Below are 115396 nucleotides of genomic sequence, written 5' to 3' on the forward strand. Positions count from 1 at the left end.
GTCCAGAGCATTGTGGATAACAGGTCCCATACCTGTATAATGAGTTCCATAACCTGCAACTGTCAACTTGTAGTCTGGTATGTAAATAACCAGGTACATAATGTGAATATATAGCATATAGACTAGTTCTTCACTATATTTGCCCCTTCTAACAACAATATACCTAACATAGTTTAGTGTGCAAATCAAATATTTCAATTATGAGCAGTAAAAATATGATTTTAATAACTATGTAACATACATGCTCAGATTAAATATCCAATATTCACACACCAGTGCACTTATAACAAACATTAATAGCACTGCTATACTGCTGCATTGGTTGGGGCATGCTATACAGAACACAATGATAAAATCAACAGTATATTCATGATAATGGCACTTTAGATATAATTTATATAGAGAATATTAGGGTGACCCCAGATAAGGTAAGCTAGCTTCACCTCTTTTTATAATGCAGACATATAGAGACTTCTTCGTAATCAATATTTACTGTCTGCCTATGAGAGATAAATGGAGGGTTAACTAGTGCTGTTTCAGCAGAAACCAGCATTGAAATTTGTTTTTAAAAAGAGCAAACAGATTTTTTTATATTTAATTTTTTACAGTTAATGTGGGGCTAGACATATTCTTCATTTCCCAGGTGCCCTCAGTCATGTGACTTGTGCTGTGATAAACTTCACTCACACTTTACTGCTAAGCTGCAAGTTGGAGTGATACCACCCCCCTCCCTTTCCCCCCAGCAGCCAATCAGCAGAACAATGGGAAGGTAGCAAGATAGCAGCTCCCTGACACCCAAATTGCTAAAAATGCTTCCATGTTCCCCACCTAGTGGAAGATATGAGAATAGCACTCAATAGTAAAAATCCAAGTCTGGCTTGCGACTCCTCCAGTTACATGGGAGTAAGAGAAACAAAGAAGTTTTAATGTGTAGCACTGGCTCTATCTGAAAGCTCAGAATCAGGCACAATGCACTGAGTTGGCTGCCTACACACCAATATTACAACTAAAAAAATACATTTGTTGGTTCAAGAATAAAACTTTAAATGGTAGAGTTAACTATTTGCTATTTAAACAGTGTCATTAAGAAATAGAAATTATACCAATAAAATCATGACAGAATCCCTTTAAGGTACAGGTGGTAGACAATAGTTGAAGCACAAACTGGCTTCAGTATACCTAGTCCTAGGGGCTGATTTACTAATCCACGAATTCGAATGGGAAAAATTCGGATTGGAAACAAACATTTTGCGACTTTTTCGTATTTTTTGCGATTTTTTCGACGCTGTTACGACTTTATCGTAAATTGTCGCGACTTTTTCGTAACCGTTACGACTTGTGCGAAAAGTCGCGACTTTTTCGTAGCCGTTACAATTTGCTTGTACATTGTCGCGACTTTTTCGTATTGAGCGCTCGTAAACGGCGGGCAAACCTTTGCGACTTTGCATGATTTTGGAAGCCTCCCATAGGACTCAATGGCACTCTGCAGCTCCAACCTGGCCCAAGAAAAGTCACGATACTGAAGCTTGAATGAATCCGAAACTTTTGTACTCGGCGCGAAGGCTACGAAAAAGTTGCGACAATTTGCGCAAGTCGTAACGCTACGAAAAAGTCGCAACATTTTGCAAAAGTCGTAACGGCTACGAAAAAGTCGCAACAATTTACGAAAAAATCGCAAAATACCGATCATTACGAAAAAAACACATTTGGACGCCTTCGGACCGTTCGTGGATTAGAAAATCAGCCCCCTAGTGTATCTCTGCCCACATTAGTGGCATTTGGAATCATGAAAGAGTTAAAGAGTAATAAAGTAAGCAAGCCAAAAATATCACAGTGGTGGTTAGAACTGTTTGTGTTGTACAAAGTACATTAATCACGGGAGGAAAACAGCTATAACAGGCCCAAGGTTTTTGTAGATGTGAAATGTTACGTGCTGGAAGAGTGCACAGATCCTTCTCAAAACACACACAGCTTGGTATCTAATTGATGTAAAATAAATGTAAATAAAACAAAATATGCCTTTGGTAGCTTTTAGTACTGGAGTTTATGCTTTTTCCAGGCGATTAGTCACAATAACATGACTGAAATTGTTATCCCCCAGGGAGGCCTTCATTTGTAAAATAAGCAGTCAAAAGCTTGGGAACGGAGGGACATAAAATGATGAGAAATGGATTTGATTCAGACATTCCCTTCAGTGGCTTTCTTGGTAGAACTGGAGAATTCCTTTGTGTGCTTCTCCCACAGCCTCTCTTTCCCCTTCCATTTACATTTAAAGCCACAAAGTATAATGGACCACAGTATGGGAAGTGCCTCCAGTCTCTCCTTTAAACCACTGCCTGGTTGCTAAGGTAAACAAAAACCTAGCAACTTAGGAGCTTCTAAACGAAAAGCTGAAAAACCACAAAAAATGAATTGCAAACTGTCTTATACTATAAATGTAAATTGTCTCATAATATCAGTGCCAACACCATACTAAAAGTTTTTTAAAGGTAAACAACCCCTTTAACTTTAAAAATGGTGGACCCTTACTGAGCATTCCATGGACACACCTAGGCCGTGGTATCTGAGGGGGTTCCATGGTCACAAAGAATTATATAGAAAAAATATGATATGGTTAATGTACAACTTTACATTTGACCTATAGCCCTCCTACTGTTTAATAAGCACCTTACATTAGGGACTGTGACCTACTGAATCCATAGTTGTAGCTTTTGTGAACCAGTAACAGGTAAACAGGTTGAAGGGAGATATATTTCCCCTAGATTCATCTCCTACTCCCTCATGTATAGCGGTTCTGAGTGGGATAATTCCCCAAGGGAGTCTCACCTGGGGAATAATTAGCAGGATAGATCTGCCTGCAGTCAGAGAGTGAGGGGCTGAGACTGGGAACTGAAGTCAGCGTGAGAGGGTCGGTGCCTGCGTGGAACAGCTGAGTGGAAGTGCTGCTGGGATTTTTTTTCCCCCTCTCCCAAAACAAAAATGGAGGAGGTATTAAAGGTGCTGCTGCAAACACAGCAACAGAACAATGCTAATCAGCAGCAAGCTAATACAAATCACCAGGAATCGTTAAGGGTCCAGCAGCAGAGTAATGCTAAGCAGCAACAAACTAATCAGCTGCTGATTGCACAAATTAATGCACAAGCGGAAGCCAGTAAAGTTACTTTAGAACAACAGCAGCAGGTGAACTTGCATTTACAGCAGTGCATCCAAGTGCTGGCTGAGAAGTTACAGGGTAGTACCGCCCTGGTGCAAGCACCAATAATATTCGCAAAGCTGTGCAAAGATCTCTGCAAAAGATGACGCCAGCGGATGATGTGGAGGCCTACCTGGCTGTGTTTGAGAGAGTCGCAGCAAGGGAAAAGTTACCGCCAGAGGAATGGGCAGAGGTGGTAGCCCCGTACTTGGCCAGGCAGACCCCCAAGATATGACCCAGATGGCGGAGCTCATGGAGTGTTTTGTGGCTACGGAGGGTTACCTCAGAAAAGGAGCTTCCCCACAGCGCCCTGGCAAGGCTCAGAGACTGCAGGAGAATCCTGGTAAGACTGTTCCAATTCTTAAAGGGGTGGTTTCCCAAAGTAACAGGGACAGAAACTCCGGTATGGCCGCTGGACTTAATACAGGCGCCAAACCTAGAGTGGTGCCCAGTCAGGGGCCTGTTAGGCATAAAAGGACAGCGGGTATTGGCTCTCCTGGACTCAGGGAGTTTGATAACATTAGTTCGTGCCAGTTTGGTGGACACAACTGACTCTCTGAACTCTCGGGTTGGGGTTATGTGCATACACGGGGACACAAAGGACTACCCAACTGCTGTGGTTATGATCGAAACCCAATGCGGAAATGTTAAGTATCAGGTTGGGGTGGTTAAAAACCTAATGCATGCTGTGATACTGGGAAGAGATTTTCCGTTGTTTTGGTAGCTGTGGAGTGGAGGGAGTAACTCTGGAAAAGGGTCTCCAAGGGAGGCGGAGGAGCCTGACTTGTCCCCAGAACCCTTTACATCCGGTAATAGTGCTGGAGAGGTTGGGGTAACCCCTGATATTTCCTCACCCCTAGAAGTGTTTGCTGGCCTGGAAGAGGAAGTACAGGAGGGTGACATGGTACCTGATTTAGAGGTGTCCCAAGACAATTTTGGTACTGCCCAAATGAGGGACCCAACTCTGTGCAAAGCCCAAGAGGGTGTAAAAGAAATAAATGGGGAACCCCAATTCCCTGGGGCAGAAACAGTGTTCTCATGCATGGTCCTGAACCTGGATCTGTTATATCAAGTGAGCAAGATAAGGGGTGAGATTATAGAGCAACTGGTGGTGCCTCAGCAATATAGGAGGGCGGTGTTAGATATGGCACACCGACATGTGCTTGGGGGACACCTGGGAGTTGATAAAACTGCAGACAGAGTCCTCCAGAGGTTCTTTTGGCCTGGGGTAGCGGGGGATGTTAAGCGATACTGTAACTCCTGCCCTGACTGTCAGATAAATGCAAATGAATCAATTACTCAATGCACACCTACTAACCACAAAAAGGCAGCAAATGGTATGTTTAACATATAATGCTCTTTATATAGTAAATATTCACAAAACAGTAAAACCAATTACAATGCATAATATACATACCACCAGTTGGACAAAATGTAATATACAGAAAAAGCAGACACGTGTGGATTGAGAAAACCCTGACGTTTCGGAACACAGTCCTTTGTCAAGGGGATTCTATGTCAGATAGAATGCACCCAAGCCTCATTACAGAGGTCTGTTGGTTCCCTTTCTCATCATTGAGGTTCCCTTTGAGAGGGTTGCCATGGATTTGGTAGGTCCCCTGCCAAAATCCGCTAGAGGGCACCAACACATACTGGTAATTCTGGATTACGCCACCCAATATCCTGAAGCAGTCCCCCTAAGAAATACTTCATCAAAATGTATTGCCAAGGAGTTGGTTCATTTGTTTTCCTGGGTGGGGATACCAAAAGAGATCCTGACAGATCAGGGTACCCCATTTATGTCCAAGGTAACCAAAGAATTGTGTCGCCTCTTAGGTATTAAACATTTACGCACGTCAGTTTACCACCCGCAAACTGAGGGGCTAGTTGAACGGTTTAATAAAACCCTGAAGGCCATGCTGAAAAAGGCTGTAGACAAAGACAGGAAAAACTGGGACTGTCTGTTGAGGTACCTCAAGCCTCAACGGGGTTCTTGCCCTTTTAGCTACTATATGGGAGACACCCAAGGGGGCCGCTAGATATAGCCAAGGAAACTTGGGAACAGGAGGCTACCCCCTATAAGACTGTGGTAGAACACATTGCTCAAATGCAGGAGCGTATTGCAGCTGTGTTACCCATAGTAAGGGAACACATGGCACAGGCTCAGGAGGCCCTAAGGAGGGTTTACAACAGGTCTGCGACAGTAAGGACCTTTAATCCTGGGGACAGAGTGTTGGTACTTGTTCCCACCGTTGAGAGTAAGTTCCTGGCCAAATGGCAGGGGCCATATGAAATAATTGAAAAGGTTGATGAGGTGAACTATAAAGTAAGACAACCTGATAAAAGGAAACAAATTCAACTTTATCACGTGAATTTGTTAAAGCCATGGAGGCAGCAAGAGGTCCTTGCATCAGAGCCAGTACCTTTGCCTCATGGAGATAATCTGATTCCTTAAGTAAAAATCGCAGAAACCCTGTCAGTTTCACAAAAACAGGAGGTAAAAGATTTTTTGATGAGAAATAGGGATGTCTTTTCTGACCTTCCTGGGTGAACCAATCTCATTAAACATGACCCCAGGTAAAGGTAAACCTGAAGCCCTACCGGATCCCTGAGGCACGGAGACAGGCAGTCTCCGAAGAGGTGAGGAAAATGTTGGATCTGGGGGTAATTGAGGAGTCCCACAGTGATTGGTCTAGCCGCATTGTTTTGATTCCCAAGCCAGAAGGGAGTCTACGGTTCTGTAATGACTTCCGTAAATTGAATGAGATCTCAAAATTTGATGCCTACCCCATGCCCAGGGTAGATGAACTTAAAGAGAGGCTGGGCCCTGCTAGGTACCTCACCACTTTAGATCTCACTAAAGGTTATTGCCAGGTACCTTTAACTGAACGGGCTAAGGAAAAGACAGCCTTCTCTACCCCAGAGGGTCTTTTCTAGTACAATGTGTTACCCTTTGGTTTACATGGGGCCCCTGAAACTTTCCAAAGGTCAATGTACCGTGTCCTTAAGCCACATAGACCCTACGCCTCAGCCTATTCAGATGATGTAGTCATCTTTAGCACCTATTGGGAGTCTCACTTAGCAAAAGTGCAGGTGGTACTAGACTAGATACAAGAAGCTGGACTTACTGCCAACCCTAAAAAGTGTGCAATAGGGATGGACGAGGCCAAGTACTTAGGCTATGTGATTGGAAGAGGGGTAGTGCAACCTCAAATAAAGTAGAGGCAATACAAAAGTGGCCCCAACCAGTGACTAAGAAGCAAGTTTGTGCCTTCCTGGGGATAGTGGGCTACTATCGCAGATTTGTGCATAACTTTGCTTCCATTGCAGCTCCTCTAACAGACCTTACAAAAGGGAAGAACTCAGTGATGATCAAGTTGTCTGCAGAGGCTGAGAAAGCTTTTATAGAGCTTAAAAATTCCCTGTGTAGATAGACAGCCGGTACTGATAACGCCCGATTTTAAGAAAGAATTTGTGGTACAGACTGACGCCTCAGATGTAGGACTGGGAACTGTCCTCTCCCAAGTGGTAAATGGTGAGGAACACCCAGTAGTCTATTTAAGCAGAAAGCTTACACCGGCTGAGAGCAGGTACTCGCGAGTCTTTTTCGGCGATTTCCGGAAATCGCCCCGCCACGTCTGCCATCCCGCCGGCGACTTACATGTTCGCCGGTGGGATGGCAGGGGTAGGCAACTCGGGGAGATTAGTCGCCCGCGAACAGGGAGTTTTATCGCGGGCGACTAATCTCCCCCGTGTGCCAGAGCCCTTATGTTGTAACAAAATAAATTCTATTAACATTGTGTTATTTCCCTTAATATCCTGGAATCTTAATAAAAATAATGAAGGCAAATTACTAAAGTGGTTAAAATGGCACTCAAAATAGGCCCTGGCATTTCAAGTACACAGAGGTAAACACATTTTTTTATTCTGTGCCAGAAAGTGTTATAGATATAGCTGACCAATAGAAACACTGCTTGCATAAAAGACATCTAACAAGTTTTTTTGTGAGCAAATCAGTACTTCCCTTCAACGCCAAATAGAATGTGGAATATATGTTCACTCTTGTGCTGTTTGAGATACTCCAGGAATTGTCCAAGGTCCATATGATAATCATTCCTGAGTCCATAATCTCCATGCGCAGTAAGCGCCAGCTCTTCAAAGGAATTAAACAGCCGCAGGTCGTCTATTTTTCCAGTCACTTCCTTGCTCTCGCTGTGTTTGCACGATATATGTTTCCAGTTTGGATAGCGGATATCACGCCAGAATTCCTCACATTGCTCCTTCACACCTTCTATACAAATGACACCAGGCTTTCCTGTCAAGCAGAATCCTGTCAAGTTTAGTCTCTTGGCATACTCTAAGATTTTCTTCCGTAACTCCTGGCGGTATATGTGGTGGCTATAGATCCACATACGGTGAAAAGTGTATGTGGCTTCCTTGATTTCACATTCAGGTTCATCATTCTGCTTAGAGTTCTGTATGTAAGTGGAGATGTTGTCCTGCAGCCACTGAGCAGCAATTGAGATGCATAGTTCCCCTCGATCTAAGGAATGGATATAGGACACTAGCTCTTTGTTTAGAAAGTTCTGCTGTTGTCTGTCTAGTGCCACTGACCTGACAAATACCTGGGGTTCTTCTTGAGGGTAACTGTGAGGAAGTGACACGTGCATCTCTGCTTTCACCTATAAAGATGATAACAAAAAGGTATTAATATTATGTCATATAAGCACCAAAATATTGGGTTATTTTCTGGTGACAGTGGTCACTGACTCCGGTAGGCAAAGAAACTATTGCTCTGTGAGGCTTTTTTTATAACTTATCCTTCTATTCAGTTCCTCTACTATTCATATTCCTGCCTGTTATTCAAACTACAGCCTGGCTGCTGGGAAAAATAAGACACTGGCAAACAGTTGAATAAAAAGCTAAATAACTAAAACAAAAACTAAATAAATATATATATATACCACATATATCAATAAATATATCAATATACCAGATAAGACTCCATAAAATGTAAGCCGATCCTCCCCAGGAAGCCAAATCAGCGAATGGGAGTTTAGCATGAAAACTAGGTTAAAACTTTGGTTCATGGATAGTTTAGGAGCCATAGAAGGGTGACCTTACAGCAAAGTTTTCTATTTTTGTAACAACGCTATAAACTGTTAGGGGTCTAATAGCTGGACCAAAAAGAAGGAGGAAGTCTTAAATCCATTTAAGTTTTACGCGAGCGTATGAATGTGCAATAATAAATGCACTAACCTGATTTACCATTTAGTTTTGACTGCTTTCAAATCTTTCTGATTACTGAAATTGCTCCCCTTTAAAGAGACTGTTCACTGTTGTGTAAACTTTAAGTATTATTTGTAGTAAGTTAAAAGTTGTGTTCAGCAGCTCTCAAGTTTGAAGTTTCGGCACCAATTTGGTTGCTAGGGTCCAAATTACCAGGGAGAGTTTGAATGAAAGACTGAAAAATAAATTGTAAAAAGTAACAATAACAATAAAACTGTAGCCTCTCAGAGCAATAGATTTTTGGCTGCCGGGGTCAGTGAGTCCTATTTGAAAGCTTCAAAGAGTTAAAAGAAGGCAAATAATTAAAAAACTGTATAACAAAACAATGGAAATCTATTGAAATAGAAATACAAAGGTTTTGGCCAATGGAAATTCTTTAATGTTTCTATATATAGACAAGATGTTAAGGGGGCTTACTCACCTCTGATTTCTGAACATTAACGAAAATTAAAAATTCTATAATAGAAGGTAATGATTCACGAATCCCTTCTAGATATCTACGTGTATGTAAAATAGAATTTGGATTTTCAAGAACAAGTTCTTTGTTAGGAAACATTGACAAAAGCATCTCCATCTCTAACAGTTGAAGTTCCAGACACTCTCTTGTTGTAGCGGCCATGGTCGATAATGAACACTAGTCCACAACAGACCTTATGCCTTCCAGTGCTCCTGTAATGAAAACAAGTATTCATATATGTTTATTGCATTTATAAATACTGTAGATCTCCTGCTATCTCAGCAAAGGCTTCAACAGCAAAGGTTGGAGATTCACTGAGCATCATAACTTGAATGTGTTTTCTATGAGGTAACACTTTAGTATTGAATAGGATAAAGGTCCTCAATGTTTGTTTTTACAAAAATGTTGATTTAATAAACTAGCCTTTTTAGATATCACATGCCCAGAGCTGCAGTACATTCAGAATATTAGCCATAGAGCCAAAGAACCATAGGGATATTTCATTTAAAATAAGTGTGGTTGTGCAAGTAATAATTTTGTGTTTTTAAGGTTAATATGTCAGTTGTACATTTATGCCCAGTTTATATCTCCCCTACTGGGTATCTGCATGTACTTTATGGTCCCTGAATTATACAGATGTGGTAGGTACGTTATTGGTCCAAGAGTAAGAGTCTGATTTTTCAAAAATCAAGTTGATGTTTTTTTCTCAGTACAAAAAAAACACGGACACAAAAAATAAGTCTTTTCTAAAACCTTAAAGGAACAGTAACACCAAAAAATGAAAGTGTATAAAACTAACTAAAATATAATGTGCTGCTGCCCTGCACTGGTAAAAGTTGTGTGTTTACTTCAGAAAGTCTACTATAATTTATATAAATAAGCTGCTATGTAGCCATGGAGGCAGCCATTCAAAGGAGAAAAGGCACAGGCACATAGCAGATAACAGATAAAACACTATTGTATTCTACAGAACTTATCTGTTATCTGCTATGTAACCTGTGCCTTTTCTCCTTTTTTCCAGCTTGAATGGCTGCCCCCGTGGCTACACAGCAGCTTATTATATAAATTATAGTAGTGTTACTGTAGCAAACACACCAGTTTTACCAGTGCAGGGCAACAGTGCATTATATTTTTATTACTTTAAAGCTCTTTTATTTTTTGGTGTTACTGTTGCTTTAAATAGTCAGGATTTATTTGAAAAAAAAAAACTGCAAAAAGTCTTGAGAAAAAACTTGGCAATAGGGATGAACAATGAATGCGTCTCACCATTGGAGAGTTTTTCAGGAAACTGCGGCAAAGTTTTTGCCGAGAAATTTGCAGAGAAAACTCAAGAAAAATGGCACAAAAAAGACTCAGTGCATTTGGGGTGAGGAAAAAAGTTTTGCAAAAAAAAATGCACTTTCTGAATTTTTCAGCTATTTTGTACATTTTTCAGTAAAGCGAAACCGGGACGGATTCCCTCATCACTACTCACTAATAGGAATATTCTTTAGCAACTTTATTTTCCCAGTTTCTTAAAACATTTCAGTTTTTCAGCCTCATTGAAAATTAATGGAACAATGTAAAAAATGCATCCAAGAATATTCTACTTTTTTTCTTAAATAAGTCATTGCTCAAAAACAAGGAAAACAAAAAAAGTTGGTTGCATGTGTTTTTTTTTCTGGGAGCTCAAATTCTGATAAATCAGCACCTTAGTGGGTGAAATAATCAACAAATCAGCAGACTGTATGGTGTATGTGACCTAAATTGCCTGGATATCTTCATAGATAGGAGAACAATCATGAAAAATGTTTTTATAATATTGAAAATATAAAGTCTAGACAAACATTTTGACAATGTAAATCGCTGGTGGGATGGCATACGCGATTTGCTGAAGTTGCCTTGAGAGGAAACTTCAGCAAATTGTGGCGCCGCATATACCGCCCCACCCGCGATTTACATTTTAGCCAGTGGGGTGGCATTGCGGGAAGATTTGTCGCAGCGCGACTAATCTCCCCCTGTGTTATGGCCCTAAAGGTTCAAAGTCAGAGAGTTTTTTGCACCGTTTACAATCGTTTGGATACGAAAAATTTCAGAACTTTCGGATCATATCACAATATTTTCCTATGACCACGATCCAAAATTTTCATGCTATTAGTGCACATCAGAAATTATCGGATTTAATACAAATTTTTCCTATCGTGCTTTTCAATGTCCAAAATTCGGACTTTGATAAATGGGCCCCATAGAGTGACTGCAATTGTACAAACAGTAGCACAAGTTATTGTTCTACAAAATGCAAATTGTAGTTTTATGGTAATGTGCAAGTGGATGCCCTAAAGTTATTGTTTAACTACAACTCCCACATCACCTGCCAGCTCACTTGTATGTATGTTTCAAAGTGTTGGGTCTTTGTGTCAAATAACTTGATTGCTGCTGCTCAGCAAAGAAAAGGCAAGTGATATGTGGCTAGAAGGGGGAGCTCCTTAAAGGAAACGGCAAGCTGAATCTTCCCAGTTTATGATGTAGTCCTTTTGACAGACTGAGAAGCTACAGTCGGGTTGCCAGACAGTCAGGTTCAGGATCTTCAGTAGGATTTATGTAGAGAAACAGGACTTTAAGGAAAAACAGTCAACATGACCTATTGGTAGGTTTGGAAGTAGGTTCATATTTTTAAAAGAAATTTTTTGGTGTCAGTATCACTTTAAAGCACATCCAGAGAAGTTGCTGATCAGATACCAACAACAGGCTTTTTTGGGACGCATTAATGAAGTGCAAGGATTTTTGATAAGCATATGTAGAGCCAGGAAAGTGGATCATGACAAGCATTATAAGTGAACAGACCCTCTCCTCTAGTGATGTGCAGGCCAGCCCGTCCACACACCGCACTCTTGCCCACACACTAAAGATTTGCAGGTCACAGATGGGTTAGGTCTGTGCTTTCCCCCATCCTTCCCACGACTTTATTATGCCCCGTTTTCACCTCCAGCAGCCTCTTTGGATCGCTGGGTCGGGTTGGGCGCAGGTTGACTTTTTGTCAACCTGCACAACCTGCTCTGCAAAGCAGATAAAATCCTGGGAAGGAAACCCAGCTTCTCACCCACAAAGTAGGTAGCTAGGTAGGGCATTTGCTCATCACATCCACACTACAGGCTGGAAAAGATACATAAATTAGCTGAAAGCCCCTATTAGAGAAATAAAGAATATGGTTATTGCACAAAACTGAAAATGCTCTTTATTGTGGGGTGGCAGTCACAAGCCCTCCTGTCACACATGGACTCTAAAACCTATTGTACCCCATATACTTCTTCTATGAATATATTTTAAAACCAACAAAAAGTTTTAAAAAATCTTTTTATTGATATCAGTCTAAAAGTGTGATATTAGAGCTCACTACAAAAAAAATTACCCACTCTCTATTCATTGCAGTGAGATTTTTACAAGCGTATTTATCAATGGGTTAAAGTTAGATTCACCGATAAGTACACTTCAAAAAATCTCATAGGAATGACTAGAAAGTGGGTGAATTTTTCTGTGGTAAATCTGTGGTAATCTCGCACTTTATTGAATCTGCCCCTAAAGGTGTACGAGAGGTTTGTAATTATTCACCGCTTACTGAAAATGTTGCATTGCTGTAAAGCTCTGTGAGCTGCGTTTGTAGGAAAGTGCCCTAGAAGTATTTTTGTTATTAATTGTGAGCCGCAGAGCGGTGCTTAATAGCCCACAGGAAGCTATTCAGTTGATTGGTCCCAAGTCTCAGCAGGTACACCACTTTTCTGGTTTGAGTCCAAATTTTGCAGGCGTTTAATTAGTTCTCTGAAAAGCATGGTAGAAAGGAGAATATGGCCTTTCACATGACAATGTGCTGCTGAATGCTAGACTAACACCTTTCACCTCCAAACTAATAACACATTTGGTGCAGACGCCATTGATTACACTGTGCGTTTGACCAGCAATTTCTTTGAAGTCATAAGCAAGTTAATCAGAGTTTAAGTGTTTATTTGCACAAATGCCAGAAGAGCTGCTGCTTTGGGCCTGACATGCTGTTTATTTTCAACTTGCCTTGGCTAATTTCTGCTCTCTACCTTTCACTGAACAAATCAACCAGCAACTTGTTCAGTCAAAAATAGATTTATGTGCTGCAAACAGACCAAGACGTCTAAATGATAGTCACAGCTTATACATAGTACTGATAATATGCTGCACTCCATGGTAATGAGTTTGAATCCTAGTGAATTACAGTTACATTTTTGGTACAGAATAACATTTTCAGGGGCACAGCATTCTGCTCCAGTGAGCTACAGAAAACTGATTTATCAAAACGGGGCCGATTTATCAAAATGTGAGATAAGAACTCACGACAGAAAAATTCACCCACGTTCTATTTATCCCTGTGGGATTTCTAGAAGTGTATTTATCAAATGGTGAACTCTAACTTCCACCTATTGATAAATATGCCTCTAAAAATCCCATAGGAACGAATAGAAAGTGGGTAAATTTTTTTGTGGTGAGTTCTTATCTCACATTTTGATAAATTTGCCCCTTAGAGTTATCTCACCAAAAAATAATATACTCAATTTATCTAGAGTACAAGAATGACAGAGCAGCCACTTTTGCATCTCAATATCTACATCATCTTCTCCATGCTAATATGCAACATACGTCCTTATAGCATACATTCTCCAGCAAGTTTCCCCCACTACCATTGTATGTGAAAAAAGGGGATTTATTACTTACCGTTACATCCTTTTCTCTTTAGTCCTATGGGGGACACAGGCACCATGGGGTTAATCTCCTCCCATCAGGAGGCAGGACACTTTTAATTATAACTTTTCTCCACCCTCTATAACCCTCTGCCCACTCCCAGACAACTCAGTTATTTACCAAGGAACCGAGCAAACTCGAACTGAATAACTACAACACTGCTGAGTGAGAAGGGATGACTGACTCCCCAGTTTCCAGGGAGGGTTGGCCTGTGTCCCCCATAGGACTAAAGAGAAAAGGATGTAACGGTAAGTAATAAATCCCCTTTTCTCTTACGTCCTGGGGGACACAGGCACCATGGGGACATACCAAAGCCGTCCCCAACTGGGAGGGAGGAAACAGAACTATTAACTTGTGTATGTGTGTGCAGTCTAAGTTTTAACTACCGACTGCAAAACTTTTCGCCCAAATGCTGCCTCGGCTGAGGCAAAGGTGTCAAAGCGATAAAATTTTGCGAAAGTATGAGCAGAAGACCAGGTTGCTGCTTTGCACAGTTGTTCCGCTGAGGCTAAGTTCCTGCACGCCCATGACGCACCCAGTGCTCTAGTGGAATGAGCTTTGATCACAAAGGGGGGCGCTTTACCGAGGGAAATGTATGCCTGGCGAACAGTTTCCCTTATCCAGCGAGCAATTGTGGCCTTAGAAGCTGCATTACCCTTTCGGCTGCCTGACGGAACTACAAAGAGTGTTCTAGCTTTCCGAAAATGAGCTGTTCTCTCCACGTAAGCTTTTAAGGATCTAACTACATCTAGCTTGTGTAGTTTGGACTCTTTTGGATTTTTGGGCGAGCTGCAAAATGATGGGAGCACTATCTCTTCGTTTAGATGGAAGGATGATACCACCTTTGGGAGAAAGGACGGCACTGTGCGTAGTACCGCTTTTTCCTCGTGGAAGATCAGATAAGGAGTGTCACAAGACAGTGCACTTAGTTCCGATACTCGTCGTATTGAGGAGATGGCCGTGAGAAATACTACCTTCCAGGTCAGCCAGGGAAGCTCGATGGTTTGGATAGGCTCAAAGGGAGCCTCCGAAAGTGCTGACAGAACAAGATTAAGGTCCCATGGTGGGACTGGGGGCCGCCAGGGTGGTGAAACATGAGCTACGCCCCGTAGCTCCTGCAGGGCTAGTTTTTTCTGTAAGAGAATGGACAAGGCCGATACCTGGACCTTGAGAGATCCCAGACTCAGGCCCTTATCCAGGCCATCCTGAAGGAATTGGAGAATAAGAGGCATTCCTGCATCCTCATAGGGTATGTTCCTTTCGGAACACCAAAGTATGAAGATCTTCCAGATTCTGTGATATACCTTGGAGGATATTGTCTTCCTAGCGCAGAGCATGGTCCTGGCTACTACTGTCGAGAACCCTTTTCGGGTCAAGATATTGGTTTCAAGCGCCACGTCATCAAATTGAACATTTTGGGATTGTGGTGAAATATTGGTCCCTGACGAAGTAGATCTGCCCGTATGGGAAGCGGTATTGGAGGATCGATTGAGAGGTTCACCAGGTCTGTGAACCAAGACCTCCGAGGCCAGTTTGGGGCCACTACTATGAAGGTGCCTCGTTCTTTTCGCATCCTCTTGAGAAGACGTGGAAGCATGGCAATGGGAGGAAAGGCGTAGGCTAGTGGAACTCCCCAGGGAGCTGTCATGGCATCTACCCCTATGGCAAGATGGTCTCTGACCTTGGAGATGAAACGTGATGTCTTCCGATTGTGGCGGGACGCCATGAGGTCGAGATCTGGGTTGCCCCACTGGTCTGCTATGAGGTTGAAGACTTCGGTATTCAGCTCCCACTCCGTGGGGTCTATTTGGTGGCGGCTGAGATAGTCCGCTTCCCAGTTCAGGAGTCCAGGGATGTGGACTGCGGAAATCTGTGGGACGTTGTTCTCCGCCCAGCGTAGGATTTTGCTAATTTCGCTCGCCGCGGCCACACTCTTGGTTCCCCCTTGGCGGTTGAGGTACGCCACAGCTGTGGCGTTGTCTGACTGAATCCTTATGGGTAGTCCTGTCAGTTGGTGTTCCCAGTGAGTCAGTGCCCTGTAGATGGCTCTGATTTCCAATATGTTTATTGGGAGCTTTGTCTCTGTCGCTGTCCATAGGCCCTGGGCCGACAGATTTTGGAGGGTGGCGCCCCATCCCGATAAGCTGGCGTCTGTTGTGAGGATCTGCCATTCTGGGTCCACGAAGGATTTTCCCTCCGTTAGGTGAGATGGTGTTAACCACCAGTTCAGTGATTCGACTGTCTGGATCGGCAGAGAGATCCTTTGGTTGAGTGATTGATGTCGTCGCCAGGTTGAGAGAATGGTTCGTTGAAGGGGGCGAAGGTGGAACTGTGCGAAGGGTACTGCCTCCGTGGAGGCGACCATGACCCCCAGAACCTTCATGCAAAATCTGATGGATGGTTTCGGGATAGATTTGAGTTGACGGACCAGCAAGCGAATCTTGTGGATCTTTTCCTCCGGAAGGAGAACCTTCCCTTGATGAGTGTCGAGAAGTAGCCCGAGGAATTGTAGCCTCTGAGACGGTGAAAGGCATGATTTGTTCATGTTGATTGTCCAGCCGAAACTCTGCAGGGTTCGAATGGATAGGTCCAAGTTCTCCCGCGCTTGGTGTAATGAGCGTGCCTTGATCAGAAGGTCGTCTAAATATGGAGTGATATACACTCCATGGGCTCGGAGAAGGGCCGCCATGGTGGCCATGATCTTCGTAAAGATACGCGGGGCCGAGGAGAGGCCAAAGGGGAGAGCCACAAATTGGTAGTGGTGGTTGTGATAGGCAAACCGCAGAAACTTTTGGTGCGGAGGGTAGATCGGGACATGAAGGTAGGCGTCCTTCATGTCCAGGGACGTCAGGAATTCCTGGGGTTCCAACGCTCTTATGACTGATCTTAACGATTCCATTTTGAAGCGTCGGTAATGTACCCATTTGTTGAGGAGTTTTAGGTCCAATATCGGGCGGTAGGAGCCGTCCTTCTTGGGGACCACGAATAGGTTTGAGTAAAACCCCCGGAATTTTTGAGCTGGAGGAACTGGGATGATGACTCCGGCTCGGACAAGATCGTCTATAATAGATAGGAAGGCTACTTGTTTTTGAGGTTCCTTTGGGACTCGAGATAGGAAGAATCTCTGTGGAGGTGTTCGGTAGAATTCTATCCTGTAGCCGAAAGTGATTGTGTCTGTGACCCAGGAATCCTCTACGTGGTTGGCCCATGTAGTGGCGAAGTGTCTCAATCTTCCCCCGAACCTGCAGGCTTGTCTGCGTGGCATGCGGCCAGTCATGCGGAAGAGTTTTTCTCGTTGGAATTCTTAGGGAAGGTCTTGCGAGACTGCCATGAGGTTCTTCCTCGGGATGTGGAGCCACCTCTGGAGGGAAAGGAGGATCTGGGTGGTGAAGATCCTTTCGAGAAGCGGGACCCTTGTCCGCGAAAAAAGCGTTGCCTCTTGAAGGAGGAGGAGGAGGAAGAAGACGAGGACGGTCTGCCCTTGGGCTTGTTCTGTGGTAACAGTGTACTTTTACCACCGGTGGCTTGTGAAATAATCTTTTCAAGTTCTTCCCCAAAAAGGCGTGAGCCCTTGAAGGGAAGGGAAGTGAGAGACTTCTTTGAGCTAAGGTCTGCGGACCACAGGCGAAGCCACAGGGATCGGCGAGCTGCTACCGAAAGAGCGGATGTGCGAGCTAGGACCTTAAGGGCATCCAGGGAGGCCTCACAGAGGAAAGAGCTGGCCTCTTGGATGTGAAGGGCGATTGATTCAATCTCCTCCACTGAGTCCTCTCTCTGGATACCTGTGATGATAGTGTCGGACCAGGTTTCCAGGGCTCGGCTTACCCATGCCATTGCGAGGATGGGTCTAAAGGCTGTGCCTGCTGAGGTAAAGATAGCCTTGAGAAAACCTTCAAGCTTTTTATCGGTAGCATCCTTGAAGGCAGATGCATCTGGGACGGGCAGGGCGGTGGTTTTAGAGAGGCGCGATACTGGGGCGTCCACCAGAGGTGGGTTGCTCCACTTTCCCAGTGCCTCCTTGGGGAAGGGGTAAAGTTTGGCAAATTTTCTAGTGACCTGGAACTTGTGTTCCGGGAGGTTCCATTCCTCCTGGATAATGGCCTGGAGTTGGTCATGAGCTGGAAAGTTAACCTCGTGTGAGGTAGCTCTGCCAAATAGCCCTTTGGAGGATTTGGGTCCCGTTCCGGGGTCCTCAATCTTGAGGGCCTGGAGTACTGCTGTGATGAGGTCATTAGGTGACCTAACAGTGTCTGGGGTCGTTGCGGAGGACTCCCCATCTGATGCCGAGGGGGATAGTTCCCCTTCGCTGAGGCCTTCCTGGTCGGAGTGGGACTCCGGTGAGGAAAGTGCAGTGGTGTCATTGGGTATGGGGCACTTGCGCTTGTTCGTGCCCTTAGAGGTGGAGGGTGCTGCTAGCTTCTCTAATATTTTGTCTAGAGAGGAGGCTAGGAGGGGAATTCCCTGTAGGCTAGACAGTGAGTTAGATAATGATACTGCCCAGGCTGGAGCCTCTGGAGCTCCTGAGGCCACATTGCCCGAGGGTAAGGGTAGTGTTGCCTGTGCCTTCTCCCCCAACCCTGATCCGGATGTTCCCGGGGGCCCTTGGGGTGTGGTGTGCTCAGCCTCTGTGGCTGCAGCTGTGCAGGTTTTGCAAACCGGTTCTTTCTGAGCCGACTTAAATTTGGCTTTGCACTGGGCACAGGCAAAGAAGGATATTTTGGGCGTCTGTTTCCCCCCCCTGAGGAATAGAGCATCGCCCGATCCCTCAGCCATATTGATCTGTGAGCCTTAGTCCCCACCCGTTACCGTGACTCTGTCTGGTGGTGGGAAGAGGAGCTCAGAGAGGCGAGAGAGAGTGCGGATCGTTAGGTAGGTGTCCTGCCTGGCGCCGATGTGAGTAGCGTGGTGCTCCGCTGTACGCGGTATTCTGCGCACTTGCCGACTGCCGGAAGGGGAGTGCCAAGTGAAAGGCGCGAAGGAAGGTGATGACCTGCGGCGGAAGCACTCCGCTCCCGCCGGAAGTGCCCGTGTGTTGCGCAATGCGCCGCCAACAGTCGCGCGGTTGATTCTCGCGCCAAACCCCCTTACCGCCTTGTGCCGAGTATCGGCCGAGGGAGCAGGTTTGGGACCGTGGAGGGTTCTGCTTACCCCTTCCGTCGGTCATCTCTCCCCGTTGCCTCTTAGGTGAGGGGGGGGGGGGGCACCGGCACCATGTGGTGGCGTTACAGCGGGTGTGCCGGTCGGTAGGAGGAGGCTAGGGGAGACCCCACGCTCCTAGGTATGTGCCATAGCCTCACCTGTGACCCTGCCTGGAGGAATATACCTCTTGGTAGGGATGTTAGGCTCTTTGAAATGTCCAGCGATGGGGGCTGACTCAACGAGTACAGACTAGCTGTCTCAGGTACCACCCCTGGTGTTAGGGCTAGGCCCCAACCGAAGAAATCTTGAAACTGTCTCCTAGAGACCTTTTGTCCAACCTCCTGTTTGCGAGGACACTTAAACAACTGGGTTGTCTGGGAGTGGGCAGAGGGTTATAGAGGGTGGAGAAAAGTTATAATTAAAAGTGTCCTGCCTCCTGATAGGAGGAGATTAACCCCATGGTGCCTGTGTCCCCCAGGACGTAAGAGAAAACAGAATCTTTGCAGAGAACTCATGCCAGCAATATTTAAACACAGGACACTGGTATGACCCAATTGCAATTTTAATAAATATGAGATGTTATGAAAACATGACTGCAGAACTAAGGAAAACCTTGAAAAGGGTCAATTCACTATAAAGTAAATATGCAGGAAGTGCAGTAAATGCAGAGGAAAACACAGCAATTTCTTTCAATACTGTGGTATGGTGACAAAAAGGTCCCCGGTTTCCTGGGGAAAAGTGATTGACAACATGTATGTTGGGCCACGGATTCTCAGACATTTTTACTGAGGTGAGACCAACAGTGTTTTGGGGCATAGAAACACTTTGTTTCTCTGCAGTTTTTTTAAATTGTTGATCCGGGGCTGGTCTTACTGGGAATCCGCAAGAGCAGGGTGGGTGGATTCCCAAATCCATAGGCCAGGTTTTTCAGGAGGCCCTAGGCCTATTTGTAGTACACCTGAAGCTGTGCAGGGGAGCTGATGAGCCTGTGTGTGTGAGAGAGAGAGACACGCTGCTGGATTTGCTCAGCTTCAGGAGAAAGAGAAGCATTTATTTTTTGTTAGCCAGGAGGCTTGATATTTCTGTTCAAACTATTGTTTTATACCCCCTGCGAGGGGAAACTTCTGCAGCCGCTGAAAAATAAACGCGGGCAGGAAGCCCTTACACCGGTCTTGGTGTGTGAAGTTGCCTCATTTGCAGCCTACCAGCGAGTGAACCCCCACAATACATAGATTCGCCCAAATCCAAATTCTGCCAAAAAAAAATGATTGTGTTAAAGGAGAAGGAAAGGCTAAGTAACTTAGGGGTGGCAAAATGTTAGGCACCCCCAAGTGACTTTAATCACTTACCTTTTACCCCGGGCTAGTGCCCCTCTTAGAAGAAAACCGCACCAGCCTGGGGTAGCTGCAGCAAGTGTTTCCTCTTCCTTCTTTCTTCGGAATCCCTGGGCTGGCGCATGCGCAGTAGATGAAAAAGCAGACTTTTTTGTTTAAGTCTGGAAGGAACAGGAAACAGTCGCTGCAGCTACCCCGGGCTGGTGCGGTTTTCTCCTAACAGGGGCACCAGCCCGGGGTAAAAGGTAAGCGATTTAAATCACTGTTGGGTGCCTAACATTTTGGCCCTCAAGTGACTTAGCCTTTCCTTCTCCTTTAAGCCAAATCCCAAACTAAATATGGGATTTGGTAGATCCATACTTAAGGCTGCAGGGGAACTTGTTCCACATGTACCCCCACTAAGCACACTTGCTTTTTTTGAATTCTCTAATTTTCTAGGGTCATTTAGGTTTACAAGTTCAGTTGCAGTCACTGGTGTGAAAAATCCTATTCATGAAATTTACCTGTGTTCACTCAGTCCTTCCTGCCTCCTGGTAAAAATACAGCAAAGTTGCATCTATTGACGCAGGTGAGCCCTGAACTACCACCACCTCCAAACTAGGCAGTAGCTTCAGCATTCCCACAGTGGCCTGTATCAATCGCCACATCTCAGTTGCACTGGAAGAACAGAGTGCACACACCTTGCAATGTTAGCCAGACTTGTGCTAATTTAAACACAAGGACCAAAACTGCACATCCCCCAGTGACTGCAACAAACATTGTGGGGAAACACAGCTGCCAATTTTTACATCCCATAATCCATATACTGTATATAGTATGAGAGAATCCAGGCATAACAGCAGCAAGACAAACATTTATGTTTGCTCACAACATATAAAGACAGAGACATGCCACAAAACAACATCAGTACAGATTCTATCCTGTAGTAAGCACGGGTAAGTCTGTTAAATTTAGGGCACAGTGGCTTTAGTCCTCTCTGTGTATATTTCTTTTCTTTCCATAATCTGTGCCAGAAGGCAACATAATAATTGTAGTGCTTTGCACCAGTCCTGACATGCTTTATTGCTCAGATTATAGCTATAATTATAACAAACCATTTGTCACAAACCATTTATATCTTTAAAATCATAATAAACCTGTCACTTACATGGTTTTTCCATTGCATCTCAACATTATTCATGGACCAATTTCTTGGTAAAAAACTCCTATTATCTGTACAAATTTTGAATTTGCTATCTTTATTTAAGCAAGCAAACTTTAACTCCGGAGGAACACAGGAGGTGATTTATCAAGGGTCAGTAAATGTTATTGAGACTTTCACATTCAACATTTTATTTTTTACTTCATGAATTTAGATTTATTTTTGATTTAATGATGTGTTCTATAATGTAAAATAATTGTCTGAATCCCTTTTCTATGGATGTAATACATATCAGGGAGAAAGGGTTTGGATGAGTGATCAGTTACAGAATCATGAAGCACCCCATATAGCAGAATGTATTTAACTCAATGCAGTCGAACACATTCTGACAAATTAAAAACAGGTATTAGCTTTAATATATGTCAGTTTTCCGAAGATAACCTACAGACCTAGATAAACTGAATTTTTGATAGGCCATTGCCATAGTGTTATTTTCTTTAGTTACTATTTAAAACCAAAGCAAAGGCATGTGTCAGTTGCACAGCAAGGTCTCCCGCCTACCAGTTTATCCAGAAAACCTCCATTTTTTAAATAACCTTGGAAATGTCAAACAACCTGCTGACTGCAAGATATTTATTATATAAAAACATGCCATACACTATCCAATATGTAGTGGACACAAGCCTTAATATTTACGTTCTCTTTTGTAACCATCCATATGAGATTCTGACAGCATAAGTATGCAGCATTTTAATTAATTACAGACATGTATTGTACATACAAAACTTTATACATTCATTAAGTGGCTTGAAGGGAGCTCTCCCAAGCCGCAAAGTGGATGTACAATATGAACTGCCCTATAGCTGCTGTCCATTAAAATTAGATAGGAAATTTTGTTGACAGTTTTATCTGTGCTACTTAATAAGACCAACACCACCATCTAGTGTGTAAATGAATGCACTACAACCTTGATGTACTGTTTAAAAATGTTTACAACTAAGTGGTTCCACTCACATGCTCTACCAATAGAATACTAAGGGGCTGATTCACTAAAGGTCATTAACGTTTAATGCATAGTTTTATGCATTAAAAAGTGTTCGATAATTAAGTACCGATTCATCAAAGTCATTTTGCGTTATTTCCATCGCATTGAGGTAATTATCAAATACAAATAATACGAACGCATAATTCACAGACAGTGTTAAAAGCATAAAATGTGGCGATAATTACTGTGAAACTTAACACCTCCCAGAAGTAGGTGTTACTAAACAAAACTGCAGCTGGTGATTGTCTCTGTGGTGACAAGATGGAGTTTGCAGTCGGATTTTTTCATGTATGTGACATCCTAGAGTGATTCATCCTCCAGTTTTCAGGGAAATGGTAATTTTCAGAACGGTAGCGTGCACGAATATCGCATGCCACGAAATAACACATAAATATATTGCATGCTTTAAAATAACGCTTAAAAATGTCATTGCCAGATAAATAACATTGCTTCTTAATTCAGACAAGTGTCCTTTCAGTGAATTGATCGTTAATTCTCAAAATATTAGAAGTGATAATATTTTTAATGCATGCTATAAATATCACTCGTTTTTTCGGTCTTTAGTGAATCGGCCCCTAAAGCTGCTAATAATTACAAGTTACATCAGTACCATTTTTTTCCATATCCTAATAACACATACAGAACAGCCTATCAGAGCTTTGCACTGCCACCAAGCCCAGTGGTTTAATAAGAGACTGCAACCAGAACAGGAGAGGGCCTAAACGGAAAGGCAAGTAATAAAAAACAATGAAGACCAATAAGCTACCCCGTTAAGGCTGTGTCTAGCTATGGTGCAGCCCACAGTTTGAAAATCAACAAGTAAATGATAAATGCTTTGCCCTCAGCCACCTGCACAATAAATCCAAACATTATATGCAATTGAGATGGATAGTGCCTGGTTTCATTGTGGGTGATTCCATTATTTAGGCAACCTTGTCCTTTTGGTGTCGTTTACGACCACAGGTGCAAGTGAGCCAGAGTTTACATGGACAAAAGGCTGCGTGTGTATTGACACTACTTATTAACTCTTTTACTGCCAAGCACGTATGGCATACGTGCTGGCAGTAAAAGGGCTTAAACGCCAACGACGTGTCTCATACGTCGTTGGCGTTTAAGCGCTGCCCTCTGCAGCGGCGGCATGTGCCGCCGCTGCAGAGGGCTTCTAACAATGACAGCCCCCCTGGGCAATGTGCCAGGGGGGCTGTCATCAGGGTCCTGCGAACCGATCGCTCGCAGGACCCTCCAGGAAGCAGCAGATGCGATCGCATCGCATCTGCTGCTTCCTGCTTCCTCCCTCTCCCCCAGCGCCGGCCCAAATGACGAAGGAGGCGATCGGTCTTCAGGAACAGGTAAGGACTTTTTTTTTTTTATTGCATTTACACACTTTTACACACTTATACACACATTTACATACATTTATACACACTTACATACATTTACACACACTTACAGCACACATTTTAGCATTTTTTTATTTTATTTTTTTTTTTTTTTTTTTTTCATTTTTCACACTTTTATACACTTATTTACACTCATATACACACTTACACACTATCACACAACTTTTACACATGTACACACATGTATACACAAACACTTTGGTTTTTTTTTGTTTTGCTTTTTTTTTTTTTTTTTTTTCATATTACCACTTTGTTTTTATTTTCTTTTACCTAAAAACTGTTTATTTTGACAGCGTAACTATTGGATCAGATATTCTGGCCACTAATTACACTGTCATGTAACTTATTTTGTTGTTTCACTGATTTGCACAATTTTTGTGGTTTTATCACATTTTATCCCTATATAAGTGTTCCTGATCTGTTTTTAGCGTAGCTTTGCCAGGTGTAACTTTGGTGTACAAAAATAACTTTACCTATTTTGAATTCATCAGAATGTGTACTTTCCAAAAATATATGGTTTTCTGGGGGTCACTGTATAGTTAGGGGGGGGTTACTGCACATAATACACTGACGGGGCTCTGTGTGCAAAAGCTGAGCTGGCAGGCGAGAAATCCTTATGCGCTATTTTCATTTAGGGTTCAGTACATACCGCAGACTTTGGTATATCTATGCATATTGGGCATCAAACTGTTCAGTAGGCCTCTGGTGTTCCTATTTGGGGTGACTTGCCTTTGTACGCAAGAAATTGTGTGAGATAAATGCGGCAAATTGCAACATTTTTAGGCGATTTTCTGAAATCTCATAAAAACCGATAACTTTAGGAAAGCTTTGCGGCTTGGTACTTTGGTGTAGAAAGGACTCTTTACCCTTGTTGGATTTGTCAGAATGTGTACTTTCCAAAAATATATGGTTTTGTGGGGGTCTCTGTATAGTTAGGGGAAGTTTTGGCACATAATACACTGACAGGGGGCTCTGTGTGCAAAAGCTGAGCTGGCAGGCGAGAAATCCTTATGCGCTATTTTCATTTAGGGTTCAGTACATACTGCAGACTTTGGTATATCTATGCATATTGGGCATCAAACTGTTCAGTAGGCCTCTGGTGTTCCTATTTGGGGTGACTTGCCTTTGTACGCAAGAAATTGTGTGAGATAAATACGACAAATTGCAACATTTTTAGGCAATTTTCTGAAATGTCATAAAAACCAATAACTTTAGGAAAGCTCTGCAGATTGGTACTTTGGTGTAGAAAGGACTCTTTACCCTTGTTGGATTTGTCAGAATGTGTACTTTCCAAAAATATATGGTTTTGTGGGGGATCTGTATAGTTAGGGGAAGTTTTGGCACATAATACACTGACAGGGGGCTCTGTGTGCAAAAGCTGAGCTGGCAGGCGAGAAATCCTTATGCGCTATTTTCATTTAGGGTTCAGTACATACCGCAGACTTTGGTATATCTATGCATATTGGGCATCAAACTGTTCAGTAGGCCTCTGGTGTTCCTATTGGGGGTGATTTGCCTTTGTACGCAAGAAATTGTGTGAGATAAATGTGACAAATTGCAACATTTTTAGGCAATTTTCTGAAATGTCATAAAAACCAATAACTTTAGGAAAGCTCTGCAGATTGGTACTTTGGTGTAGAAAGGACTCTTTACCCTTGTTGGATTTGTCAGAATGTGTACTTTCCAAAAATATATGGTTTTGTGGGGGATCTGTATAGTTAGGGGAAGTTTTGGCACATAATACACTGACAGGGGGCTCTGTGTGCAAAAGCTGAGCTGGCAGGCGAGAAATCCTTATGCGCTATTTTCATTTAGGGTTCAGTACATACCGCAGACTTTGGTATATCTATGCATATTGGGCATCAAACTGTTCAGTAGGCCTCTGGTGTTCCTATTTGGGGTGACTTGCCTTTGTACGCAAGAAATTGTGTGAGATAAATGCGGCAAATTGCAACATTTTTAGGCGATTTTCTGAAATGTCATAAAAACCGATAACTTTAGGAAAGCTTTGCGGCTTGGTACTTTGGTGTAGAAAGGACTCTTTACCTTTGTTGGATTTGTCAGAATGTGTACTTTCCAAAAATATATGGTTTTGTGGGGGTCTCTGTATAGTTAGGGGAAGTTTTGGCACATAATACACTGACAGGGGGCTCTGTGTGCAAAAGCTGAGCTGGCAGGCGAGAAATCCTTATGCGCTATTTTCATTTAGGGTTCAGTACATACCGCAGACTTTGGTATATCTATGCATATTGGGCATCAAACTGTTCAGTAGGCCTCTGGTGTTCCTATTTGGGGTGACTTGCCTTTGTACGCAAGAAATTGTGTGAGATAAATGCGACAAATTGCAACATTTTTAGGCGATTTTCTGAAATGTCATAAAAACCAATAACTTTAGGAAAGCTCTGCAGATTGGTACTTTGGTGTAGAAAGGACTCTTTACCCTTGTTGGATTTGTCAGAATGTGTACTTTCCAAAAATATATGGTTTTGTGGGGGTCACTGTATGGTTAGGGGAAGTTTTGGCACATAATACACTGACAGGGGGCTCTGTGTGCAAAAGCTGAGCTGGCAGGCGAGAAATCCTTATGCGCTATTTTCATTTTGGGTTCAGTACATACCGCAGACTTTGGTATATCTATGCATATTGGGCATCAAACTGTTCAGTAGACCTCCGGTGTTCCTTTTTGGGGTGATTTGTCTTTATCTGATCTTTATCAAGAAATTGTGAGAGATAAATGCGGCAAATTGCAACATTTTTATGCGATTTTCGAAAATGTCATATAAATCTGCAAACTTAGGAAAGCTTTACAGCTTGGTACTTTGTAGCAATAAGAAATATTTACCCATTATAGATTCGGGGGGATGTGTATTTTCCAAAAATATATGGCTTTCTGGGGTGAATGTACTTTTTTTGTAGCATTATCCCACATAAAGGATGTAAATGTGTTGATTTTGCAGGAGCTGAAATGATAGATCATATGGGGGTATGTTCCCATTGGGGCCCCTACATGCCACATACTTAGGTAAACCTATACATATTGGGCATCAAACTGTTCAGTGGACCCCTGGCGTTCAAATTTAGGGTGTTTTATCTTGGTACCTAACACTATGTGGGAGATAAGATGCTGCAAAGTGGAAGCTTTGAGGGGATTTTTGGAAATGTCATCAAAATTGCTAACTTTAGAAAAGCTGTGCGGCTTGGTACTTTGGAGTAGAAAGACATGGGTACCCATTTTAGATTCGGGGGAATGTGTACTTTCCAAAAATATATGACTTTCTGGGGTGAGCGTACTTTTTTGTAGCTTTATCCCACATATAATGATGTAAATGTGTTGATTTTGCATGAGCTGAAATGACAGAAATGACAGTATATATGGGGGTATGTTCACATTGGGGCCCCTACATGCCACATACTTAGGTAAACCTATACATATTGGGCATCAAACTGTTCAGTGGACCCCTGGCGTTCAAATTCAGGGTGTTTTATCTTGGTACCTAATGCTATGTGGGAGATAAGATGCTTCAAAATGGAAGCTTTGAGGGGATTTTTGGAAATGTCATCAAAATTGCTAACTTTAGAAAAGCTGTGCGGCTTGGTACTTTGGAGTAGAAAGACATGGGTACCCATTTTAGATTCGGGGGAATGTGTACTTTCCAAAAATATATGGCTTTCTGGGGTGAGCGTACTTTTTTGTAGCTTTATCTCACATATAATGATGTAAATGTGTTGATTTTGCAGGAGCTGAAATGACAGAAATGACAGTATATATGGGGGTATGTTCACATTCGGGCCCCTACATGCCACATACTTGGGTAAACCTATACATATTGGGCATCAAACTGTTCAGTGGACCCCTGGTGTTCAAATTCAGGGTGTTTTATCTTGGTACCTAATGCTATGTGGGAGATAAGATGCTGCAAAGTGGAAGCTTTGAGGGGATTTTTGGAAATGTCATCAAAATTGCTAACTTTAGAAAAGCTGTGCGGCTTGGTACTTTGGAGTAGAAAGACATGGGTACCCATTTTAGATTCGGGGGAATGTGTACTTTCCAAAAATATATGACTTTCTGGGGTGAGCGTACTTTTTTGTAGCTTTATCCCACATATAATGATGTAAATGTGTTGATTTTGCAGGAGCTGAAATGACAGAAATGACAGTATATATGGGGGTATGTTCACATTGGGGCCCCTACATGCCACATACTTAGGTAAACCTATACATATTGGGCATCAAACTGTTCAGTGGACCCCTGGCGTTCAAATTCAGGGTGTTTTATCTTGGTACCTAATGCTATGTGGGAGATAAGATGCTTCAAAATGGAAGCTTTGAGGGGATTTTTGGAAATGTCATCAAAATTGCTAACTTTAGAAAAGCTGTGCGGCTTGGTACTTTGGAGTAGAAAGACATGGGTACCCATTTTAGATTCGGGGGAATGTGTACTTTCCAAAAATATATGGCTTTCTGGGGTGAGCGTACTTTTTTGTAGCTTTATCTCACATATAATGATGTAAATGTGTTGATTTTGCAGGAGCTGAAATGACAGAAATGACAGTATATATGGGGGTATGTTCACATTCGGGCCCCTACATGCCACATACTTGGGTAAACCTATACATATTGGGCATCAAACTGTTCAGTGGACCCCTGGTGTTCAAATTCAGGGTGTTTTATCTTGGTACCTAATGCTATGTGGGAGATAAGATGCTTCAAAGTGGAAGCTTTGAGGGGATTTTTGGAAATGTCATCAAAATTGCTAACTTTAGAAAAGCTGTGCGGCTTGGTACTTTGGAGTAGAAAGACATAGGTACCCATTTTAGATTCGGGGGAATGTGTACTTTCCAAAAATATATGACTTTCTGGGGTGAGCATACTTTTTACTAGCTTTATCCCACATATAATGATGTAAATGTGTTGATTTTGCAGAAGCTGAAATGACAGAAATGACAGTATATATGGGGGTATGTTCACATTCGGGCCCCTACATGCCACATACTTGGGTAAACCTATACATATTGGGCATCAAACTGTTCAGTGGACCCCTGGTGTTCAAATTCAGGGTGTTTTATCTTGGTACCTAATGCTATGTGGGAGATAAGATGCTTCAAATTGGAAGCTTTGAGGGGATTTTTGGAAATGTCATCAAAATTGCTAACTTTAGAAAAGCTGTGCGGCTTGGTACTTTGGAGTAGAAAGACATGGGTACCCATTTTAGATTCGGGGGAATGTGTACTTTCCAAAAATATATGACTTTCTGGGGTGAGCGTACTTTTTTGTAGCTTTATCCCACATATAATAATGTAAATGTGTTGATTTTGCAGGAGCTGAAATGACAGAAATGACAGTTCATATGGGGGTATGTTCACATTGGGGCCCCTACATGCCACATACTTAGGTAAACCTATACATATTGGGCATCAAACTGTTCAGTGGACCCCTGGCGTTCAAATTCAGGGTGTTTTATCTTGGTACCTAATGCTATGTGGGAGATAAGATGCTTCAAAGTGGAAGCTTTGAGGGGATTTTTGGAAATGTCATCAAAATTGCTAACTTTAGAAAAGCTGTGCGGCTTGGTACTTTGGAGTAGAAAGACATGGGTACCCATTTTAGATTCGGGGGAATGTGTACTTTCCAAAAATATATGACTTTCTGGGGTGAGCGTACTTTTTACTAGCTTCATCCCACATATAATGATGTAAATGTGTTGATTTTGCAGAAGCTGAAATGACAGAAATGACAGTTCATATGGGGTATGTTCACATTGGGGCCCCTACATGCCACATACTTAGGTAAACCTATACATATTGGGCATCAAACTGTTCAGTGGACCCCAGGCATTCATATTTAGGGTGTTTTATTTGGTTACTTTATGACCTGTAGGAGATAAGATACTATAGACTAGAAGCTTTGAAGCGATTTTTAAAAAAAATCACAAATTTTGATAAAAACCAATAACTTTAGGAAAGCATTGCGACTTGATAGTTTGGAGTAGACAGACAGTTGTGCCTATTCTGTATTCCCCAGAATCTGTTCTTTCCAAAAATGTACAATTTTCTGGGATAAACCTTCTGTTAGTGGAATTTTGGCCTTGAAATCCAAAGTATGCAGTTTTTTTGGAGCAGTGCTTTGGGAATTTGGTAGTGTACTGCTGGGAGTTTTTGACCTATACAAGTGAGAAATCTCCATAAAACTATATATATTTGGTATTGGCACGTTCAGGAGACACGGGACTTTCCAAATCAGTTGTATATTCGTGCATGAAATAATTTTTGTTTCTAGTATGTGTGATTATATTATGGAAAATTTGATTTTTTTTGCATTTTTAGACATTTAGAAGCCTATATCTTGTTACAGAATTGGAATTACACAAAAATTCTACCATATTTTGAAAGCTTAGGTTGTTCTGAAAAAAACGATATATTGTTTTCCTTGGTAAACTAAAAGTCCCCCCGAGGAAAGGCCCCTAAAGTGAAACAGTGCAAAATGTTCAAAAACTGTCTGGCAATACAAGTTCCGCTTTGACCAAAATGGCTGGCAGTAAAAGGGTTAATAGTACTTGCATCCAAACACAGTCTTTACACTTGAGCATTGTTGTGCTGAATGCCTTCATTCCTTCCGAAAATTGTTGGCCCTGAATGTGGCAGTAATCTCAGGGGTTCCTACAGTGGGCTGTGTCAATATGTGCAATAGACTTCTGTCCAAAGAATCACATACTGATGCGGCTGTAACATGAAACACCAGAAGTGACAAATCCAGAGGGGCAGGCATGTAAGTTGGTGGCCAGGGGGAGGCCCATTAGTGTGGTAGGGATTCTAGGTGCAAAGCCTGCATATGTGGGTCAGTCTAACTCTAGTGCTGGAAATGTGGGAACAATGCTGCACTTTGGGTAAAGACATGAAGATACTAGCACCTTCTTCTTCTTGCTTGTCTGCTTTTTCTGCATCTTATGTCATCTCAGTAGAATAATAATATAAGAATATATATAAGCTTAATAAAAAAACAGTTTTTTTTCTTGGTACACTTTTTTTAGACAACATTCTACTCCGGCTGACGGATCCTCCGGGCTCCTTACACAATAACCCACCTCCTACTAACCTCCAGTAAAGCTGGCCATATACACGTTAAGATGTTTAAAAGATCTGTTTATCATAGGACCAAGCTTATCCTGAAACCAGCCTTTAAAAGTACAATTTGTCCATCAACAAAAACAAAGCAATATTGTCTAGTTGAAACAAGGAAAACCACCTGCTTAGTCCTGCTAACAACTGGACAATGGATACATTTCATTGTTAACAAAGAAAATTTTCAAACATGCTGATGATTTTCTGACCTATGCTGCTATATGTAAGATCGTTCAGTGCCCAATAACCTTATGATAAATTGACGGATTTGTCAGATTTCACTGAAATTGGTCGTCAAGGAAAAGCCTACTCTGGGTTACATGGGAGTAGGAGAAACAACAGGTTACCTGAAAGCAGTTCTAATGTGTAGTGCTGGCTCCTTCTGAAAGCTCAGAATCAGGTGGCTCAGATGGCTGCCTACACACCAGTATTACAGCTAAAAAATACATTTGTTGGTTCAAGAATACAATTTTAAATGGTAGAATGAATTATTTGCTTTGTAAACAGTGTAATTTAGAAATAAGAAGTATACCATAAAAATCAGGATAGTATCCCTTTAAACCTCTGTTGGACAAAACGGAGGACCTGGAGAACAGGCTCAAGACCCTTTCTACTCAAGCAACTCAACTTTCAAGACCAGGATACTGGATTGAGAGCTGCCAGACAGGGTTCAATACACAATACAGAAAAAGAGAGCATCCTTCACTATCTTCTACCTTACCAAGCTTTAAGTTTAGGATGGAGACACAACCCTGTTTTTCAATACCCCAGCAGTAGCTGATGACTGGCTCATCAGAAGGGGGCACCTCCATGTCCCCCTCTAAAAGCTTAGAGAACACCACCTAATGGTCCTTGATTCAACACCAGGGTCACAGTAAGGGCCTTGCCAGCCATTACTTTACTTTTTGCCATTGACAAGTACCTCTGGAGCGATTAAAATGCTACATTATCCTGGTCACACTCTCTTACTTGACTCTGGGTGGCTTAGTGTTCTGACATGGCTCCTAACCCCTACACCTATGATATCACGACTCATCAACAGCCATCATGCCTGATATCCCATAGCCCATGGTGAAGATGCTCCAATACCTACCCTGGGAGCATTGCAGTTATCTTTTGTGGGCTCTTTGTTCACATTGTTGAAGACTCTGGAATGATACCACTGTGGTTTGGCTGCACTTCTTTTTGTCCCATGGGCATGGACTTTGTCCCTGCAATACTCCAAATGACACACTGCATGCTAGGGGGTGTAGCCGCTACTGCCCTGATGTAACCCCCCCAGTCCATGGTCAGACAGGACAGGACTGCCATTGCCATTCCTTGCTCGGACAGCTGGTAAGTGGCATTAAACCAGTCAGCCCCTGCACTTGTGGAGTGAGGCTACTAGTAAACACTGCTCTCCCTCTTCACATTTGAAACCCAGGGTGCTCATGGGAAATTTGACAAAACATGGGGCCCTTGGTGTGAGTCACCAACAGAGAAGTGAATAAAATAGCTTACATTCATTTCACTGGGGACCCTTATGGCTACCGGAATGCTTTCTAGTGTATTATGCTGATATGTAGGGTAGGGAGTGACAGTGGAAGAAATATTTTATATTTTGTTTGGTTTTGAAAATCGATAAAAATGTACTTTAAAAAGAATAAAACAAAGGGAGAAAGGGGAATGAGCGCACCAATGGGGGGGGAGTGCCATAAAATAGACATTGCAAACGTGGCTTTAGGCAGCATATTATGAATTTATCACTAAGCAACGCACACTGCCAGTACGGTGTCCATTTTAGGACATTCTTGTACAAAATGCATCCTCCTCCCTCCCCGGTCCTAAAATCTCGGTTTTGTAATTGTTTGGCCTGCAGCATATTTTCTTCGTCCTGTTCCCTATCTCTACTCCCCTTCAGCCTTCTCCCTACCCTCTTCACCCACCTTCTTCCGTCCTCCAGCACTGAGGAATCAGAGAGCTGGAAGGAAGGAGCAGAACGAAGAGGTGGGAGGATGGCGTAGAAGGATTACTGCGAATTTATAGACTAGAGAGGGAGCAGGAAAGCATTCTCATTTACACATAAATGTCCTCAAATGGACACCGTAGAATGCTAGACTGCTGCTGGTCTGTACTCACCTAGGTGCCACGGCTGCCCAGTTCTGATTGGTCTATACGGGCACACGCCTTTCGTAACATGTGAGCGGTTTCAGGAAATGTTTGTATGTGCCTGCTAGCCAGACACGTCACCAGCGCTCACACCCAACGTCACTGTCGCTTGTTCCGCTGGGTAACATTAGCCGGGGCGCCGGGTACATCACAGGTACGCACTGTGGGGGATATGATGTGCCGGTATGCTCTTCTGTATCTGTCCCTCTTTGCTCTCTGCCCTGGCGACCTTTAAAACAATGTAAATGAAGTCAGCTGATTAACAGATCTGTCTGCAGGAGAACTGATTTTTTTTCTACATTGTTTCAAGAGTTAGAACTGTGAGCGCAGAACTGCTTTCAACTGCAATTAGGTTTATCAATAACTTTAAAATCACTCTAAAAATGAGTTTAAATCCTGTCTAAACAGATAATTATCAGAATTGCTCTGCTATTAACACCTTCTGATACCCCACCCAATACAGTAAAGTTATACTGAGAGTTGTAGGGACAAGGGGTCAATAATTGCTTATAATATAATAATTACGTACAAACTTGCTTAGTGCATAAGTATAAATGGCAAATTTGGGCTGTTAGATCTACATACTAGCAAACTACTGTATTTTTACTGTCCATAAGGTGTTTGTATTAAGGTATAATGATGTTTGGCCTACACTCTCCAGCTCTCTGAACTGCAGCTTTCACCATTGTGCTTGTTGGCTGAGCAGTAATCGGGATATTCCAATGCTGTTGCATTTTATAGTACAGTTTGAGTCCACACATATACACTATTTGTTTCATTGTTTGCCATTCAAAGACTTGGTTTTTAAAGGGGTCCTCTATCCACCCAAAAACTGTTACATTCATAATGAAAGAATATATAATGCTAAGCAATATACTATATATTAATTACACATTTTTAGTGACTTTAAAACTACAAATACAGTTGAAAGCTGTATCTTTCCTTCTCTATTAAGTACAATGCTGGTTCTGTCTCCTAATTCAATGTAGCAGAAGGGAAAATTATCTTCTGCCACATTGTTTTAAGAGTCAGAACTACTTTTAATTGTATTTACATATAACCTTAAACCATTTAAAGTGGCTAATTAAATACAGGTAAGGGTAAAACAGCATGTAAATAGTATAACTGACAGTGTCACTTTAAATTGGCAAATTTTATAACATAGAGCTGCTGTACTGATTCACAAGCACAGCCGTAATATGCAGACAAATCTGTGTCTATGCTCTCTTCCTACAAATTTCATCCAGGTGATGTATGGGGTTTGTAGGATTGTTCTCCTTGATTCTGCACAGAGTGAAAAACTTGCACTTTATGTTATCTAGGGCTATAGGTCTGGGTGTGCATGTCCTAATATACACATCACCAGCAAGGAAGAGGGGTTACTAGAAAAGTCAGCACCCTGCGTGGGGGTTCTGTGTAGTACCTTTATGTAATTAAACTATAGGGGCCAGTTGTTCTGCTTAGTAATAGTTCAGTAAGTTTGGTAGAAATATATTATTCATGAAAGTAGGCTTACGGATTGGATTGCATTAAAGGGGGCCTGTCACCCTAAGAAATAATTCCAAATTCTTTTCTATTGTGTCTGTCAAGCAAAACAAACTTCACTTACACTATATAAATAATATAAATCTCGTTTCCTTTAGTCTATAAATTCACAATCACGGCAAGCAGACAGGTGCCATTTTGTGGACATTAAGGGGCACATTCATGAAAACGTGAGTACGATAATTTCTGAAGATCAGAAATATGCCTACGGAAAAATCGTATTAGTCACGATAATTTCGTATTGGCGATCCGAAAGTCATGAAAGATTCGTACCGAACGATTGTAAACAGTGGGAAAACCTTTCCAATTTTTTACGCAAGCGTACGGAAAAGTCACTCTGGCGTCGAAAAAGTCGCACAAGCAACTAAAAATTAGGCGAAAATACGCTCTGATCGTTCGTGTCTTAGTAAATCTGCCCCTTAGTGTAAGCGCCAAAATGGGGGGCTTGATGCACATTCCCATGCACAGGATACATGATTAGATGGTGAGAAGGGAAGGGGGTATGTGAGTTCTCAGTGGAAAGTGAAAGTAATTTTCTGCTCCGCCTCTATGCTTAAGGTATAGAGGCGGAACAGGCAATATATAATTGACAGCTGGGATTTTTAAGTGTGAATTTATAATTTTATAATGTGAATTGATATGTTAATAAAAAAATGAATTTAGGTTTCATATTTAATTTGAAAAGGGCTTTCATTATACAGCTTTTTATGTCTGGGTGACAGGTCCTCTTTAATGCGATCAAACTAGGGCAAGTCAGACCTTCTCCAATTAGTGAGAAGCTTTGTATATCTATAGCAGGTTCATGCTATAATACTGCATTTATTCTCTGATGGTTTTTGTTGAATGTTGTGAAAGTTCTTCACTATGGCTGTAATGAAAGCAGATGCTATAGTGCTGATAAATGTGCAGGCTTCTGTATTCAAGGAATTTATCTTATTCCTCTAGGTCAAAAAAATTAGCTCTATGGAAACGTAAAACATTTTGAATCCTCTCTCTGATGCTATATACTTAGTAACTAGAATTGGCACTATTGCCTGATTCTGTGTGTATGTGTGTGTAAATATGTCTGATAATAGCGTGCTTGTATGTACCATGTAGGATGAAGATGGAAGCAGTGCTAAATTGTTCTCAGCATGAAAAGCCGTGTGGGCTCCTCCTTCAGTATGGCACAGCTGGCTTTCGGACCAAAGCAGAGCATCTAGACCATGTCATGTATCGGATGGGCTTGCTGGCTGTGCTAAGGTCAAAAAAGACAAAATCTGTTATTGGCGTTATGGTAACTGCGTCCCACAATCCTGAGGTATAGCAACACCACGGAGCAACTAAGACGCAAATTAATGTTATTTTTCTCACAAAAAAATGGATCCTTGCTTTTTTTTGTGCAGGAAGATAATGGTGTAAAACTTGTGGATCCCATGGGAGAAATGCTGGCTCAGGAATGGGAAGTGTATGCCACCAACCTTGCAAATGCAGAACAACATGAATTGCAAGCAGTTCTCAATGACATTATCCAAAAAGAGTCTATCAGCTTGCAGCAAGAAGCCTCTGTAGCCATTGGAAGAGATACCAGGTAAGAGAGAATTACTCAGAATGCTTGAATGAGTTTATACTCTTAACAGCTAGCTAAATGTAGAGATGTGATAAATACATAGTTTTTGGTTCCAGCTGAAATCATTAATATTTATTATCTAGGGCCCACACCAAACATAAGGGCATTTGGATCAAAGAAACAAAAGTCACTTTAAGCTATTTAAATTAGTAATTTTAATTCTTTGGCATTAGTAGTCCTTTTATAACATGAATTAGAATTGTTAATGTTCATCTCTTCTCATTTTGGCTGTATCAACATGTTTTCATGTGTTTCTTTTCTTTTGCCATTTGTAGGCCAAGCAGTGAAAATCTTGCCTATGCAGTTATAGATGGAGTTACTGCATTAAACTCCAAATACCATGGTATGTAATGGGCTTAGCATTCCTGCAGTCTTTTTTAAATGATGCTGCTGTTATTGTATACTGCTGTAAAGCAAGAGCCAGGATACACTGTATCTTCTAATGCATTCATTGTCCAGTGTGGATGAAAACTACTTCAGGTATGGGATCTTTATCCAGAATGCTTAGGACCTGGAGTTTGCCCAGGGCCGCTCCTGCCTTGTGACAAATTGAGAACCTTGCCTCAGGTGCCAGTGAGCAGCCAGTTACAAAAAGGCACAAAAGGAAATTCATCTCTTCTAGTGCCACAAGTGCAGTACCACTGTCTATACTAGCAATGAGCACCCCGCTGACCCACTCTGATGCTATGAGGTAAGAGCAGAGCGGGTGAGATGGGTGGCATCGGGGCAGCTTCCTGTCTGAGACAGAGACACCCATTATTGGTTTTGCCAATAAGGGGTTTTGATCTAGTAATTGAAATCGCCCTATTGTGGTTTAATCATACCATAAATCTAAAAAATGTGAAAACTGCAATTTAATTATTGGGGGCATTCTTACTATAGAGCATATGTATTGGAACTAAGGAGAGAATATTTGAAGTATTTATGTAATATACAGTAGATTCTGTATACTAGATTTCATGTCTGTGTGAGAAATAGTAAAGCATTCTTTATGGCCGGATGGTGGTGTTATGCACAAAATAGGTCTAGCTCATTAAAGCTTCTAGGCCAGGGGTGGCCTTTATTTTGGCAATCCATTTTTAAGCAATTAAATATCAGGTTTAACTTTCTTTAAGATCCCAAGCACTTTTTGGATTCACCTTCTTTGCACTGCACCAAGCTTTTAGAAAGGGGCAGCAGGGGGTATGTATGTATGTATATCTTTATTTATAAAGCGCTACTTATGTACGCAGTGCTGTACAGTAGAATACATTTATACAAACGGGGTTATTAAGATAATTGATAAATACAAAGTATTACAATAAACACAAATAAATAAAAGATATAGTTGCAATAAGATAAGAGTCAAAGACACAAGAGGATGGAGGTCCCTGCCCCGTAGAGCTTACAATCTAAATAGGTATATGTTTAACACTATATATCTACCTGAGTATACATTGCTATAGTGACTTGTAGAGTGTTCGAAAATAGACATATCTGCACTGTTTTCTTTACTTTAAGATTATGGTCTAGTCACCACTCCACAGCTGCACTACATTGTTTGTTGCTGCAATACTGAAGGAGGATATGGAACGCCAACGTTGGAAGGATACTACAATAAACTCTCTAGTGCATTTAATAGTTTGGTCAAGCAGGTAATTAATTGCAGTGGCTGTGATGAAAAAGCATACATTCAGGATTTGTGTATTAAACTGTCACATGGAGACCCCCCACTTGATGGCACAGTAGGCTTTACTTAATAGCTATTATTATTCCATTAATATTTTTATTATGCTATACAAAATATATAAGATGATATTTTTATGGTATGCTATATAGATGGGCCTATTCAAAACAACATTTTGTGTATACAATTTATTTTGTATTATTATTTTTTTTTTAATTATTATGCTACTATTCTGCCTGTAACTGAAAAGCCTGTCTAGTTGTCAGGTGTTTATGCCCCGTCTACTACCCCACCCTCTCCTATATACTTTCCATTCTGATTTGCAAACTTTCAGCTGATACTCCAAGCCTAACCATTGCGGAACAAAAAAAAAAACTTTATTGCAAATTGTCAAAGAATACTACCGTATACACCATAGAGAGTTAAAAGAGTTAAAACCCATAAAACCAAATTCCGACAAACTGATAGATTCTGCTGTTTTGATAAATCTGTCCATTTGTTAATATTCTACTGATCTAAATGACTAATCAGTTAACAAATGTGATCTCATTTGAACTGCTGGGAATCCTATCAGGAAAGATTAATTACGTCCTTACATGGAAACATATTTCTGGATCATTAATTATAATTCACTAGTGTACTAAGATATAGAATATAAATACATTTGATAGTTTTGCAAATTCATGAACTTCAATGTTTATTTACTGATATGATGTAACCTCTCTTGTCCTCTTGTCTGCAGGCTCATGACCAAGGGGATAAAAATAAATGTTTGAGTGTAGATGGAGCAAACGGAATTGGTGCCTTAAAGCTAAAAGAAATGGAGAAGTATCTTCAGTCGACATTCTCCATACAGCTGTATAATGATGGCTCAGGGGGAAAACTCAACCATTTATGTGGTGCTGATTATGTAAAGGTACAGCAGAAGCCACCCAAGGGTAAGGGCCCTGCTCCTACTCCCAGTACCACATTTACTGTAACCATATCCTGCAAATTGTTTTACCGTTGTTGACCTTCTCTTGGCTTTTAGAAAATAATCTACGTATTGATTAGATTATTTTAGCATGGTTTATTTAACATTTTGAAATCTTGATTTATTCTCAATTGACACACACAGGCAGCATAGGGCAGGCAGAGTGCTGCCTGTGTGTGCCATACTCTGCCTGCCCTATGCTGCCTGTGTGTGCCATACTCTGCCTGCACTACCTTGTCTGTGTGTGCCATACTCTGGCTGCCCCATGCTGCCTGTGTGTGCCATACTCTGCCTGTACTATGCTGTCTGTGTGTGCCATACTCTGCCTGCGCTATGCTGCCTGTGTGTGTCATACTTTCCCTTCTCTACCCTGCCTGTATGTGCCATGTGAGAATAAATTTTAGTGGCCTTTTAACTTTCCAACCATTGTCTTTCCAGGTGTGGAAATTAAATCGGGGGAGCGTTGCTGCTCATTTGATGGAGATGCTGACCGTATAGTTTACTACTACAATGATAGTGTTGGCTGCTTTCATCTGCTTGATGGGGATAAAATAGCTACTTTAATAAGCACCTTTATTAAAGAGCTTTTAGTAAAGGTAAGATCCTTTGAAATAGAATAATAATATTACAAAACTTGACTGGTCCTTGTGTTGAAGCTGTAGTGTATTTTCCAAACATAATTGTTTTGTTATTTAAAAAGAACATTTTTTAAAGGGTGATTATATATAAACTACGGTAAACAATAAATACATGTATTGCACTATAAATTGAAATATACCATCTGTACTAAACTGAGTTTTTATTATGCAGGTTGATTTAAGTTTAAAAATGGCAGTGGTGCAAACGGCTTATGCAAACGGGAGTTCTACCAGGTACCTGGAGGAGGTTATGAAGGTAGGAGAGATTCCCTCCTGTGAATCATTAACTGTTAGTATGTCTGACACTGAACAGCAAATTCAAAGGGATACAGCTTGAAGGTATCCAACTAATAAATAAAATATGTAGATTGATATTCCAGGACAATTTGCATTTGGTCTTCATTTTATTATTGTTTTTTAAATTTTTGATCAACAGATCCCCAGTTTGAAATTTTAACATATATCTAGTTGCTAGGGTCCAATTTACCCTAAAAACCAGGCACTAGTTTGAATGAGTGACTGAGGAATAAACATTGTAGCCTTAGAGAGCAATTGTTTTTTTGGCTGCCAGGGTCACTAAACCCCATTTGATAGCTGAATTGAGGCAGAAGATGAAGGCACATATAAAATAAAAAATTAAGACCAATTGAAAAGTTTCTAAGTAGGGATGCACCAGATCCACTATTTTCGGATTAGGCCAAACCCTGAAGCCTTCATAAAAGATTTGGCCGAATACCAAACCAAATCCTTATATGCATATGCAAATTAGGATAAGGAAGGACTAAAGAGAACCGCATGCGCAGTGAGGTGAAAGATTTTCACCTTCTATGTTTATGTAACAAAAAGTCACATGATTTTAAGGATTCGGAATCCTATGGAAAAGATTCGCCCAAATACCGAACCAAATCCAAATTTGCATATGCAAGTTAGGATAAGGAAGGGTTAAAGAGAACCACGCACACAGCACAGTGAAAGTTTTCTAGTGTAATGTCTGAAATAATTCCAGTTTTGTTAAATGGCCTTTCCAATTTTGTTTGCAGATTTGATTGGATTTCCTCTAAATTTGTGTACATTTTTTTTTTCTTAAGAAGAAATCTACATCTAAAAGCTAAACTACACAGGAGATTTGAATCAGATTTTTTGGGTAAAATTTTTCTGACCTGCAAAATCTTGTTACACAACACCGTGCAACAGCATGAGACTTTGTAGGATCCTGTAGAATTTAATCCTCAAAGCTGTCCGATCAGATAAAGTTGCATGGAGTGTTTTGTTTATGCGTCTACATCTGACAGAGTATTTCAGTGAGAAAAAAGTCTTGCAGTCCCCATCATGATTTAATGTTATCAGATGCAGATGCAGCATTCCCTTCCGACACCATCCTACAAAATCTCCCAATTAGTTTAGTCCTAAGGCCCATGTCCGATGAGTAGCCACTTCACAAGAATGCTAAAATGAGCATTTCCATTTGTGAACGTATGCATTTGACCACATTGTTTTCAAGTATAGATTCATTATATACTACTACTATACTGCAGTCATCTCTAATCTGATTGATTACAGGTCCCTGTGTACTGTACAAAAACAGGTGTAAAACACTTACACCATAAAGCTCAGGAGTTTGATATTGGTGTTTATTTTGAGGCGAATGGCCATGGAACAGTAAGTAAACTTACACTCATTTTTATAATTTGTAATGCTTACAGAAGTTTAAATCCATTGGCACCTCCTATATAGTATAATAAAGATTCACACAGGCACACAAGGGCATTTTTAGCAGGATGAACCCTTGCAAGTTTAATGCGGAAGTGCATTAAATGTATGTATGCACTCGTAGGCACTGCATCGTAGTGTATTTCAGCAAAAATATGTATACCGATACAAATATACTTAGTGCCGTGCACAGCAAGTGGAGGCCTGTGATTTGGCTTGCTGATTCTAGGCTTCAGTTTATATGCAGGCTGAAAATCAGCCCCTTGTACCCTGTAATGACACAATATTGACTGTTCATCATACACTTTTTTTGTGTGTTGGCAAAACCCTAGCTCAGTGGAAACACCTTATCGTTTTATTCTTCACAAAAATCATGGTACTGCCGTTTTCTCATTGTTTTTTATATCACAAGATCTGGTCTGTATATGGCCAAATATGATTTCTAATTAATACAGGCACCCAAACTGTATGTCTCCTTGCATATTTCAGGTATTGTTCAGCAAAACAGCTGGGGAGCAGATAAGACATCTGGCAAACATGGAGCAGAATGATGAGAAAAAGACAGCTGCAAATATGCTTCTGAATACGGTCGATTTGATTAACCAGGTAGGAGGAAAAATTATGATGCTTGTTAGGCTGCCAGGCACACACTACATAAAAATGTTTGGTATTAAAAAAACCTTTAGGTGCTAGCAAAGGTAGAATCTATGGTACTGACATCCATTGTACGGGTGCAGAAGTTTTACATTTCCTCATTGCCTTCTCATCTGTGCTGCCCAGCTTGTTTACTAGTAATTCACATTAAGATCAGATGGTGCTGGAAAGGGACAGAATGAAAAGGACAGCCCCTATGCCAGCTGTATATAGAGGAGAAACAAAGTTAAATAATTCATTTCTGTGTTAAAAAACACACAGACAGTTCAACAGATAACTTTGACATTCTTTGTTGGAATTTAGTCATATTGTTTGTTATGCACAGCAGTTATCTAGACCAGTACTGTCCAACTTCTGTGGTGCCGAGGGCCGGAATTTCTCTAGCATATATAGTGGAGGGCCGCTAATGGAAGCCTATTTTGACCACTCCCCCTTTTAAACCACACCCATGTTATCACAAGGCCATGCTCACATTAATGGTGGTTGAGAACCAACCATTTGGGTTTTTGCTGCACTCTGTGGGGATATCAACCACCATTCATATGTGAAAGAATATTATGTCATATTAAGACTCAACCTTAAATACATATGTCTCCTCCTCCCCTGTGGATAGCACAGCAACCCCCAGAATATAATTACACACCAATAGTTGGACCATACTCTGCCAGGTTCACCTCCTACAGACAGCATAGGACAAGCAGAGTATGCAGGGGGCCAGTTAATCTCAGTATTCATACCATTTAAATCTTACACAAAGGTAAGACATCAAAGCAGCCACACAGGTGAGGGGCCAGCCCGCGGGCCGCCAGTTGGACAGCACTGTTCTAGACTGAGTATGAGTTTGTCCATATATTCTCATGGAAGGTAAAGTGAGCCAAAACAATTCAATAGGGTGTTACAACTCAATTTATGCAAATGAAAACTAGACCAATTAACTCTACTAAATATGAAGGCACACTTATCTTGTTCCTCTTTATACGGCAGACAGTGGGGGATGCCATCTCAGACATGCTGGTAATTGAAGCCATCCTGTCCATCAAGGGTTTTACAGTGCAAAAGTGGGATGAAATTTATACTGATCTGCCAAATCGTCAGCTGAAAGTGAAGGTAAGCCCTTTTGAATTCTAGGGCACTAAGCAGGATTGTAAGGTACACAACATTAATAGCCGAGTGCATACCTTTATTTACTTTGCATGCAGTTATATTAAAAAGGCCCATTACAACAACAAAAACTAAACAGAAGCTGTTATATAAATACCTTCTGTGTAGCCATGGAGGCTGCCATATAATTTCCAGTGGTACTGTAGGGTGCTTACTAATACGGTTTTTAGAATATAAAGGTTTATAGGGGAATGTACTATAGGTTGATAACGGGGAAAAATGTTTGCAAAGTGAATAAATATTCACATTGTGATTAATTTTTGAGAATGTGATATACCATTTGTGAACCCTTTGCCCCTTGTGCGGTAGTAGGAGATTGCTAATTTTTTAACTTGCGCTAGTGTGCGTTATGTGTAATAAGACTTCTTAATAAAAAAGTTATTTTGACACTAACAATTACACCATCTTCAAGCACGTCTTAAACATTCACAATGTGCATTTAAAATTTACAATTAAATAACAGTCTAATGAAAAATATTACAATGTGAAGTGCAAATTTTTATTATTTGTGTGCAGGTTTTTTCTGTTTATGAATTTTATTGCATTCCCCCATTAGTCTTTTAGTAGCTATAAAGAGGGCAATCAAATGTCATGTCAGGTGAAGGGTTAAACTTAAAAAATACATATATTTTTATTCTAAAAAAGCACTAGCCAAGGTGATTTTACAAACAAAAAAACCTTTGCAAATGTAAAGATAATGTCCACATTATGCTGTTACTGGAAAGTTTGATTGAAGATCCAGACAGTAAGAAGCTTAAAGTAGACTAAATCTTAAAAATGAATATGACTAAAAATCTTATAAACTGACCTTACTGCACCAGCCTAAAGCTTTAGTATCTCAATAGCAGCAATGATCCAGGATGTCAAACTTGTCACAGGGGCTCCCGTTCTTGTAAAGTGTCTGCAACACTCACATGCTCAATGGGCTCTGGGCAGCAGTTGAGAAGCTAAACTTAGGGGTTTTAGCAAATTATTAAGCAGAAAATGAGGTTGGCTTATTATATAAGCTGATTCTACAGGGCTGATTATTATGTTCTGCAGCTAATTGCACTGGTTACTGAGCTGCCATGTAGTAATTATCTGTATTAATTACTAATTAGCCTTATATTGTGACATTTGTATTTTATATACACACTATATTGTGCATCAGCCCCTAAACTCAGTAACTGAAAGCAGGACAGAGCATGTAGTGAAAGTTCAAATGCAATTGCTGATTGGTTGCTAAGGGCAACATCATCGGTGATGTTGGCTTACACTCTAATAAATATGCCCCTTTGTGTAAAGTATACCTCTTTTAGTTGGGCTTTAGTTCTCCTTTAATGTAGTATACCCTTGATTAGCATGAGTACAATAAATATGGCTTGTGCTGAACATACTTTTTGCCTGTTGTTTAAATAACAATTACATTTTTTGTTATTTTCTTGATCTAAACAGGGAAATGTACTCCATGTTTTATCATTAGATCATAAGAATACAAGCAAACAGATAATCCCCCTGCATAATGGTCTCCTGCTAACAAAACGTCACTAGTTAGAAAACTGAGATACATCCAACCTTTCTTATTAGAGCTCAGTGCTTAGTGGGATCGGCACTGACCTAAAATACTAAAAAAAAAAAAACAAAAACAAAAAAAAACATAACTGGCACATGTAATTGCTCTTCCACATGGTGATCTGTGTTTATTGTCTCAAACAGGCATCACACAACTATTCGGGGACACACCTGACAACATTGTGTACAGCCTGTTTGACACAATAAACACAGGAGATCATAGCAATCAATTATTTGGTTGCTAGGGTCTAAGTTACCTTAGCAAACAGGGAGTGGTTTGGATGAGAGACTGATATATATGAATAGGAGAACACCTGAATAAAAAAGAAAGTTACAAAAAGTAACAGTAAAACTGTAGCCTCTCAGAGCAATAGTTTTTCACTGTTGGGGTCATTGACCCCCATTTAAAAAAAGCAAAGAGTTTCAGGAAGAAGACAAATAATTTAAAAACTATAACAAAGAAAAAATTACCATTCTATAACATATTAAAACTTAATGTAAAGGAGAACTACTCCCCCAGGCTATATAAGCCCCCTTAAAGGAGAAGGAAAGGCAAAGTCACTTGAGGGTGCTAAAATGTTAGGCACCCCCAAGTGACTTGAATTGCTTACCTTGTACCTCGGGCTGGTGCCCCTGTACAGAGAGAACAGCACCAGCCCGGGGTACCTGCAGCGCCTGGTTCGCGAGCATGCACATGCGCAGTAGAGTGAAAAGATGAAGTTTAACAGAGAAGTCGGCTTTTCACTCTACTGCGCATGCGCCTATTGTGTTAGTCTTAGCAAAACTAAGGCGGAAGGAGGAAGCGCATCACTCCAGGTACCCCAGGCTGGTGCTGTTCTCTCCTAACAGGGGCACCAGCCCAGGGTACGGGGTAAGCAATTAAAGTCACTTGGGGTTGCTTACCATTTTAGCACCCCCAAGTGACTTAGCCTTTCCTTCTCCTTTAACTGGCCTGCCTCAGCCTCCCTCACCTCTCCCTTATCGCATAGTTTCTAACTTTTAAACCTGTCTCTATCGCTAACCCCAACCTAAAAGAGCAGATTAGTGCAGATGCTTACCTAGCTGACATCTTCCCTGCAAGTGAACACATTCTTTGGGTCTCTACACCAATACAAATCCTGCTTGTGCATTTGCAGTTGGTGGTAGCAGGAAATCTGCTTGGACTGCACATGCGCAAGCAGGGTCCTTATCGGCGGAGAGACACGAAGACTGTTAAGTTGCAAGGAAGATGTCGGCCAGGTATGCAGCTGGGCTACTCTGCTCTTTTAGGTTGGGGTTAGCGAAAGGGACAATTTTTTAAGTTAGTGACTATGTGATAAGGGAGAGTTGAGGGGGGTCAAGGCAGTGCTAGTTAAGGGGACTTTTATAGCCCAGGGTGTAGTTTTCCTTTAAAGGTGAACCACACCTTTAAGTGCTGTGCTTTGTGCCCTGCACCAGAGTTTCAAACAACAAGGAACAAACTGCAGCTTGCATTGTGCAAAGGCTAGGCACAAATTGTTTATTTATATGGTGATCTAAGGGCTGCAGTTTACAGTCCTTGGAAGGGCTGGAACTAGGTGTAGAAGTGACAAGTGCCTAGGGTGCAATGGTGAGGTGGCACTTGGCACGTCCCTTTTTCTTTTTTCGCTTGCATGTCATTTACCTCCCACAACCATCCCCCCCCCCTCCATGAATGCACAAGCTTGTTCATACATGGGCACTCGTTCATACATGGGCCAGCTGGGTTGCCTAGGGTGCTCAGCTGGCTTGGCTCTGTGCTGCTTCTTGCTATTTTAATGTTTGCATCTCACCTGTATTAAGCCCTTTTGTCTTCACAAACTAAACTGCTAACCATGAATCTCTTTTTCTTGAAATGTGTGCCTAGTTGTTGTGGATTGGTGATATTGTGTGTTCCTATATTATTCTAACAATAAGAACATGTAATGTGTTGCAATGCAATATGTCTCTTGTACTTTGTAGGTTGCAGACAGGAGAGTAATAGACACCACTGACGCTGAGAGGCGGACGGTAAAACCACCAGGGCTCCAAGATAAAATTGATGACCTTGTCAAGAAGTACAGTATGTCCAGATCATTTGTACGCCCCTCAGGAACAGAGGATGTTGTGCGTGTGTATGCTGAAGCAGACACTCAGGTGGGAATTTCCACTAAATATTATAATTTTAGTTTGTTCTGTTGCTTATATATAGAGAGTAAGTGTAACTGTTTGGCATTTGTTTTTAGGAACATTACTTTTGCCTGCAAATGAATACCCCTATGTATACCAAACTGGTTTTCTGCCACTGCTCAAAGCCCCAGAAATTGGGAACTGAATTAGGATTCAAAAGGACCTTGAGTTACCCCATCTTATTTTACATTCACAGGAGAATGCTGATCGCCTGGCACATGAAGTATCTCTAGCAGTTTTCCATATTGCCGGAGGAGTAGGAGAAGAACCCAAGCCTTTATGATGAAGGCTCCAACCAATTTTTCTGCCAAATTAACTTTTTTATTTAAAAAAAAAACAAAACAAAAAAACACTTGATACTTGCACAATTATTTACCCGCAATTAGATATTATAAAACTGAAATCATTCCTATTTAACATAATGTTATACTCCATGGATGATATTGCTGCTTTGTCTTGTATGAGGCTATGGAGCAGTTATATGGCCTTGATTGATTTTTTTTTTTATGGAGCGAGGGCAAAAAATATGAAGGAAAAACATTTGATTAAATACAGAAATATTCATTGAAAATGCCAAATATGTAATTTGGGCAAATTAAATGTAATTCATGAAAGGTGAAGTTTATACATTAAATATATAAAGATGATGCAAATATTTTGATGACTGTGTTTGCCAGATGCATTTTATAAACCAAAGTCCTGGTTGTGACTGTTGGGAAAGTAGGGAGAAATTAATGATAGGACCTGATCATATTCCCATACATATAGCATTGAGACTGGATCTCACTCGACTGAACCCGCAAATTTAAAAAGAAGAAATGTTTCCTAATTTATTAAAAACTGCTAAATTAAAAAAAACCAACATAATGGACGGGGGGGGGAAAGGCGTGAATACCTTGAATCATGAACTTTACATAACCTAAATAGCATAAATAGCTCCCCTAAAAAATACAAAATAATTAAATTCTCTGAAGTGAAAGGACCGCAAAAAAATTGCCTAGGGCAGCTCCCATTGACTTCTACATGAGAGCTTTTAGATGCCGATTTTTTAGTATTTTCGGGTAATAAGTGTAATCCACAATTTTTTGTATTAAAAATACGATTCATGAAAACAAACAAAATACGAGCATTAGTAAATGGGCCCCACAGGGTGTGTTCCCTCTTAGCTTACAGTCAGAAAGAGAGTTAGACTAAGTACAAGGAAATACAGAGCAGAATAAAGGCTCTCAGAATAAAGCCTCTTTTAGCATAGTTAATTTTATTTACAAATTAAAAATGTTTCATTAAATATGATGAAATGAGAAGTAGGAAGCATGTTTCATACAATACATACAAGGTGGCCTTAGATCTGCTTCTCAAAACCCCCTTCAAGTAAATCTCTCTCAGGCATCTGCTCAATCTTTTGTCTTATTCTGTTAAAAAACAGTTTCTGGTTTTCCATTTTATATTGTGTTGTTTGTAACCTTTACAGTTAACTGATCTCACTGTAAGCTATACTCTTTGTGAATGCCCACGTGCTTCATAAATAGCTTGACCAGTGCTGAAGCTTTGTTTGTGAGGTTGTTTTTGGTTTCTTCTCTCTTTTTGGGATGTTTTTGTTAGAGTGAATTTGCTTTATCATCATGAAGGACCACTACCCAACAAAAAAACCCAACCTGGACCAGCAGCCTAGTGGTTAAGGTAGCTGCCTTGCCAACAGTAAGTTCAATTCCAACCTCAGACACATTGAGATGCTTCACATTGTGAAGGGCTGTCTACCTGAACAAGGCCTATGGCCTTGCTTCAGAGAACAACCCCCGATTCCTCACTCTTTTTGGGATGCTTCTGTTAGTGTGGCTTTGCTTTTGGCAAGAAATTTGCTGAGGTTGGAACTGAACTCAGAAATTTGCTGAGGTGGGAGCTGAGCTAGGGGTGGTTGCCTTAGCCAAGGCTCTATTCGTAAGAAGCTTCTTATTTGGAAAGGATGGTGCCCTTTCTACCTAATTTGCCCAGTGACTGTATGGCTTCAGCAACTTTTCTTTTGGAAAGAAATTTGCTGAGGTAGGAATTGATCTCAGGACCTTATGCACTGTAAGCAGTTGCCGTAACCATTGCTCTGTTTGCTGGGGGCTTCTTACTTGGAAAGGATGGTGTCCTTTCTACACTACACAGCACCTAGAGTTCAAAGTCGCACAGATGTGAGCCGCACACTTGTTAACAAGGCTGTCTGTGTCGCGCAGAGCAGGCTATGGGTGCTCACATTTGTATTTGTTGACTTAATGCTGGCCTTGTTCTTTAATCTCTGACTTGCTGGGGAATATTTTCATAGCTTTTCGCCACTTAGTTGAAGGAATTATTACTTGGCTACTTTTAATTATATGCGCTAAGTGCATCTGATGAAAAACAGCTTTTGCAATTAAAAAAACTTCATACGTCCCTCTTAAGTTGCACATAATTTGATTAATTTGTACTGCCACTAAAATGATATTTACACCCAGAATCAGTATTGTATCTATTGAACCTAATAAATTGTTAAAGCTTATTTATAAATGAGCAGTGCCGGATTTAACTGTAGGGCGCCCATAGGCAGGCCCCCTTCTCCGCAAATAGCTACAGGCCTTTGCACCTGGGACTTGGCCCTAAATGAAGTGCCAGGCATTGGGCTTATTGTGACCAAGGAAGGACACACTGCTGCTACCCTCGATAGAAGCAGTGTGAGTTGAGGGAGGAGAGGGAGCAATAATAAGCAGGTTGGGGAAGGAACAGCTGTGTTGGTGAGGAACAACAAAGGGGTTGAAACCCTGGGTAGGCAGACTGAAGAGGTAGGTGCCTAGTGCCCTTCCCCACCACTGCACCCTAGACATATGCGTCTTCTGCCTACTCCTAGTTCCATCCCTGCCTGACTGGAATGCTGCCTGCATTAGGTCCTTACCACCTGCTTTGGGAACAAGATGGCTGTGGCTATTTGCAAATTGCCCCATGCAGTGGGCAAAGTGCAAAAAAAGGCAGATTGCACAGATTGGAGACTTTGCAGACTGCATGTGGCAATCTAAAAAAGGCCTATGTCAAGCTTATGGAGGAATGTGAGAGACTAGGGTGGGAGCAACCTGGAGGGAAATGGAATAGTGTGAAGCAGCCAGGGAGCAACTGACAGCAGCTGGAGTAGGTAAGACTGACTGGCAGATAGAAAGGTGAATCTACACATGGGTTTTTTAACATTTTATCAACTTTCCCAATTTTTTTTTAAAAACAAAATAAAATATTTTTCTTATTTATTAATATAAATGAATCCAGAATGACTTTCCTGTTTTTGTTGTCCAGTGAATCATTTTGTATGTTTTCCTACTATTTAATAAGTCATTTTCCAGTTTTTTTTGAGGTTGTGTCACAGTGCCATTGCTTTCCTACATACAGATAAGGTGCTCCTAACATTGTGGTGGCTCCCCTTTGCCTGTCCTTGTGTATTAATTCTCAACTCTTGTGTTTGACTTTTACTCTCCACTCCTAAACTCTGCCTACCCTGACCTCTGCTTGGACTATCCAAAATGCTAGTTCATTTGTTTAAGCATATTTAAGACCTTTATATGATGCTTTATTTCCAACATTATTGCACATGAGCAAAATACATTCCCTTTATTAAGTACCCACTTGGGCCTTCAAGTGTGATTGAAATGTTGGCTACATAAGAGCCATTAATATCCTGTAAATTATATCCTTATAAACAGTGCTAGTAATGTCATCAGTTAGAATTGGTGCTTAGTGATAAATTTTTTTTTGACATGACTCATGTATAATAAAGTACCCCTGTTGTAAAATATGAGGATATTAGAAGTAACCTCTGAGTTTCTTAACTTTTATGTAAGCACTCATTCTTTGGCCTCATGCCTCATGAAATTTCTCAGTGGCATATAATATCCTTATATTTTACAATACATTAATATACCTTATTACATATACGATACACGTCTATCGTAATGTACTTTTCGCTACGCATTGTTTTGCGTGGTGGAGGTATATCGATGACGTGTTCCTCCTATGGCGGGGTGACCTGGAGTCCCTGTCCGTCTTCCGTGATCAGATAAATAGAGCCCATCCAGACATTAAATTTACAATGACAGCAGATACCCACAAAATAGTCTTTTTGGATGTTGAGGTTAGTAAAAGTGAACAAAAATTCCTCACACGAATTTATACAAAACCCACTGATCGGAATCAGTTGTTGAGGTTTGATAGCTTTCATCCTATATCGGTTAAAAAATCTATTCCCATTAGCCAATTATCACGGGTCTGTAGAATAGCTAATGACCCAGTTATTGTTAAAGAGGATCTGAACAAAATGGATAAGAAATTAACAAGCAGGGGTTATCCTAAACATGTCCTTCAGGAAGGTTTTTCTAAAGTGAATAGAAATAAAGGGATTAGTCAACCTAATAAAGGCAAAACTACACAACGGATGACGTTTGTTTCTCAATATCATGCGCAAAGTGGTCGGATTCAATCTATCCTTCAGAAACACTGGTATTTGTTAAGGGAATCATATCCTACAATTGAAACATTCCAACAGGCTCCTATGATGTTATATCGTAGGGGCCATACAATAGGTGGTAAATTAGTAAGAGCTGAGGTCTCCCCTGTACCGAGAAAATTCACTTTCTTAGGTCCACCTAGAGAAGGTATGTACAAATGCAAGGGTTGTACCCAATGCCGTTTTGTTTTGGTGGGCCCACGATTTACTGACCCCCATACAGGGAGATCATATAAAATACGGGGGCATCATACATGTGACACCAATTTTGTGGTATATATGCTCGTCTGTCCATGCAATTTAATTTATATCGGAGAGACTATTCAGAAAGTTAAGGACAGGTTTTCACAGCATAGATCAACAGTGAATACTGGTAATAGAATTCTCCCAGTATCTAGACATTGTTTAGAACTGGGACATACAGCTGATGATCTTAGATATCGGGTAATACAACATGTCCCTGCCCCTGGAAGGGGTGGAGACCGTGTTAAAATCCTCAAGAAAACTGAGGTAGAATGGATTCATCGTTTAAATTCTTTAGCTCCATATGGGTTAAATAGGGATTTTGATTTACATCTATTTTTGTAAAATAACCTGTTTCTGTACTGTTATTCTTTATTTATTTTTGCTTTAAAAATGTTCTATTTTTGTTTTCATTTATACAATGAATGTTTATGCTGAATAATTAGGGCTGTTCTGATTCTAGGCCCCGTTTTTGACATGACTGTAATGTGCCAAGTACTGTTTCAATATTATGTATGCACAGGTGCCTCTATATAATAGACTGATAGCTCCTTACTAATATATACTGAATTGATGTGCCGGCTTCTGTGTATACTGATTACGCTGACCGTGTGATCCGTTTCCACGGTGACCCGCTACGTCACTTCCGGTTTTCGGTTATACAAGGAAGTAACAAGTTATGCGGATTACTGACTGTGCTTAGCCACGAGGTGCGCTTGAGAAAGGGGGTGAGATGCCCCCGAAACGTTGCGCGGATGTGGCATAATGGACTGATAAGTATAGTTGTTATACTGCCTTGAACGATTATATATACAGTGGAGGAAATAATTATTTGACCCCTCACTGATTTTGTAAGTTTGTCCAATGACAAAGAAATGAAAAGTCTCAGAACAGTATCATTTCAATGGTAGGTTTATTTTAACAGTGGCAGATAGCACATCAAAAGGAAAATCGAAAAAATAACTTTAAATAAAAGATAGCAACTGATTTGCATTTCATTGAGTGAAATAAGTTTTTGAACCCCTACCAACCATTAAGAGTTCTGGCTCCCACAGAGTGGTTAGACACTTCTACTCAATTAGTCAACCTCATTAAGGACACCTGTCTTAACTAGTCACCTGTATAAAAGACACCTGTCCACAGAATCAATCAATCAAGCAGACTCCAAACTCTCCAACATGGGAAAGACCAAAGAGCTGTCCAAGGATGTCAGAGACAAAATTGTAGACCTGCACAAGGCTGGAATGGGCTACAAAACCATTAGCAAGAAGCTGGGAGAGAAGGTGACAACTGTTGGTGCGATTGTTCGAAAATGGAAGGAGCACAAAATGACCATCAATCGACCTCGCTCTGGGGCTCCACGCAAGATCTCACCTCGTGGGGTGTCAATGATTCTGAGAAAGGTGAAAAAGCATCCTAGAACTACACGGGAGGAGTTAGTTAATGACCTCAAATTAGCAGGGACCACAGTCACCAAGAAAACCATTGGAAACACATTACACCGCAATGGATTAAAATCCTGCAGGGCTCGCAAGGTCCCCCTGCTCAAGAAGGCACATGTGCAGGCCCGTCTGAAGTTTGCCAATGAACACCTGAATGATTCTGTGAGTGACTGGGAGAAGGTGCTGTGGTCTGATGAGACCAAAATAGAGCTCTTTGGCATTAACTCAACTCGCTGTGTTTGGAGGAAGAAAAATGCTGCCTATGACCCCCAAAACACCGTCCCCACCGTCAAGCATGGGGGTGGAAACATTTTGCTTTGGGGGTGTTTTTCTGCTAAGGGCACAGGACAACTTATTCACATTAACGGGAAAATGGACGGAGCCATGTATCGTGAAATCCTGAACGACAACCTCCTTCCCTCTGCCAGGAAACTGAAAATGGGTCGTGGATGGGTGTTCCAGCACGACAATGACCCAAAACATACAGCAAAGGCAACAAAGGAGTGGCTCAAGAAGAAGCACATTAAGGTCATGGAGTGGCCTAGTCAGTCTCCGGACCTTAATCCAATAGAAAACCTATGGAGGGAGCTCAAGCTCAGAGTTGCACAGAGACAGCCTCGAAACCTTAGGGATTTAGAGATGATCTGCAAAGAGGAGTGGACCAACATTCCTCCTAAAATGTGCGCAAACTTGGTCATCAATTACAAGAAACGTTTGACCTCTGTGCTTGCAAACAAGGGTTTTTCCACTAAGTATTAAGTCTTTTTTTGTTAGAGGGTTCAAAAACTTATTTCACTCAATGAAATGCAAATCAGTTGCTATCTTTTATTTAAAGTTATTTTTTCGATTTTCCTTTTGATGTGCTATCTGCCACTGTTAAAATAAACCTACCATTGAAATGATACTGTTCTGAGACTTTTCATTTCTTTGTCATTGGACAAACTTACAAAACCAGTGAGGGGTCAAATAATTATTTCCTCCACTGTATGACTGACATATTTATAACAGGTACAGAGGTTCAAAAAATGTTTAATTTGAAAGGTAAAGCAGCAGCTGAAGCAGCTTTTGCCACTCCCTGAAAAGCTTTTCCACCAGCAATAAAGGGAATCACAGGTTGAAAGGCCTATGCATTGCTTTAGTTTTGCAAAGTCGCCTGCAGGAGGAAACCTTGTGCGACTTTGAAGGGGCAAAGACACATGAGGCGATTAGTCGTGGCGACTAATCCACACAACGAAAATGTGCGCGCGATTTGTCACAACGATGCAGTTATACTCTAAGGGCAAAAAGTCACCATGGCTGGGTTAATAAAAAGTCGAATAATCACCCCATGTGTCTTCGCCCAAAAAGCATTCCACTGAGAAGCCCCTGATGAGCTGCTGCTTAGATAAAGGGGTTTGTTTGGTTAAATGTAGATAGGAAGCTCTAGTTATAAAATAAGTGGGGGGGCAGTGAATAGCCCAAATTAGTGATTTATAAAAAAAAAAAAAGACAACTGGATTTTTTTTTTAATTAAAACAATAGGCAGAATGTAAATTTAACATGAGTACAATTTATTGTGCTCAGTCTTAGCAAAGGTATTTTTTATGTGAATAAAGTTTATTTTTTCTTCTTTCAACTGCAGCCAGGACATGCAACATGTCAAATTTCTCCTGTTTTCACTTGCATATTCCAACATGAAGAAGCAGTTAGCAATACACTACTGACAGACAGCATAGTTGAGTTCCTTGCAGCAGGGAAACAAATGTTGTGTTGAGGAAGCACAATAATGATTACTATGAATAATTACTATGATAACTAGAATAAAAAACAATAAGCATTTACTACAGTTTAATGGACATGTATTCTCTACATTTTTCTTCCATGTATAGTTGGGCACATCTCCCTCACCCAAACCACACCATTTACACTACAAACTGTATATCACCTCTGTTCAAAACAAAAAGTAGCTTTCACCCGGCACCATTTTCCTTCTTATACATCAGCAATGGCATTTACATCTGCAAACAGCACATGTCTGCTGTAAAGTTCATGCAACCAAGAATGCAGGCTTACACAGACAGAACTTACATTGGCAAAAAGTCCTGCTTTGATTGTGTCCTGTAACGGTTAAACTGAGCTCAGGAGAGGTGGTCAGGAGAAAAAACATGTTTTTTTTTTCTGCAGAGTGCACAGCTAGAGCAGAGTTTCCATTGAAACCAGCAGTGTCATCTCTTCATTGGCTGCTAGACAGGTGTGTGTTTGGTAACCTGAGCAGAGAACTGTGCATGCTCAATAGTCAAAAGTCAAAGTGAATTCTTAATGGAGGGGGCCGAGTGAGTTACAGAAGCACTCCTGTGAGGAAGTGATTAAGGGATGCTGCAGCCCTACTTATAACATTTAAACAACAGGCTGTTTACTGATTTTGTGGGGGGTTTACATTTCCTTTAATAGATCCCTATTTAGTACAATGCAGTAAGCAATAAACATTTCCTAAATTCGATCAACATTTAACTCTTAAGCATTCAAATCTCATCTTTTAGATCCCTACAAAAGACTGTCAATACTTTATCACCCACTACGTAAAGGCATTTTATATTCATTTTACTGAGGCCTCAGGCACATGGAGTGTTAGCTTCCTTGTGTGGAGGTCAGCCTGTGTTTTTATTTAGGTTGAGAGAAGTGGATCTGTTGCCTTCCCCCTGCTTTCAAACTTGTTGGCTGACCTCCACAGTCTACTTCTCTCCGTCTACAAAAAAAACACAGACTAAGAGCAGTGTAGCCAGAGCTCCATGTGCCCTGGCCCTGACTATTTGGGTAATCACTGTCATTCTGTTCCCTAATCCTTTAGTTTTTCCTCAGCTTTAGACCAGTGGTTTCCATTCTGTGGGGCTCACTCCTGGCAGGCTTGGTGTAGTGGCAGGGGTGGTTCAGCCTTAATGCGAGTTGGTAAGATTTGGGTAAAATGGATATTTGTTCTCCTAGATACACTTGCAAGGCCAGCTTGAAAGTCAGTTAGGGTAAGAGTCTTGGCAACGGCTTCTTTGTTAGAATATACATGATAAGAAATATACTGTATTATGAATAATAAAATACATTGTGAATGATGTACATGAAATGGTTCCACATATTGAATGCAGCAATCTGAACACATCTGAGCAAAGACTTTAATGTAAGAAATCACACATATGAAGGGTTAAAGAAAATAAAATACCCATCAGATAAACAAAGTTCTAAAAATATTTATAAATAATTGCCCGTTATTCTTGCAAATTTTAGATAAATCAAACAAGGTCTTTCAGTTGACAATTGCTGTACAGTTTTCTAGGTGTCTGTAATTTGCTTCTTGTCTTTGGGAGGAATGATTTTCACATTGAAAGGTATAAAATATTCTAGTAGTGACTGGGTATTCTTTAAGTCTAGGTGGTAGTCTTCTGATATCTTTTCAGCGGTCCATGTTTCTGGAGAATTTTTATGGTTGTTGAGAAGTGTAAGTGCCTCAAGCACAGAAATATTCCCTTTAGGAATACTTTCGACATCCACACCCATAAGGGACTCTCGATTCATAGCAAATTTAGGAAGTCTGTGCTCTTTTTGAGCAGATCTGCTCACTTTGGTTTGTACCTATTTAAACGGTGAGAGAAAAATAATATGAGTCACTTTTTTAATTAAATGTCGCAATCTTGCTTTTGCTTATGTGTTTTCATAGGCAAATACACTAAAGTTCCAGTGTTTCTCTAAACATTTAAAGCATGAGCTTGTGTTCTGAACTCAAAACAGGTATATCATCAAGAGATCTTCTTTTCTGCTTTTTCATAGCACATTCTGTTATTTAACTAAACTTAAGGAGCAACAATATATTGCACATGTAGAATATAAATATCACAAACAAGGCCGATTTTGCATCATAATTTAATAAACAGCCCTGTGGCTTCAGCTTCTATGGCACATGAACCTCATTTTCTGCTTAATGATTTGCAACAAACCCTAAGCGTAGCTTCTCAACAGCTGCCCAGAACACACTGAGCATGTGAGTGTCACCGACACTGCTAATAAAATCCAAGATGGTAAACTCCTACCGTAAAGGTCTAGATCATTAATCAGCATTCAGCATTTATTGCCCTATTTGTTTTTAGGGTTTAGTTCTCTCCTAGGCCATTTTTACTTTATCTCTCACCTCATCTATAGTGATACTTCATATGGTAAGGATCAGCATTAAAAAAAAAAACATTGACCTTACTCCAAACGCACAATTTTCCCACTTATAAAGACCTACAAAACAGCCAACCAAATGGAAGGCATGCCTGAACTGAAGATATAGTGAAAGTGCAATTTACTACTCTTTCATTACCACCCTGGCTTCCTTGGGACTAGAGTAGACCTTTTACTCCCCCACATTTGCTAAACTGATATCTAGAGTTTACACAAAATATAAAAGAAAGTATAAGCAAACACTTTAATGACACACACCACCAATGGACTGATCAAATTCCTGACCTAAACCAAGACCAACGTGAAGAGGCTATAGACAAGAGCTATAATTCCCTCATTTCTACAAAAGGATATAATTATACAGGACAAATCTCTACACCAAATTACTGTTTAAGATGTGACTACCTAGAAGCCAACTTCCTCCACAAGTTTTAGACCTGTCCTCCTGTAAAAAAAAATTGTGGTCTTAGTTACAGGGCCCAATATAGTGTTTAGCAGGCTATTTACAAACTTGTGCCAACTCTGCATGCAAAAGCCCAAGAAAGGGGAGAATACCAAATTGGGGAGTATCTATAGAAACCATGTAGCACCCTTGGTTTGGGGGATACAAAATCATACAGCATAGCATTACAATCAACAAAATGTGTGGAAGGCTGATATAAAAATGCATCATAAATGCACATGCCGAAGGATGAAGTGTATATTGGAAGGGCATTTGTTTTTGAAATACACAAAATAAAATTCAAAAAAGTTGGCTAGAGAAAAATAAAGGCTTAAATAACTTTACCCCAGAAGATGGGTCATAGGAGTCAACATAAACTTCTTTCAGTCTTGTCAGAAGCAGATTATCTTTGTTACGAATTTTATCCTCAATGTCCGGATGATCTAATTAAAAAGAAAAAAAAAAAATCCACCCTAAATATTATACAAGAAAATCAGCAATAAATAATCACATTTGTTACATTAGATTGTTTAAAGAGGATAAACTGCTAATCTTACAATAGACATGCATTCTGAACTATGTGCTATATTTCACAAGCTATACAATTGTATACAATGTAAAGAAAACACATACACAAACACACTACTAGCACGATTAAAAAGTGCCTGTGCGTGTCAGTTTCCTTTAAAAGGTAAACTTTTAGTATGTTATAGACATACTAAACATATTGCAACCTTCTTAACAACCTTTCAACTGGTCTTTATTTATTTTCTTTAATAGTTTTTGAAAATGTATCTTATCTCTAATAAAACTACCCAATACCTAAAACAGATTGACGGAATCTGTAACCAATTGGATTATGCACAGCACTGCTCTTTCCTAGCCAAATGAAAACCCAAACTATAAAAGTTACATACTTCTGTCATAAACTGTAGCTTCAGGATACAGTGGTAAGCAGAGTTGCTGGTTTAACTACCAAATTATTTTTAAAAGGAGAAGGAAAGGCTAATAAAGAGTTAATCTCAAGCTGCAGGCATACATTCAGTTGTCTCAATAGTGCCCTTAAGTCTCCCCATATTTCACCTGTTCAGATGATCAGAAGCCAAACCGGAAGGAAAAACACTGAGCTGTGTAAAGAAAGTTCCCATAATGCCTCACTCCTGCACAGACACCCAGACCAAGTGAACATGCTCAGTTAGTTAGACTATGAGTCAGCTTCCTGCTGATTGGCTCAGATCCACATTCCTATGGGGGGTGAGTGAGTTCTTAGCATTCTTGAGGGAGGGGGGAGCAGGAGAAAGCAGAGAGCAGAAAGCTGCATGTCTCTGGCACATGAATTACAGAAATCTTTTCACAGAGAAGTCAGCGCAGCATTTCTGTGAGTGCTTATGGCTGTATTTACATAGACCTTTCTGATAAAGCTTACTTAGTTTTTACCTTTCTTTCTCCTTTAAGCTGTTGAGGGTTTCCAAAGTACAAGCCTGGCAGTGTACCTAGCCCATCCCCCCCAGTGTATGTAGGGTAATGTAGTTTTTGTTTAACATTTTACCTACTGCCAAGGTCAATGCAAAACTACAATACTCAGCACAGGACTGACTGGTGTAGCAAGAACTTATCTACTCTTTGCAGCAGTTCTAGCCTTTCAGTTCTAACCTGACTGCATTACAAACTTCTCATTGATGCATCTGGTATGTGCTGCTACTTTGTAATGTGATGTGGGGGGTTAACATTTGATTCTGCAGTTGACCACTAAAATTATACCTCCTGGGGTTGCCGAGAGTTAAACTTAAACACAGCCATATATCGTGTCTGAGGGTTAATGCCATACTGTGAATCCACTTTTGCTGCATTACCTCCATACTGTAACGCTTTATGTGGAACATCCCTGATTTTTTATCATCCAGCCCACAGTTCTGGATTGTCTGTTGATGTCTTTGATTTCAGAGTTTTGCAAACTGAGGCTCTAATGACATTCTCCCACATTATATAAAGCATTGCTGCCAGGAGACTGAGAGCGAGGGGTGTATGGCTGGTTTGGGGAATGCAGTTAAGGCTACAACTGCGTCTTTCATGAAATGCTTCGGGGCCCACTGTATGCCATGAAGTGCTTAGCATGGTATGGGGGGGGTGGACAATTAATACACCCATTACGTGTTGGTGGGTATGCATGACCTACCTCTTTTATTAGTGATTTATATTTAAGAGTGCTGTTACTAATAAATTCTTCCATTCCCTGGATACTTGGATGGCTTATTGTAAGCTGAAGCTGGCAGCGTATGTTGAAGTAAAACTACAATAACCTGCATGTACCCTGCACATAAGGGCATAGCAATATCAGATATCCTAGTATCAGAAAGGTGGGCACAGGTAGCAATTCCAGACTTGTAAGGCCAAAGTGAAGGCATATTTTTCACATATAAATATTTTTTTTATTTGACTGGGTAAATTGTGCTATTTTGAAACTGCTTTTGAAACAGCTTTGTGACAGATTTTGGCTGGTTTTGAAAATTAGACCTAGCAACCCTGATGGTAACAAGGACACCCTTCGTAGCCCTATCTGAAAAAAACTAGCACCAGTAATGAAATACCTACAACAGCACCTTTTATATCACTATTGCTGACAGCTGAAGCTCAGACAACTGAATGCACCAAAATGCATAGCAAATGTTTTTCAAAGTATTTTCAGGGATCAGAGTTGTTCTACCAATTTGTCAGTTTACTGAGCTGGAATGCACTGGTTGAATCACAGACTACTTTGATTCATAATAATTTAGACTGTGGTACCTGGCTGCACTTGCTTTTAAGAGTCCAGAATAACTTTTTGGTTCTAATAAATGTACACTGCAGAATTAGAACATCTATCTGCCATGCCAGGCAACAAATGCAAGGATTCTTTGTGCAATGACTAGTATTTATCCAACTATAAATGTAACACAGGAAAGCGATACTACTAATAAAAATAAATGAGGCAGTAGCACAACCCTTCAGGGTTCCACATTAGAGACCTAACCCATAGGTCATGACCTCTAACCAATGAGAAGTGCAGAACTTTTGTTCCCAGCATGCCTTTCTCACACACAAGCTAACCTTGTCATACGGAGTGAACTGATCTTAGCTGCAGTCGCTCTAGTAAACATTTAAGAATATGTACTATGTGTATTTTATAAAGTATTTTTCTGTGTATAACGAAAAACAAAAGTTCACAAGCTACATAACTGGTACATAGGATGCAAATATAATATCGCTGTGTGTACAAGTCTCCCACCCATACTCACGTGTTTTGGTTGCCCTCACTGCATCCTCTGTTTTGGGGTGGGTGGGCGCCGGCCTCGGCTTCTCCTTGCCAATAAGCCTATGAGCCCGATTTTCAAGGTTAAAGTTCCGCATGGCTCGGGTTAATGATAGCCCCATGCCTGTGCATAGCGTGCCCGGCTAGCCGCGCTCTGTATAAGGACGAGAGCCAAGGGGCCTGACGTGCCGATATCCTGCTTGAAGCACGTAAGGAGCCAGAGGGGGCTGGGTGCCAGTACCAAGGTTGGGCGAGCGTCCTGCCCTCTCCTCCCCTTTAAAATCTCCAATATCCAAATCCTTGTCGGGCTTCTGTTGCTATGTGCTGACAGGTCCCCCCCTGCCCCATCGGAACTCCTCTGTGCTGCCTGCCATTTAAGTTGTGCAATCTGCTCTTAGTTTGTCCTGACAGATTCCTGCTTCCCCGTTTATCCAAGTCATCTCTGGGCGTTCCTCCATTGAACAGCCTCCATGTGACATCTACCCGGCTTGCCTGCATTCTAACGGCTGCACAGTCTTTGTCCTCCATCCACCTTGCTTTCTTATGCGACCCACCACCCCTTCCTTGCAAGGTGGAAGGATGTGTTATTCCCGATTCCCTTCCTTAAATACCATCCAACCGCTAAAGCAGTGCTGTCCAACTGGCGGCCCGCGACCCCCCTCTGTGTGGCCCCCCACCTGTCTGGCTGCTTTGATGGCTTACTCTTGTGTAAGCTTTAAATGGTATCAGTACTGTGATTAACTGGCCCCCTGCATGGTTCTCACCTCAGATTCAGGCTGTAATCAGGCTGTATTGTTTAAATATGTAATCCCCTGTGTTGTTCACACCTTTTAATCTCTGCATTGTTCACCCCCTGCAGTGTTCACACCTCAGGCTCAGGCTGTAATCACCCCATTGTTCCCCTGTTCACACCTCAGGAGCAGTAGAAACCCACAAATAATCCCTGCACACTACAAAAAGAACATATACTGAGGTGGTACTGCAATTAAAAAGTTTTTTAATATATAGTTATTGTGCAGACTGTAGGAGCAATGCCAGCATTGTGTCACTGTAGGCTGCCTGTGTGTGCCATATACACAGGCATCATAGGGCAAGCAGAGTATGGCACACGCAGGCAGGGTAGGGAAGGCAGAGTATGGCACACACAGGCAGGGTAGGGAAGGCAGAGTATGGCACACACAGGCAGGGTAGGGAAGGCAGAGTATGGCACACACAGGCCAAGTATGGCACAAACCAGCCAAGAATGGCAAACACAGTGAAAGTATGGCACATGCAGGCAGGGTAGGGAAGGCAGAGTATGGCACACACAGGCAGGGTAGGGCAGGCAGAGTATGGCACACACAGGCCAAGTATGGCACAAACCAGCCAAGTATGGCACACAGGCAGGGTAGGGAAGGCAGAGTATGGCACACACAGGCAGGGTAGGGAAGGCAGAGTATGGCACACACAGGCAGGGTAGGGCAGGCAGAGTATGGCAAGTTTTTGCTGTACTACAACCATTAATATGGGTATGGTCATGTGATAACATGGGTGTGGTTTCAAGTGGGTGCGGTTTCAAAAAGGGGAGTAGTCAAAACTGGCTTCCATTATCGGCCCTCCACCACGTAGGTCGGAAAAATTCCGGCCCTCGGTACAACAGAAGTTGGACAGCACTGCGCTAAAGCCTCCAGTACCGCTCGCACTTAATGTTATCCAAGCTCTTTTTAAACGCATTGAAATCTATATATGTTAAAGCAGCGCTTGTTCGATGTGTAATGATCATACAGTGCTGCTAGCAAAGAGATCTGTCTGCTTTTAATCGGGATACTGTCTCCTTTTGTTAGAAAATGCTCTATTCGCTAGCTGCACTGTATGAGCATTATATGTTATATAGGGATTGCTTTATTAAAAGGTATTGATTTCAATACATTTATGCCGAAGACACACACAACTTACATAATAGGCTTTTAAGCCTCGCTGCCACTTATCGCTGAAAAGAGCCTGGATACCATTGACTGCGGGTAGTATCGAAGCCTGGATCCCGATAAGTTAAATATATATTTGAAGCAGGGAACAAGGAATTCCAAATAGCTAAAATCTACGCTGGAATAGTGATATAGAATAAAGTGCTGCGACCCCCCTACCTTAGCTGAAATTAAATGAAGGGTGGAAGCAAATAAGGTATTTGAGGCTGGAATTGCTAGGATATGTAATTACACTCCCCACTTTCTCAAAATCTGGGCGCCTTGGGAACTTATGAAGATTGAGCTTTTGCATTCTCTATGTGTACCTTCACTTATTTCTTACTGTTACTATCTTCTATTTTGATAATTTTGAACATATCCACTGCAAGAACTTAGTTCTGCTTGCAAAGACTTCTACCCATGCCTTGCATTATTGTACTGCAATATATCTGCTTATTTTCTATTTTCACCCATTGTACAACCAACATTGTGTAATCTGATAAGAAAAAAAAAAAGTGCTTATAAACGTGTGTAATGTTGGAAAAGTGAAGTAGTAGAGCTTTGGGGATGGGACCAAGGCGGATAACAGAGCAATAATTATGTAGCCCGTAAGAAAGATGGAGGAAGGCACAGGCATGACATCATTTATAGGAGGGGCCGGTGATGACGTTGCATTGAAGAGGGCGGAGGCATGACATCACAGAGAAGACGATGAATGGGGAAGCTGGGACCCGTCAGAAAAAAGTAAGAGGAGAGCGCATAACTCACGTTGCAGGGGGGAGGATGAATGGGGCAGGCTGGGCCTGTCAGCACATATTAAGAGAAGGCTGCGTAACTGTTATCAGCAGTGGGGGAGGTGCAATGAGGATTTCTCACCAATACACAGATGTTAGGGGGGATTGAGAGCAGAACGCGTTTTAGCTTTTTAGATGAATGTCCTAACATGGGCACCGTACACGCTGATGATCACAACTGCATGCCGGGAGCTGTCAGCTGGACTGTGAGCGGCGTTGCTGGGTGTAGGTGAGAGTTCTGTGTTCTGAAGGGGGGACGATATGTACAAGCAAGAGACTGGGTTGTTCAGCCTGCTGATAAATCGGTACGCGAATGGAGTAAGCTGTAGTGCAGATAGCAAGAAAGAAAGATGGTTTCCTTTTTCTTGGTGAACCTGGATAAATGCAGTCGCGTCTCCATATATCGCTTTTAACCTCCATTTACCTTCAATATCAGAACCGGAAAATTGTTGTGAGAGATCCATGTATGCTTTGCCCTTTATGTGGGGTTGATGCCAATATTTAGGTGACAGGGTAAGCTGCACAGACCCACGACTAGAGAATGAAAGATAGAAAGAATAGGATTTTGTGCTAACCCGAGGTAGTAGGGACATTGAAAAGCTAATGGGGATTTTCAGCATGGTCCTTTGGTTGAATGGATGGGGCTGGTGTTCATTCAATGAACTATTTCATGTAGTGTACCTTTCTAAAGGGACAGTTTTTCTATGTAGGATTGAGGTTGCTAGATGTGCTTGTTGTAGTACAAATAAGCCTGCTTTCTCTTCTACCCTCCTACTTAAACGTGTTAAAGCATTTCTGTACTGCAGTGTTAGCATAAACATTTAAATGCCAATTGGGCACAGTTGTGCAAAATATTTTCTTAGTCTGTCTGGTGTCATTTCTGGTGTTTGCTTATGCCATTTATGCCGATTGGCATGTGAGTGACTTTATGTGTACCTTATTCTTTTGGCTCAACTGCCCACCATTGATGCAGAGATGCAGGGGGGAGCTACTGCTTGGTTCTGAGGTTGCCATGGTTCCTTCATCACCCTGCTTAAATTGCAGCAGCTTTCAGATCCAGGCAGAAGTTGAGAATGACTGATAGGTGCACAGTGTTACTATATGAAGTGGGAAGTACATAATTATTGACATTCGGACAAACTGATACATTAAGGGCCGTGATACATGGGGAGATTAGTTGCGCCGCGACTCATCTCCCCGTAATGCCATCCCACCAGCTAGAATGTAAATTGCCGGTGGGATGGCATATGCAGCGCCGCGATTTGCCACAGTCGCCGAAGTTTCCTCTCAAGGCAATTTCGCCGACTTCTGCAAATCGCGGCACTGCGTATGCTATCCCACCGGGGATTTACATTCTAGCTGGTGAGATGGCATTGCGGGGAGATTAGTCGCCTGCCACATCGGGGATTTATCGCTGTGCGACTAATCTCCCCTTGTGTCACGGCCCTAAGGCTTAAATTTGTACTTCCTACTACTTTTCTACAGGTATTTAATCTATTATCTGGAAACCTGGTATACAAAAAGCTAGGAATTATGGAAAGGCCCATAGACTCCATTTTAAACAAATTATTATTTTTAAAAATGATTTTCCTTTTTTTTGTAAAAATACAACAGTAATAATAATTAATCCATATTGGTGGCAATCCTATTGGATATATTCAGTGTTTAAATAATTTTTATTTTTTAGTAGATTTAAGGAGCAGTGATCAAAATTACTGAAAGACCCCTTATTTGAAAAACCTCACATCTCAAGTATTCTGGTTGACAGGTCCCATATCTTTATAACTCTCATGCTGCTTCGTACTGCTTCTTAGGCTGGTGCCACAAGGGGGGATTCAGAGAATCAGCCTAATGGTGCATGTGCCTGTGTCAGCCCAGGTGCAGGCTCATGCAGCAGATATAGGCAAAGAAACTGGAGAGTTCGCGTTTCAGAGCCGCTTGTGTTGACACAGTGGTTCTTGGTGCAGGCAAGGTATGAGGCTGATTCCACATTCCAAGATCAAACCCGTATAGCATCGGCCTTAGGATCTTGTGATTAGAAGTGGCTTAATGTAAATGTGTGTGTGTGTATGTAAATATCATTAACTATGCAGCTTTGTAGCCTCTGACTTTGCTTTTCAAATCAAATCGCATTAGGCTTTGTTTGTTGTTTTGCCTGTTTGCCAGTTAAAGTTGTTTTAACCCAGGAGTTCTAAACCCAGGGGCTGAGACTCAAGTTAGCCAGATTTTAGGTTGTTTTTTTCACTTTTGTGCTTTAATATTTGTTGAGGGTTCTGTCATTACTGAGCTTCAGATATAGTCAATGTTTTTATTGCCAACACAAATTTCACTTCTTTGCTTTGCCTTGGACAAACTGCAACATCTATCAAAGCAAATTTATTATTTAGCTCAGATACCATTCTTGCCTATCTTCTTGGCCCCTCATCAAGTTTCTAGTTCTAGTATGAACATTTTTGTAGTTTGACATTACAGAGATTAGTGGATCTACAACTGGAGCATTAGGAGCACTGATTTCTAAGCACGTGCCTGTAATGGGGCTCCTCCTTGTCTTATTTTCACCCTTAATCTTAAAGGAATACTGTCATGGGAAAACATGTTTTCAAAACATATCAGAGCTTCTCTAGCAGAATCCTTTTTATATAGAATGTTTTATATTTAATTTTGAAATTTCACATGGGGCTAGCCATATTCTTTATTTCCCAGGGTGCCACAGTCATGTGACCTGTACTCTGGTAAACTTCAGTCACACTTTACTGCTGAGCTGCAAGTTGGAGTGATATCACCTCCCTCCCAGCAGCCTATCAGCAGAACAATGGGAAGGGAGCAAGATAGCAGCTCCCAGTAGATATCAGAATAGCACTCAAAAGTAAGAAATCCAAGTCCAGCTTGGGACTCCTCCAGTTACATGGGAGCAGGATAAACAATAGGTTACCTGAAAGCAGTTCTTATGTGTAGCGCTGGCTCCTTCTGAAAGCTCAGACTCAGGCACCATGCTGCCTACACACCAATATAACAGCTAAAAAAAAAATACATTTGTTGGTTCAAGAATAAGTGGTAGAGTGAATTATTTGCTCTGTAAACAGTGTACCGTATATACTCGAGTATAAGTCGATCTGAATATAAGCCGAGGTACCTAATTTTACCTAAGAAAACTGGAAAAACTTATTCACTTGGGTATAAGCCTAGGGTGGGAAATGCAGCAGCTACTGCTAAGTTTTAATAATCAAAATAAATACCAAAAAATTACATTAATTGAGGCATCAGTGGGGTATATGTTTTTCAATATTTATTTCAAAGAAAAACAGTAAACTAGCTCTGTAAGCAGAGAAGAGGGTCAACAAAAACAATATGAGTACTACCCCACACTCATTGCACATTGGCAAACTGGCAGCAGACCCAGTCCCGGAGGGATGTAAGGGGAAATAAGTATTGCTAGTGGGAGCCTAGGCCAGGGCACTGGAGGGTCTGGTTGCAGGTGGCCTAATTTGCACACAAAGGAGAGAGGGTGCTAGTCTAGAGGGACCCATGGCACCCGACTCGAGTATAAGCCGACTTTTTTCAGCACATTTTGGGTGCTGAAAAACTAGGCTTATACTCGAGTATATACAGTAAGTTTATTTGCAGCCTGTCACGGCTGCCATCTTGGATTCCCTGCTCGCACCCCCGTGATCTAACAACACCGCCCGCCCCACCGCTCTCACCCCCACTCACACCCCCCCGTGCCGATCAACCCCCCCCCCCGCAACCCCCCCACCCCGCCGCTCACTCCCCGCTTGCCTCCTTGCTCCTTGCCTGTTCGGCGCTTCACTGTGTCAGTGTGTGCAAGAGGGGAGTGTGCCGGCTTCTCACTAAAACCTACCACAGTGCATGCGCCGCCTTCATTGTCCCAGTCACACAGTCAATGTGGGAACGAGGCATTATGGGAATCCTCTGTACACAGCTCAGCATTTTCTCTTCTGGTTTGGCTTCAGATCTTCTGAACAGGTGAAATATGGGGAGACTTAAGGGCACTATTGAGACAACTGAAGGTATGCCTGCAGCTTGAGATTAACTCTTTACTAGCCTTTCCTTCTCCTTTAATAAAAGGACACTCACAAGTGCTTACATGACTACTACATTAATAAACACAAGGTATGGGCTGGAAAATGAGGCGCATCCAACATAAGATAACCATATGCAAGGTTGTACAGGTTAATATCTCAATTTAATTGCTACATTTTTTTAATCCTATAATTTTTTCTTTTTAGGAAAAAAATGCATGATCCGGATCCGCCGGTAGGACGAGTAGTCCTGCAGTGCCCTTACTAGTTGACTCGAGTATAAGCCGAGGATTCCTTTTTTAGCACATTTTGAGTGCTGGAAAACTCGGCTTATACTCGAGTATATACGGTAATTTAGAAATAAAAAGTACAACATAAAATCATGACAGTATCCCTTTAACTATATTCCAGGTCAAAAAACATATGTTCTAGTACAGATATGGGATCCATTATCCATAAACCTGTTACCCAGAAAGCTCCAAGTTACGGGAAGGCCATCTCCCAAACTCCATTGTCATCAAATAATTAAATTTTTTAAAGTTGATTTCCTTTTTCTTTGTAATAGTAAAGTTTACTTGATTCCAACTAAGATAGAATTAATGCTTACTGGAGGCAAAACAGTCCTGTTGGGTTTGTTTAATGTTTCAATTATTTTTTAGTAGACTTAAAGTATGGAGATCCAAATTACAGAAAGATTCCTGATCCGGAAAACCCCAGGTCCTTGACATTCTGGATAAAAAGTCCCATAACTGTATTCATTTCAGTACCATCCAGAAAAGGTTACAACATGCTTTTCTAACCTTTTTACACCTTTAACAATGTACAGTACTAACTTGTTTGCTGTAGGGCATTGCCCAAGGCAGCGTTTTTCAACCACTGTTCCGCGGCACACTAGTGTGCCGCGAGATGTTGCCTGGTGTGCCGTAGGCAGGGCACCAATATACTAGGGGGCACTGCTCTTGGCACCAATGTACTAGGGGGGCACTGCTGCTGGGCACCAATGTACTAGGGGGGCACTGCTGCTGGGCACCAGTGTGCTAGGGGGGCACTGCTCTTGGCACCAATGTACTAGGGGGGCACTGCTGCTGGGCACCAATGTACTAGGGGGGCACTGCTCTTGGCACCAATGTACTAGGGGGGCACTGCTGCTGGGCACCAATGTACTAGGGGGGCACTGCTGCTGGGCACAGAGTTAAATTTTTTAACATTTTCTAATGGTGGTGTGCCTCGTGATTTTTTTCATGAAACAAGTGTGCCTTTGCCCAAAAAAGGTTGAAAAACACTGGCCCAAGGTACTGAGTTTAAAGGAACAGTAACACCAAAAAATGAAAGAGCTTTAAAGTAATAAAAATATAATGCACTGTTGCCCTGCACCGGTAAAACTGGTGTGTTTGCTACAGTAACACTACTATAATTTATATAATAAGCTGCTGTGTAGCCATGGGGGCGGCCATTCAAGCTGGAAAAAAGGAGAAAAGGCACAGGTTACATAGCAGATAACAGATAAGTTCTGTAGAATACAATAGTGTTTTATCTGTTATCTGCTATGTGCCTGTGCCTTTTCTCCTTTGAATGGCTGCCCCCATGGCTACACAGCAGCTTATTTATATAAATAATAGTAGACTTTCTGAATTAAACACACAACTTTTACCAGTGCAGTGCAGCAGTACATTATATTTTAGTTACTTTTATACACTTTCATTTTTTGGTGTTACTGTTCCTTTACACACAACTTGTGACAACTATTTTCCACAACTCTGATTTCAGCATTGCTATATTTACTTAGCATGGAAACCAGTCAACTGAGACATGTATGTTTTCTTGCTTAAAGTGGAAGGATTAAAAGCAATGACATCCTTTGTATTATTTACAGCTAAGAAGTTGCTTTGGTGAACAAGTTGTTACCACTGGAATTTATTTTTGTTTTTTTGTATTTGATGAAATTTCAAATTGTGAGCTCTGTATATTCCATTTGCTTAAACAACTTTTAGTCAGCTGTGACTTTGCTGACCTAGTTTAGCAGTATTGTGTGTGTGACTTGGTGATGCAAATGTATTAACTTTCACAATTATTCTCCTAAACTGCTGGCATACTTAAGAAAAAATTTGAATTGGAAAAACTCTATCACATGAATGGAATTGTAAACCTTTTAAGAAAATTTGCCCAGTGTTCAACATCACTTCTCTTATGTCACTTCTTGAGAAACACAGGGACAAACGTCATGCTGTTTAAACAGATTTTAGATATTATTCCTACTTTAAAACAAGGGTGTGGTGCCTGATATATGTGCCTGGATGTTAATTACAAACCTTCGTACTTTTAATGGGGATGATTATGCTAAACAAGGATGAGGATGTGTTGAAATCCTGTTTGTTTTTATTTATGTCTTAGGGCTCTGGCACACGGGGAGATTAGTCGCCGGTGGGATGACATTTCGGGAAGATTAGTCGCCCGCGAACAAGGAGATTTGTCGCGGGCGACTAATCTACCTGTGTGCCAGAGCCCTTAGGTGGTTGCGCGCAGCTGATTTCAGTATTTCAAAATAATTAGGGATAGGAAAACAAACAAAAAGACATAATGTACTATTTTTTCAACATTAGTTCTGTTTATATGAATACTATTAAGGTGGAGGGTCGCCTAAAGATTCCTCACAAGGTGACTTCAGAAAATGAAGCGCCATGTATGTTTTCCTGTCAGCGATTTACATTATTGCCATCTACAAAATCTCCTTGTCTGCAATCACCCTTAAAGCAAAAGACATGCCCCCTGAAATCCCTATGTATAATCAAACCCCTCACCATCTTTCTTTGATAGGCTTTCAGATAAGCAGTAGCAAAATAGCAAAAAGCATAGAAATGTCTTAATTTTTGCCTTTTAATTACACAAACTTTTTTATTCATTGAAGAAATGTTGATAAAGAGGGTATGGTCACAGTTGTTTTTTTTTCTATGTAAAGAGACAGGAAAAAAAATTCCTTCGTATTTCCTTGAAAAGTTTATTTTTTAAAGGAGAAGGAAAGGTAAAAACTAAGTAAGCTTTATCAACAGAAACGCTCATGAATGCTAAAAACTCACTCCCCCCCCTTTGGAATGTGGATCTGAGCCAATCAGCAGGAAGCTGACTCATAGGGGCACATTTACTTATCCACGAACGCTCCGAACATTCGTTCGATCGGTCCAATCGTATTTTCTGCAACTTTTTTGATGCTTACTAATTATCACAGAAAGAAAAAAGCAAATCAGAACTTTCTGGATAACTGGTTTCTGTATAACAAATCCCATACCTTTTAATGAAAGGATTGGACTAAAGGTAGCCATACATGGGCAGCTTTCAGCTGCTGATTCAAGTCATTCAGACCGAATCGCCAGCTTATGTGCTCATGTATGGGCACCACCGATGGGCCTACCTGACCAATATCTTACCTAAAACTGGCCAGATCTCGATCGGGCAGGTTTGATTTCTCCCATCAGATCGGGGACCACATTGGCTTGTTGATGTGGTCCTCTGTCCACAGGACATATACACGCCGTTTTAATTAGATAGTTTTGCCCTAGTGCCAAATGATCAAATCTGTAGGTGGGCATATTGGGAGACGATCTGCTTGTTTGCCAACCCCACCAAATGAGCGAATCACACCTTTACTCATCAGGCAAAATATAGATAGAGCTAAGGTTGCCACCCTCCTGGATTTCAAAGGGACCTTTCAGTTTTTTAAAGGAGAAGGAAAGTAATTTTAGCATTTTGCTGCCAATAGTTTCGCCACATTAGTGCCACCTAGAATGACACATTTATTCTGCAGAAAGGATTACCATAACTGAGTAAAGAGCCCTAGAAGTTTTCTCTGTTTGTTTAAGATTGCAGCTGCCATTTTAGATTGGTCTTTTTAGCTTCCTACTTGCAGCATTATAGCTCAGATTACATATTCCTAAGGGTGGGGAGAATGAGTTTTATGAATTCTTATGGGAGGGGGAGAGCAGGAGAGAGGAGAGAACTGCGCTGGCCCTGGGAATGAAGGATTTGTCTAAGAGAGGAAGTCAGATACCCTAAGAACATGTTTACAAAAAAGGAGGCAAGAAATCCTTTGTTTCTTTTGATAGAGGACACTGTAAGTACTTATGGCTGTATTTACATAGACCTTTCTGATAAAGCTTACTTAGTTTTTACCTTTCCTTCTCCTTTAAAGGGCTATCTGGTTCAAAACTTCCTGTCAATTTGAAAACATTGAGAAAACTGGACAGAAATGTAGCCAATTGTGTCTAAGTGACGCAATAACCCTGCACGGTATAATAACTCCGCCTGACATCATTGTTTTTGCCCCCAGCGTCACTGCCTGCCCTCTATGCCATCAGCTCTACCCCTTTTGTTCAGGTGTAGCCACAAATTTGTGCAACCCTAGTCCCACCATCTGTGAATGTGTGCTTAAGGCATAGGCTGATGCCCCATGGAGTGAATTAGTTGCCCACGCTAGGTTTCTGCAGATGATTCATTGCTCTGAAATGCCTTTCCACCAGCAGCAATAGCAGTCGCCGGGGGGACGGCCTACACATTGCTTACGTTTTCCAAAGTCACAAAAAGTTTCCAACTGCAGGAAACTTCATGTGACTCTGGAAAGCCGAAGCAATGCGTAGGCTGTTCCACCAGCTACTCCTATTGCTCCTGGTGGAAAGGCATTTCAGAGCGTGCAACTTACTCGCTCCATGAGGCGTCAGCCTTAACCTCTGAATTAGAAGTGTATCTCTGCCATTGTTTTCCAAAACACTGGACAGGACAGTTTTTCAAACCAGAAAATGTAGGCTAGGTGATCCCTTTTACAAAGTTAGTGGTATATAGATGGCTTTAAACAAAACACTCCATGTATTATAACATATGTTATGGGTGAGATACACTAAAGAGTGTAGCAATGTAATGTAACAGGAAGATGACACTTGGTGAACTTGAGATTGGCTGTAATAGCACTGGGGTGTGATAGCTTATCATATCTAGGCTGTGGCTTGTTTTCATTGCAAAGATTCCAGAAACAATCTCTGCTCTATCACGTGCATGTAAATCATTGATTGGACATTATTTACTAGGAATGAACTTTAATACAGATAATACAGTACTGCTTAACTCTGGGCCAGAGTCTGTTATGCACATGACTTGTGTTGCTGGGCTGAATGAGCTATACAAATTAGACTTCGTTATTATAGCAGTAACTTACATAGTTTCCTTTGTAAAGAGTGAGTTCCTTTTGTTTTTTAATTTTTGTGTTCTTATGATTCATTATTTCTGAATGCTATAACTAACAAACATACTTTTCCTGTCAATCTTTTTGTTTATAAATTTTTTTTTAGCTAAATTTTTTGTGAAAAAAAAAGTTGCAACTTTTCCGAGATTTATTATGAGACAAAAAGCTGCAGCTTTCATTACTTTTCCCCCGCACATGCTTTTTCAGTTCAGATTGATATTTGTGGAAATTAGTTTATTTGTAGTTTAAAAAAAATAAAAGTTAGAAGATTTTTAATAAATCTGCCTCTTAGGGCCAGATTCTTCAAAGTACGAATTACGAGTACAATTTGCGAAAATTTGCAGTAAATACGAAAATTTCTGATGTGCGTTAATTTTGCGGAAACTCGCACTGACGAAAATATTGTGGTATGATCTGAGCAATCGTAAACGCCGCAAAAACCTTTATGACTTTGAACCTTTGGTGCATGATTTTGGAAGCCTCCTATAGGACTCAATGGCACTCTGCAGCTCTGAAGCTTGAATGAATCTGAAACTTTCGTACTCGTTGCAACAAATACGATTTTGTCGCGCAAATTGTTGCAAAGTACAAAAAAGTTGTGCAGATTAACAAAAATATCACAGAAAATATGCAAAAGTTGTAAACTTTAAAAAAAATACAAATTTTTTGTAATCGGACTTGTCGTGCTTGAATGCATGTGCCACATAATTAATTTGCGTGACTTTTTCGTACTTTTGCGACAATTGGTGCAACAAAATCGTATTGTCACGCTGAGTACGAATGTTTTGGATTCATTCAAGCTTAGTTATCGTGACTTTCCTTGGGCCAGGTTGGAGCTGCAGAGTGCCAATCGAGTCCTATGGGAGGCTTCCGAAATCATGCACAGAAGGATCAAAGTCAGAAAGGTTTTCCTGCCGTTAATGATCGTTCGGATACGAAAATTTCGTAACGATCATTTCAATACGAAAATTTCTGATCGTAAGTGCCATGATGAACGGAATTTTTGTGACTTTTGCAAACATCAGAAACTATCGGATTTTGTGATTCAGATTCGTACTTTAATGAATCTGGCCCTAAGTGTTGCCTGGTTCCAGAAAATAAATCAGAAAACTTCCCTTTAGTATTACAGGCTAGTGTATGGTATTCTATGCAGAATAACAGAATCGTTTACTAATTTAACAATATGCCACCCAGGATGCATGCTTACTATTGTTATGGAAAGGGAAAAAATAAGAAAATGAGAAAGGTAAATGTATTTTTCCATGCTTGATCGAATTACTGTTTTTCTAAATATACATTGTTAACTAGAGCCATCTCTTCTTCTGTAGGTGATGCTTTCTCATGAGAACAGGCTTTGCCTCTAGAGGGACGTGGAGGGAGAATGAACGCAGAGGAAGTGGAACTTCTGAGTGACTCCAAGTATAGGAACTATGTGGCAGCTGTTGACAAAGCATTAAAGAACTTTGAATACTCCAGCGAATGGGCTGATCTTATATCTGCTCTTGGGAAGCTTAACAAGGTCAGCACAAAACTGATAAAAAGTTAAAAAAAAAAAATGAATCCAAAAATTAATTTAAAGAGAATACAAAACAAATAACTAAAAATGTGCCTGGTCCATTGATACTGTGCTAAAATGTTATTTAAAAGTGAACTTAATAATATTAATCCTGCTGTTCTTGATGGCATTTCCTAATTTTTATTTCTTCTTTGTCTTTTTAACTACTTGATAAAAAATGTTTTGTCCTGATTTTAATTGTACCGTACGTGTGACAGGTCTTACAGAACAACGCAAAGTATCAGGTTGTTCCTAGAAAAATAACAATTGGTAAGAGGCTGGCACAATGCCTTCACCCTGCCTTGCCCGGTGGAGTTCACAGGAAAGCACTGGAGACCTACGAAATAATCTTCAAAATTATTGGACCAAAGCGCCTTGCCAAAGACCTCTTTCTGTACAGGTAACTTGCATATTGTATTATGCTGATAGTATTCCCCTGTACATATACCTTATATGTTTTTCAATTTTGTTTAATAACATACATTTATTTGCTGTTATAGATATGCTATTTATTCTAGTCTTGACAATATCAGAAATGTGTTAATACTGAAGGGCAAAAAAACAATAAGTAGATCACATAATACAGTATTGTATATTATTGTAGGCTTCTGGTTTTCACTACTCGAAACAAGGCTGAATTTAGGCAATAATTATTCTGTATTCATTAACTTATTGCGGATTTGCTAATAACCTGCATGCCAGCATGCCAGAATGTTAAGCAACCCCAGTAAATTGTTTTCCTGTGCCAGTGCTCCATTGGTTGCATTGCCAATTTGCTTACAGTACCTCCCATGTATCCCTGATGGAAACCTTGTATTAAGTACAACCTTACGTTTAGGACCCATCCTGAAGTTGAATCCACAAACTTAGTTTATTCTATATCAGTTAAAAAAAAAAAGGCAGTCAATGCTTTTGTTGTGGACATGTACAAGATGTTTATGTACATTTACTCCTAGGCACTTACCTATTACATTTGGTCTTTACCCCTTCTTTATACATTCTGCAGCATTTTACAGAGACTCATCATTCACATTGGGCCAAGTTGATGCCGCCCCCTCGTCTTTCCACGCTTTGATTTTTGTGTCAGAAAGGGTCCTATAGTTATTGATATATATATTCCAGTTTGAAGAGATTCATTCAAGTATTCATTCTAGGGGTATAGTTTTCCTTTAATTCATTTTTTTTCTTTCAGAGGGATGTCAGTTTTCCTCTCCCACACTTCTTGATACACTGACCAACCTTAGTAGAACAGGATCTTATATTTTTTTTCTAGTTAAACCAAAAACTTTTCAATAAAAAAGTCTATTTATGAATAACCTGGTAGTATTCAATTTTTTGTGGCTCAGTGGGATATTTTACTTGCCAGTAGTATTATACATTAATGTTTTTCTGTTCATTCTCAGCTCTGGTCTCTTTCCTCTACTGACAAATGCTGCTATGTCTGTGAAACCAGTATTACTTAGTCTGTATGAAATGTACTACCTTCCTCTTGGCAAAACCTTGAAACCAGGGCTGCAAGGACTGCTCACTGGAATCCTTCCAGGACTAGAGGAAGGTTCTGAATATTATGATAGGTGGGTACATCTCTGTAGTCTATTTCTGCAAGTTCTGGTTGTATCTGTATGTAAGATGCCATAGACCAGGGGTCCCCAACCTTTCTTACTCGTGAGCCACAGTCAAATGTAAAAAGACTTGGGGAGCAATACAAGCAACACAATAAAAGCTCATGGAGGAGCCAAATAATGGCTGTGATTGGCTATTAGGCAGCCTCTATGCACCCTATCAGCTTACAGGGGCTTTATTTGGTAGAAAACCTTGTTTTTATTCAACCAAAACTTGCCCCCAAGTCAGGAATTCATAAATAACTCCCTGATTTGGGGGCACTGAGAGCAACATCCAAGGGGTTGGGGAGCAACATGTTGCTCCCGAGCCACTGGTTGGGGATCACTGCCATAGACAGTCACTATTAAAGTGGACCTGTCACCCAGACATAAAAAGCTGTATAATAAAAGATCTTTTCAAATTAAACATGAAACCCAAATTCATTTTTATATTAACACATCCATGCCCATTATAAAAGCATTTAAAAACCCCAGCTGTCAATCATATATTGCCTGCCCCGCCTCTATGCCTTAAGCATAGAGGCAGGGCAGACAATAACTTTAGCTTTCCGTTCAGCACTACCTAGATGTCACTGCACTGCTCACTTTTCCCCTCCCTCATCATCTAATTGTGTAGCCAGTGGGCATCTGGTCCCCCATTCTGGCACATAAACAAGATTTTGGCATGATACACAGCTTGCCTTCATAACTGTCCACAAAATGGCACCTGCCTGCTTGCTGTGATTGAGTAATTCCAAGACGGAAGGAAACAAGGTTTATATTATTTATATAGCGTAAGTAAAGTTTATTTTGCTTAACTAACAATATAGAAAATAATCTGGAGTTATGTCTTAGGGTGACAGGTACCCTTTAAGTGGGCTGGTGGGTGGCAATTTGTACCATTTGTGTTCTTAAAATGCCAAGGCCTATCTAAAATCCCAGTCCAGACCATCTTATATTAACACATGGCACTTAATATTTTTCCCTTGTGTTCATAATAGGACTAACACCTTGTTAGAGAAGGTGGCTTCTGCTGTGGAACAATCTGCATTCTACGGTGCATTGTGGGGAAGTCTTCTCACCAGTCCTGCAGTGAGATTACCTGGCATCACCTATGTGCTCTCACACCTTAACAGAAAGCTTTCTATGGAAGATCAGCTTTATATCATTGGCAGTGATATTGAATTAATGGTAACCCTTCTTGACTTCTTTTGGCAAAGGAAAATTCCAAATTTGCTTAACTGAATTTGATTTTCCATGAGGTAAAATTGTCCCTTTAACTGAAAGAACAACAGTATAAATGTTCAGTAGAGCAAACAGAAAATTTGACTACAAGCAAACTCTCCTCATTTTTGCTTTACATATAATTACTTTTTATCTGTTTGTTGCAATCTTTCTTCTTTGCTTGTTTTTGATTATAGAGTTTGCCACAATCTCCAGTAATCCAGTAATATTCATGGACTCTTGCTTTATGCTAAATGCTTGTATTTTACAGCTTAATGGCTTATACACTGATCTATTATTTTACATAAACAATTCTATTGAGACATGCATCTCAAATATATAAATACATATTTAGGAGTTTCAGTTGTTAAGTACGTTCATATTTAGTTTATGTAAATGAAAATATTTACTTTTTGGATTTCAGGTAGAAGCTGTGAGCACATCTGTACAGGACTCCAGTGTGCTTGTTCAAAGGAGTACGCTAGACCTTATCCTCTTCTGCTTTCCTTTCCATATGAGCCAGGTATCAGCTGTAGACTTTTTCTAATAACATTTTCTTCGCTGCTTTAGCTCCTTTGTTCATATAATCTCAGTGTCCTAAGTATAGTAATCTAGAGCAGCGCTGTCCAACTAGGGGCCTATGGGCTGGATGAGGCCCACTATTGTAACATTATTTTATTTTATTCCAGCTCTTGAACTTTGAAACATTACTGAAGCATAGAGTCTTAGATTCTGCTTTGTCTCTTGTACCCCATAAAAAGCAAATTACCTTACGGTTGCTGTATTAAAATACATTACATGGTTATTTTCAATAAAAGCTCCACTACCCACTTAAGTTGTTTCCCATTGTCAATGTAATGTATTGTGAATAGCCTACATGGGTAGTTATCTCCCAGAAATGCATACCAATGTATTTTTGATAATGAAAGAAAAATGCGAGGTAGCAAGTAACAGGCAAGATGAAACCATATATATAGGAGGAGGAGGTTCATATTGGTCCAGTAAATTATATTCCTGGTCTAAATGGCTAATGCTTACTTTTCCCTTCCAAGGTATTATATTATATTATTGTATTATATTATATTCCAGGTCTAAATGCTTACCTTTCCCTTCCACTAATATTTAAGTAATGTTTCTCTTCCTTCCGGAAATATCCCCCCCATGCGCTTTTTTGAGTACTTAACATTACAATAATGTGACAAAAGAGTCCACAAATGTAGTACATAGATGTGTGTTAAGGAGTCAAATTCCACGTACTCCAACTTGTCTTGAAAACTCGCAGTATCAGGAGAGTTTCTTAGGCAATGCTATAATTTATTGTGAACAGTTAAGACATTTTTGGTAAAGCTCAACACATTAGAAGGTATTTTAATGAACATTTATTATTACAGCACTGTTTAGGTAAAGCAGTCCCTTTTGATAGTGTTAACATTTTTTTTTCTTAACCTGTAGGCAACCCGTCCTGACATGATCCGTATCTTGTCAGCTGCACTGCGTGTGGTATTACGTAGAGACATGTCTTTGAATCGGAGACTTTATGCTTGGCTCCTTGGTATGTTGATAATAATTTTCTGATTTTTTTTGTGTAAATTCTATTTTTTGTAATTCTTTAGTAAATAACAGCGTTCTTGCTAAAACTGGTGTTTTTCTTGCTTTCATTATGGGCACTCCAAATCTGGTGAGTTATTAGAACCCATTGCCTTTTTTATTTTGAGTTAAAAATTGGAAGATATACACCTGATTTTATCACCTTGTTATTTTACTCAAAGGGTTTGATAACAATGGTACTGCTGTAGGACCAAGAAGCTCAAGGCAAAGCAATCCCGAGGAACATGCCACTCACTATTTTAATACATTCTCCAAGGAGCTCCTAGTACAGGTTGGTACTGTGCCACTTCTGCTGGGTTTTTATACCTGTGTCAAGAAAGGCAAACAGGGAACTTCTGTTTACCACCAATATAAAAAACAATGGACTAGTGCGAATGTTATTTGACGCATTTGGTGAGCACTTCCTCAGAGATTGGTTACTTATGCCTCCCCCTGACATTGGAACTGCTGCACTGAATTTTGATGAGTGAGTTTGTCACTACAAACTTGAAAGTGCGATTTTATCACTTAATACATTTATGTGAATGTATTACACCAGGAAACGCATCTTTTTTTTCCATTTACTTTGCACATTAATATATGTTCCTCTACAAATGTGATTAAGAAACATTCATGCTATAAATGTTCCCAGACCAGTAAAGGTGTTAAAGGAATATTTTAAGGGGATTTTCATTTTTTAAGAGTATATAAAGATAATAATTCCCAAACAGAGAAAAAGCATTTATGTGTGGGACACATGCATCTTCAAAGTAAGCATGTATTTGTACCACCTTCAGTATTGACAGTTATATATTACTGCTGCAAAATATATCTATACTGTTTCATTATTATAATTTTTCTTTATATGGTTCCAACATATTCTGCAGTGTGTTAGAGAAATAAAACACCATTAAAAAGCAGTCCCTACTTCAGTGACACATGCAATTTAAATTCCAACATTCACACACAATATGGCTAGTTTTATAAGGAGCCAATAAACCTACTTTTTATTTGTAAAAAAAATTACCAAGCTTTACTTTATGCTGTTGATTCTCTGAATTTCTAGGAGCTCCTATGATTTATAGCTGCTGCTAACTTTAATAAATACTGTAGTAATTATTTCTTTTTGTTCTTGTTGTAGGCTATGGTAGGAATATTACAAGGAAAAGAAATGAGCAGAGAGAGCGCCCCTGTGCAAGACTTAAAGCCATTCCGAATTCTCATAAGTCTATTGGACAAGCCTGAGCTAGGTGAATGCTTTTTAGTATTTAAGCTGCTGGGCAATAGGTTACTCCAGCTAACAAAGTTTTGGGGGTTCTTTCCCCTTAATCACAGATTTTCCATACCTTATATAACCAGTGTGAATGATTTGATTGGTCTAATACGGTTTGTATAGGAAACACGGAAGTCATGGCTTTATGTTGTTAAGTCATTAGGCATTGAGGCATTGGTTATAATAGTAACATTCTTATCGTGATACTGACTTTTTTTATGGTATATAGCCATTGGGAGTGGATGCTTATAAGTTAGCTCCTTTTTCTAGAATCTATTTTTAATTTTTATCTATTGAAAACCTGATATACAGTTGGCATACCCAAAAGTCAAGTATCTGTGTTTATGTTTAGGGCCAGCAATCTTGGAAGATGTACTAATAGAAGTGTTCAGGACCTTGTACACACAGTGCAAAGCAGAACTTGATCTTCAGGCTCAGACACCCTTTAGCAAGGACCCAGTGCAGTTAAGTAGGTGAGTACTCGGGGCAGACAGAAGTTGATTTTTGTGATTTATACCATTTAGTCATTTGGAGAGGGGGAGTACAAACTGAAGAAAACATGTGTTTTCTTGGCTTTAGTGAATGCATGTTAGAGATTTCCAGGTAACAATACACACAGGCACACCTTGGAAGCCTCTCTCCCTTAAAGGACAAGGAAAGTCAAAATCTATTAAGCACACTATTAAATAATACTACTATTGCTGTGTAAAAACGCTATATTTCTGGCTTACCTAATGAAAGATTTACAGAGATACAAATACTAGAAACTACATACTTGTTTCAGTGAACGGCGCCGCCATCTTGTCCAGCATGTCTGTATGGGCTGAAAAGCACAAGCCAGCCGGCTCACAAACCAGCACCCTCCTCCGATCGAATCAGCTGCCGTTCACCAACCCCACCCCCCCATCCCTTCCGATCGCCTCTGCAGCTGCCTGCCGCCTTACCCCCCGCTCCGATCGCATCAGCTGCTCAACCAACCCCCCCATCCGATCGCCTCAGCAGCTGCCTGCCGCCTCACACAACCCACCCCACTCCGATCACATCAGCTGCCGGCTCACCAACCCCCCCCCCCCCCCGATTCCTGAATCTGCCCCCCCCCCCGGCTCTCCCCCCCCCCCTTCTGATCCCCGCACCTGCCGTCTGTGTGCATGTCACTGAATTTAGCAGAAGGCTTGGATTAAAATCTCCTACCACAGGCGTGTCTTAGCAATACAAGTGGCACAGGAAGGGGTTAAAGAGCAGGGGTTAAATAGCAGGAATCCCAGCAGCACCAACCCCCCCCCCCCCCACCACTTACCGCTCCTCGCTCTCCTGCGGCTCCGTCACCATGGCAACCAGACGCTCCTGCTGTGTGCGCATGCGCCGCCTACAGTAACAAGTCGCCAAGTCTGGGAAGGAGCGATGCATTATGGGAATCTTCTCTACACTGCTCAGCGTTTTTTTTTCCTGTTTGGCTTCTGATCTTCTAAACAGGTGAAATATATGGAGACTTAAGGGCACTATTGAGACAACTGAAGGTATGCCTGCAGCTTGAGATTAACTCTTTACTAGCCTTTCCTTCTCCTTTAATAAACTGGTGCACAGCGTTGTACCTTGGTATGGGACAAACCAACCATGGCACATGGATGCAATTCTCCGTATTTAAGTTTAAGAATAACTTGGTGGAACCTCCTATACAGAGGCTGCTCTTACACCAAAAAAGCAACCCGACTTATGAAAGAAGTAGTATGGGCCTGGAATATGGGCTAAATTCAAAATTAAATACATATATAAAGATATATTCAAGGAAGGGAAACTGCTGGACTTCCAGGCCCTAAAATCCAAATTTAATTTACCAAATAGGATGCTTTTCTGATATCTACAACTGAGACACTCTCAATTCCAAGGAACAACTGTAGAAAACTTCCCCTCTCGAATAGAAGAGCAAGCACATAACTACACATGTGCCAAGGCCCTCTCACACTCCTATGCCCTTCTGCTACTGGCTAAGGATACCCAATTAAACAAACTTTACAATAAATGTCAAATAGATATACCTGACATGAACAAACAGCAATGGAAGGAAACGCTTGAATCAGTCTTTCAACAGGTACTAATCTGTCCCTAGAGGCCACTATAATATAATTTTTTACATAGGGCATACATCACACCCAAAGTACTAGCAAAGATGTCTCCTTTCCAAGTAGATGAATGCCCCCGCTGCCAACAATCCCAAGCAGAATTCATTCACATGGTTTGGACATGTAACAAAATAGAAAGATTCTGGACAGCGGTGGCAGTCTACATATCCTATTTAATCAGTACCCCTAGTACGGTAACTCCCTCTGGAATTCTACAAAACCAAATCACCGATCTAGCCTCAACAATTGCTGAAAGAGCTCTCATCTCTATCCTGCTTGCATATGCTCGAAAATCTATAACAATGGAATGGAAAGCATATTCAGCCCCATCCACAAAGTTCTGGGAAAACCAAGTTAGCCGAGCAATGCCCACATACAGATTACTGGAAAATCTGGTCCCCATGGCTAGACAAACACAATATGGAAGTTTAACACCACCCCAACTATAGCACATCCTAATATCTCAAATAAAAAACAAGGGCTGAACTGCCCCCCTCACAGATCTAAATTCTTTCCATCCCCTCACCTTCGAAGTTTTAACAAATAAGTGGAGGCAATGACCAGTTTTTTGTTTGAATTAATTTAGTGGTTAAAGTTAGCATCATTAAAGCACAAAAATAGTGAAACACAGATGCACAGGGTATGTAATAATATAATGAGAATCACCAATAATCACCAATAACTATCTGCTTTGTTTTATAGGATTTCTCTTTTGATGTCCTGATTGAAAACTTTGTCTGTAATCTACCTCTCATTAAACTCTATGGTTAAAAAAAAAAAAAAAAATGGTGCAGTTGTTCCATACTACATTTATAAGCTGCTTTTGCACATGCATTTAAAAATCTGTAGTATATCAGTTCCCACAACATTCCAGTATGAAAGCCCTCAAACCAGGCCATACAGCAGCTTACAAAATATATGCTTAATATATGCAGTTTTAATCTCATGGTACGTTGGCAAAAACCAGTCTCCTTTATGTTCTGTTGTATGTTTTCTATAAAGTGAAAGGGCTATAAATTAATGTTGGAAATTACAGTTGCTTCTTTATATTTTTTTTAAAGTAAACTAAGGGAAAACAAGAGGACTGCCGAGTTGATAAAAACAGCAAACCTCTTGTTTAACTCATTTGAACCTTATTACATGTGGGATTACATCGCTCGTTGGTTTGAAGAATGCTGCAGGTCAGTATAGTCCTTTTATTTTGTATCTATTTTTGTTTATTGGGCCTGTGAACATTTAGATCTATCTAGGAAAGTTGCCTAGATAGCAACAACCATTGTGCTGTTATGTTTTTTGTTTGTGGCTTCTATAAAGCAGGGTCTTAAAGGAACAGTAACACCAAAAAATTAAAGAGTTTTAAAGTAAATTAAATATAATGTACTGTTGCCTTGCACTGGTAAAAGTTGTGTGTTTGCTACAGTAACTCTACTATAGTTTATATATAATAAGTTGCGGGGGCAGCCATTCAAGCTGGAAAAAAGGAGAAAAGGCACAGGTTACATAGCAGATAACGGATAAGCTCTGTAGGATACAATAGTGTTTTATCTGTTATCTGCTAAGTGCCTGTGCCTTTTCTCCTTTGAATGGCTGCCCCCATGGCTACACAGCTGCATTCTTTATAAAAACCATAGTAGTGTTTCTGAGGCAAACATACCAGTTGTACCAGTGCAGGGCAGCAGTACATTATATTGGAATCTCTTTAATACACTTGAATTTTTTGGTGTTACTGTTCCTTTAATGTAAACCTACACAGGAAGCCATTTTCTGGTTTCAGCCAGTCTGCTTCCAGAGGAAACCAGTGCTTTTAGGTCTTCCACCTTGGGTGGGGCTGGTCTATGACAGCAATACTATAGCTGGTTAAAGGTACTGTATTCCTTCTAAAACCATTTAAGAGTGAAATTATTTTTTAAAGGCTTTTAGGGTTTAGAGCTTTCACCTCTACCACAGCCTCTTGAACCTGTGGGCTAGTCCAAACAAGGTTTTGTATTTTTTTTTTTTTTTTTTTTTTTAAATATTATTTGTATTTTTATTTTATCTGATGTGCAAGAGGGTAGATGTAGGGCAGTGATGCCCAACCAGTGGCTCAAGAGCAAGACATTGCTCTCGAGCCACTGGTTGGGGATGTTGCTCTCACTGCCCCCAAACCAGGTAGTTCTTTTTAAATTCATAACTTGGTGGCAAGTTTTGGTTGACTAACAATAAGATTTTCTACCAAATAAAACCACCTGTAAGCTGATAGTGTGCATAGAGGCTACCTAATAGCCAATCTAAGCCCTTATTTGGCACCTACATTAACTTTAGTGATGCTTGGGTTGCTCTCCAAATCTTTTTACATTTGCATGTGTCTCACAGGTAAGAATGGTTGGGGACCCCTGATGTAGGGAGAAGTTACTTTTTCTGTTTATTTTAATGTTTTACTGGCTTCCATTACAGAATTAAGCAAACAAGAGCTTTATTGTATTGTGATTAGCTGTTTAACAGACTTCTGTTTTGTTTTCATATTTACTGAATCTTAGGAGGACTTTGCACTCCAGGATACAGACCCCAGGTGGTGACAGTAGCAAGCCTGAGTTACCACTTATCAATTTTTGCTTGTTGGTGGACTTCTTGTTGGATATAGTGTCCTTGGTAAGAGCCTTACTACGTATATCACTGAACATAAACTAAACATGCATCATTGTTGTTTATTTTAAATATGTGTAAAAACCTACATTCACATTGGCCTTCTAGTAGGAAGTAGTAAATTGCTAGCCTATTACTTGTGCGGAAGAAATTATTGCTGTGACAGTTATTTTAGTGTTGTGTTTTGTGTCCTGCTAGTAATGAACTAATCTGGTTTGATTTTATCCTCCGAATGCCAAAACACTTAACCTTCAGTATTTCATAATTTCTGACTGAGACAACGTCCTCAAATAATGTCAGTGTTGCTATGTACATTTTGATCAAACATAAAATTATGACAATAAAAGCAGACACCATCCCTAAAGCTGTTATAAACATATAACTCTCAACAAAAGAAATGTTAATGAGTGTCTATTAAATTTACTTCAGCTCTTATATAGGATTGATTATAGATCCACCATAAAAATAATCTTATTGCCCATACCATGGATTGATACATTCACGTTTTTTCCTTCTTCTTCCTCTGTGTACTAAAATATCTGCTTGATCTGTTCCCATTTGCCTTTCTGTTTCTTATATCTATTGCCTCCCTTTTCTGAAGCCGACTAGAAGTATGAGAGTGATTTGTCAGGTACTGTATGAACGTCTTATTATTCCCCAGTTGGTTTTGTCCCATCAAATCCTTTTTCTTTATTGAAAATTTGTTTATAGATAACAAGTGTCACACTTGTTTGTTTGTCCTGTATAATAAATGTGTTGGCATTTCACTCCACATTATAACCAAGCACATGTAAGAAAGCAGATCTTAATGGACTCCACTATTCTCTGCTGTCTAACATAGAAGCCGGTATCTTTAATTTCATCTTTAACTAGTTCTTTTTTACACTTCACCATATTAAGGAACTGCATGGAATTTTTTTTCACCTCTACTTTTAAATCACAAACCTGAGTTCTGTTGGGTACATAATATACAGTCTTCTGAAGAAATCATTTCAACAGTTATAAACACTGATAAACAAAAATAAAGAACCCTATGTTCAGCAATTCATTGCACTCGAGGGTTAGTCAACTTAACATGTACTCAGTGGTGTTTTCAGTAACCATTAAACCATAAATACTGCTACCTTTGTATAGGAGGCATACATAGAAATACAGACCGAGCACCTGCCTCAGCTTCTCCTGAGGATGATTTCAGCACTGACAAGCCATCTTCAAGCTCTGGACCTGAAAGAACTCGAAGACTCACTGAGGCTTTGTTCCAAAATCCTCAGCAAGGTTCAGCCTCCTCTTTTATCTCCTGGGGTGGATGGTTCTGTACATTTTCCAGGTGGACAAAACAGCTACTGCAAAGAGAAAGATGAAAGAAAGGTAATTATATATTTTTTTTAATTGGGGTTTGATGTATGTTGAATATACTCTTGTGTTCTGATCCATAAACAGCACTAATTAAAAATGGCTGAAGGGGCTATTCTCTACACTTAAATGGTTCCTGGTTTAGATTGATTTAAAGGACCCTACCCCTAATATGAAGAAGGGGAATTCAGGAATAGTTTTGCAAAATTTGTTCCCTGTTATTGTTGGAAGTAGATGTAAGAACTCTGGCCCTAGGGGCCCTAATCTCCTAGCCATACTGAAAATATATTAGGTTAAAATGTCCCTAAAAATAAGTACTGCAACATCTTTCCACTTTGCAAAATATAGGCGTTTATGTGTATGGCCTGGTGCTGTGGTACTGTTTTTCCCTGTACTTGCTTTAATGGTTATTGAAATTCAACAAAATGGACCTTAAAAATGATTGCGGGTTATCTTTTAAACAGCAAAGAAAACTAGACTGAGGTTCTTTTGCAGAAGATCTTGTGTACTGTACATTAATAGCAGGGAGAGATCCCTGTCACACACTGTAGTATATACATTGTTATGGTCAATAAAATTTAAAACGGAGAAGCAGAAATTTAACTTATATTGTAATGGCCATTTGTTTTATTATCATAAACACTTGGGTTGTTAACTATACTTTCAAACAAAATACAAACAGTGATTGCAACAGTGCCTAAACTCTTTTTTAATTATCTCAACACTCATAAAGGGGCGGTTATTTTTTTTCCTAGTGATATTTGGCTTAATTTAAGTGGTTAGCATTGGGTAGCTCTGAGGCACTGAAAAAATCCCTATTGCTATATTGTTTGCTCACTTTGTTTATTCTCACAATTCTTTTCTTTCACGTTTCTTTCAAAGCTGTCCCCTGTTACCTCAGAAAACACAGGTGATGTGTTTGAAGATGGAGAGAACCCGCCGAGCAGTCGGTCGTCAGAAAGTGGCTTTACTGAGTTTGTGCAGTACCAAGCTGACAGAGCTGATGACATTGACAATGAGGGCCAAGGTGCAGCTGGTCTGCCCTTAGGTAGTACTTCATCAGAGGCTGAAACTGTATCTACTATTGGGTCTGAGGAGACACTTATTCTGCCCCTGTGTTTAAGCCCTCAGAGGATAGCAGCTCGCAGCATTAAACCCACACAAAAGACTGCCATGCAGGGTTGCTTAGAGTATTTCCAGCAGTTTTTGACAAGACTTTTCACCTTGTACATTATTCCCAAGAGTCCTGTTACTATGGAAGTTATAAATGTCGGTGACTTCGCTGGAGCTTATGCAGACAGTACTAAGTGGCAAACTCCAATGCAGGAGAATCCTAAAGAAAAGAAAACTAACAGGCCACTTTCCCCAAAAGAATACCGCCCTGCCTTTATTGCTGCATGCCAGCTATTTCTTGAATGTTCAAGCTTCCCTGTTTACATTGCAGAAGGCAGTCAAGCATCAGAGATTCATGCAAGTATGGCTAACACAGGTAACAGACTCTGTTGTGAGACTGATGGTTCAGGCAAATGAAAGGCTCTGTATCACTAAGAAAAGCCATAGATATGTGGTTGGACAGTGCAAAGCATATTAAGTTAAGCTCAGTACAGGTATGGGACCTGTTATTCAGAATTCTTGGGACCTGGGGTTTTATGTATAAGGGATCTTTCTGTAATTTGGATTTCCATAACTTAAAGGAGAAGAAAAGGCTAAGTCACTTGGGGGTGCCAAAATGTTAGGCACCCCCAAGTGACTTAGATCGCTTACCTTTTACCCCAGGCTGGTGCCCCTCTACGAAGAGAACAGCACCAGCCCGGGGTAGCAGCGAGCGCTTCCTACTTCCTATTCGCTTGCGCGCGCATGCGCAGTAGAGTGAAAAGCCTAGCATTTTGGCACCCCCAAGTGACTTAGCCTTTCCTTCTCCTTTAAGTCTACTAAAAATCATTTAAATATTGAATAAACTGTATAGGCTTGTTTTGCCTCCAATAAAGATTGATTATATCTTAGTTGGGATCAAGTACAAGGTACTGTTTTTTAATTACAGAGAAAATGAAAATAATTTTTAAAAATTAGAATTATCTGCTTATAATGGAGTCTATGGGAGATGGCCTTTCCATAATCTGGAACTTTCTGGATATCTGGTTTCCAGATAAGGGATCCCATACCTGGACTTAGTACTGTTCATCTGTAATCATTTTTTCCACAAAAAAAAGCTAAATTTTAGGCTTGTTGCCCTTTATCGTGGAAATAGAACCCAGTCATGTAGTGGGGATTCACAGAATTAAGCGATTGCTATTGTACATTTCAAAAGTTACACTTTTTTTATACACATTTTAAAGGAGCCACTTATATAATGCATCTTTCCTGCTAGAGTCAGCCAATACTTTTGTTCTTAAACTAACCCACATGGCCTGATTAATAGTCATGTTTGCAGAGAGCAAAGACCCACCATTCTGTCCTCCACACACAAAGCTTCACACTCTCTACTAAAACTGCCCTATATGGTTTGCAGGCCCAGCATCCCATTACACACCTACCATATCCTGGCCAGGGGTAGACCTTATCCCTTTTTCTTCCAGACACCACACTGTAAACCTTTTCATACACTAGAAAGTGACATGTTTCAGTACATTTATTGATCAAACAGACAGGGGTTACCATATATAATATGTAATATATAACTGCTTACTTTCAGAAACCATAGGTAATAATATTGCTACAAGGATGTGTTGATAAGTAAGTTGCTGCAAATGCTCTTGCATTTATTTTATGCTCTCTTGTGAAAAATCTGATATTCATTTTATAGTACTTAGTACAATATGATTGAACATAGAAAGGTGAGAGCAAAAACTGACCAATGGGATATGTAGTTTACTCTGTTACTCATCTATGTAAAAGTTATATTTTTGTTTTTGGTTCCCGTAATACCCTTCCAATTTCTTTGTGTGTAAAAAAAACAGATTGTGAGCAGGTCCAGCCTCCTCTCTGGCTCCAGACACTTATGAACGCATGTAACATGGCACAAGACTTCAGCATTCAGAGTGTGGCCATCTCTCTTGTCATGGACCTGGTGGGGCTTACACAGTCAGTGGCAGTTGTTGCAGGAGAGAACTCCAGCAGTCTGGAACCTTCCCAACCTTTAAGCCCTAACCAAGGGCGAGTGTCTGTTGTTATCAGGCCACCGCTTACTGAAGGCAATTTAAGATACATTGCAGAGAAAACAGATTTTTTTAAGGTAGGGATGGGCATACACTTTTCAGTGTTATCATCTGCTATCTGCTCATTTGTCTAAAATCTTTCTGATTTGCCTTTGATTTCTAGTTTTTTTTAATGTACTTTTATGGAAACTGTGCTTTCCAAGCTACTTTGTAGTTTATAAACTTTCTGCAAGATTATAAGAATCATAAGAATAAAGCAGTGACATGTTTATTAACTGTCATACAAATTTCCTTTTGAAATTGGAATTGAAATATAATTTTGAATATCCTTGTACAGCCCTTTTATATGAATGTATGTTTCACCCACCATATATAGCACGTGGCTTTAACTCTGTGGGAGCAGTTAGGAGATCAGACTCCCAAACACCATCAAAGAAGCGTGGAACTTTTCTACCAGCTGCACAGCTTAGTACCCTCTTCTAGTATATGTGAAGATGTCATCAGCCAGCAGTTAACACACAAGGACAAGGTATTTCTAATAAAAGTGCACCTAGTGTGCAACCTTATCATAAAAATGTTATAATTTGTTTTGAAATGTTTCAAATGGACATTTTGAATGAGGCATCTCAAAGACAAGGGAGTACAGCATAAAACATAATTGAATTAAATGTTGTTTAGTGTATTATACTGGCAATGTAAATTTTTGTACGCTTTTATCCACTCTCTTTAATTTATTTTGTATCTTTATAGAAAATAAGAATGGAAGCTCATGGAAGATTTGCAGTTCTCTGGCACCTGACCCGTGACTTGCATATAAACAAAACCTCATCTTATGGACGCACTTTTGACAGGTCTGTCATGTACTGTCAACAATAAACATAACTATAAAGACCGAAAACCCAGTGGCTGTTGATAGACAAGCAATTTAGAACCCAATACACTTTCCGTACACATGCACATAGTTCCATGTGTACTTAATTTGGTAAATGGATATATTCCATTGGTTTAAATCGAATTACAGCAACTGTATTAAGTCAGCTCACCCCATTTTCACACACAAAGCCAAGGGTTTGCTAGTTTCCAGAAAGGTCTAAGATCTGATCATTTTATATGCTTTGTTTTTTAGGTCATTATTTATTATGCTTGACAGTCTAAACAGTTTGGATGGCTGTACGTCATCTGTTGCGCAAGCCTGGCTAAATCAAGTGCTCCAGAGACATGATATTGCAAGAGTTCTTGAGCCTCTTCTGCTGTTGCTTCTTCATCCGAAGACACAACGGGTATCTGTGCAAAGGGTGCAAGCAGAGCGGCATTGGAGCAAGTCCCTTCGATACCTTGAAGATAACAGGAACAACTGTCTTAGAATATTTACCAGCAGTGATGGTATGTGCAGTTTCACCCCAACTGTTCATACTTGTGTATAGCAGGGTGTTGTATAGCAGAGTGTGTTGTACTGTTTTAGCCATAAATCAAAACCAGAATGTATGTAATAACTTTTAATGGATAATTTAGTAGATTATAAAACAGGACTACTTAGGTCTATGCTTCAGGTGTGGTATAAACACTTTTGAAAGTAGGCTCCTAATTACCCACATTGGAAAACTATTGTTGTGCATTGTGTGTGTTTTATATTGCTTTCAGTATAAGTTCATGCTTATAATGATAATATTTTAGACTATGCTTATTGTTTTTTTTATTTTTTATTTAGCATTGTCTACCTCCCGGGAAAGTACAGGACAAGTGGCATCAAAACGAGGAGCCACTAATGATATGGAGACCTTCAGTCTTACAGTTAACCCTCTCAGTGACAGGCTTTCCCTTTTGAGCACCAGCAGTGAAACTATTCCAATGGGAGTGTGTGATTTTGACCTTCCAGACCAACAGACTGAGATATTGCAAAGCTCTGACTCTGGTTGCTCTCAGTCATCAGTGGGTGAAAGTGTCAACTATGATGTTGATGCAGAGAGTATATCTGCTCAAGATAACTGCCAAACCTTAGCAGAAGAACCTATTGCTGAAATTGTTCAGCAAGTTATTTTAGACTTGATATACAAAGTTCTTACAGACCTTGGTGAAGATGCTGAATCAAGTTATTCACAAGATAATCAGCAAGACACCCCGCATATCATAAATATGCCCAACTCTACTGCCAGTGCTAGGGACAATGAGGGTGAAGTAGTTCAGTTGAATGATGATGTTCTGGTAGCCAATGACCCATCTAGACTTTTATCTGTGTCTGCAGAAGTTGGCATAGAAAGCCTAGCAAATGCTATTTCTAGAAATATTTCCTCTCCATGCATCATGGGCCAACAAAACCCCACAGAGTTTAACCTTAACTTGGAATCACAAAGCAGAAAAAGAAGCCACAGCAGTATACAGTTCAATTTTATAGGAAAAGCTACTGAAAAAGACAGTTCTGCTAAAGATGTCAGCAAACAGGGTGCAAAGCCCAAGTTAAAAATGTCTAGGAGGAAAGATGAAGATAAGAAAAAAACACAGAATGAAAAGCTAAAACAGGCAAATGTTTTTTTTAGTGATGGGTTGGATTTAGAGAACTGGTACAGCTGTGGAGAAGGAGAAATTTCGGAAATTGAAAGTGATGTAGGATCTCCAGGAGTACGTAAATCTCCACATTTTAACATCCATCCTCTTTATCAGCATGTGCTGCTCTACCTTCAGCTTTATGACTCCTCAAGGACATTATATGCACTTACTGCCATTAAAGCCATATTAAAGACAAGTCCCACAGTTTTTGTAAAAGCTATTTCAACCACTAATGTTAGCAATGCTTATACCCCGCAATTGTCATTGCTTCAAAATCTTTTGGCCCGCCATCGGATATCTGTAATGGGAAAAGATTTTTATAGCAATATTCCACTGGACTCAAATCACAATTTTCGCAGTTCAATGTATATAGAAATCCTTATATCTTTATGTCTGTACTTTATGAGAAGCCACTATCCTACTCACGTAAAGGTAACGCAGCAAGATCTGATGGGTAATCGCAACATGCAAATGATGAGCATAGAAATTCTGACTCTTCTTTTCACAGAGCTTGCTAAAGTTATAGAAAGCTCTGCAAAGGGTTTCGCCAGTTTCATATCTGATATGTTATCAAAGTGCAAGGTTCAGAAAGTAATACTTCATTGCTTGTTGTCATCGATTTTTAGCGCTCAGAAGTGGCACAGTGAAAGAATGGCTGAGAAGAACATAATGGCAATAGAAGAGGGATTCTCTGAGGACAGCCTAATTAATTTCTCAGAAGATGAGTTTGACAATGGCAGCACATTGCAGTCTCAGCTTTTAAAGGTTCTTCAGAGTCTGATCATTCTGGAGCACCGTGTGCTGACAGTTCCAGAAGATAACGAAGCAGGCTTTGATTTTGTCATTACTGACTTGGAAAACATTAATCCCCAGCAGCCAATGACTTCACTTCAGTACTTGCACTCTCAACCGATCACATGCCAGGGGATGTTCCTTTGTGCTGTGATCAGGGCTTTACATCAGCATTACACGTGCAAAATGCACCCTCAGTGGATTTGCCTTATGACATCCACCTTGCCTTATATGGGGAAGGTTCTGCAAAAAGTTGTAGTTTCAGTGACTTTACAGCTTTGCAGAAATCTGGATAACTTAATTCAGCAGTACAAGTATGAAACTGGAATAACAGACTCAAGGCATGTCATTTTCATACCACTATTTTTATTACTATTGTGATTATTTAAGAAAACTCATTTAATTTCCTTTTGTGTTTTAGGCCACTTTGGATGGCATCCTTTATTCCTCCAGACATGATTCTAACTGTCTTAGAAGGAATAACAACAATAATTCACTATTGCTTGCTTGATCCATCTGCTCAGTATCACCAGGTAAAATATGAACAATTAAATTTTCTTATAATTTTGATTTTGTCTAGGGACCTAACACATTTTATTAGCTGAGTGCAAGACGAACCTTATAGAAAATTTTGGGCATGGTAAGCACCAACCTTCATGGCAAATGGAACAAGTATTATATGGTACAGGGATTACACAGCTGTTAATTCATTTGTAGGCTGCATCCAGTCCAACTTTCTACTGGGTTGTATATTTCCCCAACTAACTTTTCCTTTATATGTTGAAAATGAATTGCTACTTATTTGTAAACCAAGTTTAGTAGGTTTTGTAGTAGAAGAGATTATGCTGGCCAGTGGTGGAATCCACCAAGCAGCAGTTTTATCAAACCATTGTGAACAGCTTTATCAAACTGATCTGTTTTATAAAACCATTCTGAAGATCTACATTAGCTGTTTAATTTAGATTTCCTCAATTTTCTTATTGCCCTGACAGCTTATGGTGAGTGTGGATCAGAAGCATTTACTTGAGGCTCGCAGTGGAATGCTGTCCATCCTTCATCTGATTATGTCCTCAGTTACCTTGCTGTGGAGCGTACTGCATCAAGCTGACTCTTCAGAGAAAAACTTCACTGCTGCTTCTGCAACTGTTACCACAGTCAATCTTGGCTCTACAAAGGTTAGAGTGACAATAGGCTATATTTCACTCTGTGAAAAAGAATATAGATATAGTGGATCTGTTTTTGTTCTCATTTATGAAAGCAGATCTTGTAAGTGTGTAATTGCTGAGCATCATTGCAATGAAGGGAAATAGATATGGTGTACGAGGAATGCACTTTAGGGTGTAAGCGCTTGTGAGCAGGGCCCTCTGATCCTAGTTTTATTCTGTAACCAGTGTTTGTTATATTATTGTAAGCACCAATGACCACTTAAAGAAAGCCCTCTTAAAAGGTTTTTGTTCTTAATCCTGTATTAACTGGCCTTGGTAATCCCCTGCAAAAGTTTTTCCAGCTACTAAAATTAATTCCTTCCAGGACTGGCAATCTGTGGATTCTGGCAAATGCCAAAGGGGCTGCTGTAAGATGCCATAGACAGTCACTAATAGGCTAGTTGGTGGCTGTGTTGGCCCCTGTTTACTTGAAATTGCAGGGCCTATTTTAAGTCCCAGTCAAGGCAGATATTCAGATATTTGATAAAGTAGTTACAAGCATAATGAACACATGTGAATTAGGATGGACACAGGGTCTTTTTAATTTACATTTTCCTCATGGAGTGGTGCCACTGTCCAAAAAACTTGTTACAGCAAGCGGTTAGCCTGTAATTATCTTTTATTACACATTAGTTGTATTTCTTACAACAGTGGTAGTTATTTTCTTTATCTGTTTAGCCAGTACCATGTGTTTTCATGCCATGTTATTGTGTATATTAAGTGAAACCATGCATTAGTTTTTTTGTGTTCACTATAGAATTTACGGCAGCAGATTCTGGAGCTGTTGGGTCCAATTTCTATGAATCATGGGGTATATTTTATGGCTGCCATTGCTTTTGTTTGGAATGAAAGAAGACAGAACAAAAATTCTACTCGCACAAAGGTAAAAATATTCCTTTACTTCAACACTGTTCTACCAATCGAAGATGCATTTCAGCAGTCAGGTTTCAAAATCTATACTAAATACTGTGTAGGTTTTTAAAGAGATCCAATATATTCTGCCTAGCAGCACCTAGTATAAAATGCCTGCAAAACCATTTATTTGAAATATAAAGATAGGTGAAAGCCATCTATTATAATATAATATATATATATACACAAAGAAATAGTGACGGCACTCACAGGAATTTTCACACTAGGAGACATCAAATGAATTGTTGAAGTGAGGTTTTATTCAGTCTGACATTTCCTCAGGGACAGCAACACCATAGTGCAGTACAAACGCTTTTTAAACCCAAAAGGGTGCCAAAGTTGTTGCTAGGCAACCCCAACATACAGTGAAAGTGAAATGAAACATGTTAAGCATAAAGCAAATAAATACAAAAATTACAAAAGTTACAAAGTAACAGTCATCCCAATGGTTAAGTGACTATAGAACAGTGGTTCTCAACCTTCCTAATGCCGCGGCCCTTTAATACAGTTCCTTATGTTGTGGTGACCCCCCAACTATAAAATTATTCCTAAGACCATCGGAAATATGCGTTCTCCGATGGTCTTAGGCGACCCCTGGGAAAGGGTCATTCGACCCCCAAAGGGGTCCCGACCCACAGGTTGAGAACCACTGCTATAGAAGGAATGGGCAAGTCAAGACACATGGGCGATTATACAGAACTCCACGGACTGATCTGACAGCGCAGACCTGTCCCCTGCATGGAGCGGAGCCACAGGGTATAGTCATAGATCCCCCCTGTCCCTCGCACACTTACTTTATTAGCAACTTGGGAGCCTGGACAGCCACAATGTGCATGTAGCAAAACCCCGCAGCGATCTGTATTAGGAGCGCCCTCCGACGCGCTCCCCCGGTTGCTAAGCAACCCACCAGCGGTGAGTGGACGCGATGGTCCCGCGTGCATCGGCAATCCACCGTTTAGTCAGGGGTCACCAGTAGTGATGGCACTTTAGGAGTAACTGATTCTCAGGCGATCAAGGACATTGCGGTCCTCATTGCAGAGGCCAGATGTCCGTGTATGCCCAACAAAATATTTTTACTCCAAGCCCAAAGCCACCTTATATAAAGGTGGAGGCACATCTGGGGTAACATTGCCTATTGCACCACTCACATGGGGGATAAAGGGGGTATACAGGGTAAATGTGGCCCTCCGCAGGGCATCACAGTTCGGGAGGGGATCAGAGTCTCATTGGGTATAGGTGGACTAACAGCGCATATCATGTGTCCCCCATTTTTTTATTTGATGGTTTTGTGTGCAAATTCTTGTGTGTGCTGTCACCACAACAAATATTTATGTCCACAAAGTCAAAAGCACTCACGGCAAGATAGCAATTAAAAAAAAGTAAAAAATGTATTATTCCATACTTGTATTTGGAGCATGGAATGTGTAAGAATGTTGCATTAATATTTTTAAAATAATTTTTATTTTTATACATTTTCTGGTGAACTATGTGGTTTGAGTGCCTACCCTGTTTTTGGTATATATAAATGGATTTCTGCTTCACATGGGGGTCTGGTGCACATTGGCCACATTTTACATTTGTTGAGTATGTTGCCTTACCTTTGCTTGTTTGTGGTATATGTATCATTTTACATGGATTTGGTTGTTTAGGAATGTGCTTAGTATCTAACTGCAGTTTCTATATTCAGGTTATACCATCTGCTAGTGACGAGCAGCTTTTGTTGGTGGAACTGGTTCGCTCTATTAGTGTGATGAGGACCGAAACAGTGATACAGACTGTGAAAGAAGTATTAAAGCAGCCACCGGCCATTGCTAAAGACAAGGTATTTAAATGTACTAATACTGAGAAAAGCTGCAGTAACATGGCATTTACTAGTCATGAAAAGTAGCTGCTACTAAGTAGCTCCATATGTCTTCGCCCTTACTATAAGAGAGTATACAAACTTCATAGAACTTTAGTGAGTCAGGATAAAGTCATGTCTATAAAAAGTTGTAGCCTAGTATATACAACTCAGTTTACATTTAACTCTACTGCTATACAGATGCTTTAACATTTACTATGAAGTTTATGTATCTGTTTTACTTTTAAATCTTTTAGAAGCATCTCTCACTTGAGGTCTGCATGCTACAGTTCTTTTATGCCTATGTTCAAAGGTAAGCCAGATGTATTTGTAATGATGTAATAAATGGAGGTGTAAAAGTCACACAAAACTAAATAGGTTAGAAAATTGCAAGGGTTGAACCTGATTTTTGCATTTGGCATGTGCCTGCATTAATGTGTGTGTGAACTCATAGGCACTAAGGTGAAAGGCGAACTGCCTATTAGAACCAATTGGTATAACTACAGGAATAGGATGCATTATCTGGAAAGCTGTTATTCAGAAAGTTCCGAATTACAGAAAGGCCATCTCCTATAGACTCCATTTTAAACAAATGATTATAATTTTTAGAAATGATTTCCTTTTTCTCTGTATGTTAAAACAGTACCTTGTACCTGATCCCAACTAAGATGTAATTAGTCCTGTGATTTTTTTTTTTTTTTAAAAGTTTTCTTATATCACATATACTGTATATACATTGGGGGGTATATTTAAACAAAGAGTGTAGTTACATGGTTACAAGCACTGGGAAAGCAGTATCTTTCCTTATATAATCCTCTAGAGCAGTGCTGTCCAACTTCTGTTGTACCGAGGGCCGGAATGTTTCCGACCTACGTGGTGGAGGGCCGATAATGGAAGCCAGTTTTGACCACTCCCCTTTTTGAAACCGCACCTACTTGAAACCACACCCACGTTATCACATGACCATAGCCATATTAATGGTTGTAGTACAGCAAAAACCTGCCATACTCTGCCTTCCCTACCCTGCCTGTGTGTGCCATACTCTGCCTTCCCTACCCTGCCTGTGTGTGCCATACTCTGCCTGCCCTACCCTGCCTGTGTGTGCCATACTCTGCCTGCCCTACCCTGCCTGTGTGTGCCATACTCTGCCTGCCCTACCCTGCCTGTGTGTGCCATACTCTGCTTGCCCTATGATGCCTGTGTGTATGGCACACACAGGCAGCCTACAGTGACACAATGCTGGCATTGCTCCTACAGTCTGCACTGTATATTAAAAAACTATATATTAAAAAACTTTTTAATTGAAGTACCACCGCAGTATATGTTCTTTTTGTAGTTTGCAGGGATTATTTGTGGGTTTCTACTGCTCCTGAGGTGTGAACAGGGGAACAATGGGGGTGATTACAGCCTGAGCCTGAGGTGTGAACAATGCAGAGATTAAAAAGTGTGAACAACACAAGGGATTACATATTTAAACAATACAGGGGGATTACAGCCTGAATCTGAAGTGAGAACCATGCGGGGGGGGGGGCAGTTAATCTCAGTACTGATACCATTTAAAGTTTACACAAGAGTAAGCCATCAAAGCAGCCAGACAGGTGGGGGGCCACGGCCCGCGGGCCGCCAGTTGGACAGAACTGCTCTAGAGGGTATGAAAAAGGAATAAAAGAAACAAGCCAGTAAAGTCTGTTTTCTATATTATCACAGAAATCTCGTAGGCGGCTGTGCCAGGGGATTCCCTGCCAAAGTTTTAGTCTAGTGTTCTATGCTGCCTGCTTGAAACGCAAGTCAGAGCAGACATTATAAAAACATTTAACTGAATTTCTGTTAATGTCTCTTGAATGGTACAGTTGAGGCACAAATAAACACACTGCTGCAGCAATTTAATAAATAGTGTAAGATTTACTGGCTATCTAGTTGATACGCACAATTGGGTGTACTACTTACCTGTAATTAAAGTACTGAGTCTCTAACATCATGGAGTCCCCTGTTATATGAAGTTACAAAATAAATAAAGCTAATTATGGACCATAGTCATTTACTGATTAAGAAAAAAAATCACTTGTATACTGGGCATGCATTATCCTATAGCAGATGCAGCAACAAGCTGATGATTACCTTTAATGTATATATATGTTAATTTCTATTATCATTATTTACATCTGTTGGTTATTTTCTAGAATTCCAGTCTCCAATCTTGTCGATAGTTGGGCTTCTTTTCTTGTGCTTCTGAAGGATTCTATTCAGCTTAATATTCCAGCACCAGGACAGTTTCTTATACTTGGGTATGGTAACAGATTCTTACATCTAATTTAAATTGCAACATTTATTTTTTAAAACTGAAAAGAGGAAAGTAGTTCAGAAACTGTACAAAATATAGTACAGAGCAACATACAAACAAAACAAAACAAAATATATTTCTTTAAAAAGCTCATTTAACATGATACCTTTCTTCATCCAATCAGTGGTCAATTAGTGACTGCTTGTTGCTTACAGAAGGCCCTGCCATTAATAATCTGTGCACGTCTTTTTTTAGGGCTATGTCACATGTCAAAACTAATTGTGTTCTTCCTTTAGGGATAAATGTGACTAACATACCACCAGAAATAGCAGTAAATGTAAATTGCTGGGATTAAAATAAACTTAAGCAATTATTACCAATATTACTACCAATATTAGTATTTGCATACTAATATGTTCTTGCTTTTAGTTTAACACGTATAGTACAAGTATAAACATGCTTTGGTTACATAACAATTTCTTATTCTTTTTAGTGTTCTAAACGAGTTTATCATGAAAAACCCAACCCTGGAGAACAAGAAAGACCAGAGGGATTTACAGGTAGGGTGAGGTCATTGTAGAGCACTGTAAGCAGCACTTTGTTAGCTAGAAGACTTCATAAAAGTATTACTAGATAATACCCACTTATTTTCTATGTTTGCATTAAAGGAGAAGGGAAGGCTAATAAAGAGTTAATGCTGCAGGCATACCTTCAGTTGTCTCAACAGTGCCCTTAAGTCTCCTCATATTTCTCCCATTCAGATGATCAGAAGCCAAACAGGAAGAAAAAATGCTGAGCTGTGTAAAGAAAGTTCCCATAATGCCTCACTCCTGCACTGAGACCCAGACCAAGTGTACATGCTCAGTTAGTTAGACTATGAGTCAGCTTCCTGCTGATTGGCTCAGATCCACATTCCTTGGGGGGGAGTGAGTTCTTAGTATTCTTGAGGGAGGGGGGAGCAGGAGAGAGCAGAAAGCAGAGAGCTGCGTGTCTCTGGCAACAACTAATCTTTTGACAGAAAACCCAGTGCAGCGTTTCTGTGAGTGCTTATGGCTGTATTTACATAGACCTTTCTGATACAGTTCACTTCGTTTTTACCTTTCTTTCTCCTTTAATGAATTCACTGGTACAGTGATACAAATACAAGATAACCATGCATTATATCTTTGCAAGTTACAAAAAAGAAGAGAGTCGTAAATCTACATTTTTGACCCTTTGTAGCTAATTTAAACTAAATGTCACAGACTACCGTATTTGCTGTTAATGAGTACACATTTTCAGTGAAATCTCCTCATCCTTTATTTTTAATCTTCCTGCTTTCTCTCCTCCTACAAACCTATACTAGGCCATCACCTTTATTTAAAAGCACCATAAGTACCCTGTGGGCCACCATTATAGTGTTTAAAAACGTGTGCACATTTTGCTTAGTTTGCTACTGCCTATATAGGCTGCACTGTCTCGAGCTGACTATTCCACCCTACTGTAAGGGCTCTGGCACACGGGGGAGATTAGTCGCCCACGATAAAACTCCCTGTTCGCGGGCGACTAATCTCCCCGAGTTGCCTACCCCTGCCATCCCACCGGCGAACATGTAAGTCGCCGGCGGGATGGCATAAGCGGCGGGGCGATTTCCGGATTTCCGCCGCGTTTGCCATCCCGCCGGCGACTTACATGTTCGTGTGCCAGAGCCCTAAAGGGCTGTGATTCTATTGCAGAGCTTAGCAGGAAATCCATGTTTACTTGTTTCATTATAGGATGTAACTCACAAAATAGTAGATGCCATTGGAGCAATTGCTGGTTCGTCCTTGGAGCAGACTACATGGCTAAGAAGAAATCTGGAAGTCAAGCCGTCCCCCAGGATTACTGTAGATGGGACCAATCTAGAATCTGATGTTGAAGGTAGATTTATTTTTGTTCATGTTCCATAACATTGTGAATAAGCTTATGTCTTTTAGGGTAAAGTTAGATATGTGTAATTTGGTATTTAATCTAATAAACATTTATATTGTCTTTGATCCAGATATTATGCTATCCCCAGTCATGGAAATATCAAACATTACTCCATCTGTTTACAGTGTGCATGCCCTGACATTACTCGCTGAGGTAAGAAAGCAGTAATGCTTTGTTTTTTAAATGCTCCATGCGCCACAGTATTACAGATTTCGGTTTATATCCTGACAGGTTCTTGCACACTTGTTGGATATGGTTTTCTACAGTGATGAGAAAGAGAGAGTTATACCTTTGCTTGTTAATATTATGCATTATGTGGTTCCATACTTACGCAATCACAGGTATGTATTTATTACATAAAAAGTATATTAACAACATATAAGTTAGACTAGATAATAAGAAACTATGCTTAAAATTCTGGCCCTGTATGAGTATTGTTTCAAAGCAGGGATGCAGGGACATTTGGCCACAATACTATCATTTCATCCTAAAAATTCTGCCAAATACCAAACCTTTTATGCATGTTGAAATTTAATATTGTATTGGACACTTCAGAATGTGTTGAAGATAGTCCATTAACTGTGTGCAGGGTGTGACCATATGTGCCACCAGACAGCCTAGTGGAAAGCATAAACAATCACCCCACGGAATTTCTCCCTCACCCACATTTTGGCTAGTCTGTGCCAAATATTACTTTTATGTTGACTGAATTCAAGGTAAAAGGATGCTTATATATGACTCATTCCCAACACTTGATGCAAATAGTTTGTTCCTTGGATTTTTAACAAAGGAACAGTAAAGCAAGAGACTTATTGTGTTGGTGCTGTTCAGGAGTGATTGTTGGTAGTGATATAATTGTATAATGTGCCTGAAAATGCTGATTTGTTATCTTCTATAATTTTGCAGTGCACATAATGCTTCCAGCTACAGAGCTTGTGTGCAGCTTCTGAGCAGTCTGAGTGGCTATCAGTATACAAGGAGAACATGGAAGAAGGAAGCATTTGACCTTTTTATGGATCCCAACTTCTTCCAGATGGATGGATCCTGTGTTAGTCAGTAAGACTCTCCATTCCTTATAATGCCATATGGCAAAATCACATTCTAGATTTGGGAATATACATATTAACTATCACTGACTGTTTCAACATGTTCATGAGGAGGCAATAAAAAGTGTAAAAAGATATGTGCCTGCTAAAAATAAATTGTAGAGCTCACGGGGCTGTAACACATGCTCTTGTTCTAGTCTACAGGTATATATGTGTGTGTAACATAGTTATACTGTATATGAGAGTCATTGCATCTTTTGAACTGTGACGTGCTATAAAAAAGCACTATGCAGGCCCATCGGCAGAGCCATGTGCAACCATAACTCTCACTATATTGTTCCAGTTCCAGTTCCAGTTCTAATCGATATAATGCCTCATAATGTTCACATGGGGCTGAAAATATGATAGGGCACTACTAAATTAATGGATTAAAGTGCACATACTCTTTCTGTGAAGATGGGAGCTGTTAATCCAAAATATGAAGACCCATAAATGTTTGTGCTCTAAGTAACACTTCTATATATTTCCTTGTAGCTGGAGATCTATTATGGACCATCTCATGACACATGATAAAACTACGTTTCGGGATTTAATGAGTAAGTTACTCTTTGTTCCCTTAAATCCAGTTATGCCCTGGAACAACAACAATCCCAGCAATGCTTTTTATCTTGTCAAACCTTTAACTTTATATTGGCAACAGATATTGCCTTTTTGCATTGCAAAAAAAGAAAAGGAGAAAAAGAAATTTACAGTGAACTGCCACAAAGTACAAATTACAAGTACAGGTATTAAGCAAAAAGCACAGCTAATATTGGATTTAACATTTATCTCAAATTCTCATTTTACTCATTACTTTGTGTTTTAAAGTTCTTGTTTATAGTTATGCCATGTTTTTTAGCCCGCGTTGCTGTGGCACAGAGTAGTTCCCTTGGTCTGTTTACTAACCGTGATGCAGAGTTGGAGCAGCGAGCCATGCTTCTCAAGAGACTGGCATTTGCCATCTTCAGCAGTGAGATAGACCAGTACCAGAAGTTTCTACCAGACATACAAGGTTAATACATCAGAGCAAGTCTTAAACTTTTTCTCATGTAACCAAATCATATTGTTATAATAAGCCTGGGTACTATTTGCAAGGGGGTTTTATGTTTTCAACTTGTCTTGTTTCCTGTAGTGTTTGAGTGTATAGATGTGTGCATCTGCGCACTGGCGTTCATTTGGAGGGGGCTGAATACAATGGACTTTGGTCTATTTTCAAACCAAATTAACTATACAACTATAGGTACCTGACCGTAGGGTCTGTTATAAATACTTTAATTGTAAGATCCTCTTTGCCTGTCTTTGTAAAGTACAATGTAAGCATGTCAACCAAGATTCAGCTCCACTGTCAGGAGATATATGTTAAATACTATTCACCCCTGGCAGCAGTTTAGAGCAAGGAATTATTGCTTTTTATTTACCACAAGCATGTGCTATTTTCTTTGGACTGGGTATGTGTGAAAAGGGGATTATTCTAAATAAAATAATCCTTTTTCTGTGATGTAGACAATAGTCTAAGGTTGGGTTGATACAATGAGGATTGAGTGCCTGCCTGAAATGAGGATTACATTTGCTTTTCTGTCTTTTTCAGAAAGATTAGTGGAGAGCCTGAGGCTGCCACAGGTTCCAACTCTGCATTCCCAAGTATTCCTGTTCTTTCGGGTTTTGCTTTTAAGGATGTCTCCCCAGCACCTCACTTCTCTGTGGCCAACTATGATCACTGAACTGGTGTGTTCCTTATTATTTACTCTTGTACTATTTGGACTGTTTCATATCCAGCAGTACATGGAGAATAAAGAATTCAGTTATTTTTAAATGTGTAATAATATGGCTATGGAATTATATTGTAAGCTCCACTGGGACAGGGACTGTTTAATTTCTTGCTGTATAAAAATAATATATATTTGCTTGATGTTTAAATTTCAAAACCACTGTATTGCTGTGAATTCTAGAGTCAAACCCTTTTTAATTGCAGGTACAAGTATTTCTGCTTATGGAACAGGAACTCACTGCTGATGAAGATATCACAAGGTACCTTGTATTTTTTTCGTTATATCATTTAAAGAAATATTGTTTTCAGAATAAAAAGTGCCAGTGCCTAAAAATAATATGCAATATAGTTAAGTGGAACTAAAATACTGCTGAAAAATGTACTGGTGCTTTTTATGTTTATATGGAGAAATCCATTTTCTGGTACTCCTGCAACTATTAATTTCCTATACTGCCATCACACCATTTTCTTTAGTGTTCTCCTGACGGTGGATTTATGAACACCCACATTTGCCAATTTAAGAGAGCCCTTTAGATCCTTGGATATTAGCCTGGTGTTCTTTGAGGTTTCCTGAAGTATAATATGCCTTGCTTGGTGTGATCTTTGTTGACCTATCACTCTTGGGAAGAGTAACAATGGTATTGAATTGCCACCATTTGTACACAATCTGCCTGACCATGGACTGGTGGAGTCGAAACTATTTTTATCCAGTCTAGCCTCGATAACTGTTTTTGAGATCCTTTGAAATCTCCTTTGCTTGTGCCATTACAAAAACCTTTGGGCTGATGTGCTTATAGTATCCCTTTAAGTTGAAAACTTAGATGTGTGTGTTATTGCCTAAAAGTTACTCGAGTGCAGCTTCTACTGTACAGGGATAATGATTTTAGAAGAACAATTAGGAAGTATATTCTGCTTCTACAGAAAAAAAGCCAAAGCCAGGGTGGCAGAATCTGGTGATTGGTCTGTTGGTACATGTAGGTCATTAAAGCTGGAGAGTTTTAGTAGTGCCAGTGTTCGTTTAATTATCCAGAATGCTTGGAACCTGTGGTTATCAAAATAAGAGGCCTTTCAGTAATTTGGATCTTCATACCTACAGTATCTAGTAGAATTCAGTCTAAAACAACTGGACTTTTTCTGGAGTTTTTCTCTTGAAAACGTTTCACCACTCATCTAAGTGGCTTCTTCAGTTCAAATGACTGGTAGGGAATTCTCCGGCATTTAAACCCTTGAGGGTAGTACAGTCACAGGCATCCAATCATAATGGTTCCATTGAACTTATTCAGGTTTAGGTGTTGGCTGAAACTTACAGGTGTAAGAAGGTATGATCCAGTCACAATGGTACCATGATTTTATTGTTTGTATAATTTATTGATTCTTAAGTAGACTGGCCAGTCACTAATGAATTATATGTGTTTATGATATGATGTAAAGGGCATCTGAATTCAACATTGAGTTGTTTACCTGTAATAATAAAGTTCAAAGTGTCCACTTAAGCAGCAAATGAAGAAGATGCATATTCATAGTTTGGTGCAACAACAGAGAGCAAATGAAGCTGACCTCAGGAAAATAACATTCTACCTTGTTAACTGCTGGTCTCCAAATGACCCCCATGCTTTTTTTCTAGGATATCTGGGCCATCAGTTGCTGGTTTAGAAACAACTTACACTGGAGGAAATGGCTTCTCTACATCCTACAACAGCCAGCGGTGGCTAAACCTGTATTTGTCTGCGTGCAAATTTCTAGATTTGGCCTTAGCCTTGCCCTCTGAAAACCTTCCTCAGTTTCAGATGTAAGTGGAATATTTTTTATCTTAGATGCATTATGCAAGAATGCATAAAACTTACGTTGAAACCTCAGGCTTGCAGAAGGTAAATGCATGATTTGTCCAAGCTAAGGTACAGAACTACTACTAACAAAAGCAGGATAATGCCACACAAGGCAATAACCTAATGCTTTGACTGTAATGACAAGGACATATTAATTTCTTTTTCATAAAGTCCCTCCACTTAAAATCTGTCTTTGACACTGCTGCCTGGATGCTAAGTTAAGTGACAGGAGCAATCATCAGGTTAAGTGATAAACTGGAAGGAGTTAATTCAGGGATCAAATGAATAAACTTGCCAATTGTCTTTCCTGTCTACGACATACAATGAAATTGTTTAACTGTTAAGGTTACAAATAATGAAATATAAATTAGCTATAAGGTTTTACTGACAGCAAAGAGAACTTATACAAAAGAGTATTCATTTGTATGTGCACCCAAAACTTGTTTCCCTGTTACATTGGCTACATGACATTCAGAGAATGCACATTTTTGTGATCAATAAATGAACAAATACTTATGAAAGATTATTATCTGATATGAATCAAACACTAACTAGAACTGATTTCTAAGCTTCCATTTAGAGTAAAAATGACTGAATCTACGTGACACAAGGGAGTACTTCAGTAACAAACTAATACTAGTAGAGTTTACCGCCTGCTCATATAAGAAAAAAAAAAATGCAATGAGACTTATGTGTCCCCATATGCAGATTTGTATGTTATACACACTGTGTCTGACAATGCTAGGTACAGATGGGCATTTATCCCGGAAGCATCAGATGATGCAGGCTTGGAGGTGCGCAGACAAGGCACACATCAAAGGGAATTCAAACCATACGTTGTGCGCCTTGCAAAGCTGCTGAGGAAAAGAGCAAAGGTAATTTGTCTCTTTATTTAATGCTCATTTAGCAACACTGATGAAAACATTACTGGGCACATTTTTTTATTTTATGTTGGCTCCTTCCCTTTTAAGCAACCGCCTCTCATCTCCCCAGTGCTGCTCTGTGGGTAGTGGTGTTTTACAACCCCCTAAGCTTTGGCAAAGTAGCCATATTTTTATTCCCCCTGGCTCATGAATAATCCAATTTTACCGGCCTCTCCAGACTGAATATAAGGGGTCAAACCAGTGGCAGCCCGCCTCTCATCTTTCATCTCTATATACAGGTATGGGATCCCTTATCCGGAAACCCATTATCCAGAAAGTTCTGAATTACAGAAAGGCGATCTCCCATAGACTCCATTATAAGCAAATAATTCTAATTTTTTTAAATTATTTCCTTTTTCTCTGTAATAATAAAACCGTACCTTGTACTTGATCCTAACTAAGATATAATTAATCCTTATTGGAGGCAAAACAAGCCTATTGGGTTTAGGTAATGTTTAAATGATTTATTAGTAGACTTAAGTTATAGAGATCCAAATTACAGAAAGTTCCCTTATCCGGAAAACCCCAGGCCCCGAGCATTCTGGATAACAGGTCCCATACCTGTATATATATATTGCAGTTTGGTGAGATTCTTTAATAGGTCACTTAACACAATATAAACTATCTGTTTGATAAGTATTCATTCTGGGGGTATAGTTTTCCTTTAATATGAACATGGCCAAGTACGAACAAAAATATAATTTTAAAACAAAAAAGTAAAACAAGAAAAGTTAAAACTCCACAACGCTGTGTGAAATGGAGAAATAACCTTACTAAACTCGATGGGTGTTATCATACCTAATGTTCAAACCAAATGAAATCCAATATGCTTCTATGACATTTCAAACATGTAAAATATTCCTTTTTTTTTAAAGAAATCTGAACTCATTCTATCACTTTAACACCCAGATCTTAGATCCTAGCATACCAAATATTTTAGCATGCCTTAAACTCTTTGTCAATAGCATTCTTTAAGATGGCTCAATGTTCAGTCTATGCACTGTTTGTAATAATTTGTGTAATTTAATAAACTACACAGCATTGAAATTACAATATATTATGTTATTAAATCTTACTTGTAACATTCCATTGGAATACTTAACAACTTTTATAACTTTACATGTCTTCCAATGGTTAACACCAAATTTGTACATTCCCTTGATTGACAACCGGAATCATTATATAATTATTTTATAGTTCAAGTAAAAACTTACAAATGATACTGCAAATATTCTTAAATACTGTGCTATATTCAGTAGTGAAATAATTTATGAAAAAAATAAGAATGCATACCTGTATTAAGTATGGTTTGAACACTAGGGGGCACATTTACTAACCCACGAACGGGCCGAATGCGTCCGATTGCGTTTTTTTCATAATGATCGGTAATTTTGCGATTTTTTTCGGCGTCTTTACGATTTTTGCGTAAAAACGCGAGTTTTTCGTAGCCATTACGAAAGTTGCGCAAAGTCGCGATTTTTTCGTAGCGTTAACACTTGCACGCAAAGTCGCGCCTTTTTCGTAGCGTTAAAACTTAAAAGGCGCAATGTTTCGCGCAAGTGTTAACGCTACGAAAAAATCGCGACTTTGCGCAACTTTCGTAATGGCTACGAAAAACTCGCGTTTTTACGCAAAAATCGTAAAGACGCCGAAAAACTCGCGTTTTTTACGCAAAAATCGTAAAGACGCCGAAAAACTAGCGTTTTTACGCAAAAATCGTAAAGACGCCGGAATTTTTCCAATTCGGATTCAAAATCGTGTCTTAGTAAATCAGCCCCTCGGTATACCACCTAGTCTAGTTTAATAGGGTTATTTCCTTATTTCTTACAGCGTTTTGGGGCTTTTTGGTTTGCTTTCTTTACTTCTATACTTTTATGTTTTTAAAATAATAAAATATAATAATAATCTTGAATTGGATCATAATAAAGACCTATGCAGACCTGTCAGAAAAGGCACAGGAACACGGTGTCCAGTCCCAACAGGATTTTTAAACATGTGTTTTATACATTTGGCTTGTACTTAGCTAGATATTTTTCCATGAAGGCGACAGGTTTGACCCCTTAGATTCAGTCTGGAGAGGCAGGTAAAATTGGACTATTCATGGCCAGCTTTAAAATTTGTTTTGTATTGCTGAAACCTTTGAATGGCTTGACAGAAGCTGAGCAACCACTAAAAAGCCATAGTGTCATGAACATGCCACTCTCAGACGTGTATGGGCAACAAGGGGTTACACTCAGTCACCTTTCACGCAGGTTAGACTAACATCAGGCACCCCCAAACACACCACCGCCCCAAATAACTATTTGCTGCCACCATCTATCATTAACAGGCGATAGAAACCTAATACACAAATGTATCACACAAGCTTTCTTCCTGTATTTAGGGTTAGTTTCCATTAATTCAACCAGCACTCGAGCTTAATTATAGTCAAACACACTCTCCTGCTAGCAGTCAACTAGTTAATTAGTATTTACACAAAACTTGCCCTCTACTTAATACACATACAGCCAAGCAGTTAATATATTCACATGGAAACAAGGTATGTAGGGATCTTTATAGAGCCAAAGGACAGAACTTAATACATTTTATATTTATTATTACAAAGTTAAACAGTGCATTTAAAAAGGTTTTACCAAAAAGAGACATATACATACAAACAGTAAATAAAATAAAAGGAAATAAAACACAGAGAAAACCATGTGTACGTTACCGAGTTATCCTTTGTGTCCTCCTCATGCAAGAGTTTGGAAATCCTGAGCCCATCCCCCAACAGATTAGGACCTCAGAATGATCTGAAGAATACCTGGGCATGTGTGCTTTTTGTGTCCCGCTGGGCCCCTCCCTCATTACCGTATGTATGAGGAGGGAGTGGCCAGGAACTTTTCACATGACCCCCCTGTAGAAAGCTGCAATTCTCATGCCAGTTTCTTGTCATATAATATTGGTACTTGCCAGTACCCAATATTATTATGAAAGTATGGGCTTGTTTTGACCCATATGTGGGTGATCAAAATGATACCAAACATGAGGGGTGTCTTATGTCCCAGTCCCCCAGAAACTATCCCTCCTAACTGGTGGGTATAGGAAGTCCCTGTTTGGTATCATTGGGAAGCATGGGGCCTTTTCATAATCAATATATGATTTATGAGGATGTGAACCCTAAAGCCAAGGAGATATGGATCCTTTTCTATAATCCATATTTTCTCATAGCTGCACCCCCCTGCTGTTCTAGGTCCACAACTGACTTTCTTTGATCACAGATCAAAGAAACCAGTAGTCTCAGGTTTCCCACTGGCTTCGGATGGTCAGATGAGTTTGCAGAATTTGTCACCTTCCCACAGTCACTGGTTGCATATTCAATTAAAGGTCTCTGTGGGAGCCTGCGATCAGATGTTGATAGGGGTTAACCCTATCAACATAGGGCTAACATAGGTTTTACATAGCCTCTGTATTCTTTCAGAAAAACCCAGAGGAGGACTGCTCAGGGAGAACACTAGACTGGAACCCAGGAAACCTCCTGCTAACAATCTACAGTATCCGCACCATCGAGCAGCTGCTGCCTTTTTTCAACGTACTAAGCCAAGTCTTCAATAGCAAAATCACAAGCAGATGCGTTGGAGAATCAGGGAGCCCGATACTTTACCAAAGCTCTTTTCCCAACAAAGACATTAAAATGGAAAACCAGAAACTGTTCTGCAAAATAAGACAAAAGATTGAGGAGATGCTTGAGAGAGATTTTCTTGAAGGGGGTTTGAAGAGCTGATCTAAAGCCACTAGTCATGATCATCACATTTGAGTTGTACAGCATTTGGATTTTTTTTACCTTGTATGTACTGTATGAAACATGCTTCTTACTTCTCATTCCATCATATTTAATTTAAATATTTTTATTTGTAAATAAAATCAACTATGTTAAAAGAGCCTTCATTTTGCTCTGTATTTCCTGCATAGTTTCTCATGCTTAGTCTTGCTCTCTTCCTGACTGTAAGCTAAGAGTGGTAGGGTAAACACTCTATGGGGCTGATTTACTTACCCACGAACGGGTCGAAATGAGTCCGATTGCGTTTTTTCCGTAATGATCGGTATTTTGCGATTTTTTCATATGTTTTGCGATTTTTTTGGATTCTTTACGAATTTTTCGTTACCAATACGATTTTTGCGTAAAAACGCGAGTTTTTCGTATCCATTACGAAAGTTGCGTAAAAAGTTGTGCATTTTTCGTAGCGTTAAAACTTACGCGAAAAGTTGCGCATTTTTTGTAGCGTTAAAACTTACGCGAAAAATGCGCAACTTTTCGCGTAAGTTTTAACGCTACGAAAAATGCGCAACTTTTTACGCAACTTTCGTAATGGATACGAAAAACTCGCGTTTTTACGCAAAAATCGTATTGGTAACGAAAAATTCGTAAAGAATCCGAAAAAATCGCAAAACATACGAAAAAGTCGCAAAATGTTCGTTTTCAAGTCGGAACTTTTCCAATTCGGGTCGGATTCGTGGGTTAGTAAATCAGCCCCTATATGTTATATACTTTTCAGCATTCCTTATAAATCAACAAGTGATGCTGTAATTCAGGAGCAATAGTGCCTGTGGTAAGAACAAAAATGTACATCCACCACTGATGGAAGGTAAAATCTCTGTACATGGAGATCATATTTATAGGAATAGGATCAGGCCCTATAATTTATTATTTATTTATTTATTCCCATGTTTCCCAGCAGCCACAACCGGACTGTGGTACAGGTATGGGACTAGTTATCCAGAATGCTCGGGACCTGGACTTTTCCGGATAAGGGATCTTTCTTTAATTTAAATCACTATGCCTAAGTCGACTTCTAAATCATTTAAACGTTAATTAAACCCAACATTATTGTTTTGCCTCCAATAAGGATTATTATATCTTAGTTAGGATCAAGTACAATGTACTGTTTTATAATTACAGAGAAAAAGGAAATCATTTTGAAAAATGTTAATTATTTGGTTAAAATGGAGTCTATGGGAGATGTCCTTCCTGTAATTCTGATCTTTCTGGATAACGAGTTTCCTGGGTAGCAGATCCCATACCTGTACATCTGTCAAACACAACTTATATATATATATCAACTTCACTTTTCATTATTTACATTTTATTTGCCAAATGAACATGTCTGGCATTTTAAATGTATATTTCTGTATTTAATCAATTAGGTTTTTCCTTCATATTTTCTGCCCTCTTTCCATTCCATAAAAAATCAAGCACAGGAAAGGGCAAGGCTATATAATCACCCCATAGCCTCATACAAGACATAGCAGCAGTATTTCATCCATGAAGCTGTAAAGAACATTTCTGTTGTAAGGAATGGTATATAAAGTCAATATGTCTATGAAGATTTTCATTCATCCAGGTCATGGTATATCTAGTTGAAGTGAAGAAGCTGCTCATATGAGTAGTGAAACGTCTTCAATGATTACCAAACAAGTCCAGTTGCTTTAAATTTATTTATACTAGATATATAAAGTCAAGATTATGAATGATTCCAGTTTTATTCTAGTTATGGTGAAAAATTGTGTAGCTATAAAGAGTTCGAAAAAAATTATTTGCTTTAATTATGGAGGCAAAACTAAAGGCTGAGTTCCTAAAAACAAATGCCAAACAGTTATACTTCTCTCTAAATATAAGCAACAAAACAAAATAAAATGCAAGTATTTTGTGATAATTCCCACCTGAGTGTCTGCTTCAGCATAAACACGCACAACATCCTCTGTTCCTGAGGGGCGTACAAATGATCTGGACATACTGTACTTCTTGACAAGGTCATCAATTTTATCTTGGAGCCCTGGTGGTTTTACTGTGCGCGTCTCCGTGTTAGTAGTGTCTATTACTTTCCTGTCTGTAACCTCTAAAGCACAAGAGACATATTGCATTGCAACACATTACATGTTCTTATTGTGGTGAATACAGTAGGAACACTAAATATATGGCCACTCCACAGCCATTAACCAATCTTTTTTAGAAAAGGAGATTCATGATTAGCAGTTTCTCTTGAGGGCTTATTTAATACAGGTGAGATGCAAACTGTTTATCCTCTTTTCTCCAGTCGCCCCCTCCTGTCAGTAAAGGGGTATACTATAGCCTATATAGCTACTAGAAACATGGCAGGCACTATGCCACGGCATGGCGTAGAAGCTAACACATGCAACTTTTAGAACTTGATAAAAGTGTTGGGAGAGGCCCATGAGGCTGCTCTGCAGATCTGTTCAGGTGTAGCTGAATTTTGAATTGCCCAGGAAGTTCTCTCTTGTGGAGTGAGCTGTCACCTGGAATGGTGCTTTTAAAGGAGAAGGAAAGGCTAAGTCACTTGGGGGTGCCAAAATGTTAGGCACCCCCAAGTGACTTAGAACGCCTACCTTGTACCCCGGGCTGGTGCCCCTGTACGGAGGGAACAGCACCAGCCCGGGGCACCTGTAGACACCGCTTCCTCCTTCCTTTGCGCGCTGCCGGCGAAATCCGCCGGCCGGCGCATGCGCAGTAGAGTGAAAAGCCGACTTTAATGTTTAAGTTCGGCTTTTCACTCTACTGCGCATGCGCGCGCAAGCGAGGAGGAAGGAGGAAGCGCCGGCAGCTACCCCGGGCTGGTGCTGTTCCCTCCGTACAGGGGCACCAGCCCGGGGTACAAGGTAGGCGTTCTAAGTCACTTGGGGGTGCCTAACATTTTGGCACCCCCAAGTGACTTAGCCTTTCCTTTTCCTTTAATATAGACCTTGACTGCCCTCACCATGTCCAGCTTGTGTAGTTGTTTCTCATTGTCGCTGGCTGAATTAGGGCAAAAGGATGGCAGAATTAGCTCCAGATTAATATGGAAACTTGACAGGAATCCCAAAACAGTTCAGAGAAATACCTTATTATGATGAATAACCAGCCGTGGTTCCCTATGGAGTGCTGTCATCTCGGAAACTCTGTTTGCTGATGTTATTGCTATGAGAAAGGCCACCTTAAGTGATAACCATTTGAGGTCACATGAATGGATAGGCTTGAATTGGCTTCTGTAGCACAGTGAGTACCATTGTGAGGTCCCAAGGTGGTGTATGATCACAAATCAGGCCCTAAGAATGCCCTGTAAGAAGTGCTAAATGTCCAGATCATTTGCCCACTTATCATAGGCCTTGGTTGTGGAGGCCTTCCTAGCCTGAAGGAGTATTTATGTACAGTTGTGAGAATTCTTCTCTGGACTAATAACTGGGTCTTAAGTGCCAGGCTGTTAAACAAAGCATTGCCATATTGGGATGCCTGGCCAGCCCTTGTGTGAGGAGACTGTTAGGTTCACTAAGTCTGTTTGAGATGGTATGGCTTCCAATGCCGCTACCATGTATCCAGAAGCTGGAGCCAATCCCCTGTTGACACTCAGGGCTTGTCTTGTATCCATGGTCAGAGTGTTTACATTGTCTTGTGGTAACTGCACCATCTGTAGTCTGGAGTCAAATATTTGGCCCGGGGAGACAACCCTTTGAGAAGGTGTCAGGGAGCTCTTGCGGTAATTTATCAGCCAGCCATGCTGTTATAAGGTTTGTGGGGAGGTTTGTATTTAGGTCCGATGCCACCCTAGCTTTGCATGCTTCTGCAAGATCTGTACTGACAACTGAAAAAAAAGGATCAGAAAAACAACTCTGTAGATTTATAGCAGTTTAGCACACAAGGAGACTTCTGAACAGAATAGCTCTTGTGGGGAGGAAGCTTGGGGGGCAGTGGAGGAGGATGGAGGGGAGACTGGGAATGGTGTAGGATTTAGTTCTCCTTTAACTTCTATGGCATCTTGATGGGCGGGGTGGGGGTGGGAGCTGAGGTAGCACATGGCTCTTAAAATGTCTCCTGCATCCTGCCCACCCACAGTCCAAGCTCTTATAGACCATACAAGAAATGTACAGCAAACATTGCTAAGCCATCTCTTTACAGCACCTTCTTAACTATAGCTCACACAATCTTGCAGCTGGAGTTGGAGCTTCCGCCTCCCAGCAGTATATGAATACTTGCATAATAATGCCAGGTCAAATACAGTTCAATAAAATACTCCAAAGTGCCCTCTTCTGCTTTAGACTTAGCGATGAGGTCTTATGAGGAAAAGAAAAAAAGAGAAAAAAATATAATACTGTTATTACTTCACACTGTGCACTTCCATGTGCTTACCACCAGTGATAACTATTACTTATATCACCCTTTTGTGCCCAGTTGTGATATCCCTTTCCGATTGCCAATCTACTTACAGACCCCCTTGGGTTTATATGGCATCCAACTGGTTCGCTTGTAGCTCACAACTCTCTGCTTTCCCACCTCTTAATTTCAGGCAGTATTAGGTAAATTTCCAACATTAGGAACTTTAGGTTAATTCCATGACTTTTCTGTTTCCCTTCCTCTTCTGCGCACTTACTGTGGGATAAATGCATACGCCATATGTGTAAAGACGTCATTACTTTAATACAAATAAAACTTCCCAATACACTCACAGAGTATAGGATACATGTATCAAGAGTCACTGGTATGGATAAGGTAGCTCCTTTTTCTTTCCCTGTTCGCGACCTGCAGTGTCTCCTCTCCACATCCTCTCTCACTGCTGACGCGTTTCGCCACTTCCTCCTGAGTGATCAAATGCCACATCCAAATGCCAGGGAGCACTATTTTTGTATTTTACAGTTTGTCGCTTGATGTGTATATATGATGTATGCGTGTATACAAAGATACACAGCGCTGTACAATCTTACAATGGACAAAATCACACACAAGGAGGACACATATTATAATTAATACAATGAATAAATATAAATACACAAAGATTAAGTATTACATGGTATAAGACAAAGTAGGAAGGGGGATCCTGCCCTGTAAAGCTTACAATCTAAGCAGATGAATAACATGCAGGCATGAATTGGAGGGAAAATGTGCACAAGGTTTGGGTGTTGGCCCTTAATGAAGAACTAAACCCCTCTAGGTACAACAGCCCCCCTTAAAGGAGAAGGAAA

General features: G+C 40.3%; 4 protein-coding genes across 13 annotated transcripts; 2 read left to right on the forward strand and 2 right to left on the reverse strand.

The window, feature by feature from the left end:
- Positions 1 to 7096: 7096 nt before the first annotated feature.
- On the reverse strand, positions 7097 to 33062 carry rwdd2a (RWD domain containing 2A). Of its 3 annotated transcripts, none has more exons than XM_012962656.3 (3): positions 32978 to 33062; positions 8904 to 9151; positions 7097 to 7875 (listed from the first exon to the last, which is right to left on the reverse strand). In XM_012962656.3, exons 2-3 carry the CDS (start codon positions 9099 to 9101, stop codon positions 7207 to 7209), a joined length of 867 nt encoding a protein of 288 aa, XP_012818110.1. In that variant the 5' UTR covers positions 9102 to 9151; positions 32978 to 33062; the 3' UTR covers positions 7097 to 7206.
- Positions 33049 to 47327, forward strand: pgm3 (phosphoglucomutase 3). 2 transcript variants are annotated; one of them, XM_012962757.3, is made up of 13 exons: positions 33049 to 33190; positions 35651 to 35852; positions 35938 to 36122; positions 36437 to 36504; positions 37662 to 37795; positions 38570 to 38765; positions 39239 to 39396; positions 39611 to 39694; positions 40999 to 41097; positions 41638 to 41754; positions 42787 to 42909; positions 46474 to 46647; positions 46877 to 47327. In XM_012962757.3, the coding sequence occupies exons 1-13, from the start codon at positions 33063 to 33065 to the stop codon at positions 46961 to 46963; spliced, it is 1755 nt and encodes a 584-aa protein (XP_012818211.2). In that variant the 5' UTR covers positions 33049 to 33062; the 3' UTR covers positions 46964 to 47327.
- Positions 47328 to 55998: 8671 nt separating this feature from the next.
- ndufaf4 (NADH:ubiquinone oxidoreductase complex assembly factor 4) lies at positions 55999 to 60918 on the reverse strand. Its single transcript, NM_001142201.1, has 3 exons — positions 60775 to 60918; positions 57845 to 57942; positions 55999 to 56469 (listed from the first exon to the last, which is right to left on the reverse strand). The coding sequence occupies exons 1-3, from the start codon at positions 60908 to 60910 to the stop codon at positions 56170 to 56172; spliced, it is 534 nt and encodes a 177-aa protein (NP_001135673.1). The 5' UTR covers positions 60911 to 60918; the 3' UTR covers positions 55999 to 56169.
- A 2532-nt stretch (positions 60919 to 63450) lies between these two features.
- dop1a (DOP1 leucine zipper like protein A) lies at positions 63451 to 110330 on the forward strand. Of its 7 annotated transcripts, none has more exon segments than NM_001375275.1 (38): positions 63451 to 63475; positions 74121 to 74311; positions 74566 to 74747; positions 75751 to 75921; positions 76950 to 77139; positions 77597 to 77695; positions 78625 to 78724; positions 78942 to 79051; positions 79901 to 80009; positions 80385 to 80505; positions 83214 to 83333; positions 84669 to 84780; positions 85376 to 85405; positions 85909 to 86142; positions 87010 to 87616; positions 89085 to 89359; positions 89659 to 89811; positions 90033 to 90133; positions 90409 to 90665; positions 90991 to 92959; positions 93040 to 93151; positions 93611 to 93793; positions 94581 to 94706; positions 96423 to 96557; positions 96833 to 96888; positions 98756 to 98860; positions 99350 to 99416; positions 100611 to 100755; positions 100877 to 100959; positions 101038 to 101147; positions 101713 to 101862; positions 102387 to 102448; positions 102751 to 102903; positions 103480 to 103616; positions 103864 to 103919; positions 105284 to 105448; positions 106231 to 106360; positions 109869 to 110328. In NM_001375275.1, coding segments are annotated over 37 exon segments (7356 nt in total). In that variant the 5' UTR covers positions 63451 to 63475; positions 74121 to 74173; the 3' UTR covers positions 110172 to 110328.
- Positions 110331 to 115396: the final 5066 nt, after the last annotated feature.

This window comes from Xenopus tropicalis, chromosome 5 (assembly GCF_000004195.4).
Source record: "Xenopus tropicalis strain Nigerian chromosome 5, UCB_Xtro_10.0, whole genome shotgun sequence".
Taxonomy (NCBI): domain Eukaryota; kingdom Metazoa; phylum Chordata; class Amphibia; order Anura; family Pipidae; genus Xenopus; species Xenopus tropicalis.

Excerpts from the sequence above, each read along its gene's own strand:
- rwdd2a (XM_012962656.3), bottom strand. The coding sequence starts at position 9,101 with ATGGCCGCTACAACAAGAGAGTGTCTGGAACTTCAACTGTTAGAGATG. Across the intron at positions 7,876-8,903 it reads TTAATGTTCAGAAATCAGAG|GTGAAAGCAGAGATGCACGT; the intron begins GTGAGTAAGCCC and ends TCATCTTTATAG.
- dop1a (XM_031901708.1), top strand. The coding sequence starts at position 74,174 with ATGAACGCAGAGGAAGTGGAACTTCTGAGTGACTCCAAGTATAGGAAC. Across the intron at positions 96,558-96,832 it reads CGGCCATTGCTAAAGACAAG|AAGCATCTCTCACTTGAGGT; the intron begins GTATTTAAATGT and ends TAAATCTTTTAG. Across the intron at positions 105,449-106,230 it reads AACCTTCCTCAGTTTCAGAT|GTACAGATGGGCATTTATCC; the intron begins GTAAGTGGAATA and ends TGACAATGCTAG.
- pgm3 (XM_012962757.3), top strand. The coding sequence starts at position 33,063 with ATGTGCCTGCTAGCCAGACACGTCACCAGCGCTCACACCCAACGTCAC. Across the intron at positions 37,796-38,569 it reads TTAATAGTTTGGTCAAGCAG|GCTCATGACCAAGGGGATAA; the intron begins GTAATTAATTGC and ends TCTTGTCTGCAG. Across the intron at positions 39,397-39,610 it reads TTAAAGAGCTTTTAGTAAAG|GTTGATTTAAGTTTAAAAAT; the intron begins GTAAGATCCTTT and ends TTTATTATGCAG.
- ndufaf4 (NM_001142201.1), bottom strand. The coding sequence starts at position 60,910 with ATGGGGCTATCATTAACCCGAGCCATGCGGAACTTTAACCTTGAAAAT. Across the intron at positions 57,943-60,774 it reads AGTGAGGGCAACCAAAACAC|ATCATCCGGACATTGAGGAT; the intron begins GTGAGTATGGGT and ends CTTTTTAATTAG. Across the intron at positions 56,470-57,844 it reads CCTATGACCCATCTTCTGGG|GTACAAACCAAAGTGAGCAG; the intron begins GTAAAGTTATTT and ends CCGTTTAAATAG.